The 144,179-nt window shown below is 38.7% G+C and overlaps 2 protein-coding genes and 1 pseudogene across 8 annotated transcripts; 1 reads left to right on the top strand and 2 right to left on the bottom strand.

The window, feature by feature from the left end:
• Window positions 1-33,454: 33,454 nt before the first annotated feature.
• Window positions 33,455-85,250, top strand: TRIML2 (tripartite motif family like 2). Of its 6 annotated transcripts, XM_042934349.1 has the most exons (11): window positions 47,047-47,616; window positions 52,251-52,420; window positions 56,155-56,241; window positions 65,792-65,909; window positions 70,598-70,838; window positions 71,114-71,209; window positions 73,819-74,007; window positions 75,348-75,488; window positions 77,878-77,900; window positions 78,070-78,170; window positions 84,592-85,250. In XM_042934349.1, the coding sequence occupies exons 5-11, from the start codon at window positions 70,650-70,652 to the stop codon at window positions 85,179-85,181; spliced, it is 1,329 nt and encodes a 442-aa protein (XP_042790283.1). In that variant the 5' UTR covers window positions 47,047-47,616; window positions 52,251-52,420; window positions 56,155-56,241; window positions 65,792-65,909; window positions 70,598-70,649; the 3' UTR covers window positions 85,182-85,250. The 6 variants fall into 6 exon arrangements, with proteins under 6 accessions (XP_042790282.1, XP_042790281.1, XP_042790279.1 ...); XM_042934348.1 differs by lacking the exons at window positions 47,047-47,616; window positions 65,792-65,909 and adding an exon at window positions 33,455-33,495; XM_042934347.1 differs by lacking the exons at window positions 47,047-47,616; window positions 65,792-65,909 and adding an exon at window positions 45,256-45,318.
• TRIML1 (tripartite motif family like 1) lies at window positions 38,987-45,509 on the bottom strand. Of its 2 annotated transcripts, none has more exons than XM_042934343.1 (6): window positions 44,955-45,509; window positions 44,619-44,714; window positions 43,198-43,428; window positions 41,920-41,942; window positions 41,644-41,741; window positions 38,987-39,864 (listed from the first exon to the last, which is right to left on the bottom strand). In XM_042934343.1, the coding sequence occupies exons 1-6, from the start codon at window positions 45,378-45,380 to the stop codon at window positions 39,314-39,316; spliced, it is 1,425 nt and encodes a 474-aa protein (XP_042790277.1). In that variant the 5' UTR covers window positions 45,381-45,509; the 3' UTR covers window positions 38,987-39,313. The 2 variants fall into 2 exon arrangements, with proteins under 2 accessions (XP_042790277.1, XP_042790278.1); XM_042934344.1 differs by having other exon boundaries at window positions 45,111-45,509.
• Window positions 85,251-112,454: 27,204 nt separating the features above from the next.
• Window positions 112,455-112,546, bottom strand: LOC122218718 (annotated as a pseudogene).
• Window positions 112,547-144,179: the final 31,633 nt, after the last annotated feature.

The following is a 144,179-nucleotide window of genomic DNA, read 5'->3' as shown; positions in this document are numbered from 1 at the left end:
ATCTGGAATAAATATTCTCCAAACTATTTTTAAAAATGTTCCCGTCCTTGTGTTATGGTAGTCAAGATGTAGTGACATAGAAGGTTTCAGTCTCATTCCTTAGCTAGAGTAGGGCAGAGCAATTGATTTTCAACATACCAAGAATGAATACAATGAGGAAGGAGGTAATTCTCCAAGAGGAAATTAGGACTCTAGTTTCAAAAGAACCAAGACTGCACGTTGGTGGAGCCAGCCAACTTTCCCCCAACTTCGTGTTCTGGTCGCTCACTCCTGTCCTCTCCTTGCCGCTTTTCTTCTCTCTTCTCTTACCTTCTCATCCTACACACTCACTCTGTAAATCTCATCCCCTCTGTGGCCTCAGTGATCATCTGTATTCTGAAAATTCCCAAATCTGTATCTCAACCTCAGACCTCTTCCTCAAGCTTCAGGCCTTTATACTCAACTTATCTACTCTCCATTTCTTGATAAATAAATGTAGATTATCTGAAACACTCCACATCCCAAATAAAACTCTTTTCTCATTCCATCATTCCAACCCAGAGTATTGTTTAGAATGGTCACAGGGATTGAGTAAGTAGTAATTATGAGAAAGAATGGACTCTATTTGAAGTTAAATCACTTAGTACAGATTCTGGGAAGATTTCTGGGAAAGTTGTGCCTGAGATGAAACAGTGAGAATAAAGGTCAAGCAGGAGGTGACACAGTTTTGTCAAAAAAAATGTATAGGAGGTGAGAGAAGAGGCATTGGGCTGAATAGGGAAGGTTTCTGAACAAAAGGTACATGAACAAGATGACTAACATCAAAATAGTACCTGAAACAGTAGGTAGTTCAATATGGATGCAACAGGGAATGAATGTGTGTGTGTGTGTGTGTGTGTGTGTGTGTGTGTGTGTGTGTGTGTAGAAGCAAAAAAGCAATGAGGTATAGTATCTAAAGATAGAAGCTGATAGAGCTTGGAGGATTTACAACCTTTCTGGAGAGCCAATTGAGAAGTATTAGTAGAGAAATGCATGTATAAGCCTTAATTTTTTAAAAATTCTAGAAGTGAACTGGTGAGAGATTGGAAGAAAGAAGCCCAATTAGGAAACTACTGTAACTATCCAGATGGTTAGATCAGACAAGTGGCAGTGCTGAGAAACAGAAAGGGAACATTTTATTTTTTATTATTTAAAAAAATTTTTTTTAATGTTTATTTTTGAGAGAGTGTGTGTGAGTGGGGGCAGGGGATGGCAGAGAGAGAGGGAGAGACACAGAACTCGAAGTGGGCTCCAGGTTCTGTGCCGTCAGCACAGAGCCCAATGTGGGGCTCGAACTCACGAACTGTGAGATCATGCCCTGAGCCGAAGTCTGACGTTTAACCGCCTGAGCCACCCAGGATCCCCCAGAAAGGGAATATTTTAAAGGCAAGTACAGGGGCACCTGGGTGGCTCAGTCGGTTGAGCGTCCGACTTCGGCTTAGGTCGTGATCTCACAGTTTGAGTTTGAGCCCGGCTTCAGATTCTGTGTCTTCAGATTCTGTGTCTCCTTCTCCCTCTCTCTCTCTCTACCCCTCCCCCACTTTGCTCTGTCTCTCAAAAATAAATAAGTGTAAAAAAAAATGTTTTTAAGGCAACTACAGAGACAGAGTTTCCCAAACTTGGGAATAAATTGAATATAAAGTGAGAAAGGAAAGATTGCTGGCTTTAGAAACCGGATTGTTGATGTTGTTCATTAATGTTGAAATAGAAGAGGAAAAAGAATTTTAGAGAAGGGAGCAAAAAAGACTAAGTGTTTATGTTTCAAGACATTTAGTTGGAAGTTCCTGTGGGGGAAGTCTAGGAGATTGTTGGATATATTGTTTTGGATTTCAAGAGAGAAGGCTGAGTTGCAGGTAATAGGTTTGGAAATCATCGACTGGGAGCCATAGAATTAAATCAGTAAAGGGAAGAGCTGAGTGACTAAAACAGAAACCTAAAGAACAGCTTTTAGAGAATAGTCAGAGGAAAATGCTTAGAGAGAAGGTTAAGAAGTATGGCCCAAGAGACTGGAAAACAGATAGCAAGTGTTGTCTATGAATTCGAAAAATTTGAGCTTTTAAAGTAAAAGTAAAAGCAAAGCTTTTAGGGCTGCACTCTGCAGCAAGAGTTTCTTGTTCTTTGAGAAAGTCGTTTTAGCAGTGTGATGGAGACAGTGCTCATACTGGGATGGATCAAACAGCACATAAAGAAGGTACAAAGAGTCAAGGAAGAGGAGTTTTGTGTTTGTTTGGTTCAGTTTTTATTGAAGTTGGGGGAAAAAATATGTGTGTTTAAATACTGATGACAAGTAGAGAATAAAGGTTGAAAATGAAACAGGGAGGGTTGATAAGGCTATGGTTCCTGAGTTAGTGGAAGACCCAGAAACATGGGTTAAAAGAATAGAATTAGATAGAAAGTATAGCCTTCTGGGTGCCTGGGTGGCTTAGTCGGTTAAGCATCTGACTTCGGCTCGGGTCATGATCTCACGGTTTGTGAGTTCAAGTCCTGCGTCTGACAGCTCAGAGCCTGGAGCCTGCTTCAGAGTCTGTCTCCCTCTCTCTCTGCCCCTCCTCCACTCACCTCTGCCTCTCTCTGTCTCTCAAAAATAAATAAATGTTTAAAAAAATTGTAAATAAAAAAGATAGAAAATATAGCCTTCACATGATTCATTGTAAAGAGAGAAAAATGAAAGGATGGACGTGGGTTCAGACACTTTTGTGGTGTTGGTTTTGTAGGAATTAGAACATTGTGGCCAATATTCTGTTTTTGCAAGGTTTTCTACAGGAACTGAAATGAGGGTTGGGGGTCATGGTTTGAGGATGGTGGAAAATGTCTGAATGTCTGAAATATCTCATAATAAGAGTGAGGTAAACATGACTAACAAAAACAGTCAGGAAGTCCTGATTTTTGAGGTTGGCTATCATGAATTTAGAGTGGCTCTAATCTCTAAAATTATGGAATCATTTAAAGTAGTTCTGATTCTCCATTTGAACATGAAGAGAAGTTAAGCATTTAAATATTGGCAGAGTGAGATTAGGGCATGATGGAGTTTGGAGATATAATAAAGAATAAGAAAAGGGTGCCTGGGTGGCTCAGTCAGCTAAGCGTCCAACTTAGGCTCAGGTCATGATCTTATGGTTCATGAGTTCAAGGGCCACATCAGGCTCTGTGCTGACAGTTCAGAGCCTGAAGCCTACTTAGGATCCGGTGTCTTCTTCTCTCTCTGCCCCTCCCCTGCTGACACTGTCTCTAAATAAATAAATAAATAAATAAATAAATAAATAAATAAATAAAACTTTTTTAAAAATTTAAAAAGAGTAAAATATAAGAATTCTTTGAAGTGATATATCATGAAAAGGATTAGTTAAATTTAAGATTTCCTTATTAAAAAGTCCAGTTAGAAGCAATAACTAAAATGAAATGAGAACCACGGTCTCTCTAGATTAGGTGGCCAAGGGACTTAGAAATTAGGGTCCTGAATGTGTCAATCACATGAATACTGAAGTCATTTGGGATGATGTGGCAGGAATCGGGGCAGGGGGGGGGGGGAGGGAGTGACCCTTTTTAAATCTACAGTGAAAGGTAGCGAATGGCAAGGAGCACGATAATGACAACGGTGACTTACTTTAGAGGGTGTGTAACTGGAAGCCCTGAGCCTCAAAAGTAGCAAGGTTTCACCCACAGGTGGTGGAACCATTCTACTGGAGTGGCCATTCCAAGGTGTTTAGTCTGTAGAAAGTGAGTTGCTTCTATCTGGACAAGTGCAGGCAAGTGTAGTGCTCAGTGGAAATCCAAGTTTCAGTTAAAGAGGGCAGAAAAAATAGCAGAGACTTCAAAAATCTAATGCAAATTGTGGACCAGGGTATGGATTGTCCGGGGTCACAATGAGTAATTTTGGAAGCAGTGTTAGAGGAGATGAGCAGATCGTATCAGGATAAGAGAGAAGAAGATAGAGGACCAGAAGCACTGCTCTTGAGAGATTACCCGGAAGGGCCAGGAATTTCAGAGAAGGTGAGTATATATGGCCCCAGTTTTTCAAACTGACTAATCCTAGAATTTTCCTAGTGCTAGTGCCAGGGTCAGGAGGGGGTCACCCAGATCTCTTAACTATGAGCATATGCTTGTCTAGAAAATAAACGCCCTCATGTCTCTGCTAGCAGCCCATTGTGAAAGAAAACCACAGACGTGAACACTGAGGTGTTCTGCAGGGGTGTGCTCAGATCTAAAGTCTGAGACAGTACACTAATGGGAACTGAAACTCAAGACTTCAGCCTTCGGCAGAGAGTGGCCCCCAGGATGAGGTACACGGCCGAAGGTTTCCTAAATGGGTGGTCTTGAACCCTCCAGATTCACCCCTGGCAGTTTCCCAGAGCCTGAGATTTACTTTGAGCCCCAGCGTCGTGAGACTTCCAGGCGACTGAGCAGAGTCATGAAGACATGGATGTACTGCCTTCCTGGCTTTGGATGCTTATCTTGCTACTCTCAGCTTTAGATGCTTATCTGTAAAACAGATGTGCCTTCCTCATTGAGTTGTCGTGAGGATTAAAGGAAATAGATCTGAAACACCTAGCACGGGGGTGGAATAAAATACGTGTTCAATAACTGGCAGCTATTATTATTTTTTTCAGAATCATGTTCTGGCAAGAAGCGCAGAGAGCTTTTCAGAGACTGTGCTCATAGTCCCTACCCTGAAAGGTGGTAGGGAGAGAAGGATCCAATTTGAGAATAGGTGTCTCACTCTCTTCCCTGAATTTTCCTGGTCCTGAGCCAGTCTCTTTTCTCTGCCTGCTACCTGCCTTTAAAAACTGCAATCCAGTGGCTTTTTGGACCTCAGCACTGGAAATTCTAATTCTTAATTCCAGGGAGAGACCACACAGTACTGTATTTTTAAGACCTCATAGAAGAATCTGGTGCACAGCCAGGGTTTCAGACCCATGTAAATCGTAGACTGTTCTAGAAAGTCACGAGAGTCTTCATCAATGTACTCATTAGGTGAAAATGACATACATAGAGTATAAGTAATATCTCACAGATTTTACCGCTAAATAAGGGAAAACTTGAACAGCCTCTCTATTATTTGGCTTAGTTCTTAGCCTTTGCTTCTAGCTCAACATCCAAACCAGGCCTGTTTTATTCTTTAGTCACAGATCACTTCAGATAACTTCAGAAAGGCTTATTCCCTTTCACTTCACAATCCCACCCTTCTCCAAACTTCTGCTCTTTGTCTTTGCTCCCCACTCCACACACATACCAAGACCAAAAATAAAAGTTTTTATTCTTTTGAGTAGGCATTAAATCTACACAGTATAAAATTCAAAAAATCCAAATTGCATCTATCAAAAGTTGTTTTCCTCCTCTTTGTCTCCCAGCCACCTGTTTCCCCTACTTTGAGACAAGGACTATTCTAGTTTCTGAGGCATCCTTTCAGAAATGCTCTTTGCATGTATAAACACTTTTCCATATGCAAAAGTATACTATACCTCTGCTTTGTGTATTTTTCACATGACTATGGATATTAGAAAGTTTTCTATATGAGTATATATAGATGTACATCATGCTTTATAATAGCTTCATATTTTCCAGTGTTCAAATAGGACATCATTTTAGTTAGTTTCCCTGCCAAGCAGTAAGTTTCAGATATTGGAGAACCCAGTTTAACTCACAGGTATGGTTCCCCATCTGCCTTGAAGGAACTCAGATAGCTAGCTGAACTCAGGGTTCTTCTCATTATAAAAAAGGTTTTCATATTCTCAGCTTATAAGTTTTAGTTTTATATGAAGTGCACTCTGTACATATTGACCCTAGAGCGCCTGAAATTTTAAGAAGGCTCTAATTTATTGGATATTATTAGACAAATGATAACCAGAATGATTTTCTCCATAAGGAATGCAGGTAGAAAAAGATGGGCAGATACTCTGAGAATCAGACAAAGGAGGTCACTTGGAATGTTGGAGATCTCATCTCACTTATTTCTTTTTTTCTCTTAAGTAATCTCTATGCCCAACACGGGGCTCAAACTCACAACTCCAAGATCAAGAGCCACATGGCTCTTAATTGAGCCATCCAGGGACCTCATACCTCACCTGTCTTCAAAGAACTATAAGAAGTGTGAACTCTATTCCCCTCTAGAAAACCTGAGGAGAAAGAATTTGCTTAAACATTCTGGTAGGAAGCTATTCTGATGGCTTTCATGGTATGTAAATAGTATGATTAGGAGAAAAGGTCTGCTACTTCAAATCATTCACTAAAATAAAATTGAATTAAATTAAATTAAAAAGTTTAAAAGTTTTCTGTGAGTATATGGAAACAATGAGATAGAATTCTTTAAAGTGAATGAGTTCCTGATTGTTAATTCTCCAAGTAGATTATAAGCATGTGGGCATGTACTTATATCACTGGTAGGTATGGGAAAAGCAGAAGTAGAGGAAGGTGTACATAGGGGAAAAGTTAAAAAATTACGCATTGCTATTTTGCATATGAATGATGGAGGTCTTTAGTAGATATAGTGAGTAGAACTTCATGAATCAAGACCAGAACTTCTTGTAAGAATCAGCTAAAATTTAAGATCAGGGTGATGGTAAATACCATGACCATAAAAACCTGCCCGAATGAATATACACTCTTTCTGCTCTTTATCCCATCTACTGAATCTCCCAGGTATAAAACATAGTTCTGTTATGTTCATCTTTAAAACAGAACAAAACAAAACTTCCCCCACAGTAATGTCTTCTTCCTTCTGTAGCCAAGTTCATTTCAAGAGCAATAATTCTCATTTATTGTATTCATTTCTCCTTCCATTCACTACCCATCCCTGTAAAAAGCTACACTCTCCTAAACCATCCCATAAAAGTTACTCTGAAAAAGACCAACATTATTGGTCCAATATTATTGTTACTGCTATTATTAAGATCTCAGTTTTTTAAGTGGATTTATTTATTTTTGAAAGAGAGAGAGAGACAGAGACAGAGAGAGAACAAGTGGGGAAGGGACAGAGAAAGAGGGAGACAGAATTGCAAGCAGGCTCCATGCTGTCAGCGCAGAGCCCAATGCAGGGCTCAAACCCACAAACCGTGAGATCATGACCTCAGCTGAAGCCAAGAGTGAGACACTTAACTGACTGAGCCACCCAGGCAACCCAGATCTCAAAAAAATTTGATTCCTTTCACTACTCTCTTAAAAACCTTCTTCCTTTTAATTTCTGTGGCACCATGTTACCAGGGGTTTTTTTGTTTTTGTTTTTGTTTGTGTTTTTGTTTTTGTTTTTGTTTTTTTCTGACTTCTGTGATTATCTGCAGTCTCTCCCCTGAATTCCTCTTGTTCCACCCAGGGTATTGGTGATCTCCAAGAATATGTTCTTGGCCTTCTTTCCCCACATTCCCAGTTTTACCTTCAAATAAAGCACTTTAATTACCCCACCTAAATTCCCATTTCTAGTATGACTCTTGAGCTTTGGGAAAGCCAAAGGGAACTTCTAGGTGGAAAAAGGGAAAACATTGAGAGGTATATGGGGGACATGGAAAAGCAGCAGAAGAGAGGGAGTAGGATGGCATATCACATTATTATTATTAAAAATAATAACAATCTATTATCTGTTAATATGTTCTTGTTTCAGAGCAAGTTCAAAAATACAGTTATGAGTGAATTTGTTAAAAAACTATTAATATGGTTTCAAAATTAAACAAAATATTACAAATTTTTCAAATATTACCATTTTCTATTGAATAAATATTAATTTTTTAATAGTTAAGAGTAAACCTTTAAAAGTTCTACTTGAAAAACATACCTATTGCACACAAATATATAAGCAAAGTCAAAAGACTAACAAATTGGAATAAAAATATTTGCCACTAGGAACATATAATATAAAAATTCAGTGTTTTTGATGACTGAGTAATACTCCATTGTATATATACCACATCTTCCTTATCCATTCATCAGTCTATGGGATGGACACTTGAGTTCTCTTCATAGTTTGGCTACTGTTGATAATGCTGCTATGAACATTGGGGTGCATATACCCTTCAAATCTGTATTTTTGTATCTTTTGGGTAAATACCTAATAGTGCAATTGCTGGATTGTGGGTAGTTCTATTTTTAGTTTCTTGAGGAACCTCCATACTGTTTTCCAGAGTGGCTGCACCAGTTTGCATTACCACCAACAGTACAAGAGGGTTCCCCTTTCTCAATATTCTCACCAATGCCTGTTGCTTCATGTGTTGTTTATTTTAGCCACTCTGACTGGCATGAGGTGGTATCTCATTGTGGTTTTGATTTGTATTTCCCTGTTGATGAGTGATGTTGAGCATCTTTTCATGTGTCTGTTATCCATCTGGATGTCTTCTTTGGTTAAGTACCTATTCATGTCTTCTGCCCATTTCTTGACTGGCGTATTTGTTTTTTGGGCGTTGAGTTTGATAAGTTCTTTATAGATTTTGGATACTAACGCTTTATTGGATATTTCTTTGCAAATATCTTCTCCCATTCTGTATGCTGCCTTTCAGTTTTGCTGATTGTTTCCTTCACTGTGCAGAAGCCTTTTATCTTGATGGGGTCTCAATAGTTCATGTTTGCTTTTGTTTCTCTTGCCTTTGGGGACATGTCTGGTGAGAAGTTGCTCAAAGAGGTTGCTGTTTTTCCTTCTAGGATTTTGATGGTTTCCTGTCTCACATGTAGGTCTTTCATCCATTTTGAATTTATTTTTGTGTATGGTGTAAGAAAGTGGTCCAGTTTCATCTGCATGTTGCCGTCCAGTTTTCCCAACACCATTTATTGAACAGACTGTCTTTTTTCCATTGGTTATTCTTTACTGCTGTGTTAAAGACTAGTTAGCCATATAGTTGTGGGTCTGTTTCTGGGTTTTCTAATTTGTTCCATTGATCTATGGTTTTGTGCCAGTATCATACTGTCTTAATGACTACAGCTTCATAACATAGCTTGAAATTCAGAATTGTGATGCCTCCAGTTTTATTTTTCTTTTTCAGAATTGCTTTGGCTATTCAGGGTCTTTGTGGTTCCATGCAAATTTTAGGATTATTTGTTGAAATCTGCCATTTGCAACTTACATGGGTGGAGCTAGAATGTCTCCTTCTCTTGCTGCCTCCCCCTGCTCATGCTGTCTCTCTCAAAAACAAACATTTAAAAAAATATATGTAGTGTATATGCTATTGAACCACTTATTTTTCTGGGTTTTGAATTCTGTATTGTGGAACCACACTTTTTCATATCGTTTTGGTTTTCTTCCTTTATGTATCAGCTTTGTAGGATTCAACCATTTGACATACATAGTTCAAATTCACTTTTCTTGTGATGTCCAATTCATGAAAATATCCATTTTACCATCAATAGATATTCAGGTTGCTTGCAGGGTTTTTTTCCTATTATTAACAACACCATTACCTGACCCCTTGTACAAACGAGCAATCATCTCTTTAGTGCATATGCCAGGATTGAACATGCTTGTGTTCAACTTACACAATAATGCCAAATTGTTGCACAAGTTTACACCCTTAACAATTGATTTAGGATGTCCCCACTGTTCTTACCTCGTTAAAGTTTGCTATTGTCATACTTTGAATATTGACCAATGTATTGAATATATAGGGATACTTCACTATATGAATTTACCTTTCACTTGTTATAAAGTTGAGCTTCTTTTTATATATTAGGCTACTTGAATTTCCTCTTCTGTAAAATACTAGTTTGTATCTTTTGTTCTTTTTATACTATGAGTTATTTCCTCTACTGTGAATTTTTTGTCACATCTTTTGATTATTTTTATTGGTTTACTGACTTATGAAAATGTTTCATTTATTTTGGATAGTACTCCTTTTTCAATTTTACATATGGGAAAAAAATTCTCCCTGTGTCTGGACTTTTGTTTGTTTTCTTTATAGTAACTTCTGATGAAAAAGTTCCTAATTTTAATGAGTCAAATTTATCAAGCTTTTTTTTCACGGTTTGCACTTTATATATGTCATTCAAGAAATCCTTCTCTATCTGAAGGCAATAAGGAAATTATTCTATATTTTCCTTCCAAGTTTGTAAGGTTCCCTTTTACATTTAAATTATTAATGCATACAAATTTTATATACATTCAGATAGGAAGATAGATGGATAGATGAATAAAAGGGTAGATAGGTAGATAGATACTAGAGAGGTGTTCATGGCGTAGTACACATTTTCCCCACTGATGTAGAGTACCAACTCATCATTTATTCTATTTCCATACTTGCATTGTGCTGTTTCTGGACTATCAGATTCCTCTTATCTACTGCTGTATCCCAGTGCAAATACCACTATCTGACTTACTGTAGATTATAATATCTCTTGATGTCTGATACAGCTCATTTTCCTTCCTCATTCTAGTTGAAAAGTTTCTTTCATTTATTCTTAACTCTTTGTACTTCCAAATAAATTTTTAAAGTAATATTGTCCTATTCCATTATAAATTCTGTTGGAGTTTTATTAGAAGTATTTTGATGCTCTAGCCTAGTTGGAAAATTGATATACTTACGGTGTAAAGTTCTCCTAACCAGGATCATGATGTCACCCTCATTAAGTTCTCTCTCAAATACTTCAATAAAATTTTTAACTATATCCACAGACCTTACACAAATTTTGTTAGATTTATTCCTTGATACTATTTATGTTCATGTATATATATAATCATATAATTGTGCATATGTAATATATATAGTATAATGTTATATATCTTACATAATTATAATCATATTATACAAAGTATGTAATTATGCACACACATATACATTTGTTGTTGCTCTTATATATATCATTTTTCAAGTTACATTTTCTAAATCTTTATTGCTAATGTATAGAAAGGCAGTTTATTTTAATTCAACATTCAGTATCTATCCTGAACTATCTCGTTATAATACTTTGTAGGTACTTTTGTGCATGTGTATGTTTGTGTGGGGATGGAGTTTCTATATAGGCAACTGCATCATTTGTAAAAACTGACAAGTTTTATTTTTTCCATTAAATTCTTATTCCTATGCTGGCTTAGATTTCTATTATGATGTGAATTAGAAACCATGCTAGCAAGAAATCTTGTCTTGCTGTGATTTAGAGAGAACTGTTCTATAGAATTTGACCATGGAGAATGATGTTTGCTTTAGTTTGTTTTTTTTTTTTAACGTTTATTTATTATTGAGAGACAGAGAGATACAGAGCGTGAGCAGAGGAGGGGTAGAGAGAGGGGGAGACATAGAATTTGAAGTGGACCCCAGGCTCCGAGCTGTCAGCACACAGGTCAACGTGGGGTTTGAACCCAAGAGCCATGAGATAATGACCTGAGCCAAAGTTGGATGCTTAACCAACTGAGCCACCCAGGAGCCCTGAATTATGAATTTTACCAAATACTTTTTTCTGTTTCTGCTGAGATGATCATATGCTTTTTTTTAACTTTCAGAATGTGATTGATTGTATTAATCAATTTTCTAGTATTGAAACACCATTGCATTATTGCATTAAACCCCAAATGGTCACAATAAATGAGCTTGTGTTATATTCTGCTGGGTTTTCTAATATTGTGTTTAGAATATTCACATATTTGTTCATGAACAAGATTACCCTTCTTTGATTTTGGTATTTAGAATTTATTGGGGAAATTTTCCTCTTTCTAGTCTCTGGATGATTTTCTGTGAGACAGAAATTGGGATTCTGGTCCTCATGCTTTCTTTGTGGAGAACACTTTTTTTACTCCTTTTTTTTTTAAGATTATTTATTTATTTTGAGAGAGGGAGGTCCCTACTCCCTTCTCCCTCCCCCCACTCCGCAGCGCCCCCAGTGCTGCCAGTGCACAGCCTAGTGTGGGGCTGGATCCCACGGACCTGAGCCAAAATCAAGAGTCAGACCCTCAGCTGATTGAGCCACCCAGGTTCCCCTTTATATTCCTGATTAAATGTCTTCAATGATTGTAAGACAACTCAAGTTTCATATTTCCTTTTAAGTCAGGTTTTTTTTTTTTCTTTTTTAATTTAAATCCAAGTTAGTTAGCATATAGTGCAACAGTGATTTCAGGGGTAGATTCCTTAATGCCCCTTACCCAAGCCCATCCTCCCTCCCACAATCCCTCCAGGAATGCTCTGTTTGTTCTCCGTATTTAAGAGTCTCTTATGTGGGAATGCAAGCTGGTGCAGCCACTCTGGAAAATAGTATGGAGGTTCCTCAAAAAACTAAAAATAGAACTACCCTATGACTCAGCAATTGCACTACTAGGTATTTATCCAAGGGATACATGTATGCTGTTTTGAAGGGACACATGCACCCCCATGTTTACAACAGCACGATCAACAATAGCCAAAGTATGGAAAGAGCCCAAATGTCCATCGAGGGATGAATGGATAAAGAAAATGTGGTATATATATATATATATATATATATATATATATATATACATACATACAATGGAGTATTACTTGGCAATCAAAAAGAACGGAATCTTGCCATTTGCAACTACATGGATGGAACTGGAGGGTATTATGCTAAGTGAAATAGTCAGAGAAAGACAAAAATCATATGACTTCACTCATATGAGGACTTTAAGAGACAAAACAGATGAACATAAGGGAAGGGAAACAAAAATAATATAAAAACAGGGAGGGGGACAAGACAGAAGAGACTCATAAATATGGAGAACAAACAGAGGGTTACAAGAAGGGGTGTGGGAGGGGGGATGGGCTAAATGGGTAAGGGGCATTAAGGAATCTACTCCTGAAATCATTGTTGCACTATATGCTAACTAATTTAGATGTAAATTAAAAATAAATAAATAAATAAAATTTTTAAAAAAAGAGTCTCTTATGCTTTGTCTCCTCCCTGTTTTTATGTTATTTTTGGTTCCCTTCCCTTTTGTTCATCTGTTCTGTGTCGTAAAGTCCTCATATGAGTGAAGTCATACGATATTTGTCTTTCTCTGTTAAGTCAGCTTCTTTTTAAGTCAGCTTTATTTTTTTTTTATTTTTATTTATTTTTATTTTTTTTTTATTTTTTTCTAAATTTTTTTTTCAAAGTTTTTAATTTATTTTTGGGACAGAGAGAGACAGAGCATGAACGGGGGAGGGGCAGAGAGAGAGGGAGACACAGAATGGAAACAGGCTCCAGGCTCCGAGCCATCAGCCCAGAGCCCGACGCGGGGCTCGAACTCACGGACCGCGAGATCGTGACCTGGCTGAAGTCGGACGCTTAACCGACTGCGCCACCCAGGCGCCCCTTAAGTCAGCTTTAAAAAGTATCGGGGTGCCCAAGTGACTCAGTCGGTTGAGCAGCCAGCTTCGGCGCAGGTCATAAACTCAGTTTGTGTGTTTGAGCCTCACATCGAGCACTGTGCTGACAGCTCAGAGCCTGAAGCCTGCTTCAGATTCTGTGTCTCCCTCTCTCTCTCTCCTCTTCCCCCATTCACTCACTCTCTCTCTCTCTCTCTCTCTCTCTCAAAAATAAATAAACATAAAAAAACTTCAAAAAAAATAAAAAATAAAAAGTATATATTGTTTAGTTCATTTACTCTTTTAAAATTTATTTGCGGGAATTTATCTTACCCTTTGCTCTTTTTAAATTTCTGTTCAGGGGCCCCTGGCTCAGTTGGTTAATCATTTGACTGTTAATTTTGGCTCAGGTCATGATCTCAGGTTCGTGAGTTTGAGCCCCACATGGGGCTCTCTGCTCTCAGCACAGAGCATGCTTTGGATTCTCTGTCTCTTTCTCTCTCTCTCTGCCCCTCCCCCAGCTCTCACATGCACTCTCTCTCTCTCTCTCTCTCTCTCTGTCTGTCAAAAATAAAAAAAAAAAAAATTTTAATCTCTGTTCAGTTGTACTTATTTATAACATTTTTTCTAATCTGTGTGGCCGCTGTTTTTTTTTTAATTTTTTGTTATTTCAAATATTTCTCTGGAATATTAAGAATGAATTCCAGCATGTGACACTTGCTTTGGTGTGAGAAGCTGCAAGTGTTCAGAGAATATTGATTTTCCTTTTCTAAGCTTTCTTTAGAAGCCGTCAGATTTGTCTTAATTGGGTGGGAATCTGGTGTTCAGTTTTGGGAAGATGGCTCTACAAGACTGCCTGTATTAGAAGAGTTCTATTAGATGGAGTGAGTCATCTATGCCTCAGACCCCTGGGAGATCACCCACAGTCAAATACTTGATGACTCTTCTCTGATCAACATTGAAGAGATCTCTAAATGCAAGATTTAGTCTTCCCAAAGGCACCACAAGTCTTGGACAATTTCAGTTAATTAAATCTGGCAAGAATGTGCTGTTCATATTACCCAGGCCATTTGTTTGTGAGTGATTTTATTGAGGCAAGGAATCCAAGGCAATGGCAACATCCCAGTTACATGATGAAATTTATTTGCTTTGTAACAAAATGCAGCAATTTCTGTTGGATATAAAATATAAAATCCAAAGAGTAGAAGAGAAACAAAGAGAACCAGCAAATAATGTTCCTGTGAAGTCATCAAGGCTTGATTGTTAGAACTTTCCATTGAAAATAAATGAACACTTAAGATGGAGAGGGAGCAGGGTGGCAGGCGGAACATAAATTATCGCCTACCTTGTGAGAAAACACGAACTAAAAGAGAATTATGCGTGACTGGAAGGAGAGGACACTTTGCTGAGCCCTTCCTTGATGTTTCTGAGCGGAGAAACACCCCCGTGGCCAGCCAGGAAGTCTAAGCAGATGTCTGCATGGGCAGGACATCTCATGGCACGCATGGTGATCCTCTGGCAGGCTTGACTTTGGATGCTGATATCAATGATTTTCAGATCTCCTTCTTTTCTAACATATGGCTTCAAAATTATAAAGTTTCCTCTAAATGTCATTTTAGCAAAAGCCTTCAGATTTTAATGTTGTGCCACATTTTTCTTTTGGTTCTAAGCATCTTCTAATATATTGCAATGTAATTGTAAGTAGATGCATTAATGACTTAGAAGTGTGTTTTTTTTTAAAAACCCACCTGCATGGAAAAATTTTATATACCGCTTTGTTACTAACTTCTAATTGAATTGCACTTTAGGAAGAAATGTGGTATCTGTGATACTTCTATTTTTTAATGTATGGACACTTGCTTTTATGGCCAAAGAAAAAAGTCAGTATACTTAATTATTACTATAGGGACCTATGCATACCTATTACATAAATATTGGGGGTTTTCTTCAAAGTTCCTATACTTTTACTGATTTTTTTACTTGCTTTAAAAGAGAGTGACTGACTCTCTTTTTCCTCCTGTAATACTTTTTTTCATAAAACACATTTTGTTGCTATTATTATAACTGGACATATTTCTCTTGCTTAGTATCTGTGCAATGTATCTTATATGTTCTTTGTTTTCATCCTTTCATTGTCCTTATGTTTGAAATGTGTCTTCTACAGAGTTGGAAATGTTTCATTACTGACTTCGTGACAACTTGATTCTTTATTGAGAGAGTGAAATTGAGCAACATTAATTATTAGCATTGATATATTTTTACCCATTTATACCACATTTTCATTTTCTATTTATCTTATGTTTTCTTTAAGTTTTCTTTCTTCCTTCTTTCCTTTTTATTGAAATAAGATTTTTCTCATTCTATCTTTTCCCTTCTACTGGTTTAGAAGATAAGTGCAGGTTACTCCTGCAATTCTGAACGTGAAAACTTTATGCCTCACTCAGGGTCACCCTGCCACACGGCTCCAAGAACTATGCTCGATAGCAGCCAAGCCCACACTCTAACCCTTGACAGTGAAAGAACCTTAAAATGATCTAATGCTCTCAGCCCCCTCCTGGCTCACAAACTCTTTTTGCCCTATATTTTAGCTTTTTCTATGTTTTAGACACTTTTATTATTATTTTATCCACATTTTTAATTACTTTTACTTTTTATTTTTTCTTGAATCTCAGATTTCATTTCCGGATTCTCTTTATTTTATCCTTAAATGTGTCCTTCAGACAATACTTTAGTGAAGGGTTTTATTTTTTGCAGTAAACACATTTTTGTATGTTTGAAAAATGCCTTTTTTCATGTTTGTTCTTGAGAGTTTCATAATATACACATTTTTTTTTTTTTGAGAGAGAGAGAGAGCGCGCACATGAGCAGGAGAAAGGGACAGAGGAAGAGAAAGAGAATCCCAAGCAGGCTCCATGCCAGAAGTGGGGCTTGAACTCACAACCCTGAGATCATGACCTGAGCTGAAATCAAGAGTCGGATGGTCAACCCACTGAGAAACTCAGGTACCTCCACAATATACACAATTTTAAATTTATAGTTGTGTTCTCTAGACACTTTGAAAATATAATTCTACTGTTGACCATCTCCCTTGTCATTATTGATGCCAGCTAAGAGTCTGATTGTTATCCCTTAGTGTGTAATCTTTTTAACTGGCTGCTTTCATGATTTATTATTATTATTATTATCATTATTACTACTACTATTAGACTTTATTTTTTAGAGCTGTTTTGGGTTTATAGAAAAACTGAGAGAAAGTACAGGAAATAAATGCCCACATACTCCTCACCATCACCACTACCAATCACACTTTCCTTTATTATTAGTATCTTGCATTAGTGTGATATACTTTTGTAACAATTGAGCTAATGATGAAACATTATTACAAACTGAAGCCCCTAGTTTGCATTAGGGCTCACTTTTTGTGTTGCCCTTCTATGGGGTTTGATGAATGTCTGATAAACTGTATCCACCCTTACAGTGTCACACAGAATAGCTCCACTGCTCTAAACACTTCCTCATGTACCAAATCTACTGCTGTAATCCTTCTATTGATTTGGCTGTTCTACTTCAGTTATTGTGGGTTTTATTTCTATTTTTTTTCCCAAAACCGTCTGGTAATATTTGGTAATTTCTTCATCCTTATTCATATTTTTCATTTCTGCTTTTATTCATTTAAACACATTAACCAAACCCATTTTATATTCCTATTCAGCAATTCCAATATCCAATGTCTTCGCAGGTCTGTTTCTTTTGGTAATTGCCCACGAAGACTCCCTCTGATGTGTTTTATGACTTCTTTTTATTAGTTCAGAGTTTCTGCCAATCTCTCTGTGAGGCAGTTCTGAGGCCTGGATTGAGACTTTTTTCCTCCGAGGAGTTTTGACATTTCCTTCTCTTAATTACCTAGGAGTACTATAGACTCTGTGCACTTTAAATTAAAATTACCTGCTTGCTGAAAATTAAAATTTTCATGCCATCTAAGCAGTAGAAATTCAGACTCTCCAACCCAGGTGAGAGCTGGTGGGAGGACTTTTTTTTAAGTTCCATCCAAACCAATGTAGAAATAGAACACGTTTCTTCTGTCTTCCTCCGGCTCTATTCATAGATTTCCAGCTCAACTTCTTATCCTGTAAGGAGCAGACACTGCCTTCCCCTTCAAGGAAGCAAAGGTCTGTCCCACTATACCTGGTGCTTCAGGTGCTACCTGGACTCAAACTGTCTTTGTTACTGACCGTATTTGATCTCCCAGTTTTGTAGCCAGAAGGTTTCAGGACCATTGGCTCTTCATAGTACTAAAAAGAGGAGTCTGGTGGGGCACCTGGATAGCTTAGTCAGTTAAGCATCTGACTTCAGCTCAAGTCATGATCCCACAGCTTGTGGCTTCGAGCCCCACATCAGGCTCTGTGCTGACAGCTCAGAGCCTGGAGCCTGCTTCAGATTCTGAGTCTCCCTCTCTCTCTGCCCTTCCCCTGCTCTCTCTCTCTCTCTCTCTCTCTCTCACACACACACACACACACACACACACACAAATAAACATTAAAAAAAAGAAAAGAGGAGTCTGGAATATTTACTTGTCACATATCTTCTTGTACTTGAATTTTAACCATTCGTCTGCATTATATAGTACAAATAAATATATTCAAATAAAATTCAAAATAAATATTTGTAAGGTCATGAATGCTTGAGTTATAATTTAACCAAAAATCTTGGTCCTAGATTTAATAATAATAATTTTAAAATATATTTAGGTATATTGTCTTTGTCTTCAGCTTGGTCTTACAGCTTAAATGCAAAAAAAAAAAAAAAAAAAAAAAAAAGTTCTCATCTCAACTTCCAAAAAAAAAAAAAAGAAGGTTTTATATCTAATTCATCTAAACAGACTAACTCTTCAAGATTGCATTTCCTGAAGAGGTAGAGGGTGAGGCCCCTTGCCACGGTCTATCATACTAGAAAGCAGAATCTAGAGAGTTTTTGATGTTGGCAAAAGATTTCTAGAGAATAACTAAAGTCATTATTAATCTATAGTGAAAAAAAATATTGTTTATTTTGCAAACTTATTTACATAAAGAAATTCTTGCCTACATGGGAATATGGGAAGTTTCACTACACATTTTTCTCCAAGTGTATGATTACAGGGACAATGTCAGTTCTGGCTGGCCTGCACCTAGCTATGTGCCCCACACCTCTCTTCTCCCACGTTGCCTGCCAGAATTGTCCACCTCTTCCTTCAGAGAAGTTCCTAATCCCTGTGAATTTTAATGTTTCCTTATCTACTTGTTCAAAACCTGGCCTGCCGTTCATTATCATCCAGTCATTTCTGGGAAGGCTGTTTCCTTCCACTGTGCCGTGAGCCCCTAGTAAAGCTGTTACTTCCCTTGCCTTTTTTCATCTGAAGTGTCTAGTCTGCAGGGGTCAGTCGGTCTTCTTTTCTCTCTGTGTTATCACTACTCCTTGTAGATTTGTAGCAGTGACAGGGGTTGGAGAGGGGGCACGTAAGGTCCTTTGGCTGAAAATCATGTCCTGTGTGGAACTGCCGCCTCAATGCAGAGCTGTGTGGGTGCCGTGCTTTGGTTCCACCACACGCATGTTCTATGCTCCCCAAGAGCAGTGTCCCCCCCCCACATTGCTCTAAACCCAATTTTTGGACTGAATTAAGACACAGACAATATTTAAAGTTTAAATATGTTAATTAGATAATTCATCATTCATAAATATATTTTTGTTCACAAAAACAATTTTTCTATTTCAAAGCCCTCTATCGGAAACCTCATTATCTCTCTCTAAGGAAATAGTACAGTACCACAGGATATAAGCCCATCATGAAAATGCTGACTTTTCAGTCTTGGCTGCCTCTACTTCATTCATTTGTATTGGAGTTTTGTTTTCTTTTCCAACATAGAGGGAGTATATACTCCTGCTCCTGGAATAACGTTCACCTCTCCCTCGATTTCTTTAAGTCTATGCCTGGGTAACCGCATGGCTGTTAATGGAAGATTTAGGGCAATAGGGGTGAGGGACTGGTGTCGATACAGGGCTGACTCAAATGTAATTCATGAAAGAGCCCCTTCTCAGAGCGCCTCCTGCTTTGCCAAGGCAAAACAAACCAAACTCCAAGGGAGGTGTTCAAAGCTGTTTGCTAATAAATTTGGTGGATTTCAAAGAGCATTCTATGCATAAGTCCTATGTAACCTACATTTTCTTGCATCAAACAAGGCAAGGAATCCTACAGACTAGGAAGGGAAAGTGTCTCCAAGAGCTCTCCCCTTCTCCTTGCGCTCTCTCTCTCTCTCTCTCTCTCCAGATCCTCTCCTTCTGTGATTGCCCTATTTTAGTCCCTGCCTCCCCACTCTTCCCCCTATTAACAGACTAACCTCCTTCTAGTATGTTGCAAACATACAAATCTTAAGCCTGCTCCAGATGCCAACAGCTAATGGCTCCTTCTGTTGGGTCTGTCACTGCCCGTTCCTGCTGTACGGGGAGGGAAGAGTGCACACGGTGAGAGTAGGCAGGCGAGAAAGGAAAAAGCTGTTCCTGACAGCCGTTAGCCCACAGCTCACGGCTAGGCCTGGTGTTCCGTGGAACATAAATGATTACACACAACACCAACGTCAGACAAGGTCACTCAGTGACTGTGATGAAGGGAGACAAAACAAGACCGCATCATAAACATGTCTGAGCACACAGATGAAAAACACAGGGCAAACTGCAATAATGCTTAAGCATCTCCTTCATCCGGCTAACCGGAATGTCTGCTGCTTTACCAACTCCAGCTCCAGAGGTCTGCTCCATTCCTCCTGCCTCCTTGATAAAAATTAAGAAATTTTGTCACAGGATCTCCACTGTTTTCTGACAATGCCAGAGAAAAACCATGTCTCATTGATTCCTCACCCCAAAACAACAAATGTAAACCCGAAATCCACAACAACCCCCTTTAACACTCTCTTCCCGAGATGCCCCGTGGCTCCCCACAGTGTGGTCTTCTTGCCGCCAACCGATACCCCCCCTTGTTGGCAGAAGGCGGTCTGGGTGGCCTTTGGGCGGAAGCACTCATGCCGTCCAGGCTCTCGCTGTTCTGAAGGCTGTGGGAGCCTAGTCACAATTCACCCAAGGAGCAAATGTGCCTCTCGGGTGACCTTATCTTTTCTTGGAGAAAACAGACGAGTTTCACATGAGAAGATGATATTCTTCCTGTTAATAGAACTTTGATTTTCCCCTTTGTGAATCAACAATCACACTATTACTATATTAAGAGAGATTTAACTCTTTTTTTTTTTTTTTGGCATGTCTTATAGTGGCTACTACATTGGCTATAACAGGCTTCCTGAGAAATCCAAGAGCATTAATTAATACGTACTTCTGTTAGGGGCACTTGGGTGGCTCAGTCAGTTAAGTGGCCGACTCTTTATCTCAGCTCAGGTCTTGATCTCAAGGTCATGAGTTAAAGACCGGTCTTGGGCTCCATGCTGGACATGAAGCCTACTTAAAAAAAAAAAAAAAAATGTACTTCTGTTAATTTGATTTTTAAAATCTCAATTATTTTCCATTTGTCCCTAAAAGTGGAGAAGGGGGTATCTTCCAGTGCATCTGACCACATAATAAGTTCATATAATCAAGTCATTCTTATAAAGAGGAGTATTTTCAAGTGTTGGAGACTGACCAAAAGCTCATTATAATTTTCACCAATCTAGGGAGTTACCTTCATTCCAATATTGTTTTCATAGTTGTTATTCTAAGCCAGTCGTCCCCAAGGCACTGTTAGTATTACTTGAGAAGCACAAATAAAGATTTCCCAGCTGAAAAATTTCCTTCCCACTAGGCTGCCACTAGGGAAAGAAAGAAATTAACATTTATTGAGTTTCTTCTAAATGTGAAGCACTCTCATAAAAATTTATCTCATTTAATCCTTGCAACATGCTGCAAGATGGGTACTATTATCCAAATTTCGACACTTGAGGAAGCTAGAGGCTAATGGTTTTCTCTGCAGGGCAGGGACTCTGTCTTTTATCGACTATCCCTCCGGGACAGCTCAGTGGTGAACCCAACGTAGATACTCGATAAAAGGTCAGTTGAATAAATGAGCCTTGAAAAGGTTAAGAAAATTGTTTGGGGTCAAAAACTTTCTAAGAAACAAAGTAAAGATCCAAACCCCATTCTGAGTCTACCTTCCTAACATATATTAAACCCCTAAATTACACCAGGTCCTGTCTGACAAGTGAACCGGCCACACAGTATAAATACAAACATGGTAAAGAAGTGAAAGGTTCACCAGCACCCTGCCCTTTAATCAGTACCTAGGACACAGCCAGTGTGCAGTGATAGTATTCTATTTTCCTAACTGAATAGAGCTGAGAGTTCACACTGTAGGACTAATTGTCCATATATCTTCTTGGCTTGGACATACGGCATGATTTTCTGAGACCATATTCCGGACTTCTGATGCACACCCATCACCATGGCATGAAAGAAGGACCTGATGAAAAGCAGCATCTGTTTTACATTTGGTATGTGCCCAGCAGACCCCGGGCCTGGTCACCCGGCTAGAAAGTGAAGGACCTGGGGCCCAGCCCCACTTCACCTGACTTGCATATATGGTGTCTTGTAAAGAGTTAAAGAGCAAAACAAAGGTGAAGAGGTAGAAAGTAATTTTGCCAATAGCAAACCAAATACATCATCAGGAGGGCCAGTAGGTGGGGTGTGTCTGCCTAGGCTGTCCCCTGTGCCACTGGCTGTGGCATTGCCAGATGGTGTCAGCACTTGGAAGTGTCTCCATCCTGGTACCAAGCAAAGTCCCCCTCAGTCCCTGGAGCTACGTTGGCACTTAGTGGACACATGTGATTGTAACCCACCCTATCGAGTAAGTCTTTCCGTTCTGCTTCTTCCCCTCTGCCTCTACCCTTAATACGTGTTTGTTTTCTATTCGGGGCCAAATTATTGGCCAAAACTATTCCTCTCATATGACCTCGAACTTAGTGATTTAAAGCAAAACAAATTTATCTTGCAGTTCTGGAGATCAGAAGCCTAAAATTGTTTTTTCTCAGGTGAAAATCAAGGTATAGGAGGTCCCGGGTTCCTTCTGGAAGATCTAGGGGGAAATCCGTTTTTTCGCCTTTTTCAGCCTTGAGAGGACACCTGCCTTCCTTGGCTCATAGCCCCTTCCTCCATCCTCAGAGCTAGGAGACTAGCATCTTTTCTTCCTCTGACCTCTGCTTGCATTCGCACACCTTGTCCACACCTCTCTCAGGCCATCACCTCCATTTCTTCTCCTGCCCAGTGACACACGACTGATGGTTATTTCAAGCATTTGTAGCAGGATATGTGAAACTGAGTGCTGATCAGTGTATTTGTGACCATGTCAGCCAGATTGTAGGTTTTTCTTCAGGCATGAGGCAAATGCAACCAGAAGAGACTCTTAAATACACAGAACAAACTGAGAGCTGCTGGAGGGGGTGGGGGCGGGGATGGATTAAATGCGTGATAGGCATTAAGGAGGGCACTTTTCAGGATGAGCACTGGGTATCATAGGTAAGAGATGAATCACTGGGTTCTACTCCTGAAATGTTAACTAACTTCAATTTAAATTTAAAAAGAAGAAGAAGAATCATCATCATCACAGGAAGCTGTCTCAGTGGCTTAAAGTCCCTCTTACCAGGCATGAGAGGTGGGGGATGTAAGCAGTGTCCTCCCACAGACGTGCTGAGGGCACGGTCACTGTCTCCAAAGAAAGCTTCCAATTTCCAAATAAACACCCAGCTGCTTCAACTCTGACACTGGCCCACGTAAAGCAAGAGTAAATGAAAAAGAGACTTTTTTCCCAACGGTTTTGCACGTTTAACATGGGAAAAACTGAGGAGTTGGCACACAGGTGATCTTGATCCTCAGTGGAACCCTAAAGAAAAGGAGTCCATTTTAACGTCCCGTCACGTACAGTCAGTGCTGTGAGAATGCTACATATGCGCTCCTGAATCACCGCGATATGCAAAAGTGAGCAATAAAAACCACAGGGGTTACGGGTTTGTGGGCATAACACTTAAAAACTTTCTCAGTGACACATTACAAAAAATATATATGTGTGTATATATAAGCCTAATAAACATAGCAACGTGGTTTTATAGTTGTTAAATGGTTAAGGAATAAATACTACAATAAATATGACACTTGGCCTTGAAAAAGACGTGCAGTCAGCTTGGGGACATAAGCATCAGAAGGAAGGCAAGTCCTGAGTTACCATGAAGCGTTGAAAGAAGGGAGGTTCATCGGGAGGGATGGGAAAGGAGAGGAGTTAGGTGGAAGGTTGCCATGCCAAACGTGAGTAGGTGGGACGCGTAACACATGCTGTGAACTGAGGTAGCTGGCAGATGGTTGAGGGGTGGTGTGTGTGTGTGTGTGTGTGTGTGTGTGTAAGCATGTGCGTGCACACGCACAGGCTTTACGTATTCCTGGGCTGCTAGGTTCTGCTGAATGCAGTTTTCTGTGCTCATCTAGTGTTTCTCATGGATGAAATCATGTGTAAGCAAACATGAGATTCCCGTGATGCTCAAATTATCCTTTGATACATCAATTGTGCCAGGATAAATTTACATTTTCAGAACAAGCATTATAGCACAACTGACTGTATTTTTATGCAAGTGTTCTGATCAGATCCTCCTGGGGGAGACACGCCAAAGGATAGGAGCTTATCAAGCTATTAAACAGAAGTTGTTTTCAGTTGTCTGGCATCTTTGGGTATTGCTAGACAGATGGTGAGAACTAGGATTCATTCCCTTATTTTAAGGCAAAATCAAGAAGAGATTGTAAAGATGTCTCACAGAGACACAGGAGAAAATGTAGGTAAAGGAAAGTTCCCCTGAATTCTTGGTCCAAAAAATTCCAGCGGCATACCATATGATTGTAAATAAAATTAGTACATGATTCCAAATGTCTAACATTCTGGAATTGGCAAAACTAGGGACCCAGAAAAAAGATCAGTGGTCACTAGTGTTTAGGGAGGGAGGGGTGAATTAGCAGAGCACAGAGGGGTTTTAGGGCAGTGAAACGATTCTTTATGACACTACATTAGTGGGTACATATCATTACTTATTTGTTCCAACCCATAGATTATATAACACCAAGAGTGAACCCTAATGTAAATTATGAACTTTGGCTGATGATAACATTGTCAAGGCAGGTTCATCAATGGTAGGAAATATACCACTGTGGTAGGGGATGTTGATAATGGGGGAAGTTGTACCTGTGTGGGCAGCAAAGGATATATACAGACAGAGATGTCTGTACTTTCCATTCAATTTGCTGTGAGCCTCACGTCTACTTTTTAAATTCCCTTCTTTGATAAGAGCTTCAGTGTAGACATTACAGATATGTGTGCAGGACAAGCTCAACCCAACTACTAGTTCTCCTTAGAAAATCCTTAAGACTCCCTCAAGTGATGCTATTCATTGCCTAGTGATTTTCCAACTCTCACTTCTCAGTCATGGCGCCCTGAGAAAAGTTGAGAGCATCCAGAAGAGAGGTAACAAATGTGTGCTTCTAGCATTGATCATGCACAAACATCTGTTACAGGAGACTCCTGTGCCTGAACCATTTTTTCTTGAGAATAAATAAGAAGTGGTAGTGTCTGCAGAGAAGCAAATGAGCACCCCAGTGCCAGTGTGCACTAAGGGACAGTTAGCAAGCCCAAGTGATAGTGTGTCCAGTGTGGGTTTCTTTTGCCAAAAAAAGGGGGGAAGTGGAGGGAAGAAGGAAAGTGCAGGGCAGCACTTGAAGGCAAGGTCTAGTGGTTCTAACCTAATAGGGAGACATACTGGGGTCAAGCTGAGGAGAGAGTCCATCCTGGATGAGAGAGAAATGATATTTTTAGTGACATTTATTGACTGCCTTCTCTGGCACTCATGCTGCTTTCTCTGTGTTCTGCTCCTTATCTTAACAACCACAATGCCAACATATTCCCTTACTTTTTTAAAGGAGCCACTTTAGACATTTTTCCCAGAGAGCAGAGATTCCCCCTTTCTGGTCCCCCACCCTTCCTCCTTCCCTGTCATCATATCCAACATCCTTAGCCTTATTGCTCTGGGCCTGGCACCTGTTTCAATTATTCATTCCTAAACTTCTAAGTCATCCTGTCATTTTTTTTTAGGTGTAGTTGCCACAAAAATAGATGTAGATATGAGGAACCATAACTTTAAAGGACAGAACTTAAGGGGCGTCTAAATGGCTCAGTTGGTTAACTTTCCAACTTTGGCTCAGGTCGTGATCTCACGGTTCGGTTTGAGTGTTTGAGCCCCACGTCAGGCTCTCTGCTCTCAGCACAGAGCCTGCTGTGGATCCTCTGTCCCCTCTCTCTGCCCCTCCCTCGCTTGCACTCTCTCTCTCTCAAAATAAATAAATCAGTTAAAAAAAGTAAAGGACAGAACTTAAATAAGAATTTTTTGACCTCTTGCCATTATCACTGCTTTAAAATTTTGGCTTTCAAATTACTTCAATCCTGCTTAAATTGCGTGATCTTTCTATTAACTCAGGTCCACAAATCCTTATCCACAATTTCAAAGTTCAAAGCTAAAAGTATTTTCCCTAAGCTTGATGCAAACTTACATGAAGGCAAAACCTGGCATGCACTGCCAGGAGGTTATTTTTCGTCATATTCATCTCACTTAGCATGAATAATCTTGCATTACACCACAGAAATATTCATTGATTTGCTTAAAGAGGTACTGTCTCAAACCCCACTGGGGTGCTTCCCAACTCAGAGTGTGTGTAGCTAATTGCTTATCTACAAAGCAAAAATCTTGACTTCCAAAACATATTTAGCCCAAAGGTGATTGGGAATTGAAAACCTGTATGATTTTCCAATCATCAGCCAGGAACACGGAGGTTAAGTTTTAGTACAGGTGCTGGAGAAACCGCTGGTCGCCCCCAGATGTGTTCTCTCTGAGCACGTGGCTACACAGAACTTCCCGCATCCCCTGCAGACAGGCGGGACCAATGTGTAGGGAATTCTGACCCGAGGATGGATGTGAAGCTGCCATGTCACATGATGCAAGGTCCATCTCTTGCTCTGAACTGCAACTTTCCCGTGACCCCAGGCTCCCACTGGCTCGAAACGCTCGTGGCTGAAACTAACCTGGAAGCCACGGGCTGAGGGTGGCAGCCTCAGTCCTGCACCAGTGACCTCGATCCCTGCGTGACTCTCTGGAACAGAGATCACTTTGTTACTAAGGACTGTTGCCTGAGAGAAAGGTAAAATTCTCTACTCCGTAATCCATCGTACTTTGAGGTGTCTTCGTTAAACACTTGGCCTCTCTTCGAGCTGCTATCACAGCCTCGGCTCATGCGATCACTGACTCAAAATTAGCGTCTGTTGATTTAACGAGATTTCATTACTTCTATTAGAAAAAGGGAATTTGTCCACAAACTTTTGAGTGGGTTTCTTAATTTAAATAAGATGGCCTTTCAGCTCATTGATTTTTTTTTTTTTTTTTTTACCCTCTCTCATTGAATCTTCATTAGCATGCAAAACAACCAGCTGGTCAGCCGTGACCCAAATTGACAAAATTGTTTTCCTTGCCTCTGTTTTCAGTCACCTAACAGTAAATTTCTTAATTACCAACTTTCTCCAACAGTTTTTGTTTTGGGGAGGTTTTGTTTGTTTGTTTGTTTTTTGCTGTCAGGTAAAGTACAGGAATTCGAAGTCCTTGAAGCTGTCCCTGTGTAGATCTCAATAGAAGGAAAAGGCAAGGGGTGCCTGGGTGACTCAGTCGGTTAAGCACCTGACTTTGGCTCAGTCTGTGATGTAACAGTTCATGGATCTGAGTCCCATACTTTCTCAAAATAATTAAACATACAAAGAATTGTTTTTAATTAAAAAAAGGAAGGAAAACACAAAAATAATCTTGAGTCTTCTTAAAAAGACCTTTTTAAAGGCCTTTTATTTTATTTTCATAAAATAATAAGCATGTATAAAATCCATTCTTATAAATTCTGGGGATTATTTTTTCTATTGATTGATTTCTTATGATTTCCCATCAGGTCCTACTTAGGGTGGTCTTGATCCAGTACCTGCTATTAATATTCTAAAGGTAAATGTATACAACCCAAGATGTTGACAATGTATCCAATTGTACCAGAGTTTCAGGAACATACTGAGGGACATCTCCATCTGCCAATCTGAAAATCCTCAGCCATATTGAGAAAACTATTGGTTGTTTCAGGATCCAAAGTACTGATACTAGGTTTGAAATATTGTTGGTATCTTCTGATTACGTAATAGCCAAGAACATGAGATTTTACTATAATGATCCTCAGTTTTATGACAAAACTTTGTGGTCATTTTAGCATCTTATATTTTGTGCCCCCCCAAAATAAATACATATTTTTCACCTGTTCTGGTTAACCAAATGCAGAATGGAGAAGGAGAGGAAGGAAATTCAGACTTGAGAAGGAAAAAAAGAGTCAATTATAACATGTTATCCCTTCCCACTTGTAATTTTTTTCTCTTAGAGATTATTTCCACATGAATTATTTACATTAAAATAGTACTGTAGTAACCGGTATTCCAGTGACCACTGTGTTGCTTCCGATGCTGTTGCAACAGATCCTAACTTGACATTCTTCCACCTTCCTGGTCTGCCGCTTCTTTAAGCTAACCGGTGAATTTCTTCTAAAGCTCAACACTTGACCCTATGTTCTTGATCTTCAGCCTTTGCTAGAATTAAGTGATGCTGTCTTACAACTTCAGGTGCAAATTGTACATATGACAGTAGTTATTATGTGTATGACGATTACTGTAAAAATCCTTTGTAAGCCTCAATCTGGTAGCAAAACTGATTTCTCCCCATAAACTTCAAAAGATTCACTGTTCTTTTCATATCCGTGTACCACATTCTTCTTTGCACTCCAGTGCTCGGTTAAATAAACTGGCTCCTTCACCTGGCGAACTTCTATGGAAGAATAATATAACCCAATGGTTAAAAAATAGGCTCTGGAGTTAATAGACCCAGTTAGACATCTAGTTCTTCCTCTTGACAGATGTGGGGCATTGGGCAACTTCTTCAACCTCTATAAGCAGTGGAAATATTTTACACAGTAGTTGGCCTATAATAGGTGTTTAATAAATGTGAGAAATTATTTTCATCTGGGATACATTATCTAAGAGAATATCTTATTATAGATAAAATACATATGCATAGAAAATATCTCACAAGTATTAGTTTTGTCTTGATCTCATAAACACACTAAAAAAGTGTGTTTAGCAATGGCTCGGCATATCTTGGTGGACTTGTTTATCTAAACCCTAAGCTGGGATGATTAGCCATTTGGGTAGAAAGCCAGGGTATAATCCTCAAGGGGCCAAGCTTCCAGGGAAAGGGTAAGGATCTAAACCCAAACACAGAACCAAGATAGTGTCCATAAAGTGAAAGGTACAGGTGGTAAAGATTAGAAGAGGTACATAGAGTAGAATCTGATTTCCAGCAGCACGATGCTAAGGCCCTATTAAGTAGATTATGTGTCTTCCACAGCTTGCTCTTTTTAAAGAGTTATTCTTAGCCTCTTCCCTGTAGGAGCTAATAGGAAAAACTAAATCAAATTATTTGTCCAACTCTTGAAGAGTTAATAATCATAGCTTTGTAAATTCAGTATATGAAGGATATTTTTCTTCTGCAACAAAAGATAATGGTTAAAAATTGCAGACTTGGAGCTAGACCACCTGAGAAAAAGGAAGGCAAATCTCATGAATTGCCTTGTAATAGGTTAGCTTTAAAAAAAAAAAAGAAGAAGAAGAAAAGATTCTGGTGATTTTCAAGCAAAGAGAGATGGTAAAAATTTGGAACTAGAGGGACAATTGAGAAAAGTTTGGCTTATCGTGATAAATGAAGTGAGAAAAGTAAAAATATATATATATGTATATAAATGTAAAAATGTAAAAATGTAAAAAAAATATATATACATATATATATATATATGTATATATATATATATATGTATATATATTTAAGGAAAAAATAATATCCATCCCAGTGAAGAATTTTTAGAACAGAAAACCTGGAAGCTAGGTCAGATTTAGAAGGTTTTAGAGGCCACAAAGCCAGAAAAGGTGCACTACCTCAACCTTTAGAGTTATTTTTGCTAAAACCCGATATCCTAAGCTTTAGTTCCTAAGGGAACAACTTAGCCTTAGCTGATGATAATGTTCCTACTGGAGAAAGAAATCTTATTTTGATGGTCTTGGTGAGTCTCAAGATTCCTATCCACTGTATCAGTATGTCCAAAACTGGTTTTATCTTTTCTCCTCACCCCTTTTTTGTTAATATGGGTACTCCAGGAAGCAGATGCCAAAGATAATTAAATGTGCAGGAATTTTATGAGGAATGCTGATGAGGCCAATAGTATGCAGATAATTATTCATCAACTAGGTCTCTATGAGAAAAAGACCTGATTTGTAATGTTTGTGTATTACTTGATGTAATCACTCCCACTTTAGCCCGTTTCACACTATCAACATGGTGTCCCTGAACCCCAAGTTGAGAAGAGATGCACTTGATCCTCTTGAGCCAGTCCCAGCCAAGTGGGATCCAGCACACCTCTTTGTAAGGGAAACAGGGAGGGACTCATGCTAAGGCTGCACCTCAAAGTGAAGGAGAGAGGGAAAGAGGGTTGGATAGAAGTTGGGATGTTGGCTTTGGCCAGCCAGAATCGGCCATCAGAGAAATTGGCCATCAGAGGCCTGGCTCATGCAGATGGTGTGATGGATTTCAAAGCTCAGCAACAAGGCCCTTGGTCAATTACACACCCTATGATCGGCGGTCTTCAGGGTACATTCTCATGGACGCCATCCCTTGCAGACTTCTTTCTCCCACTGAAACTTGTTTCTGTATGAATGCTCTTACCTAATAAAGGCTAACCATGGGAACAATGAATTTGATAAAATTGACCAAAAGCATGTAGAAGAAGTCAGTCCATCAATTTTTTAAAAAGCTGTTGTCCAAAATAAGATGATAAATCATAAATGGAAGTGAAAGTAAAGAGTAGTACATAAACCACATACTGAATAAAATAAGACAAAGGTAAAATCCAGGGAAAGAGCATTTTGCGGAAGACTCATATTGAAATAAAGCAACACACTCATGAACACTTACATTTCCATTTGGAATAACAAGCCCGCATTTAAACGTATACAGGCAGAAGAATTGTGTGCTGTGTATGATATTAAAGTAATGATTCTACTGTGTGGACTTGTCAAATACTACTTTAATTTATTGAGTTGAAGAAATGAACCCACATGAATTTTTGTTAATTAGAAAATAGAAAGCTTTAAAATGAAAGTCGAACAGAATCCTGTTCTTCCCCTTTCCTATTCAGGTCCTAGTCTCCAGCTTTGTTGTGATGGACACTTTGATGCATCTCGTAGATCCCTCAGCACAGAAAAATCTCACTGTCCTTATTGCTGGGAGTATCATGGACAGATAGGCTACGGCCATCTTCAAGAAATGGCTCAGCAGCAGAAAGCCACCTAGCTCAAGGGCACTCCTATGCAGTGACACATCACATCAATGGCAGTGCATAAAGCCTGAGCCAACTCAGTCTGACTCCAGATGACTCTAGTCTAAAAGGCCATTTTAGCTCCAGCATTCCTCCTGTGCATGGCCAAGGCAGCCTGACACTGGGCTTGCATTCACCTAGACTTCCTCCTCTGCATATTTCTGCTTCCTTCCCCTCCATTGAAAATGCCTTAATAAGATTCAGAGAAGCAGAGAGCAGAATGCTGGTTGCATGGCCTGAGAGAGGGGGAAAAGAGGAGTTGCTAATCAGCAAGTATAAAGCTTCAGCTATATAAGATGGATAAGTTCTAGGGTTCTGCTGTGCAACATCATGCCTATGCTTAACAACAGTGTATTGGACACTGAAAAGTCTCTTGTTGTGTTCTTACCATAACAAAAATAAAAGGAAAAAAGGAAAGAAAGAAACAAACAGGGAAATAGGGGTATTTTACAAGAGAACTCATGGAAACATGTAATTTCACCACTTGGAAAATAAAATTCATGGTTTTAATACTGGAAGAAAGAGAAGGAAGGAAGGAAGGAAGGAAGGAAGGAAGGAAGGAAGGAAGGAAGGAAGAGAGAAAAGGGGAAGGAAGTAGGGAAGGAAGAAGGGAAGGAAGGAAGAAGGAAAGGAAGAATCTTCATCTCCACTGCATGTCCTAAAAAAAATAAGGAACCCTCATGCAAAACTCCTACTCAGCATCTGCTCCTGCAGACGAGGACCCAATCTGCAATAAAAGGCAGCCACTTATTTGAAAGTTTTTACTGAAGTACAATTTACATACAGAAATTAGACATATAAATTTCCGTTCAATGTATTTTCACAAACGGAACTCAAGATGTAATCAAATAAGCACAGAACATTTCCAGCACCTCAAAAGAGACAACAGTTTCACAGTTACTCTTTAAAATGTCTAATAAAATTTTAACTGAGTGTAACAGTTTTTCAGATGCATGCAAAGAGAAGAAAGGAAAAACCTTACATTATTTCCTAAGATAGTGCGCAGACCTTAAACAAAAAAGAGATTTAGACTTTAAATGCAAAGCTTAGAGTGTTGTACGCAGTATCATATTGTTCTCAATATTTATATTACTTAAAACTGACTTTTGACTGATGCCCATTAATATAAAAGGGCTAGTTATACAATAAATAGGATGTATGTAGAAGCAGCGTGAATCCCTCCTGATGAGCCTTGAGAGCTCTCTGACTTCTTCTGCAGGAAAGCAGATGTGTGTTGGGGCAAAATCACCAAGCATCAGTCTGGCCCTGCTCTGTGCATTCAGCAGCTCTTCTCATCTTTTACGCCGCCCCCCAACTGCAGAAACAGAGTCCAAGAAACCCCTGATGAGATTCTCTTCCCGAAGCAGGTTTACAGAGCCCATTCTTCATTTCCAAGAAACCGGAGAATGGGAAGATGAGCACCGAGGAAGACAGAGTGATAACTTGAAGGGGAGGGCACACTTTGAAGTCAAGAAGGGGGGCAGAGAAGAGACTCTGAGGAGAAACTCAGCTTTCCCCAGGACTCTCCCTACACCACCCCCCCTCACCACACGTACCACACGTCACACACCACATACGCTGCATACCATACACACACACACACACACAGCACACAACACACACATCACACACATACACAGCTCACGCCCCCATACACATACATACCTACCTAACATACCACATACAACATACCACACCCCCACACACACATTTACACTCCTCACACAGTGGGAAATCTGTCTCTTCTGAGCACCCTGGACGTTTGTTTCCCATCTGGATGGTGCCAGAAGACTCAGGCACTCTGTGAAGAGAGGCTGCCCCTCACCAAAATGAAGTCAAACAATACTGGGGGAGGAAGAACTTCCTTTTGAAGAACCCGTGCATCCACCATCATTGTCTAAAAGCACGACCCAGAAAGACAATACCGGCTCGGAATGCTGTGACTTACAATTCACAAGAGTTTAGAATTTGAATCATCAACTGGAAGAGTCAGTGAGTTAAATAGGAGGCAATATTTGAAATGCTCAAGAATTTTTAGGAAAACTTCCTAAGAGATAAGGAGTGAGATCTGGAATTAGGAATGCAAAGGACCAGCAATATGCTTTGAGGTAGAGTTTCCATCAAGATTAGGACCTCAAGGGCAAGAAGGCAAGTAGGAAAAGGCAGTCTTCTGAACTCAGATGTTCTAAGCCCATGGTCAGAACTGTAGGAAATGGAGCCGCGGAAGGCAGTATTCAAAAGTCCAGAGTCTGGCTAACGGAGATGCCAGAGCTTAGGAAGGACCTATTCATGATTAGCATCTATTGCGCGGTTATCCCTTGAATTAGGCGGTGTTCTAAACACACGTGTCCTGCCATTTGCTGCAACAGTCCCGTGAGGCAGGTAGGCTGCCAGCCCCATGTTGCCGACGAGGACAGTGAGGCCCGGGGTAGTACGCACCCTGCCCAGGGCCGTACAGTTAGGAAGTGGTGTAGCCAATATGCGAACGTAGGAGGCCTGGCTTTATTGCCCCTGTCTTTTGTACTTGCATCCTGCTAACCCAGAGGCAGACACACCATGAAAATAGGTAAACTGCAGCTTATTGTCAGAGACCCTCTAAGACCCCCGGACCTAATGTTAGACTTTGTAACTTTTTATCATTTTGTCTTAAAGATCACTCCCCTCATCTGTATAAGCTTCAGGCCTTGCAAAAGCGGGTTCCTTCCTGCCAGCTGTCAATAAGAAAGCTGTTAACAGGAAATTCCAGGTAAGTGAGTCATTTATCACAGTCAGGTTATTTATAGATGCCTACAGTGGGGGAGGGGCAATGCTTCCCAAACTTCTCCATGTTGTGACACACATCTAACATGTTTTTACAAGGCTTTCTATGTTTATAACATGTTTTTATGATTTTTTAAAAACACATCTAACATGTTTTAAAAGGAGGAAGATATTCACAGCTGGTGGTGACTACTCCAAGCCTCGCCCAAAGGCTAACATACCAGGCTGTGTCTAGAACACCTGTAATCTATTGGAAGAACATTGAGCATCGCCGTCCTTCTGGGTGCAGTGCTCTGAGTGCTGGCAGAGCTAATGATTAGCCAAGTTCTTACCAGGGCCTCAGAGCCCAGAGCAAAGGTGTGAGGTTCCCAAGGAATGAATGTGAGATTACCACTTTAGTTTTTGTTTTTATTAAGTTCCTATTCATATTATATGCATTTATTTTTTAAGTTTTTATTTTAATTCCAGGTAATTAACATACAGTGTTAAATTAGTGTCAGGTGTACAATATAGTGATTCTACAATTCCATACACCACCCAGTGCTCATCTCGGCAAGACTCCTTAATCTCCATCATCTATTTAACCTGACTCCCCACCTACCTCCCCTTTGGTAACCATCAGTTTGTTCTCTATAAATAAGAGTCTGTTTCCTGATTTGTTTCTTTTTTCCTTTTTGTTCATTTGTTTCTTAAATTCCCCATATGAGTGAAATCATATGGTATTTGTCTTTCTCTGCTGACCTACTTTGCTTAACATTATACTCTCTAGCTCCATTCAGGTTGTTGCAAATGGCAAGATCTCGTTGTTTTTTAAGACTGAATAATATTCCATTGTGTGTGTGTGTGTGTGTGTGTGTGTGTGTGTGTGTGTGTACTTGAGCTGCTTCCATAATTTGGCTCTTATAAACAATGCTTTTATAAAGGTTGGAGTGCATGTATCTTTGAATTAGTGTTCTTTTATTCTTTGGGTAAATACCTGGTAGTGTGATTGCTGGATCATAGGGTAGTTCTATTTTTATAATTTTAATATGAATTTACTTTTAGGGATACCTTGGTGGTTCATTCGATTAAGTGTCCCACTCTTGATTTCGGCTCAGGTCATGACCTCAGCCAGGGTGGTGGGATTGAGCTCCCAGCGTCCAGCTCTGTGCTGAGTATGGAGCCTGCTTAGGATTCTCCCTCTCCCTCTTTGTACTTCACCCCTCCCTCCCTCTCTCTCTCTCAAAACAATACACAAAATATAATTTACTGTTAAAATTACGTAATATATATTCACAAGTGTGAAGGTCAAAAGGACTTTCATGAAAGATAAAAAAAACAATCCATAGATCTAGGTTTTCTTTTTCTTCAATTGAATTTTATGTTAACACTTTTCCCCTAAAATAGTGACACCTACCTTAAAAATATTTCAAAGATTTTGGTGCCAATGTTTTCCATATTCCACACAAGTTTTCTGTGGCTCTTCTGTCCCCTTTATTACAAATTGCAAAATTGACATATTGTGGGGTGCCTGGATGGCTCAGTCGGTTGGAAGTCCGACTTTGGCTCAGGTCATGATCTCATAGCTCATGGGTTCGAACTTCACGTTGGGCTCTGTCCTGAAAGCTCAGAGCCTGGAGCCTGCTTTGGATTCTGTGTCTCCCTCTGTCTCCGCTCCTCCCCGGCTCTCTCTCTCTCACATACACACACACACACACACACACACACACACACTCTCTCTCTCTCTCTCTCTCTCTCTCTCAAAAATAAATAAACATTAAAAAAAAATTTTAATTGACATATTGTGTGAATTGAGGAAAAGGAAGGTGGGGGGAGACTAACAAAAATTCATCATACACCATGGATTAATTGTTTTTCTGTGTTCTGACATAATCATCATAACACATAGCTATTTTTCATATCTTTGAGAAAACAAAGGCTCAGAGAGTTAAAAGAATTTGTCAAAGTGGGAAACAGTTACCTTACAGTAAAGTTGAATGTTCCAGCTAAGGGCTGTGTATTTCAAAGCCCAAGCACTACCACCCAGTTTCTCCCAGGGTAGGTTTTTGTTTTTGTTTTGTTTTTTAAATAAATGCAGTGCTTCTGGCAAGACCATAGGGCAGGGGGAAACATGTTCTCTCACTTGTCTCAAAACGGTGTGTCTGCATCTTCAGTGTGGAAATGCCAGTGAGTAAAACCTTCCAGACTACCTGCCGTGCACATAAAACTTCTGTAGGGGAGTGTATAACCTGCAAACATGCCCACAGGATCCACAGGCGGCTCTCCTGCCTGCAGGAGACATTGGTGAATAATTAGAGATACACCCAGAGGTTTATGTACATGCGCATTCATCGTGGTGTCGTTTATAATAGCTACCAGTGGAGAACAATCCAAATGTCCCAGTGGGGGAATGATTAAATAAATTAGGGACATTCATATAATGAAATCTTACTGCCATTAAAAATCATAGTTTCCAAGACAATTGCATTTAATGCATGATCCTTTATTATTCCTGGATACTGGAAGACAGCTATAACGAACACTACAAGGCTAATTAGGAAACTTTTAATATGGACTACTTACCAAATAATATCGTTTATTAAATGTTTATATGATAGATGTAATTTAACAAAATATGCTAATTCTTAGAAAATACATGCTTATATATTTAGGGATGAAAAAGTCTTATTCTTAAGAAATATAAGAAAGAAGCTCACAATAGAATATTAAGATAATTAATTTTCATGTTGCTTAAAATATATATGCATAGAAAAAAAACAAAGACTAGAAAGACACACACCATAATATAAGCATTGGTAATCTCTGTATAGTGAGATCCTATGCAATTTTTAAAATTTTAGCCTTTGTACATTTTATCATTCTTCAATTTTCCTACCAGGGCCTACTATTATTCTGTTCCCACACCTTTAAGGTATATGCACAGGGAGAAATTCAAGAGTAGAGAAAGGTTGATTGGGCACATCGCTGACTTAAGTCAGTAAGAGGGCCTAGTAAAGCAATCCAAAGTAAAATAAGGTGCCCAAGTAGGTACTGGGAGCATAATAGGTCAAAGTTACATTGTTGGGGGGAGGGGTAATTAGGGCAGGAGGGTATATAAAGACCTCATCTGAAGAGCTAAAGGAGTTTTACTGGTAAATTAGATCTCAGGGCAAAAGATGTATAATATTTTATTTTTAAGGTACTCTGGGACAAGTCAAGACAATTTTTTAAAAATGAAGAAATCAAATTGCAACCTTGTATGGAAGATCACTCTTGATGTCCTCTGCCCTCACAACTTGACATACCCCTTCTCCTCTACCTCATGTCTAGAGAGGGAAATGGTCATGTTTCTGGATTCCATTTTGGCAATGTGCACAAGAGGCTACTTGTGACTTGCTAGCCCCCTGGGGAAATTTTCCACTCAAGAAGGTAGAAGAAAGAGATCTGGGAAGGAGAGAAGGAGTCAATAGAAGAGACAACAGGATAGCTTGAGTATCGGTCCCATGTGGGACACCATTCACATTTAAGAAAATGTCTGACAGATGTTCAAAGGCTGAGGCACAGAAGAGACCAGACCCTGGTCTCATACAAGGGGATGAGTTTGCCAAGCAAGGGAGTGCACCTCTCAGTTGCTCATTCCACCCACTTTCCCTCCCATCCCCATCACCACATCTGTTTGGTGTGGAGTTTATATCCAGAAGCCTTGGGTGAAAATGCTTTTGCAACTTTTTCATGGTTGTTTATGCAAAGTCAGCAGAGTAAGAATAGTATAGATTCAATCTTCCCCACACAGGTGATCAGTGGCAGGCCCAGGGCAGACAATGATCCACATGGGATGACTTTGCCAGAGGAGAAAAAGTAGGCTGTTTTCCTTGATAATACCAGCCCCTTTGGGACAAAGGGAAAGAAAAGGAGCTATTACCTTACACCACAATTTAATGTAATGCGTACTAAGTTAAAATATACGACCTTTATATTCATTTATAAAAAATCAATGTGGGGTTTTTTTTGTAATTGAGAAAGCTGTAGACCAAATATATTTGGTGTTTGCTATTCATAATTTGTTCCTTAGCTTTTTGAGGTGATAAATCAAGAAACAAAATTTAATAAAATAAAAAATGGGGAACAGAACAAATTGTTCAAAGAGAGTGTGATTGGTTCTCCATCACTAGAGTTCTTGGACTCTAAGTGTATGTGGTGTCAGGGTGAAAATGCAAAGAGCGAACACAGAGAACAGAAGAGGGCATGATTCGGGACCCAAAGTCTAGTTCAGATCTGTTCCGATGCCTGTGAGGGCACAAGATAAAAATGCATAGGTTTGAAAGAGAAGACAGATCTAGATGAGTGAGAAAGGTGGATGCCAACCTTACAGTAAAACCCAGTTACCTATCCTCTCTCCCTACTTAGCTCCCTCCCTCTGGTTGTCTATGCTAATTAACAGATTCAATTATCAATTTTTCGCCCAACTGAGTCTCTAATTTAAAGACAAAAATCTGTGTTAAACATGTTCCTTAATAATCATGCAGTTGTGTAAGGGTTAAATCCTATCAGTTTTCTTGTCTGCGATTGAAAACATGGGCAGTGACTTCTGTGAGTGGGAAGAGGCAGGAAGGGGTACCCTCTGTGATTGGTGCCATTCTGCAATGCAAGCAAGGAAGGATTCAAACAAACAAAAAACCTGCAGGGACAGAGCACTAAGAATGGGCAGCCAAGAGAAGGTCGGTTCACAGAACTTTCTCCCAAATCCTCACGTGTTGGGATGGAATAAGTAAACTTGATTTCATCTTCCAGTGATTAAAGCCTTTTGCTTATAGCAAGTAGCAAAAACACATAAAATAACCTTATAAAAAATTCAATAAAGTCATTTGGCACCTATAGCATTGATACATTTATTGAATAGAGACTTTGTTCTGTGATCTTTAAACATATTCACAGAAGGTTCCAGCCTCTTGTGGTTGTGGTAAACAATAAGGATAATGATGATATTGACAACTAAATTTGCAGTATTCTGAACATATAAGCCTTCCTGAGTACAGATACTCCAGGCCCCATGGAATGGAAAGAAAAGCAACTTTTCAGTGGAGGCTGAGTCATGAGTCCCTCTCACCAACCCTGGAAAGGAGAACCCATGCACTTGCTCCCACCCAGAGGAGTCAGTCTTGTCCCAGCATGCAGAGCTCTGCACATAGAACAAAGACATTCAAACAGCAGAGTTCTTAGGGTGCCTGGGTGGCTCAGTGAGTTAAGTGTCCAACTTTGGCTCAGGTCATGATCTCACTGTCTATGAGTTCGAGCCCCCCATCAGTCTCTGTGCTGACAGCTCAGAGCCTGGAGCCTGCTTCCAATTCTGTGTCTCCCTCTCTCTCGGCCCCTCCCCCACTCGTGCTCTGTCTTTCGCTCTTTCTCTCTCTCTCTCTCAAAAATAAACATTAAAAATATTAAAAATATAAAAAATAGAGTTCTTTAGAGTCAAATAAATAAATACACTCAAAAACATGACATACATTTATAAAACTGGCCTATGACAATGGGATCAGGGATAATAGGGGCTAATTCTTTCTCTACATTTTCAGTGACCAGCATGTATGCGGGACAGTCTAGATAACGAATTTGGTCAAAGACAAGATTTGATCAGCCTTCTATGGTGTTGAAAGTTGATTGTCCAACTTGGCCGTTGATTGTGGCTCAAGTTAACAGAAAGCCTTTTCAGGGGCTTTCCTTTAAGATCACCCAATATTGATAGTGTCAATGCATAAATCATCTTAATTAATAATCATCTGTTGGTCTTAGACCTCATCCTTGGTGAAGGCTCGGGGGCATGTCCCTCAGACATAACTGTTCAGTGAGCAGATGGTAAGAGGGCCCGTGTTCGTCCCTTCATTCGGGAGGCAAGGGGAGAAGATCGGCCTGAGAGCCTCTTGGAAAGAGGCTGGAGGGAAGCTGTAGATGAGGGACTCATCTGTCACGTTGTAGAACGCTATGTGTCCAGACTCGTAGTCTAAGAAAACGCCAACCTTATGCACAGGCTCTCGGACGTGTTGACCTTTTAAAGGTGATGAGACCCAAAGACTATAATCTTCTCCAATTTTTAAGCCTATAAGTGAGAAGAGGTCCCCAGGTGGCTTCGGGAGATTGCCCTTTCGGCTCACGGAGTCCTTGCAAATGCCCACTTCCCACTCGGTCTTGTTGCCCACCTCCACCTCCCAGTAGTGTCTCCCACAGGTGAAGATCTGAGCGCCCAGCACAGTTGCAGACTGGTCAAATCGTTCTGGGTTGTCGGGTAAGTGCTGTCGGATTCCTCCATGTCTCACGCTTTTCAGATCCTCAGACAAGACAAGATAGGCATTGGCTGTGGCTGGATCCAGAGTTATGTCCGCTGCAAGAGGAGAAAAGAATGAACCCCTCTCGCATTCTTGAAAACCCTTTTACATATGTGGAATTTTAATTAAATTCTTAGTTTCCAGTCCTATTTTTAAAAATATGATTTAGGTGAGTGTGGTGAGGAGTTTTGTTTCGCTGAGAACAGAATCTCTGAGCCCTTCTCTCACTGTTTCACAAACATTGAGAGCAAATCTCTGAAAAGAAACAGAAGAGAGTCATGTGGACAGTGATATTTAGCCTGCCTGAGAGGAGAGAGAGAGGAATCGCTGATATAATGGAATGGAATAGAATAGCAGGTTTCTGTTTACAGCATAGCTTTAAAACTCAGAGCTATTTATCCACACGGGGCATACGCTGTCATTTGTATTCAGTTGAGCCAAGGCTCCTTCTGATTCTTCAGTTTGGGTGGGAGAGAAATAGAGGCAGCTATCCTTTCTGGACTTCTCCTTAGGTGCCAACCATTTTCTGTACAATATCTCATTTAATCGTGGCATTTCCCCCCCATTGTATTTATTTATTTATTTAATGTTTATTTTTGAGAAAGAGAGACAGAGTATGAGCGGAGGAGGAGCAGAGAGAGAGGGAGACACAGAATCCAAAGCAGGTTCCAGGCTCTGAGCTGTCAGCACAGAGCCCGACGCGGGGCTTGACCCAGGGCTCGAACTCAGAAACTGCAAGATCATGAACTGAGCCGAAGTCAGTCGCTTGACCAACTGAGCTACCCACGTGTCCCTTCCCAGTTTTACAAAAGTGGAAACTGAGGTTCACAGAGGTTTGGAAACTTGTCCAAGATTACAAAGTTACTGAGTGTTGGAATAGCAATTCCCAGTCAGCATTTTTCATTATGTCATGCTGAAATGCAGCCTCCTGTGAGATTAGTGAAACCACCTGTGACCAGTTGATAAGTACACTGTGAACCAGTGAGAGACCCCTCCTTCCCATCTTCTGAGAGGAGGTCACAGAAGAGGCTTCCAACTTTCAATGGCCTCTCAGACAAGATTAAGTGCCCCTACCATGTAATTTCATACTTTTATTTATAGATCAAATTCTAATCATCACTAATTATTTGAGATTAATGTCTGTCTCCTCAGTTCCACTGAAAGTTCTGTAAAAGCAAAGGCAGGCCTGTCTTATTTATCACTATAAGAAAGCTGAGAGTTTAATAGCATAGCACCAGGTACATAGTTGGCACTTATCAAGTATCTACTGAATCCAAAGCCCATTAGACCTTCCTCTGAAGGTCAGATTGTCAACAAGATAAAAGTTAAAAATGAAGGCTGAATTCTCTTCACGATAGCTAGCCTAAATATCTAGAGCATTCTAAAAGGATCGCTTGAATGTTGCCTCATTGAGATTAAGAATTTAAGTAGTTTTTACCCTCACAAGAACAGAGATAGAAATGCAGAAACCCCTGAGGAGGGGTGTGTGTGTGTGTGTGTGTGTGTGTGTGTGCGCGCGTGCACGCAAGGGGATGAAATGGACAAAATGGGACAGTAAAAACAAACAAAGGAAGTGCCAGGAATCCTTAGAAAACACAGGTAAGCGAACCCTCAATCAAGTGTGCTTCTGTCGGCTCCAGAACCCAGACGGTCTGTGGCCTCAGCCCACCCTGAGGGTTCGCACAGACTCACGGCGCCTTCACTAGAAGCCTGGCACCCAGATGGTGAGTATTCTGTCAGAGGAAGCTGCCAAAAAGCTCAATCTTGTATACCCTCGTACACACTGAAGATCAGTTTGCAAATCCCTGGAGGTTTGACAAACGAGGCTGACTTACTGCTGAATTTTTTTAGCATCTCCCTCATTCCAGTGATGCGGCACAGACTCAGTTCCGTGGCGGCCGCCTCTGGACACTGGAGCAAGAGTGGCTCACTCCTACAAGAGGGCAGAGACAGTCACTCTGTCTGCCCTGCGCAGCCCGCAGGACCTGTTGCAAGCTGAGGGTCCAGCTTGATGTTCCCCAACAGCATGGACACTCTCCTCCCCACCCTGACAAACGTAGCAGCAGCACACCCCTGTGTCTCACATAACTGAACACAGACTGGAAACCCACCTTTCCAGTGTTCCTTTCACATCCTAAGGGGAGAAAAGAAAGAGGGTTAGTATCTGTGCCCTTTGATCTCTAACAAAGACAGAATCCATTTGGGATCTAGTCCTTTCTAACTTCACAGAATCCACTTTCCATGGCTGTAGGACACCTTGCGTGGGAGAGCACGGGGTAGGGGGAAAAAAATCCCCAACTTCCTCCAAGGGTGGGTTCCTGTGCACAGGAGAGGGTTCTCCTAATGGCGGGACTCTCTTGTCCGTTCCTCATATCAACACTTGGTCAAGAGAACCTGATGCTGACAAAAGAGCCAAACCATCGATCTTGTTATCCGATGCCTCAGGGAGTCAAAGATCAGCAAAAGGGAAGTGGGAGAGCTGGAGTAAGCCTGTGCGCAGTTGGAGTGCGTGCTTTGCTGGAAAATCACTAAGTTAAATAGCATTCTGTGGGGGCATCCGGGAGGCAGAGGTGAAGCAGCAGCTGGCTCACACAGCCTGCCTTTACAAACGCCCCAGAGAATGCAGTAGTAGCTCCGGGAGGCAACAGAGCAAAGGCAGTGAACAATATGGGCTCAGTACAGAATACTGCGTTTCGACTACATATTAGCTGTTTGATAGGCAAATTACCTAACTGCCAGAGGCCTGAATTATTAAGTAAGAGCTACTGTAAACCCACAGGGTAGATTACAGTCACCAAGAGTACATAAAACAGTATTTAACTTCATCAGGTCTCTGTGAAGATGAAATGTAGTGTGCCAGCAGCACATAATAAATGCTCATTAAACAAAATAACGAAGCTGAAGTTGCAGACAGGCAGGCACAGCAGAAAATGGAGTCATCCTCAGGCTTGGTTTGGATAGCTGTTCTACTGGGTTTTGTTTTTCTCTGCCTCTTCAGGACTGTCTTTATACTATGGAACATTAATTCTTTTTTTTAAATGTTTATTTGTTTTTGAGAGACAAAGAGAGAACACAAGCAGGGGAGGGGCAGAGAGAGAGGGAGAGACAGAATCAGAAGCAGTCTCCAGGCCCCAAGCTGTCAACACAGAGCCCAACGTGGGGCTCCAACCCATGAACCATGAGATCATGACTTGAGCCAAAGTCGGATACTCAACGGACTAAGCCACCCAGGCACCCCTCGAACATTAATTCTTTAGGAAAACTATATTGGGGCTGGAACTTAGTTTTTTGGGTAAATAAACACTTATTTTTGCATGGCTTAAAATATTATGGGCTACGACATGTTGTTGTTGTTGTTATTGTGGCATTGATTTTCCCAGTAGTCTTACCTCAAAAGATTCTAAAGTGGAGCGCTGACAGGTGGACTCTATCTGCTCAATCATCTTGCTTAGGCTTCTTATTTGCTGGGTCAGCTTGATCTCATTGTCCCTCAACTTCTTCATGTTCTCCCTTTCCTCCTTTTCCAGTAACTGGAGCTGTAGTTGTTCCTCCTCCTTCAAAAACTGGCGCATTTTTACATATTCTGACACAACAACCTGCTTACAGGCCTTTGTCTCTTCCTGCCATCCACACACACGCATGCGTGCACACACACACGGGAGCAATATAATAAAGTTAGTGACAGAAATGCCTGTGCAGACTTTTAGTCCTAGCAAAGGCCTAGAGTTCCACTGTGACACATAACCCATATTCTATTAAGTAGTTGGGGGGCTAGTGTGATATTTTAGGGGGTATGTGTGCTATAGATACAGTAGCAAACAAAACCAAAATGTCTATTCCCAGGAGACTGTCATTCTAGTGGGGAAAAAAATATAAACAACAACTATGATAGGTGGTGATCCATACCACACTTTAAAAAAAAAAAAAAAAAGCAAAATTGGGGCACCCGGGTGGCTCAGTCAGTTAAGCATCTGACTTCAGCTCAGGTCATGATCTCGCCGTCTGTGAGTTCGAGCCCCATGTTGGGCTCTGTGCTGTCGTTCAGAGCCTGGAGCTTGCTTTGGATTCTGTGTCTCCCTCTGCCTCTGCCCCTCCCCCTCACACTCTGTCTCTCAAAAAATGAATAAATGTTAAAAAAAAATTTTTTTTTAAAGCAAAATAAAGCAAGGGCAAAAAATATGAAAAAAAAAGTGTATATTCATTTATTTAATAAATATCCAATGAAAGCAGACATAGGATCACATCCTAGAGATAGAGATACACATCACAAATACTCCGCTTTGAGAACTCCATTTATTGGGAGAATCAGATACATTTTTAAATATCTGACTCAACATTTAGGTCTTTGCAAGACAGCTCACGTTCAAATCTGTGACTAACTCAAGCTTTTGTTTAGGCGTACTAAACCAAACTATTATTTGGCCTTTATTTTATCTTTTTTTTTTTTTCACTTTCTTTTTACCCCAAAGCATTTGAGCTATTCCTTTTTATTGATTTTTGATCCTCTATTGTCTGTAACTTGTAATTTTAAATAATTATCATCAGAGCCATAATAGAGGTAGCCACCAAGTTGTATAGGTGTATCCAGAAGAAAAGAAAATAAGCAGGCCTGGGGATGGGGAAATTGTTTGAAGTGACTCTTGGGATTCCCAGGTGGACAAGCAGAGGTACACAGCCCAAAGTAAAGGCACTGCATATTGTAGGACAGGGATTGGAAAATTTGGTCTTTTTCGCCTGGTATTTCACTAGGTATCCCTTTAGTCTCCCTCATAGAACATATACGAGATCCAAAAGTAAGACAGATACTGACCTTGCACAGTGTTACTCTCTCCTTCTCATGGGATAATACAACCTGAGTTTCCTTTTTCTTTTTACGCAAAAGATTTAAGATTTCCTGGAGTTTCTCCTGCAATAGAAACAAATTCTCTGTGGCAAATGAGCAGAGCACCGGGTTGTGAAGACTTGAGGACCAATAAAAATATGATGAGCGGGACCTAACACAAGGAGTGAAGCAGGATCCACGCCAAGTTTGGGGTCTGGTGCCTGGAGACCAGGACCCGTGATTGTCACCAATAGAGAAGATTATGGGCACAAGTGATGGAACGTGATTTGTGTTCTGAGATTTATATTGAGCAGCCAATCTTACTTTGTGACGCTCCTCAGCCTCACTGGAGGGATACAATCTGTTTATTCCATGACACTGGGTTGAGAAAGCGTTTACACCCTGCTGCTCATCAGCAAAAGCCTTAGCGACTGCCAGCATTCTCCCAGAGCTGCCTTGTCCGCCCTCGCTCTGCAGCACCTGGGATCGGAGCTGTTTGCCGATGCCAGCCAGCCTCCCCAGACGCTCATTGGGCTGGAAGTGTGGACTCTCCAAGGCCCTCCAGCACTCAGGACAAGATAAAGGAGTACTGTGTTCCTCCCAGCTCCTCAGGAGACACACCAGACAAAAGCTGTGCCCACACTCAGTGGTCACCGGGCTGGTGAAATAGTCCAAGCAGATGAAACAGGTCAGTTCTTCCCTGAGATTCTCCATCAAATCTGCTGTAGACATTTTTACAAAGAAAGACATCAAGGCAAGGTGCTGCCTCTATTCCGGGATTAGAAAAGTCCTCCCTGAGGTTCTATTGTTTTGAGTAACAGGTGGGTGATCAGTTTCTATGTTGTTAATACGAAAAACTCTTACTCTCCTCTGTGCCTGATTTCACCAGTTGACACATACTCTCCCAACAAAAGGCCAATTATGACTTAACGTGGAACCCTTGTACACTGGGTTCATCATCAACCCCAGACTTTTAAGGAATGTCTCACTGTGCAAGCAACATACTGGGTACTGAGGGTACTTGTTTCTAACAGACTTTCTTCAAGAGTAGGCTATTATATGTAAATAGCACCAGAAAAACAATGAAGTACCTTGATCTTAAGCTGAAAGGTTAGGTAATTTGGTGTGAGCCATTACAGAGATTTAAGTTATAATGCCCTCTAATAATATCCGAATTTGAAATATGGCCCATTTTGGAAAACTCCACTAATGGAATCTAGTTAAGAAACCGAAGGCAGAAAATCGTAATACCGATCCCTTCTCTTGATAGGCCCTTTTATGTGCTTGACCAAAGCCTAAAATATTTTTCTCCTTAATCAGGTACTGTGTACTTTTATTTAATCTTATTCATCCCAACAAAATGAGAGCAAGTCCATTGAAATATTCCCTGACTTTAAACGTATAATGGATTACCAGAGTTCTATTTAGTGCTCTGCCCTGCAGACCATGATACCTCTCCACCACCATTGAAAGCATGCAAAACCTCATTATTGTTGGAAGTTGCCTCAAGAGGCCATAACACTATGGACTGAATGGGGGCGAAAAAACTGTACTTCAGAATAAATATAATTTTATTCACTTATTTTCACTAGGTCTTCTTCAACCCCATATCAGTTCTTACTGAGCAGGTATCCAATGTGCAAATCGTTTTAGACCTATGTGAAACTAAATGTCTAGTATGGAAATGGTGTCCAGTGACCATTGAGATTATTAGTGCCTTACTCTATAAATCTGTATTGCCATATGCTCATGAGGCAGCACTTGTCATGGCCCACGACCCGCTCACTGACTGCCAAAAAGTGCAAACTTAGAAGTTTTTCCTTAGAATCTAACCAGTTTCTCCCTCCCATTGAGTTCATCATACCTTATTTTTGTTCTTATCCTGTCTTGCGCCAGCGTTGACAACTATCCATGTGTCTCTATTACCTATGCTATTTCATTAATTGCTTTCTGATTTTTGCGGTTGCCACTGATTCTTCTTCCCCACTTACCTCCAACAGATGCTGGGTGTTTTCCTATCTTGAACTTTTGTAAAAAGAAGTTTTCTGGAGGTTTCCTCCATTTTCCTTCCTCCTAGTCAACACTCATCCTTTTGAAGTTATTAATCCAAATGTTTTCATTGTATGTCCTTTGTGTAACATTTGTGAATTACTGAAATGAGAATTTACAAAAACATACAACAACAACAACAACAAGTAACACAGCAAGTTATAATAATTTAAATAGAAAGAGAAGAAGCATTAATTTGGGGTCACAAAACTTCTCTGTACTACTTAAGATTACTTCTAGCCTAGTAACTGAGGTACAGCTTCACAGTATTTTTTAGGAGTTAGTCGTAAGTAAGGGTCTTGCAAAAAAAAAATCTATAATAACATTAACTGCCTTTACTGGAAAAAGGATTTATGAACTACCACCTACATTCAGTGTGTTATTCCCACACAAACCCAGAAGGAGCCTTTAACATTGACCAGGACCATTAGAATAAGCCTTTCAATAGATATATGGTACATCACAGATCCTGTATTCCAATTTGGAATGGGGAAACCGACATGTTCTAAGTTAAAGTCACACTGATCTGTTCCATCCCACGTCCCTCTTCTAAGCAAACTCTTTTAATAAACTCCTTAATACAATAACCATATCTTATTCATCAGTGACTAGAAGAATTATTTGCATATAGCAAGGGCTCAACTTATTTGTAAGTTGTAAATGAAAAAACAGAGGAACTATATTGTTATACAACCACAGTCTTTTATCTCGCTGGAAACCAAGTAATTATGTAGTCCAACTACCATGTATAAATGGTGAAGAAAATTGAGACAAATAAATTGAGTTGATCCCCTGACTACTTGCTTACTACATGAGTCCGGTTGGGACTGGGAAACCGGGCCTCTGACCTCTGAGTCATTCTCTGTTGTTCATACGCTACACTGCGTCTCACTTGTTGACTTGTGAGTGGATGAAATTTTCCAGTTATCTCAATACAGTGAGTATTGGTAGAATATTTCAGAAGGAAATTGGACAGCTGTTATTATGGTGTGATGTTGTGACGGGTATCTGAAATCACTAGCTACACTCATTATTGGGGATGCAGACTTCTTTACCATCGCTCACAACACATTTGACTGAGCTTAGTTCATAGATGAAGAAATTCAGAGATAACTCGTAGACAAAGAGTGGGCCAGCCACCCCAAAATACATTACACCTACCCTTGGGGCACTGCACTGTCAGACATGATTTCTGAGATCAACAGCTCAAATAGCTTCTTCTTTGACCTGTCTCCTGCTGTGCAAGTGACGGTAGGGATACACCCTAAGGTCTCCACAGTCACAACTGTCATCCACATGCTATTAGGGTTGGAGCACACAGAAAAAGAGAAAGTTTAAAGATGTGGTTAGAGCTTACTTATTGATGAAGGCAGTAGACTAGATGGGGACTTATTGGAAAAACATACTGCTTGAAAGCCTGATTTTAGAAATATGTCTGTCATTTCATATCAGTGTGGAAAAGATAGATTATTCAACAACTGGTTTGGGACAAGTGAGGGTAGCCGTCTGGGAAAAAAAGAAGAAAAAGACAAAGTTGGATCTCTACCTAGTAAGTTATAACAATGTGTGTTCCAGATGTATGTGTGTGTGTGTGTGTGTGTGTGTGTGTATTTTCCCCACTCTAGTCATGAATTTATACTCCTATTATTTCCCTTTGTATTGCTTTTTTTACTTCATTTATTTATATTATTTTATTTTTGAATGTGTTTGTGTTCTAGATCACCCCACATCTATTTAGCAAGTAAGGAGCATATTTGTTAAATATGTGGTCAATTATTGTGTCCAAAAAAATGAAGCACATCATAAAAGGAAATAATTGGTAACATAGAAATTTAAAATAGACTACTTAGAAAAGGCTTTTTAAAGCATGCTTCAGAGCTTAGACACCCCTAAAAGAAAAGATTAATAAATTTAAATAAAAAGTAAATACTTTTATACAGCAAAGTAAATAAAATAACTTTTATTTCAAGTTTTTATTTAAATTCTAGTTTATTAATATATATGGTAAAATTGGTTTCAGGTTAAAATAATTTTTTTTTAATGACAATCTGGGAAAGAGAATTTGGAACACATGCATCAAATACCTAATCATAAATTACAAAGAGGACTTACATAAATATATACTTAAAAATAATAGCTCTTCAGGGTGCCAGGGTGGCTTAGCCGGTTAAGTATCTGATTTTGGCTCAGGGCATGATCTCAAGGTTCATGGGTTCAAGCCCCACGTCAGGCTCTGTGCTGACAGTTCAGAGCCTGGAGCCTGTTTCAGATTCTATGTCTCCCTCTCTCTCTGCCCCTCACCAGCTCATGCTCTGTCTCTCCTAAAAATAAATAAACATTAAAATAGGGGGCACCTGGGTGGCTCAGTCAGTTAAGCATCCAACTCTTGGTTTTGGCTTAGGTCAATCTCAGAGTTCCTGGGATCCAGCCTCACATTGGGCTCTGCACTGACAGTGCAGAGCCTGCTTGGAATTCTCTCTCTCTCTCTCTCTCTCTCTCTCTCTCTGCCCCTCCCCTGCTGACCCTGTCTGTGTCTCTCTCAAAATAAAAGAGCTTAAAATTTTTTTTCAAATAACAGCTCTTCCAAAAAAATAATCACTTTTATTAATACTATATAACCATTTTAAAAATAACAGATCAATATATACACACTGACATGATATGATAGCCATTATATGATATTAAGGGGAAATACATTTTTGCTCCCACAAATAATTTAAGTATAAATAATAAAAATTAGGTTCTAAGTGTATTTTTTTCCTATAAAAATAAGGTCATGCTATAAGATGTTGGTAATGTATGTGTGTACATGAAGGCATAGAGAGAGTATGGAATTTCATGGATATGACACCAAAAGTATGGGCCACAAGAGCAACAGTAGATAAATGGGACTACATCAAACTAAAAAGCTTCCGCACTACATAGCAAACAACAGAGTGAAAGGCAACCATTGGAATAGGAGAAAATATTTACAAACCATGTATCAGAATGGGTTAATTTCCAGAATACATAAGGAAGTCTTATAAATCAATAGCAAAAAAACAAAAACAAAAACGAAACAAAACCGAATTGCCCAAAAAATAAAGACTTGAATAGACATTTCTCTGAAAAAGATACACAAAAGAACTACAGGTATATGGAAAGATGCTCAATGTCACTCATCATCAGGGAAGCATAAATCAAAACCACAATGACATATCACCTCACACCTGTCAGGATGGCCACTATATATAAAGAAAAAAAAAAGGCAAGTATTGGTAAAGATGTGGAAAAATTGGTACTATTGTACACTGTTGGTGGGAACACAAAATGGTAAGGCTTCCACGGAAAATAATATGGAAATTTCTTAGAAATTAACAACGGAAGTACCATATGATCCAACAATCCCACTTCTGGGTATTCATCAAAAATAATTAGGGCTCCCAGGTGGCTCAATTGGTTGAGCATCCGACTCTTGGTTTCAACTCAGGTCATGATCTTGCAGTCATGAGGTCAAGCCCTCTGTCAGGCTCCATGCTGACAGTGTGAAGTCTGCTTAGGACTCTCTCTCTCTCTCTCTGTCTCTCGTTTTCTCTCTCTCTCTCTCTCTCTCTGCCCCTCCCCACTCACTCATGCCCTCTCTCTCTCAAAATAAATAAACTGTAAAAGAATTTTCAAAAAAATAATAAATGAAGATCTTGAAGAGGTACTAATGTTCCAATGTTCATTGCAGCCTTATTTGCAAAAGCTAACATGTGAAAACAACCTAAATGTCCATTTATATATGACAAAATAAAGGATATTATGGTATGTATTCACAGGAAATATTTTTCCACCTTTGAAAAACAGAAAATTCTGGGGCACCTGGGTGGCTCAGTCAATTAAGCTTCAGACTTCTGCTCAAGTCATGATCTCTTGGTTCATGAGTAGTTCAAGCTCCCCGCATCGGGCTCACAGAGCCCACTTTGGATCCTATGTCTTCCTCTCTCTCTGCCCCTCCCTTGCTCACACTCTTTCTCTCAAAATAAATAATTAAAAAAAAAAAGAAAAAAAGAAAATCCTGTCATATGTGACAGCACTGGATGAAACACAAGGACATCATACTACATGAAATAAGCCAGTCACAAAAAGATAATACTGGATGTTCCACTCACATGAAGTATCTTACTTTAAAATATACTCAGGGACACCTGGCTGGTTCAGTCGGTGGAGCAAGTGACTCCTGATCTTGGAGTTGCAAGTTTGAGCCCCACATTGGGTGTAGAGATGACTGAAAAAAAATCAAAAAATCTTTACAAAGAAATAGACTCAGAATCAGAAAGGAAAAGGGTGGTTGCCAGGGGCCAAGAGAGGAGAAAAATGGGGAGCTGTTCATCAAGAGACATAAAGTCTCAGTTATGCAAGGTAAAGAAGTTCTAGAGATTTCTTGCACAACTTTGTGCCTATAGTTAACAATAGCGTATGGTACACTTCAAGTTTTGTAAAGAAGGTGGATCTCATGTTACAAGTTCTTACCACAATAAAATAAAATTTAAAAGGAAAGAAAACGTATGGAAGGGTACATACTGCTGTAGTGGAATTGGAGAATTGGAAGGCATCACTTTTACTTTGTTATTATATAAATTTTTGTATAAAAGTATAGTTTTGGGGGTTTTTTGGTTTTTGTTTTTGTTTTTGTTTTTTTTTTTACTTCTTAATGTGTTTTCAACATTTTGGCAGTAAAGAAATATTGGGGAATGGGGTCGGAGCAAAGAAATGTGAGGTGTAACTTGCCGTAAACCAATTAATGAGGTGATTTTCTTCAGGTTGAGGGATAAAAATATCTCAGAGGATTGGTTTCAGCTGTGATATAATAAAATGTCTGTAGTGGTTTTATGGTTTCAACACAGCTTTTATGTAACTAATAGGTATTGAACCTCTATTATATATAGACAATGAGCTCAGTGCTCAGCAAGTGATATAAATACAACCAAAAATTCTCTTCTTTGAGAGCAGGAGATATATGTGCAAAGAAGAAGAAAGTACAAAGCATTAAAAGATGTGTGTTTTAAGCACACATGGTAGTATTTAAATTTATTAAAATTTTGGCATTTTAGTGGAGGGAAGATTTCATTTTTGCTGGAACAATCAGGGAAAACTTGGGAGAAATGGCATTTGATCTAGACCTTTAAACTAAGGGTTTAAGTACATTTCAAAGGACTCTTGGAAAATTTGAAGATAAAATACATGATCTGACAGTGGGTCAAAATATTACCATAACAAAAAGCCTAGACTGTAACATTATTTTTGTCTCAGAAATATTTTTAAATCTTTTAAAAAAATATTTATTTTTGTTTTGAGAGAGAGAGTGAGTGTACACCTGAGTGGGGGAGGGGCAGAAAGAGAGGGAGAGAGCAAATCCCAAGCAGACTCCATGCTCAGATGGGAGCCTGATGCGGGGCTCGATCTCACGACCATGAGCTCATGACCTGACCCGAAATCAAGAGTTGGACACTTAAGCGACGGAGCAACCCAGGCACCCCGTCTCACAAATAGTTTTTAAAAAAACAATTCTCCTTGGAAATATTCACTTTTCTTATTCTTTATATAAAGGTAGCACTTTGGGCCTGCCAGTAACACCTGGAGACCAGCACTCCGCTGGAAGGTGCCTGGTGTCGTCACTACTTGGATTCAGTTAAAAGCCACAACCCAGCCATGCCTGCTGACTCATGCAGGTAGGAAGTCAGCTTCCAGAGCTTGGACCACTTACACAAGAATTTAAGGTGATGTTTGTTGTTTGTTTGTTTTTCTCAAGAGTAGACCCTTTTATTGTTCATCCCTTTGCTTTACACAAAGTTAATTGTTGAAAATGTACTTGCTCCAGGCTTCATGCTGAGTGTTTTATGTACTTTGTCTCTTAAAGAGATAAGAAGAGAAGCCAAAGAGAAATTGTATGAGTTGAGATATGAACAGAAAACTTTTTTAAAGCCGTTCAAACAAATCCTGGCAAATAAGAATAAAAAGACATAGTCTAAAGTAAGGATGGACTGTTAAGAGAGTCTAACTTCTTTCTCCTTTTTAATGAGGATTATGGGGCTTGAGATTATTACAGACAATTTGAGCTACCATGTGAATAGGATTACTATCAGTAAAGGATAAAGCTAGATTTATCTTTTAAAAAATCTTAAGGGGGCACTTGGCTGGCTCAGCCTGGTAGAGGATGTGGCTCGATCTCACGGTCATGAGTTCAAGCCCCATGTTGGGTGTGGAGCCTCCTTAAGACAAAACACAACAACAACAACAACAACAACAGTAAATAAATAAAAATAAAAAAACTTGAGAGTGCAAAAGTCACTTGCTTTTGTCCTACTCCTATCATAGGACACCCTTTACGAGCTGCCTGTCACTTAATTCTGCAGGAATTAGGAAATCTCTCCACATTCCAGGTAGTATACTATACACCCGGGGGATTAGATAAATATGAACAACCATTCCGTATTAAACTAGTATTTTATAGGTAGGAAACTGATGCTTATGCATATACATGTTGATCCCCATCCTTTTATTTACTTTTCTCTTAGGAAAATCTTAACGTTTATTCATAAGACTCTTAATCTCTAATCATAAACCAGTATTTTTATGGGGAAAAACACCACAAGGCTGGCTGACACAAGTAGAGTGTTCTGGCTCTGTGCCAGGCACCATTCTCAAAACCTTACTGTATTTACTTATTTAATACTCCAGCAGCCCTGTGGCATGGGTATTCTAGCACCATTTACAGATAAGAAACCAAACTGGCTATGAGTCTTCCCCTAGGTGCACAGAGGTGACCTGACTTCAGAGTCCATTCTAGTGCCCACAGAGCAAGACTGCCATTTCCACGTGATCGAATCAGCCACAAACATTAAGCTCAAGGTACTTATAACTGCAACCAAAAACAGGTTTACTGAATGTGCAAGGATTCAGTCAAGTCCAGCTGAAGGTGGACGGGGCTGAGTCTCCCCTTCTCCCATCCACCTAATGGTAACGGGCTCCAGACACTGCCAGGGGGCGCTTCTCACAAGCTTATGTATTGTTTGCAGGCCCAGATTAGGGTCAGATGAGAGCACTTACTTTGGGGTGTATAAGTTTATGGCACAGCTTTTTATTTATCTGTCACTGTAGAAAGTTATTACCGAATTGACTCTATTCCCTATGCTGTACTAGGACATAGAAAAGAGCTAATGGAATCTCTTAAGAAACAAAATTGGTAATGCCTTCATTACCCTAGGCCTTTCTTGGCCTTTGATGCCCAACCTAAAAAGTATCTGTGAGGCTATGGTGCCAATAGTTGGAGAGAACTTGAAAGAATGTGGGTCCTAGCCATCGGCACTCATGAACTGTAGGAATTCATGTCATTTACCAGGCACTGCATAAGTGTCATTAAGGAAAATTACTGCACGTGTAAGAACTGAGCTAAATGCCTCTAAAGAGCTTTGACATGGTTGGGGGCAGAGGAAGGCAACATTGCTGTGATGACTGAAAAAACTAAGGACAGCTAAATAAAGACTTTTAGGGGTAATGCACTCCCTGAAGACTGAAGTCTTTGCTGGCAGGGCAACTGGGGACACAAAACCTATTTTGTGGTCACTGGCTGGGCTAGGATTTAGGTCTTTTTTTTTTTTTAATTTTTTTTTTCAACGTTTATTTATTTTTGGGACAGAGAGAGACAGAGCATGAACGGGGGAGGGACAGAGAGAGAGAGGGAGACACAGAATCGGAAACAGGCTCCAGGCTCTGAGCCATCAGCCCAGAGCCTGACGCGGGGCTCGAACTCACGGACCGTGAGATCATGACCTGGCTGAAGTCGGACGCTTAACCGACTGCGCCACCCAGGCGCCCCTCTAGGATTTAGGTTTTACATAAGCTTCCTTCTAGGTGTACCTTCATGCCTCCTTTAAATCCTGCCAGCCTTAGAGTTGTAGTCCTCAAACTTAGCTGCATATGTGAATCACCTGATGAGTTAGACACCTGAAGTCCATGGCCTTTTCCTAGTGGTTCTGATTGAATTGTTAGTGTCCTAATTGGAATAGAGTATTTGGACTCAGCACCACCTAGAATTTGTTGGAAATGTCAACTCCTGGGCCCAGCCCAGTCCTACTGAATCAGAGTTTTTGGAAGTGAGGCCCAGCAGTCTGTGCATTAACAAGAGCTCCAGGTGATTCTGACGCTTGGATTCTAAAGTTTGGAGGCCACAGATGAAGGCGTCACGATGGTTACAGGTCTCCAGATAATTCTGATATGCAATGAAGTTTGAGAACCACACCGTTAATAAAACTACACTGCAAAGATGGGGTTCCAGGGCAGCTGAAGGCTGACCAATCGGTCATGTTTCCACTCTTCCTCTTATCAAAACCATCTGTCTACCCCCGGGTTAGAAACAAGAGTTCGCAGTATGAACATGGATGGTGAATAGCATCTAAGAGAAGTCTAGAGCAGGGGATTTAAAGCCCCAGACAACTTCTCAATGGAATAAGAATGAGTTACTAAGAAGATGAAAGAATGTGACCATGAGCTGATTGTGAAGACAAATCTGATCCTGCAAAAGAGTAGGTTGGAATGAGTGATTGTTTTTTCCATTTTAAGCTTTCTCTACCTCATGGAAAAGGACAACAGCTGCCTCTTATCTACCTTGCTGAAGAGCTGAGCTGTTCCATCCCCTTACGCTACTTGAACCACCTGCAATTGAAGGTGGTTACAAGTCTTGCTATGAGGTTCTCTTAAGAAATTGGAAGGAAAGCCCACATTGAACCTGCCTCAAGGTCAAGGATATTTATGAGGTGAGAGATGAGAGATGTAACTTGCAGCTAGAGATGATGGCTGAGATAGCAAAGTCCTCACGACATGAACTTTTAGACTAATAATATGTGATCCTAACCAAGAGAAACTGAAGAGGTTCTATGTGATAGATCAGATGCGCCTTTGTGAGATTTATTTTTCTCTCTTGGGCACATGAGTCTCACAGTGTTTACCATGGAGAAGGCAACAGGAATCTTCAAGGTAAGATTGTCTTATCTTTCAAAATTCCAGAGATTCATTCTTTTTAAATATTTTTTTAATATTTTATTATTTTTGAGAGACAGAGATGGAGCATGAGAGGGGCAGAGAGACAGGGAGACACAGAATCCAAGGCAGGCTCCAGGCTCTGAGCTGTCAGCACAGAGCCGGATGCGGGGCTCACCCTCACAGGTCGTAAGATCATGACCTGAGCTGAAGTCAGACACTTATCCAACTGAGCCACCCAGACACCCTAGAGGTTCATCCTTAATCTTAATACTTTGGGTCTTTAATGTGATAAACACTTAAATTCTATTTCTATCCCTGAGCTGTCAACCATGAAGTTTTGAGATCCCCAAAAGATCCTTTTTGACTAGGAGTAATTTTCACTGTGTAACTCCTATCTAAGTTTGCTATAACTTCTATTTTCATAGTTCTAATAGCAACCTCTAAGAGGAGCGAATTGATATTTTCTTTTCAGAACGAGATCCAAGAAATCCTGAATCTTTTATGCATATCCTTAGAATCTGGTAAGAGAGCAGATCCTTTGCAAGAGAGAAATGAGCAGGTAGGTATACCTAGGGTCTGCGGAATCAGAATGGACACCCAGTCTAGGAGGAGGCTTCAGTGGGTCCAAGGCTGTACTTACATCTTCAGGCTCTAGCTCCACCTTTACCCGAGCATTCAAACAACAGTTTGCTCAAAAGCCAGGACCTGAACTGTACTCACGGCTGGTAAAGTTCTGCCTCAATGGAATGATTACTGAAGATAGGTAAAATTCAAAATTAAACTAGCTATCAGGCATCCTTGGAATTACAAGACGACTAGACATCAACTGTCGGGCTAGAAACCACATGCTCTGTAATGCAAAATTAGAGAGTTGTAACATGAAAGTCACATTGGTTCCAATAAGACTTGCTAACACATTGAAGTTTTACTCCAAGTAAAATCAGTTGAAGGCTAAGTACACTAACACAGACAAATGCAGAAAAAGCCATCAATATGATAGATAACCTACCCACTGCCATGATGACAGTTCGCCCTATATTCTTCCTGGCTCAGTTCAACCAGGTACTGTCTTACAGGTGTTTATTTGGTTCTATGTGCATTTTGTCCTTGCCATCCTACCTCCTCAGCCTCAACCCTTCCCAAGCCTGTCAGATATTTTTACTCCTTGAAAAAGCTGTTAAGATTTTTTTGTGGCTGTTCATCCATGAGTTTTTTCTTTTAAGGATGGTTAATATTTTTATAAACATCTGGTTCAAGTTGTATAGGGATTGAGTGCCCTGCTCCAACACTTATAAAAGTGCTATTAATGTATGATTTGCAGAGTGATGGGTTGTGTGTTTTTTTAGGAAAACACGTCACATAACAAATGCCTGTATATAGAAAATACATCATTCCATCAAGATCAAGCTAGATTTCAATGAAAATGACGCTTAAAGAATCAAGGGGAAAAGTTGTATAAAAATCTGTCAAGCGATAGGTGTATGTGAAGAGCAGGGAGGTACATCTTCGTCTTCAGGAATAGAAAACTGGAAGGGCTACCAGGGCACTAATGTAGGAAACTTTAGAGTTCTACCAGGGTGTCTGACAAGATCTCAGCAAGTATCTTGGTGTACATATCTGGCTATTTTGTCATTTGAAGCAGGCTGCAAAGGAACTGCAAAAAATAAATAAACCAAAAACATGCATAGAATGGGATTTATCAATCATGGTATGATCTCTGGTTCCTGGGTGGCCCTGACGAAGGCCCCTGGATACCTGCAGCCTCTACACTCATACCCAACTGAAGTTCTTGGCCCAATGTAACTTCACCTAACCAAGAAACTAATTATTTCCTAGTGGGTTTGTACCTTTTTAACCGAAGACTTTACCATTTTTGTATTGAACATAGGAAATCTACTCAGTGTAGATTAATTGTGCAAGAGAATGTGGCTTGGAGTAGTCGCCATGTAATTCCAATCACAACCTACAGGAGAGTCACTGAATTTGGATCTAAATATATACAAAGAATTGTAATATTTAAGAACTTGAGGTTCACTAGTTTTATTTTTTTATTATTTTTTATTTTATTTATTTTTTTATATTTATTAATTTTGGGGAGAGCGCAAGTGGGGGAGGGTAGAGAGGGAGGGAGACACAGAATTTGAAGCAGGCTCCAGGCTCTGCGCTGACAGCACAGAGTCCAACATGGGGCTCGAACTGACAAACAGCTAGATCACAACCTGAGACGAAGTCGGATGTTTGCTCCACCAACTGAGCCACCCAAGTGCCCCTAGGTTCACTATTCTTTTTTTTTTTTTTTTTTTTTCCCAACGTTTTTTTATTTATTTTTGGGACAGAGAGAGACAGAGCATGAACGGGGAAGGGGCAGAGAGAGAGGGAGACACAGAATCGGAAACAGGCTCCAGGCTCTGAGCCATCAGCCCAGAGCCTGACGCGGGGCTCGAACTCACAGACCGCGAGATCGTGACCTGGCTGAAGTCAGACGCTTAACCGACTGCGCCACCCAGGCTCCCATAGGTTCACTATTCTTAATAAGCTTAACTTCCCACAAGAATTTCATGCTTAGGGAGGTAAAGTCAAACCATTGAAGTAGTCAAAGATACTGACTAGATGAAATTGATAACTATAGCCTGTTTCCATGAAATAGAAACTCTACAAGTGGGACCAAACATAAGGCTCTTTGTGTGGTAAAGTTTGCTAGAATTATATAACAAGACTAAACTAAAAAGTAGAACTTCTTGAGTTTGGAGATTTTGTATTTATAAAACCAAATACCCTAAGTGCCCTTGAGGCACAATCTACCCCCAACTTGTGTTATATATGAAGGCCTTGTGGAGCCATAGACAACACCATGTGAAAGACTAATAAAAGGTTTTGAAAGATTGAGACCAAGCACATCTAGATGATAGGGGGAAAGAGAAACACAAAGAATGTGTTTGTTCTCTACTTGATAATAGCTTTCCCTTCAAACACCGATCACTTTAAAGAAGAATTCAAACATTTGTTTAACTGTTTGCCCAACAACCAGTGCCTTGAAAATGAGTCCAAGAGATGAATGACAGATTCCTTAGGGGGTACAGGGCATCCTGGCTTTCCCTGCATCTCCCCTACTTCCTACCTTCACAGCTTCAGCTTCCTTGGGGAACGATTTCCTGACCTCCTTGGATAACCAAGTTCCTCATCTCTTAGTCCTTTGTACCTCTCCTTCGTGTTGCAGCTTATTTTTTAAATTGTCTCTTGCATTAGACTCTACTCTCCTTATGTCATTTTTTTTTTTTCAAACTCTTGTTCCTGACACACTGGAAGAAAGAGTTTGATGAAAATGTTTCATAAGCTGTGAGTCCCAAATTAACTTTTCCATGGAGAAGGTACTCAGTCATTATTTTTTAATTGTGGTCATGGTTCAGTAAACTGACAGATAGCAACCTGCAGGCTAGAAAACTAACCCATGACCATGAGAAATGTTTGTTTTCTTAAACCATTGCAGTGTAACAGCTCCATGTGTCTGGAAGCAGATAATTTAATAGTTGGATTTAAGAAAAATGGGTGGATGAGAAGTTCAACTTTTATCTGTATGTTATAATTCCTTGTAAGGCTCCCTTTGAAGGATTTCACTTCTTTTTTTATATACTTTAAAAAAAATTTTTAATGTTTATTTATATTAGACAGAGAGAGAGAGCATGCACGCGTGTGCACACAAGCAGGGGAGGGGCAGAAAGAGAGGGAGACACAGAATCTGAAGCAGGCTCCAGGCTCCAAGCTGTCAGCACAGAGCCTGATGCAGGGGGCTCAAACTCACAAGCAGTGAGATCATGGCCGAGCTGAAGTCAGATGCTCAACCGACTGAGCCACCCGGGCACCCTGAAGTATTTCACTTCTTAAAGTAGAAAATCATTGCTAAGAATATGTACTTGTTACTAATCATAAGATTGAGACATGCCACTAACTTCAACCAGCATGGAAGTTAGAACCTCAAGTTCTTAAATATTACAATTCTTTGTATATATTTAGATCTCTACTGAGGATCCAAATTCAGTGACTCTACTGTAGGTTGTGATTGGAATTTCACAGTTAACTGCTAACAGTCTAACAAAACCTTGTTAAAGCAGAATTCTTGATGTGTCCTCCATATCCAACTTAAGATGTAGAAATTGCCTGAAAAGTTCATTTCTAACCCTATTTCTCCTCCCAGGCACTAAGTAGCAGTGCACTGGTGTCTATATTAGTCTTACACTGCTGTGTAGCAAATTGCCCCAAATTTAGCAGCTTGAAAACACCTATTTATGGGCTTACAATTCTGTAGGTCAGAAATCTAGCATGTCATGTCCAGGTTCTCTGCTCAGGATCTCATAAGGCTGGAATTAAGGTGTTGGCAGGGATGTGCTCTCACCTGAAGTTTGAGATCTTCTTCCAAATGCATTTAGATTGTGGGCAGAATTCAGTTACTTTCTGTTGTATGACTGAGGACCCCATTTTCTTATCAAGTGAAGGATGGCTCTCAGTTCCTAGAAGCCATTCCTAGATCCATGCCATATATGCCCTATCCATCTCCTAAGCCACCCATCCCTCGTGTAGAATCTTTCTCCCCACAAAGAGCCCATCCCTGTTTAAGGGCTCTCTTGATTAACTCAGGCCCATTTAGGGTAAACTTCTAAGGTCTGCTGATTTGGGACCTCAATTATATGTGCAAAATCCCTTCACATCAGCATCCAGATTAGTGTTTGAAAAACTAGGAGAATGTGGGGGGGGGTAGGATTTTAGGAGCCTTTTCAGAGTTCTGCCTACCACACCATCCATTCTATATCTTATTTCAAGCAAGACTTAGTGAGGGAGTCTAATGAGGGAAGGTACTTAGGAAAAATAGCTTCCTGGCATTGCCTAAACATCTTTGTAACTCCATCTTTGTTCACAGACACCATTTTAAGATTATTAACTTTCCCAAGTTGACTTTCAGTCTTGACTTTACCACAAAGATAGTTAGAATGGGTAAGGATTTTCAGGTGAGGTTCAGCAATGGTAAAATTGAGCTATCTTAACAAGAACGTAGGCCTGGATTCTCTGTAGTTCTATCATTTTCCTACTTCTCCAGGTTTGAACCAATTAATAAAGACCAAGGCTTATCCAAATAGGACTAAGATCAAATGGAACTATTCCTGACACATAGAGCCTAGATATAAATAGTGGTGTTTTTACTGCCCTCTCTTTCTAGGTACTGGCAGTTTTGAGAAAATTGTTTGGATTTGCAGCTTACCAATATATTACAGTCCTTTTTTGTTCTTAAATCCAAGTATTTTCTTTTTCTTAATGTTTGTTTATTTATTTATGAGAGAGAGAGACAGAAAGACAGAGAGAGAGGGAGACAGAGAATCACAAGCAGTCTCCACATTGTCAGCACAGAGCCTGACGCAGGGCTCAATCTCATGAACCATGAGATCATGACCTGAGCCAAAATCAATAGTCAGATGCCTAACTGACTGGGCCATTCAGGTCTCCCAAGCCAAGTAGTTTAGAAAGCACAGATAATCTGCATTCTTTACCACTTTTTCTTGCTGTTATGCCCAGAATTCCCCAAAATTATGCCCAGTGATCCCCAAAGACCACCAGGGAGCCGAGTCCGATGCAAAAGCAAAGAGCCTTTATTCGAGATAGCTCGAGCTCAATCCCCTACCTGCACCGACGCAGCAGTGAGATGCCGGAGAGAGAGAGAGAGCGAGTTTCAAAAGCACAAAGGTTTTATAGGGATCTAGGGGCAGTTGGTGGGGTAAAGGTCATGGCCTTAGCCGATTGGCTGGGGAAGGGTCAGAGTCCCGTTGTGCAGGTTGCCGGGGGTGGTTTGAATGGGAAGTTTGAACGGGAATTTCTTTCTGCGGTTGTCCCGGAAAGGGGGCCATGTCGGGGACATAGTCACTCAAGATGGAGGACACAGAACAAAATGGAGTCGGCCAGTCTAGGTCCGCTCTTTCATTGCCTAAGCTCCTTCCTAGCTTCTGTCCCTAGTGAGGACACATACTAATGTTATACCCCTGGACCTGACTGTAGGATACAGTCTTTCAAAGCAGAAGAAAATAATTCTTCATCTGGGTCTCTGAAATGCTGGGCATAAAAGACAGATTTCATTCCCAGTTCATGTATAATTTCTTGTAGTTATTCCACAGAGGTCTTTCCTTCCTAGCTTCAACTCCCATCCCCCAGCACTTCCCCAAAAAGAAGACAAAAACAAAAACAAGCAGGATGATCACTATAAATCCCATATCAAGCCCTTTATGTCGGGCCTTCCAGACCTTAACTTTGGGACAATCAATGTATTGGAGTTAGCTTCAGCCATGAGTAACAGTAAAAAAACAAAATAATGGCAGGTTAAATAAGGTAGAATTTCTTTTACTCATTTAACATCTGGAAGGCACAACGGGTTCAGGGACCTAGACTCCTATTTTTTGTTTCTCTGACATGTATAGCTTTTGTCCTATAGAATATCTGACTCAAGACAGCTGCTGGAGCTGATTACGTTCACATAGCTCTGGGCACGGCTATTTATAAAGTTGCCTTTTTCTCAAAGCCAGTAGTTTGGGCAATCCTTTATAGCAGTTGATGACAGTCTTTTTTTTTTCTTTTTTAACGTTTTATTTATTTTTGAGACAGGGAGAGACAGAGCATGAACAGGGGAGGGTCAGAGAGAGGGAGACACAGAATCCGAAACAGGCTCCGGGCTCTGAGCTGGCAGCACAGAGCCCCACGCGGGGCTCCAACTCACAGACCGCGAGATCATGACCTGAGCTGAAGTCGGCCGCTTAACCGACTGAGCCACCCAGGCACCCCGATGCCAGTCTTTTAACAAGTATACTTCCTGGTCCTGAAAGATGTCTTAGGTATGACTTTAACGTATAGAACAGGCTTTTTGAGTCCCCATTCCATGTGAAGGCTCAAAGATGCATATCTTCTAGTGATAGTGAGCAAGTAGGTCTTAATATCTTGATGATGGAGATGTTATTGAAAAAATATTTCCTTCCTGAGTAGGGACATGATAGAGACAAGAGGTCTTCAAGTTCTAGAATAAGCATCTCAGTAATAAAAAATTAATAAAATTAACAAATTAAATAAAAGTTAAAAATTAATACAATTACGTTTCTAAAGGCTGAATATGTGTGCCTCGATATAAATTAGTTACCAATCTAATGTGTATTGAAAGAAATTAAAGGGGCATAAAAATGCTCTTTCTCATTTCCCTGTAACCACTCTGTATCTCCTCTACCACTACCAGTTGCACACTCCCTTCTTCAGGAAGGCAATGCCTTGACTCTGCCCATGGACCACAACTGTGGATGCGCGGAAGAAGGAAAGGATACTCCTACAGAGAGAAATTTCTTGTTACCGCCTTGTTCTTGCATTTCATACAGCCTCTCATATGCTCACGTGTACACAAAAGATGGTTATAATGATTCTTATTTTGCAGATGATGTTCAGTATTCAGGGGCTTGCTGAAGGCCATGGCAGTTAAATGGCAGAGCTGGAATCAAAATCCACTTTAGTCTAACTTCATCAGTTAGATATGACAGTCTTCTTAATGTGTGGCCTCTGGCAAAAATCTGACTTTCATTTGCTCAGAATCTTAACTGACCCCAACTGTAGCCAGCCCATTTGTTTTGTTGAAGATACTCTATTGTCAAAACGGAGAGGGCTTGCTTGTCCTGTGTTGGACTAGGTGAGGTAAAGGTGACCTCTTAATCTTATCTAGGAGGATTATCTTCCTTTCCAAGAGTAAAAAACTGATGGGTTGGGTTTAGATCACCATTGATCTACAACAGAAAGGCAGCTGTACTACCACAGGAGTCTGCCATGAATGTTTATTCCTACACTTGATCTTAGCCAAAAGGCCGAGAAGCGATTGTTTATTCCTAAATAATAAAGAAACAGTTGAGCATAGACTTCTGAACCTCTTGGGAGTTGTGGGGAGCAGGCCAATGAAAGTTAAGCCCCTGCTTCTGATAGAACAGCCTTGGAAGAGAAGCCGGAGAGTAGCTCGTCCTTCCTGAAGAATAACAAGGTGGCTGATCTTAAGCCACATCCCCGCTCCTTTCTGAAATGGGGCAAAGTGGGTCTACTGTAGCAGAAATGAGCCCAGGAGTAACAAATAACATCCTGATTGGCACCAGGCATCTTCACCCTCCTCAGAAGCTGAGAGTGTGATACTTGGCGCCTGAGGTGAGGGGACCAGTGGCTAATGCATGTGATAGGACCGCTCATGAAATGAGCTGTGAGGACCATGACTTGATCATTTTGTTCTCTAACAATGGAGAGACAGAGAGTAAAAAAAAAAATTCTTCAGGAACTTTTTTCTTTTAATGTTTTTATTTTGTTTTTGAGAGAGAGATGGAGTGCAAGTTGGGGAGGGGCAGAGAGAGGAGACACAGAATCTGAAGCAAGCTGCAGGCTCTGAGATGTCAGCACAGAGCTCCATGCGGGGCTCGAACCCATGACCTGTGAGATCATGACCTGAGCCAAAGTGGGACACTTAACTGAGCCACCCAGGAAATCCCAGGAACCTTTTATTTTTTAATCAAGAGCATTCCTAAGTAAAAATTTAACACTTTAAAATGATCTGTGCTCTCTATAATGTTGTTACTGCAGGCCTATAGAAGAATCTTGTGGTAAATTATAATGCAAACTTGAGGCATTTTCTCTTTTAAACTGGCAAGGTACTTGATTAATGCTTAATAGAGGTAATGAAGTATCATGAAATTTGCCATCAGACAGGCTGTGACTCAAACTCTAGATCTGTAATTTCTGTTACTGCTTTGGGTCAATTACTTAACCTCTAAATCATCAGCTTTATCAGCTGTAAAATGTATTCTGATACCACCTGCCTCACAGGACTGTGGGATATATAAACTTTCCTTAGCACACTATAAAAAATTCTTTAGCACACTATATAACACAATGACTAGTATTATCTTAAGTTAAAATGTGTAATCTTCTAGGATTAATAATTTACTAATTACTTAAAACTTAAAATAGGTTTTAAGAGACTGCAAGACATGAGAATTTTGCTTGATGTTTTACCTTTCGAGACAAAGATTGTGAAGGTTCCTGTAAGAATAAAATCTTATGAATTATGAAGCTTGGGATGATGAGAATAAATGACAGAGTAATTGATAAAATCTTCACAGAAGTTGGCTGCATCAAAGCTTAGAAAGGAGGAGGGGGCAAGAAAAACATTGAATAGAGAAGGAGATTGTTCTGGTTGAGAAGGGGAGGGGCACACAAAAACCAGTGGGGTCTACCTGGGGAATGTGGATTTAGAAGAGGGAGTGGATGGGAGTGTTGAGATAAGGAAAAAGATGTACTTAAAATTCCAAAGGGTGGAACCAGGTTTTGGAAAATCTGATAGCAAGTAGTAGAATTTCTCATTGTCCTGTCAGCATTTTAAAAAATAAATAAATCACTCTAGTATGGTTAGCAAGGAATTGACTGGTGCAGTGAACATCTTCCAGAGGTAGAACTGTAAAACTTGCGAAGTCGTGCAGACTTCCTCTCCACTGAGACCAACTATGAACTATTGGATTGTCCCCTGACTTCCCACCTGTGACACGTTCCTCAAGCTGTCATTTCTACTCTTGACTTTTCTATCCACAACTAATGCCATGATCACCTTCTTTAGTAAATATCCTGAAAACTAACAACGAACTCTGGTATTATTCTTTAGTGAAAATACTTAATGATTTAAGATGAAATGGCATGGCTAAGGCATAAACACAATGAGATTCTAGGGTAATGGCTTCTAGGAGGATTTCTTCCTGTGGAAAGTATCTATATCTATATACCTATATCACTAATTTAAAAAAAAATAATAATAAGAGGCTACTAATGTAGTATCACCATTTCAGACCTTGGAGACAGAACAAAATACTGACCCACCCAAAGAGATTAAACCTCCTGACCAAGGTCACTGGCACATTAAAATATGAATTACGACTCCACCCAGATCTATCAAATCAGACTGGGGGTGGAGCCCAGAAATCTGGTTTAATAAACTCCTATGATTCTAATGCTCACTGAAGTTTGATAACCACTATCCTAGATTTATCATATGGATAGAATTTGAAACTTCACAGGTTTCCTGCATGATGGTGAGAGGTGAGGTCCTGGGAGCAGCTGAACAGGTAAAAGCCCTTCAGTCACCACTATTCTGGCTTTTTCCCTGAAGGGAAATACTCAGGATTACAAAGAAAGGTGAGATTTTTCTTCTGGAGACCATTTCCTTCCTTATGGTTTTCTTTAAATATCTAGACTTGATCTTAATATTGTGAAAGTTTTAGTGTATATACGAAATGTAACCTTATAAAAGAATAAATAAGAAAGCGAAGGCAGAGGGGGAAAGATGAAATTAGGAAAAATGAGATAAATGTTGGTAACAGTTTAGCACATAGTCAACATTCTAGGAAAACAAAGTATTCTCCAACTTTCCTTTCTCTTTTTCCTGTAAAAATATTTAATCTCTATTCTCTCCGTCTTTCTCTGGTTTCCCTTTAACTTTGTGCTGGTATGATTTTAAACATTTCTTCAAAGTATTTATTGAGCATCTAGTAAGTCAGGTGCAGATATAGGGCCTCTAAAGAATTGTAATTTCTTGTGGATGGAGAGTGAACAACAAATATATTTGTTCATGCATAAAATTAGATAACAAAGAAAACGAAAGGATATAAATAGTGGGAGGGTATTTCCAATTGCATAGTTCTAAAAGGGCCTCTCTGAAGTGATATTTGAGCTGAGAACTGAAGGGAAGAAAGAAGGAACTAGAAGTATAAAAACATGACAGAAAAGCATTGCCGAGTGAGGAAGCAGAAAGGGCACAGATGAATTTATCATAACTGGAATGGACAATGGCTGGGGGAAGATAAAGGTGAGATTATATGTAGGCAGGGAAACCATCTAGAACTTGCTTAGCCATTTGGATTTTAGCCTAAGTGCAAAGGGAAGTTGTCAGAAACCTTGATTTAGGTTTAAAAAAGTATTCTGGTTGAGCTGAGGAGTTGGGGATGGGGGGTGGGGGCAGGGCTGAACACAAAGTAGTTGAGATGATGGCGGTTTAAATTATGCTTCTAAATGAATCAGTTTTAAAGTGAGCTGGGGAAAGGAAGGTATTGTTTGAAATCCTGGATAGTGCTTTAGATATGCTAATGTGGGGTGCTTATTAGGCATTTAATTGCCAATGAGTTGGAAGTGTTCTGTGTAGGTAGAAGATTAAATTGGAGAGAGGTACTTAAATTTTTGGAAATGTGATTATCTAGGGAGTCACTGGAACTAGAATAAGGGACTAGAATTGACCCTCGAAGCACCCCAAAACTTAAATCTCAAGAGGATGTAAGGTCAAAAAAAGGATGCTGAGAAGCAGACCAGGAAAGTAGAGGGATGTCAGATCTAAGATCTTGATTGCAAAAGAAAACGTTCTGAGAGGAGGGTCATGGTCATCTGTAACTGCTGCTGAGAAGTCAGGTAAGATAAAGCCAGGAGTGGCTGCTGAATTGTAAACTTGTGTTCATTTTGTGACTGATAAGTCTTTTCAGTTGAGTGGTCTAGGACGTCAGGGAAGCAAAACAAGGGAAACCACAAGAAGGTTGAAGAATCTCAAAGTAGAGAGAAGTATTTGCATTTTGTGTAGTAACAAGGGATCAATCTTTTTCAATGTATAAATATCTCTTAAAATTAAGGAAAAAGCCCCCAAAAGCCTGGTTTAAAAAAAGTAAAGGGTGGGGCGCCTGTTTAACTCAGTCTGGTAAGCCTCAGACTTCAGCTCAGGTGATCTCATGTTTGTGGGTTTGATCCCCGCATAAGGCTCTATGCTGACAGCTCAGAGCCTGGAGCCTGCTTTGGATTCTGTGTCTCCCTCTGTCTCTGCCCCCACTCATGCTCTGTCTCTCTCTCTCTCTCTCTCTCTCTCAAAAATAAACACTTAAAAAAAATGTTTTTGAGTAAAGGCTTAAACAAATGGTTCATAGAAAAAGAAATGAAAATGGCTTTTTAGCATGTGAAAATAAAATGTAAACTGACAGTATATAAAGATACCATTTCTCACCTATCAAGCAAGCAAAAAGTTTGACACCTTTCTCATATGTTGCTTGGAACACAAAACTGTGCAACTTTTGTGGTTGGGATTCCAGCAAAATGTACCAAAATTGTAGGTGTATTTATCAGGAATCCCATTTCTCAGGAATATGCCCTCTAAGACCATGGTTCAGAACTTTCGTCTCAGGACTCCTTTGTACCCAAATTATTGGTGAAGACCTTAAAACGCTTTTTGTGTGTCATATCTATCTGTAGTCACTGATTTGGAAATTAAAACTGAGTTTAAAAAATATATATATATTAAACTATTAGAAGTAAACATAACATTTTTACGAGGATCCTCTTCTGAACAATTAATTGAAAAAAAAGTGGCATGGTTTTACAGTTTTGCAAATCTCTTTAATTTCTGGTTTATCAGACAGCTAGTATATCTGCTCCAACGTTCCACCCACTGCAGTGCTATTTTAGTTGAAATATATGAAGAAAATCTGTCCTCATACAAATACATTGTTGGGAAAGGAGAGCACATTCTAATAGCTTTTTTCAGATAATTAGGACTTTTCTTCCTGAATTTACCAATGAATGTTTTCTATTGTATTAAAATCCATTGTTCTGTCTGATAGTTTGCATCTACATTTATCCTTGCATAATCTTAACATCAGGCATTGGTCTTTTGGAACACATTAGTTCACTGAGTTTTCAGACTTTCCAAATGTTGACATATTTCACTATACAATACCCAAGTCACATTTGTTAATATCACCACCAATTTTTATCAGAAAAGAAGCTGTCAAAGTCTTGGGAAGCTGTCAAGCTTACAACAGTGGATACAAGTTCTCCAAAGCCAGAATTTTATCATTGACAACTAATACACTCACTTGGTTTTCTTGAAATGACAGGGTCACTCTGTTAGTGTTTGAGAAAATATTTTCCAAAGTGCTACATCTGAATGACCACATTTGTCTCATTTGTTCTTTCAACAAAAATGTGCTGGAAAAAACATGGCTAGTATGGCTTGTAACTCAGTTATAGAAAGTGTTTTTTTCTTGAGACAACGCCTGTATTCCCAAATGCAGCATAAATGCTCTATGCAAAGTTTTCATTTTGTCACCCAAAATATTAATTAAATCCTGTACTTAATAGCTCACTTATTATTATGTTTCAAGAAAGTAAGATTATTCTTAAGTAAAAAAAAAAAAAAAAAAAAAAAAAAAAATCAACTGGGAGTATGCAAGAGATTGAAAAACACAATAAATGACCATACTTGGTGCTACTTACTTGATGAATGGTAAGATGCCAGAAGTTTTATCTACTATCAGCACAAATGTTAGCACAGTAAAAAAGGCAAATCAAGTCTTGGGAACCACACTTTGAAAACTGCTTTAATATTCATCCTCACAAAATACAAAGTTATCATATATACACAATTAATCAACTGCAGAACTATAAAAGTGTTTTGCATGCCTTAAATTAAAAATAAGAAGGGGGGCGCCTGGGTGGCTCAGTCGGTTGAGCGTCCGACTTCAGCTCAGGTCACGATCTCGCGTCCGTGAGTTCGAGCCCCGCGTCAGGCTCTGGGCTGATGGCTCAGAGCCTGGAGCCTGCTTCCGATTCTGTGTCTCCCTCTCTCTCTGACCCTCCCCCGTTCATGCTCTGTCTCTCTCTGTCTCAAAAATAAATAAACATTTAAAAAAAATTAAAAAAAAATAAGAAGGAATGAAAAGACAGGAGTTCTAGTTGATGGCAGTGTTTGAGTGACAGTGAGAGCATCATGGCGGGCGGGTGGGGAAGCTAGTAAGTCCACAAATGGAAGTCTGGGACTTCTGAGGTCTGTCAGATTTGTTCCAAGAGTTTGTCGAAAGAGCTAGTTAATAAGATGGAATGGGGACAAATGTAAACAGGATAGAGGATTTTTTTTTTTTTTTTTTTTTGAGAAATTAATACTTGGTGTTACAGTGTCACCACCGTATGAATGGCTGGAGATGGTTAGAAAAGAAGTAAGGCAAGGCAATTCTTCGTTGGTGAAAAGCTACCCAAATTCAGTGGGTAATCCCTTTTAGGAATAGAATTAAAATGTTCCTCGAGTATCAGTGGAATTGTTGATCAAAGGTAATCAGAATCGTCTGGAAATGGGGATGGAGGAGATTATAGATCCCTTTCTCTCTTTCCTTAAAAGCAGTTTCCCGTTAGCATTTTTGTTTTTTCTTTTGGGGGTGCCTTTTTATTTTTTTAATCGATATCTTTATTGGCCAGCTCTTAGACGACAGATGTCTTCGGCTTTGCGCACAAAACTTGAGGTGCCTCACACTTAGGCGCATGCGTACTTAGAAAGCGGGTTCTCCCTTAAATTTGGCACCCAAGTGCCACTCCCCTTTAAGGAGGCCCGGGAAGCTGGCTGCATTTTCCGGCTTGTGCAAGCCCTGGGAAAGGGAGAGCGTCCTTAAATGCCTGAAGCCCGTCTTTGCCGCACTCTAGTCCCGGATGTTCCTCCAGAGTTTTAATACTCTCTGCCTTCTAGTAAGTGCCTTTTCTTCTTTTTCTTTCTTCTTCAGCTGCTTTTTTTTTTTTTTTTTTTTTCCCTAGTGCCTTACAGGGAAGTGGTGTCCTGTGTCCTCGCTTGTAACTAATTTTCAGCCCAGTGCTAAATTTTGAGAAAACTTGGAAGCCCCCTCAATCTCAGGATACGGGTGTGAGTCCCGTGTGTCCTCCCCCGAGCACGTGGCTGCTGGCTGCGGAAGACCTGCGGGTTCCAGGAGCCGCGGATGCGCTGAGGGGATCTTATGCTTGGCTGAGGGTGGACACCGCGGTTGGCAAGTGTGACTCCCCCAAATCACCGCCACTCTTTTATGGTTCAGTGTGCAGGGAGGTATTCCACGGCAGAAAGTTCACCTAGGGACACCTGCCAGGATGTCCAGGAGGCTCAGCTCCCAGTTACAGCGAAAATTCCCGGAAGATGTCTACTGTGAGAAACACCTGGAACTAGTGCAGTCGTTCTGTGTTGATGACCAAATCCTGCTGTGTGGCCAGTGCTTCCACTCTCAGGAGCACGAGAATCACTTGGTGTGTGGAGTACAAGAGGCTGCTGGCGTTTATAGGGTGAGCCTCCTGCAGATCCCAGAGCACTCTTAACACTGGCCGCCTCCTCTTACTCACTTATTTGGGGGAGGGGAGGCGATATTCTGATCCCGCAAGGCCACTTCCCTTAGGCAGTGTTTATCAGAGAATTCTAGACAGGTACTATATTTAGACCTTAAACTTAAAGGCTAAGAAAACATAGGTGTATTGGCCCTTTTTCAGTTGTCCAAGGTGAAAAATCTAACTATTCTAAAGCGATTACTTTACCTAGAGTTTTGTGATCTATTTCTCTGCAGAAGTTATTCCAGGAGATATTGAACACATTGAAGGAGAAACTTGAAGTAGCTAAAAGCATATTGGCTGATGAGCAAGAAAGAATGGTGATGATTCAGGTCAGTGCTTATCTCGAGTCTTAGGGAATTACCTATAACGTTGGACAGCAAATAACATAAACAAAGTCAAAAGATGAATGACAAACCAGGAAAAATATTTGAAATCCATTGGTAGGAAAAGTGTTAATTTCTTTATGAATAAAGAACTGTCTAACATCAGTAAGCAGAAGACTAGAAATTCAATAGAAAAATGATCAAAGAAATGAGATTTTGCAGAAAAGGAAATGCAACTACCTTTTGAATATATAAGAAGATCCTGAACTTTTTTTATGGTAAAAAGAATACAAATTAACTCTTAAATTTGTGAAATGACATTTGTAACCCTTATTGGAAGATACTAATGATTGATAACAGTTTATAACAGTGCCATGGGCGAGTGAGCATCTCATGTAGTGTCGGTGGCCATGTAAATCCTGAAACCATTTATTATTTTTTTTAAGTTTATTTATTTTTGAAGGAGAGAGACACAGAGTGTGAGTGGGGGAGGGGCAGAGAGAGAGGGAGACAGAATCTGAAGTAGGCTCCAGGCTCTGAGCTGTCAGCACAGAGCCTGATGTGGGGCTCAAACTGACAAACCATGAGATCATGACCTGAGCCAAAGTCAGATGCTTAACCAACTGAGCTACCCAGGTGCCCCCTCCCCTTTTTTAAAATTTTAATCCTAAAACCATTTAAAAGGCAGTTTGAGAATTACTGTCCAGAATGAGGGCTTGCTGTCTGTTATGCCCATGTTTCACTTCTGATTTCAAACCTTCTAACTCAAGCCTTTAACTCTATTCTGTGCCAGATATCCAGATTCTGACTCTTCTCTCTTTCAATTTTAAAGACAATAAATGGCTAGTTGAAGATGATAGAAGAGAAGAATTGACTGACTCTGCAAGAACTTTTCAGCTGATCCCCATTTTTTTCAGCCTTAACCACCATATATTCAAAAATAAAATATTGGGGTCCCACTCTTTGCCAGGGACTATACTAGGTGTTGGAGATTCAGTAGTAGGAGAGGGAAAAAAAATTGCCCTTGTGCAACTGACATTCTCATGGAAGTAAACCAAATAAGTAAAATGAATGTTACATGGTAAATGCTATACATTCAGGGAGGGGTGGGCGGAGGGAAGCATGATGGGATATACTTTGAAATAAAGTGATCAGGACCTTGTTCAGAAAGTGGCATTTGAGAAAACTCAAGCTGTTGAGGGATTGAGTTATACTGTTTTGGGAAGAATCTGGTAGGTTCTTAGTTGGGGCTGGAAAGGCAGTGGAAGCTGATAGGTGAGATTAGAAGATAAAGGGGCCAAATCTATAGGGCAGCTGACTTTTTTTTTTTTTTTTTTTATGTTTATTTATTTTTGAGGGGGAGAGAGACAGTGCCAACAGGGGAGGGGCAGAGAGAGAGGAAGACATAAAATCTGAAGCAGGCTCCAGACTGGGCTGTTGGCACAGAGCAGGAAGTGGGGCTCAAACTCACAAACCTAACCTTTGAGAGATCATGACCTGAGCTAAAGCCCACTTAACCGAATGAGCCACCCAGGCACCCCTAGGGCAGATGACTTTAAATGAAATAGGGAAGGGTGCCTTGGTGGCTGAGTCTGTTAAGCATCTGACTTCATTTCAGCTCAGGTCATGATGTCAAAGTTCTTGGTTTCCAGCCCCACATCAGGATCTGTGCTGGCAGTGCAGAGCCTGCTTGGGATTCTCTCTCTCACTCTCTCTCTCTGCCCTTCCCCTGCTCTCTGTCTTAATCTCTCAAAATAAATAAATAAACTTTAAAAAAATTTTTTTAAATGAAATAGGGAAACAAGGAAAGTTTTGAACAGAGGGGTGGCTTGATGGAACTTTCATTCTCACAGAAACACTGACTGCTGAGATCAGACAAGACTGTAGGAGGGTGAGAGCAGAGGTGGGATACTTGACAGGGGACTGTTGTAGTTATCAGGGACAGGTGATGGTGAACCAGGGGTTAGTGGTAGAGGTGGTGAGCAGTGGTTCGGTTCTTGGTAAGTATTGACTGCGGAGTCTCATGAGATGAAATATCATTAAGCTGGCCACTCCCAGTGCCAGTCGGTAGCTCCGACTTCCAAGTGATACAGGCTTTCACATCCAACTTCTATTCAACATCTCTTTTGGTTGACTGATTGACTAATCAAAACCAGCATGTCCAAAAACTGAGCTGCTCATACACTCCCTGCCTCTACAATCTATCCCTCCCTTGTTTTCCTGTTTTGGCAACTTCCTTCTTCCAGTTGCTTTATCTAACAACTTTGGTGTCACCCTACCATTTCCCTTTCCTGATACTCACTATCCAAAGCATCAGCCAAATCCATTTGCCCCACCTTCCAATTTTCCTCACCTCCCCCTCTTTGTCACTGTGATTGTAGATTCCTCAGTTTTCTAAGTCAGTTAACATGTGTTCATCCGCATCGCATGTTCTAAGATTATGTTGATGTTGGTTGATCTTGAAACTTTCTTTGCCCTCTGTATGTATGCATTTTGTTTCTTCCCCTGTACTTGATATTCCCTTGTCTTTGTATTGGAGTTAGAGATGGAAAGTGACCATGAATATTTATCTCTGCTGTTTAACTTGAAGTCTCTTATCTATATCTGTGATGAAGGGAGAAGAGCAGGATTTTAAAGAGATGATTGAGTCTGAATATAGAATAAGGTTCCGGTTGATGGTTGAAGAGATGAACTTCCGGAGCCTACAAGACTGCATATTCAACCCAAAGTTGAGGGAAGACCATCTGAATCAAGTGCTGGCTTTTGCCACAGACCTGAAGGGGCAGTCCCAGGAAACGCTACAGGTGAGAGGTGGAAAACGGCACGCTCACAGTATTTGGGAAATGAGGGAAAGGGGAGCTGAACATTATGCCAATTCTAGAATGAGACATCCAGTGACAGCCACACGTACATTGAAAGAATGTATGTATTCAGCCAGCCGTTCTATTTCCGGTCACTTATCTTACAGATATACTTACATGCATATAAAAAGATACAAGGATAAGGGAATGCTGTAAAATTATTCCAGTATAGAGCCATGGTTTAGAGGTCATGTTTGAAGCCAGACTGGTGAAATTCCTACCTGGCTTCTGCTATTTACTAGTCTCTAAGTGGCTAGTCTAACCTATACATGTTGTTTAACCTGAGACTCAGTTTCCTTAGCTATAAAGTGGAGAAAATACCTGTAGTTTTTATGCTATTGTGAGGATTGAATGTTATAATCTACATAAAGCTCTTTAAATAGTGTTTGTACGTATTATGCAGTGGAGACTATTAGGCATTATTATTAACTGTAATGTTTATGATAGCAAGAGATTAAGTACAACCTATATCCATCAAACCAGGACTCTCAAAATAGATTGTATTATGTACTTAAAATGGAATGCTCTTGGGCAGTTAGAAAAGATAACACAGCTGTATGTGTATGGATAAGAAATGCTCTCCAAGAGCATATTATTTATTAATAAAAAACAAGTAGGGGCGCCTGGGTGGCTCAGTAGGTTAAGCGACCAACTTCAGCTCAAGTCATGATCTCACAGTTTGTGGGTTCGAGCCCCACTTCGGGCTCTGTGCTGACAGCTCAGAGTCTGGAGCCTGCTTCAGATTCTGTCTCCCTCTCTCTTTTTCCCTCCCGTGCTCACTCTCTGTCTCTCTCAAAAATAAACATTAAAATTTTTTTTTTTAAGTAGGGTATAATATGCATCATTTGTGTTAAGAAAAAAAATAACATGAGCATGTGCTCTTATGCCTAGATAGAGCATCTTTGCAAGGATAAAAAATGTCAGTAGCTTGATTCATTCTTTCTTATTAATTGATTATATTTTTAATTTCAAATTTAATTTAATGAAGGTAACAGGAGACTTTCTGGACAAAACTGTACAGCAAAATAACATGATCTGTTTTAGAGTCAGGTTGTCTTCTGTATAAGTGGACTATGTGCATACCTTCCACATCAACACAAATATATTGTGTCAAAGAATCTAGCTTCTACTGAGGTGTCCTTGACACAGAGGAGTTGTCGGGCCATATCTACTTATATGTATTTCTGAGATGGCAGGAAGAAAAGTGCATTGAAGAGGTAGTTGAATTAGTGAATAAATGAGATTATCACTTGTAAAATAGTAATAAGGAGATGATTCTGCAGAGACTGAACGATTTGGGGAAAGAGAACATGAATAAACTGAAGGAGAGTGAAGGCCGGCTTTCGGGACACATCTGCAGCCTCCAAAAGATGACTGTAGAGCTGGAGAAGAAGTGTGGGAAATACACCCTAATGGTGCTCCAGGTAAGATTCCAGAAATGATCTTCATTGCAGTATTTGAGAAATGAGAAGTGGACCGTGCTCATTAAGTGTCAATTCTAGAATATTCTATGATTTGCAAACATACATGAAGGCTGTGTAGCTTTTGGCAGTCACCAAAAGCATTATGAATTATCTAAAACCCTGGTACAGGGGAGAGTTACTTCATGGTATGAATTCTCACCTTAAGACTATCAGTAATTTGAATTGAGATATCCCTTATTAGGGTGAATAATTGGTTAGTCGAATAATGACACATCAATACAATAGAATATTCTGCAACCAGAAAAAAAGAATGAAGCAACTCTATAGTGGTAAAAGGTATTTTCAGGGTATTTGATTGGAGTGGAAACATACGGAACTGCTTTTTTGTTTGGTTTTGTGGATACGTATATATGTATAGACATATGTTCATTAACATTCACGGACTGACTTTGGCAAAATAAACGCAGAGATTGTAACACAAACATTGAGCAGTAACCTTGGAGAAACAAGGGTGAGATTTATTTGCATAGTATTGTATATTTTAAATGCATCACCTTTCAACTAGTAAATTATTATCTTTTTAAGACTTTATCCATATCCTGCTGCTGCTGAACTCATATTTGCAATGGGAGTGCTCTTATTTGAAAAACACTTGCTGATAAACTCTTGGGTTCTATTCTAGAGCCCAGTCCCAGACAGTTAAAGTAGGTGTGGCTCAGTTATGCTCAGCTTCTGACCCAGCTTCCCCCACCGTCCCCAGTTTAGCAAGCCCTTGCGCCTGCTCAACTCTTGCCATTGACAGTATAGAAAGCAAGTAGATGGGCAGAGTTTGAAATGATGACTATTCTGGATAAGATGACTGAGGTGAGGAATGGAAAATATGTCCCTTGGGAAAGGTAAATCAAAACCACGGTGAGGGACACCTGGATGGCTCAGTCATTTAAGTGTCCACCTCTTGATTTCAGCTCAGGTCATGGTCTCATGGTTCATGGGATCGAGCCATGCTGTCAGTGCAGAGCCTGCTTGGGATTCTCTCTCCCTCTCTCTCTCTCTCTCTCCCCCCACTCCCTCTCCCCCTCTCTCCCTGTCTCCCTCTCCCTCCCTCCCTTTCTCCTCTCTCAAAAATAAACATTTAAATAAAAAACTACAATGAGATAGACCCTCTCAACTGTTAGAATGACTATCATCAATAAAAGACAATGGGTGCTGGTGAGGATGTGGTGAAACGGAGTACTTAAACATTGTTGGTGGGAATGTAAATTGGTCCAACCGCTGTAGAAAACAATGTGGAAGTATTTCAAAAAATGAGAAATAGATCTTCCATATGATCCAGGAATTCCCTTTGTGTGCCTATACCCAAAGGAAATGAAAACAGAATTTCAAAGGGATGCACATACTCGTGTTTGGAAACAACCCAAATGTCCATTAACAGATAAATGAATGAAAAAGGTGTGGTACATATAAATGATGGAATATTACTGAGCCACGAGAAAGGAAAATATCCTCCCATCTGTGATAACATGGATAGACTGTGAACACATTGTGCTTAAGCAAGATAAGTCAGAAATACAACTATTGTACAATATTGCTTATATGTGGAATCTAAAAAAGTTAAACCTATTTAAAAAAACAAAAGTAAAAGGGTACTTACTGGAGAATGGAATAGGGTGACAGATCGTTGATAAGAGTGATGGTGTTTAAGGGCACAAACTTGTAATGAATAGTAATAAACAATAGAGATCTAATGCGTGGTATAATGAATATATAAAACAATATTGTATTATAATTGTATGATGTGATAAATTTTGCAGTCATTACATCATGACCTGAGCCAAAGTCGGACACTTAACCACACAGGCACCCCAAGCATCTGGACTCTCCATCTCGGCTCAGGTCATGATCTCATGGTTTGTGGGTTCAAGACCCACATCAGGTTCTGCACTGACAGTGCAGAGCCTGCTTGGAATTCTCTCTCCCTCTGTCTGTCTGTCTCTCTGTCTCTCTCTCTCTTTCAAAATAAATAAACCTTAAAAAAAAGTTTTAAAAGAAGGAAAGAAAGACATCCAGATTAAATATAAATCTTGTCAAGACATCATCTGACTCAGCAGGTTCTAAATTCCATGTAAAATGACTATATAGTCCCTGAATAATAAAACTAAGAATATTAAAACAAAAAACCCAAATAGTTACCTTGGGAATATAACCGTGATTTTAAGTATTTTTTCTGACTTCTGCCATTCAGTGTTAAAATTTGGTATCTGATAATTAGTACCATGAAGCTGAGGAAATTATGTAGAAATCGAGTTTCATTATGAGAAGATATTTTCAGGGGTACAACTCACAAGAGGCGTGGCTCAGATACTAACCTTACCTCTTTTTCACCCTGCAGAATGCAGGATCTTCTTTGAAAAGGTAAGTTTTCATTTTGGAAACATTGGGGTGGGAGTCAAGGTCTGACACACGAGCACCCAGGAGTAGGGATGTTGGGGTAAGGATCGGGAGGTCATGTAACAAGATCCATCCTCTGAATAGTGGGGGGCCTGGCGTCTGCACAGGTAACAGGCTGTCCTTTTTTTAATAGGAGTGAGTCACTACTGCTTCAGTGTCTGGAGCAAGCCCAAATCACGGACCTGAGTTTATGCCAAGTAACAGGAATGAGCAGAATGCTCAAAGTTCTGCAAAGTAAGTCGACACACCTCCATGATTACAGGGCACTTGACTTTGTATTGGAAAATCCAGCGAACATCCTACCGTAAATACAAGTAGATTCCAAAGAGCTTAAGGATTTAAAAAGACTGGAGAGTTTAATAATGCTGTGCACATTGGATAGTTATCAAGAAAATAATTGTATGCTCTTATGTTGAAAGGCTCTCCTGTGCAAATCCTTTCCCAGTTTTCAACCCTGAAACATGATTGCAAGCAGATTTCAATTAAAAAAAAAAAAAATTAAACTTCTAGGGGAAAAAATGTCAACATGTATAATGAAAGATTTCTATCTCCTGCCCCACTGCATTTTCTGGAATGTCCTGCAGGTGGATTCATACGGTAGGTAGCCTTTTGAGTCTGGCTTTTTTCACTTAGCGTAAAGCATGAGAGGCATATCCAAGTTTGTGTGTATCAGTAGTTTATTCTTTTTTGTTGTTGTGTTGTACTCCATTGTATGAATAGACCACAATTTATTCTCTTGCAGTTCCATGGCCACTTGAGTTATTTCTAAATATATGCTATAAATATTTGCTTAGGGAGTTTTAAGTGGACATGACTTCCTTTCTCTTGGTTGCATATCTAGGAGAGGGACTGTAAAATTTGTTTTCCAAATTGGCTGTGCCATTTTGCATTCCCACTGTTAATGTATGAGATTCAGTTGCTCTACATCGTCATAAGCATTTGGTAGTGTCACTTTTTTTTTCTTTAATTAAAGCTGACCTAATAGATACGTAGTTATATATCACTTTAAATTTTAATTTGCATTTCTGAAATGACTAGGGATGTCGAGCATATTTTCATGTTTATTTGTACTTTATTATATCTATTTGAAGTATATCTATAAACATTTTGCCTATTTTTAAAATTTTGTTGTATATTATTGAGTTTTGTGATTTCTTTATATTTTCTGATTAATATTTACCAGTTCTTTATCAGACACGTTTTGCAAATATTTATTCCACTCTGTGATTTATATTTTCTTTTTTTATTAAATTTTTAATTTTAATTCCAATGTTGTTAGTGCACAGTGTGTTACTAGTTTCAGGTGCACAAGTAGTGATCCAACAAGCCTGTACATTACACAGTGCTCATCATGTGAAGTGTATTCTTATTCCCCATTGCCTGTTATACCCCTTCCCCAACCTGCGTCCCTCTGGTAACCATCAGTTTGGTTCTCATAGTTAAAGAGTCTGTTTTTCAGTTTGTCTTCTTTTTGTTCATTTGTTCTGTTTCTTAAATTCCACATGAATGAAATCATGGTATTTGTATTTCTTTGACTCGCTTATTTCACTTAGCATTATAGTCTTTATTTACATCCATGTTGTTGCAAATAGCAAGATTTCATCCTTTTGTGTGGCTGACTGATATTCCATTGTGTATATCTACCACTTCTTTTTTACCCATTCATCTGTTGGTGGACACTTGGGTGGCTTGTATATCTTGATTATTGCAAATAATTTTGAAATTCAGCTTACCAACTTTTTTTCTGTTATGGTTTGTGCTATTTGTGTGCTAAGAAGTATTTTAGTATCCAAATAAAGATTTTTTTTTTCTTGAAGCTTTAGCTCTTACATTTATGTCTGTTATTCTTTTGGAGTCATATGTGTGTATGACTCAGGATCTGGTATAACTCCCCACCCGCTCCTTTTTTGTTCATGTATGTATCCTTTTTTGCTCATGTTCCAGCATTATTTGGTGAAGATATTATTCATTAAATTTACTTAGCACCTTTGTTGAAAATCAGCTGGCACATTTAAGCAGGTCTATATTAACTCTAATAGGTCCATTGATCACTGTGTTTTTCCTTTTGCTAATACAACACTGTCTTGAATGTGTACTCTATAGGAAGTCTTAAAATTGGCATGTGAGTTTTCCAAATTTGTTCTTATAAAAATAATTTTGCCTACTCTAGATCCTTTGCTTTTTCACATAAATTTTAAAATCAGCTTGTTGGGTTCTACAAAAAAAACCCTGAGATTTTAAATGGTGTTATATTGAACGTATAGATTAATTTAGGGATAAGATGACATATTTCTTTTTAGGTTTGCTTCACTCATCAATGTTTTGAAGTTTTCAGCAAACAAATATCATGCATATTAGATGGGTCTCTAAGTATTTTATAGTTTTTAGTTCTTATACACACTTCTAATTGAAATTTTATTCATTTCTAGTTTATTGCTTATATATAAAAGTAATTTGTATATATTGACATTGCATCTATGACTATGCTAAACTCATTCAGAGCTGGTGGCTTTTTTATGGATTCTTTGGGATTTTCTGCAAAGAGAGTCAGGTGCTCTATTAATACAGGCAGTTTTATTTCTTTACAATATGTAATCCTTTCTGTATTTTTCTCACCTTGTTGTACTGGTGCTATGACCTCAAATATAATATCACATAGGAGCACTGAGAAACATTTGCCTTGTTCTTGATCTTAGGGTGAAAGAAAGCATTAAGTCTTTCACCTTGAACTTTTCATTAGCTGTAGGTTTTTGTAGTTGCCTTTCATCAAGTTAAGGAAGTTCTCCCTCTATTCCTGGTTTGCTAAAACTTTGTATCATGAACAAATGTTGAATTTATTAGATGCATATTTTTTCTTCATATATTAATATGGCAAATATATTTTTTCATATGTTGGCCCAGCCTTGCATTCCAGGAGTAAACCTGGTTGTGATGTTTTATCCATTTTATATATTGCTGGATTCAATGTGCTAATACTTTAAAGAATTTTGGTATATAGGTTAATGAGGCATATTGATATATAGCTTTCTTATAATCGTCCATAGACACTTCAGTTTATTTATACAACACCCAGTGCTCATCCCAACAAGTGCCTTCCTCAGTGCCCATCACCCACTTTCCCCTTTCCCCCACCCCCCCATCAACCCTCAGTTTTTTCTCAGTATTTAAGAGTCTCTTATGGTTTGCCTCCCTCCCTCTCTGTAACTTTTTTTTCCCCTTCCTTCCCCTCCCATGGTCTTCTGTTAAGTTGCTCAAGATACACATGAGTGAAAACGTATGGTATCTGGCTTTCTCTGACTGATTTCGTTCACTTAGCATAATACCCTCCAACTCCATCCACGTTGCTGCAAATGGCCAGATTTCATTCTTTCTCATTGCCAAGTAGTATTCCATTGGATATATAAACCCCATCTTCTTTATCCATTCATCAGTTGATGGACATTTAGGCCCTTTCCATAATTTGGCTATTGTTGAAAGTGCTGCTATAAACATTGGGGTACAAGTGCCCCTATGCATCAGCACTCCTGTATCCCTTGGGTAAATTCCTAGCAGTGCTATTGCTGGCTCATAAGGTAGAACTATTTTTAATTTTTTGAGGAACCTCCACACTGTTTTCCAGAGTGGCTGCACCAGTTTGCATTCCCACCAACAGTGCAAGAGGGTTCCCATTTCTCCACATCCTCTCCAGCATCTATAGTCTCCTGATTTGTTCATTTTAGCCACTCTGACTGGTGTGAGGTGGTATTTCAGTGTGGTTTTGATTTGTATTTCCCTGATGAGGAGTGACATTGAGCATCTTTTCATGTGCCTGTTGGCCATCTGGATGTCTTCTTTAGGGAAGTGTCTATTCATGTCTTCTGCCCATTTCTTCACTGGATTATTTGTTTTTTGGATGTGGAGTTTGGTGAGTTCTTTATAGATTTTAGATACTAGCCCTTTATCCAATATGTCATTTGCAAATATCTTTTCCCATTCCGTTGGTTGGCTTTTAGTTTTGTTGATTGTTTCCTTGGCAGTGCAGAAGTTTTTTATCTTGATGACGTCCCAATAGTTCATATTTGCTTTCAATTCTCTTGCCTTTGGAGACGTGTCAAGTGAGAAATTGCTGCGGCTGAGGTCAGAGAGGTTTTTTTCCTGCTTTCTCCTCTAGGGTTTTGATGGTTTCCTGTCTCATATTTAGGCCCTTCATCCATTTTGAGTTTATTTTTGTGGATGGTGTAAGAAAGTGGTCTAGTTTCATTCTTCTGCATGTTGCTGTCCAGTTCTCCAAGCACCATTTGTTAAAGAGACTTTTTTCCATCAGATACTGTTACCTGCTTTGTTAAAGATTAGTTGGCCATACGTTTATGGGTTCAATTCTGGGTTCTCTATTCGATTCCATTGGTCTATGTGTTTGTTTTTGTGCCAGTACCATACTGTCTTGATGATTACAACTTTGTGGTAGAGGCTAAAGTCTGTGATGCCTCCCACTTTGGTTTTCTTTTTCAACATTACTTTGGCTATTCGGGGTCTTTTGTGGTTCCATACAAATTTTAGGATTGTTTGTTCTAGCTTTGAGAAGAATGCTAGTGCAGTTTGGATTGGGATTGCATTGAATGTGTAGATTGCTTTGGGTAGTATTGACATTTTAGCAAAATTTATTCTTCCAATCCATGAGCATGGAATGTTTTTCCATTTCTTTGTATCTTCTTCAATTTCCTTCATAAGCTTTCTATAGTTTTCAGCATACAGATCTTTTACATCCTTGGTTAGGTTTATTCCCAGGTATTTTATGGTTCTTGGTGCAATTGTGAATGGGATCAGTTTCTTTATTTCTCTTTCTGTTGCTTCATTATTCGTGTATAAAAATGCAACCAATTTCTGTACATTAATTTTGTACCCTGCGACTTTGCTAAATTCATATATCAGTTCTAGCAGACTTTTGGTGGAGTCATAGACACTTTAATTTTCATTTCTAGATAATCTATTTTGTTCTTTGTCAAATCCATTTGGTCTTGCTTTTTAGCTTTTCTATATCCTGTAGATATTTTTAAGCTTTTCTTTTGTCTTCAAACTTGTAAGCAAAAATTATTTTAGTTCAGTGCCTGGTAATTCCAATATCTAAAGTTATTCAGGTTTATTTCTGCTAATCTCAATAGTGCTTTCTTGGGGCGCCTGAGTGGCTCAGTTGGTTAAGCGTCCGACTTTGGCTCAGATCATGATCTCACGGTTTGTGAGTTCGAGCCCTGCGTCAGGCTCTGGGCTGACAGCTCAGAGCCTGGAGCCAGCTTCAGATTCTGTGTCTCCCTCTGTCTGCCCCTCTGCTGATTGCACTCTGTCGCATTGTCTCAAAAATAAACATTAAAAACAAATTAAAAAAAAAATAGCGCTTTCTTACTTTGAGTATGTGTTTGATTTTTTTAAACAGAAAGTTTTGCTTTTTTCCTTGGATATTATTTTTAGAAATTCTTTGAGTTCAAAAATGAATATATGCGTTATTGTAGAGAGAGTCCGCATATGTTTCTGCCCATCTTCTGGAAATACTAAAAGTCTGGGACAACTTGTATTTAAATGTAAAGGCTTATGGCTTTTAAGACCACCTAATAATATGAATGAGGCCTAAACTCCAGAACTTTAAGTGCATTTGGCATCAAAACTTTCTGCTGGATTAGAAATTAGAGTAAGAAATAAGGAACTACTCCAGGTTTATGCTTTAGCAACTGAAGAAGTAAGTATGATGTTAACTGAAGTAGAAACTAGAAAGGGGTAGTTTTGAAGTTCCATTTTGGGCACAGTATGTGTTAAATGCTTGTGTTATTTCGAACTGGTATTTCGCAACTTCTCCATGAAGTAAGCCATGAACATATAGAAGATATTTAAAACTGAGGCTAGGTGAAGTAACCTGGGGAGAAAGAGTGCATGTAGTGAAAAGGACGACCCACCATTTAGCCCTGAGAAACGGTTGAGGAGAAAGAGATAAAGAGAAGGAACAGTTTGAGGTATGAAGGCAAGTGTTACTTTCATCCAGGTATAAGAAATCACATTGAGCTTTCTTGTTCTCAGCTTGATTTTTTTTTTTTTTTCTGGAGGATTCCTTCAGGTCTTCTAGCCTCTGCTAATATGTTCTTTTGATTTACTCAATATCAAGGGCCTGCTGGCAACAATTTATAGGCATCCGGGTCACACTCTGGTGATATTTAAGATGAGAGCAATTCAGTTACAGGGAATCACAGCCGGTCACAGGGAAAAGCCTGATCTGTTAGGAGATTCTGATGATTCTGTAGGGGAATAGATCTTGGAGTTCCAGGCTTGGAGATCTTCAGAGGAGTAGAGATGGGTCCCAGGTGATACCTAAGTAGGATTGGATGCCATTTTTACAGCCTGCTCAAATTCCTTTCTGGTTTGACAGGTACTTCCAAACCTCTGTGTGTTCCATTATTCTTTGTTCTTCCTCCTCAGATTGCATCTCCTTCCATTATCTCACTTTCTTCTCTGGTGTCCACTTCTTGAAACAAAGCTCAGAGGTTACCTGTCCTGAACTCTTGGATTGCCTCTTCCATATCTGTGCCTGTGACACGAGCCCACTCATTGGCAAGCCTCTGCATGTTAGAAATAGTCTGTGGTGTGGGCATGGACAACTCTCACTGAGTTTAACTGAGTTTCTCTCTCCCTGCAGGAGCTGTCACTTTGGATCCTAAAACAGCTAATCCCTGTTTGGTCTTATCTGAGGATCTGAGAAGCATGCATCTCAGAAATGTCCAGCAGGACGTGCCTCACAGCCCAGGAAGATTTGTCTTCAGTGCCACCGTGTTGGGTGTGGAAAGCTTCACCTCAGGGAGGCACTACTGGGAGGTGGATGTGGAGAAGGCCACCAAGTGGCAGTTGGGGGTATCTGAAGATTCTGCCAGCAGACATGGTGATCTACCCACCACTTCGGGAAATAAAGTCTTGCTCATGGGTTCTTTGATGGGAACCAATTATACCTTCTGGGCCTTTCCCCCTCTGAAGAGGGTCTCCTTGAGAGGAGAGCAGATGCACAAAGTTGGAGTCTTCCTAGACTGTGAGTCTGGGCAGATATCCTTCTATGATGTGGCAAACAGATCCCTCATTTGTAATTTCTCTTCCCTCACCTTCCAAGGAGCTCTCAAGCCCATATTTTCTCTTTGTATCCCAAGTGGAGTCACAAATTCAGACTCACTTAGCATTTGCCTTCCTCCCGTTTCTTCTTGTGATGTTACTGTTAGCCCACAGTCTTCCTTGGCATGAAATCTAAGAGGGGGCAGAAGTAAAGAGTTTGACTTTGTAAAAGAATCTACATAAAGTAATCCAATAAAAGATTTCTCACACTTGAGTTGGAATCTAGTTCATTATCCCAGAGTTTTTGCATTCATGTGGCTTTCAACACTTATTTAGTGGCAGAGGTTACATTGAAACTGAGTCATGAATGATAATAACGGAAGGGCCCTACTAATTAGAACAATAAATGCATATGCAGCATAAAATTGGGAACTTAGAGAAGTAATACAGCCTGGACTCTATAGGACTAAGTTAAGGACTCTAGCGAGTTCTGAAAACACAATTAGATGAATCAAGACTTTAGATTTGAGGACATCATCACAGTGACAGGTGAAATGAAGACATCCTTTGATCCTATTACTGGCAGTGTCAAGACTTCCTGACATCGTTCTAAACAGAGAACTCGATTTCCCGGGGTACTTTATCTGGGTGGGGAGGAGGTATTGCAGAAAATGTGAATATTTTAAAATTATTTTTGCAAGTATTCTACTTTCTTACAAGGATAATTAGATTTCTTATAAGAAGCCTGATAATTCAATGCTTCAAGATATACAAGTAAAGTCAAGACAAGAAAAGTCTTTGCACATCTTCACAGCAAATCACAATAAGTCTTGGGGGAGGAGGCACATGGGTGGTTAAGCATCCAACTTCAACTCGGGTCATTGTCTCAGGGTTTATGAGTTCAAGCCACTTTGGATGTGATGTTCCCCTCTCTGCCTCCCCCATCCCCTCATGCTCACTCGCTCTCTCTCAAAAACAAACATTAAAAAAAGAAAAAAATTATTGTTCATGTACAGTAGCAGGTTTACAAATTTGATTTATCCTAAAATCACCTGAGGAGTTTTTTAAAATTATCTGGGGCACCTGGGTGGCTCAGTCAGTTAAGTGCCCGACTGGCCTTTGGCTCAGGTTATGATCTCACGGTTTATAAGCTAGAGCGCTGCACTGGCCTCTGCACTGACAGTAGAGAGACTACTTGGGATTCTCTCTGCCTCCCTCTGTCTCTAAGATAAGTAAAATAAAATAAAAAATAATGAATAAGCCACCCCTCCTGAAACACACTAATTACGTCAAAATCTTGGGTTGGAACCCAGGCATCATTTTTCCAGAGCTGTCTGGGCGGTTACAATATGCAGCCAAGATTAAGAAGAAAATTAGTAAAAGCAAGAAACAAAACAGCTGGTTTGGTCGGTGGCTATAGCCTTTTGTGTGGCTTGCAATTCTAAGTCTTAAAATGTAAAGACATGGTGATAATACTGGGGAGATAGGCTATTTGGTTTACAGATGAGAGTAAGCTTTGCATGGCATCTAGTGACAAGTGAGTGTGCACGGTTCATGTGACTGGGATTGCCAACCATACTGCTGTTTTAGGAAAATTGTTGGCTGGTAAGATATAATTAGCAGTGGCTTTAAGAAACTGAATGTCTTGGATCCTGGGCTAAGTGAGAGGAAGGCTATCTTGGGTCATCAGAGGAGCCTCCAGTGATTTGAAACACCTAGGATTATCCCACCACACCGGAACGATATCTCTACCCTTAAAACGCTTTGCATATGGTTAAGCTTTTTGCCCAGGGTACATTTAAGTTAAAAATCCAGTTTCATTCTGTAGTTATAGCTTGGAAATAGTGCTCTACAATGTGTAGCAAAATCAAGCTGTGAGGCTCTTTATAGCTGAACTACTGATACCTTTCTGGGTTAAGAATTAAGGGAAGGCTCACAGCTGCTACCAATCTAGACCTACTCCTACCTTCAGTTGAGAGTCAGGTCAGGCTGCTTGAAATAATCTATAAGGGGCTAAAAGAAGGAAAGGTAAGTGACCTCACTGCAGTTAATTTTCTTGATCTTGTATAAAGCAAGAAAAGGATAAAGAGAAGATAAAGAATTCATGGGGAAGTCATGGGGAAGGTTCTGATTTCTTGGGTTTCCTGCTTATTGTGTGATAAACATCGTCCATCAGTAGTACATGGAAGGTAAAAAGCACATAGACGGGGAATGTAAAAAGACTGAGGTCACATTTTAGTTGTGTCCTGACAAATTGGAAAGTATGCAAGAGAATGGGAAATTTGCCCTGAAAAGCACTAAGTGTGACATTGGAAATTTACGCCCACAGGAGAGGAAAGAATTCTCTGCAGCAATAGATGATGAATGTGGTAGGATGACAAAAAGGATATTGAATTTAAATATTACATATTAAAATAATTTAAGTTTCTAATATGCTATCTGCAAGGTAAGGTTCCAAATATTTTGTATGTATCATCTGGATCTTTTGACTCTAAGAGGTAGATGCTTTTATTTTTAATTTACAGAGACAAAAATTTGCTAGAAATCACCAAATAGTAACACAATCTCTTAAACAGGCTATTTAATCTTTCCACCCACTCAGTTTGTCTCTCCCTAAAGGTATCAGTCAGATAACTAGGATTGACTGGAAGGGAAGGTGGGGGAAGTCAAAGCCTGATAAGATGTAAAAGTGAAATTCACATTTCTCAAAATAATTTTACCTCATGTATTTGTATAGTAAATTTTTTAATTAAAAAACAGATTACGACTTAGGTGAATATTTTTGTTTCTGAGTATTTTTATGAGCTTTGTGTTTATTCTAATGAACACTCTCCGGTCAGCTAAAGATACCCTGCATTGTGTTTCCTGTTTCAGATAGAACTATGTGGTCATTCCAGAAACCGGTGGATTTTCTGTTTGAAAAAGAGGGTGGACCTCAGGGTCAAAGGGTACTTGTTGCAATCTCCTTAACTCTTGTTCTTTGGCCTGTGAAATTTCTGAAGCTAAAAGCTATTCCTACGTTCGATGTTGAAATTCAGAACTTCAGAGGTGAGTGAATTTTAGTCCAGGGACTGTACATGTGCATTTTCTTTGAGAATATCCTAGTCTTTTTAAAAAAATTTTTAATGTTTTTATTTATTTTTGAGACACAGAGAGAGCATGAGCAGGGGAGGGGCAGAAAGAGAGGGAGGCACAGAATCCGAAGCAGGCTCCAGGCTCCGAGCTGTCAGCACAGAGCCTAATGCGGGGCTCGAACTCACAGATGTGAGATCATGACCTGAGCTGAAGTCGGACAATTAACCGACTGAGCCATGCAGGTGCCCCTATCCTATTCTTCATTATGGAGTTTGGTGGCTTGTTTTAGAGGGAAAGGGAGAGATACTGCTTTCCTGGGTTGAGTAATTTAGGGAATTGGAGAAGGTGTGTGACATGCTTCACCTCTTTAAGACCAAAGTCTCTTTTCAAAAACTTGAGAAAAAGACATGTGAATATCCATCAAGAATATCTTCCCCACCTTCCGAGCCCACTACATTCCCAAGTGTGCCAACTTCTTAGGCATCCCATGCTTCATGTAAGCTTCACGCTTCACTTTGTTTCAAATTACTTAGGGGTCATCACTGACCCTTTTACTTTGTTCCCATTCTACATTCAATCCATCACCAAGTACTTCTATATATATCCTAATTCAAACTTTTTTTTTTTAACTATCTTTCCTCTTTCCACACTAGTTCTTGTGGCTTGTCTTTCATTTAAACTACTGTGGTGGCCTTCTGACACATTCCTTCCTCTCTTATCTTCCTCGGTCTACACTCCACAAAAAAAGACCTTCCCTGAACATTCTATCCAATCCTCACTCTTCCTCTTACATTACTTCCTTTATAGCAACAGTAATTCCCTGGATTCTTCTTTAATTTATCTATCTTCTCTCTCGGGAATGTAATCTCCACAATGGCAAGGGCTTTGAATGAATGGAGAACAGTACAATCAACATATATCACTATATTCCAGGTACTTTACATGAGAGAACAAAACACAGATCCCTGACATCGATGGGCAAATAAGACAGTTTGACATTGGAGCTTTAGAATATAATGTTGTCTAAGGAACTCTCTAAAAATGGCTTTTATTTTGTTTTCTCAATAGGATAGCTAGTAATGAAACAGAGTTCTCTAAGATCCTTTCATCATGATCCAGTGACCATCTGGTTTTTCCAGGCAGGTTTCTGAATATGATTTAAAAAATCAGAGCTTGGGGCGCCTGGGTGGCTCAGTCGGTTAAGCGTCCGACTTCGGCTCAGGTCATGATCTCACGGTCTATGAGTTCGAGCCCCACGTCGGGCTCTGTGCTGACAGCTCAGAGCCTGGAGCCTGTTTCGGATTCTGTGTCTCTCTCTCTCTGCCCCTCCCCCGTTCATGCTCTGTCTCTCTCTGTCTCAAAAATAAATAAACGTTAAAAAAAAAATTTTTTTTTTTTAAATCAGAGCTCAATTTTTTTCTGACCCAATAGTAGACTAACTTTCCAGCTCAGATATAGAGCCTGAGATGAATATGCAGTATGGGGAGTTGGATACTTGCTTCAAATAAAAGAATCCATTGGGGTTAAATCTTTTCAATCACTAAGAACAGATCTTCGCACTACAGTTTATTCTTGTGGCACCGATGGAATATAGTAATTCTGGCCTTACGAGGGCAAAGGTCACAAAAAGGGTCTGCAAAAGAGAAGGCTATAGCTACTCATAAAAATGGATCATTGTAGGTTAAGATTTCTGTACTAACTGGAAATCCCTTTAGTTCATGATGGCTGCTCTGAAAAATTCCCCTGTAGCTTTAACATGAGTCTCAAAAAACAAGGCATTCTCGAGAGTCCTGTTTGGCTAATGGTTTCTCTCTCTTGAAGCATTTGCAGTTCCTCTCTTTGGTTATGTTTCTCTAAATTAGCGTTCCTATACAAGGTTTAAAACTCTCCTTTCATTTTAAAAACTAGGTTGAAGAGAAGATATACATATATGTGTATACACACACATAAAGACAGACATATGATCACTAGCTACTTCATATCTGAGTGATTTTATTCCCCCAGTAGAAGGTTCGTGGCTTCTTTTTGACAATACAGCCATACTTTTATAGAATATAACATAATTAATACATTTTCCCTTTGGAAAAGTTGTCTTATTTGTTGCTGTTTCACCTTAAACACTGTGAATGTCCCACAGGAGCCTCTCATTAAATATTGGTGAGTGGACTTCTTGTTAAAAAATGAATGGACTTTTAATGTGTTGGTTGTGGTGAGACACCTTATTGAAAAGAGAGAAAAGAAGTTAAAGCTTGAATACTGAATAGTGAAACCCAGGCCCCTAGATGGCTTCTAGAATGCTGGGATCAGGTTTATCCCTTGTCCCAAGAAAGACTGTTAAACTAAGAGGAAAGACCTGGTATTTGTTGTCCCACCTAGTTTCCCAGTCATCTTTTAAGTACCCTAATCATAGATAAAAATGAACCACAAATGATTTAAGAAAAATCTGGAATGTAGTAGACAAAGACTGACAATAAGAAAGTGGAATTTGGAGGAAAACCTAAAACCATTAATTGCCTCAGAAATGAAAAGATATTCTAGAAATATTATGTATATGTAAACAAAAAAAATGAAGAACTTTATAGTATAAAAAACACAGTAATGAAACTCGGTAAAAAGTTTGGAAGAAAAAAAAATGGAAATATTCCAGAGAGGAAAGCAAGAAGATGAAAAATAGTTGAAAAGGATAAATGTAATCCAGGATTAAGAGAACAGAGAAAGTGGAGGGGAGGAGAATTTCAAACACATTTTAAATTGATGGATTTTACATGGAAAGAGTCCCTCATGCCATCATGAATGAAGGCATCCATAGCAAGGTGGAACATTATCAGGGATATCTCTGAATATCAGAGATAAAAAGACGAGTCTAACCACTTCCAGGAGGAGAGAAAATAGGTAACACAAAATCAAAATCAGAATGGCTTTGTACTTAATGTCAATACTAGAAAATAGAAGTCAAAGGAGTAATGCCTTTCCCAGTTCTGCAGAGAAATGCTTCCAACTTACATTCCATACTTAGCCAAATTATCAGTTGAGCTTAGCTCTTTGCTTGCTAAGCCATCATAGAATGTGCTCCATTACAATGAGGGAGTGTACTGAGAAAGAAAGAATTTCAGAAGTGGTAAATGCAACATAGGAAAGAGGTAAGGGAATTACCAAAATGCTGGTGAAGGAGAAAATTCCCAGAATATCAGCAACAGCTTGCCCAAAGTAGAACAGAAGATTCACAGAAAGATGTGGAAAAAATCATTAGAACTGATTATTTGATAGATGTTTGACTATTAAGAGCTTTATACCTCCACAGGAAAGTTTAAGGGAGAGTTAGTGACTGGTACATTTGAAAAGTAAGGAAAGAAAACATAGGGAAAATGAGGCAGTAAGTCTATAGAAAATAGTGTTGATTAATGAAGAGTATTTATATTTGCTCAGCTGAAGGATATTTCTTGGGTCACAAAGTACACAATGAAAATTGATATAATCAAATGTCGGTATGATTATATTAGAATGATGAGGGAGGGAAAGTTTACCTGTGGGGATGGGGGTAATGTAAATTCTGATTTCTTAGGGTAGGGAGCTACTGATAATGCCTAAAAATGAAACATTAAGAACTATGTAAATTCTGGGGCACCTGGGTGGCTCAGTCAGTTGAGCATCCGACTTCGGCTCAGGTCATGATCTCACAGCTTGTGAGTTTGAGCCCCACGTCAGGCTCTGTGCTGACAGCTCAGAGCCTGGATCCTGCTTCGGATTCTGTGTGTCCTTCTCTCTCTGCCCCTAACCCACTTGCATTCTGTCTCTGTCTCTCTTAAAAATAAATAAACATTAAAAAAAATTTTTAAAGGACTATGTAAATTCTATAAGTCCTGAGTTGAGTGTATCTAGGTAGCAGGAATGGAGGGAAGTAGAAGTGTTGGACCTATAATTTTCATGTTGATTTTTTAAAATTATAATCCTTGTGGCTCTTCTTGATCTTACGAACTACAGTACTTATTTGCAAAAGAAAATGTAAAACGCTGGATATTCTCCACTTATTCAGTGGTATACTATAATTCCTTTAAACAACCAGAAATTTAATCTCAGAAGTTACCTGGAATATCAGATTATTTCTATGACAATTATAAAAGGAGGGATTTTTTTAAAGTATTCTGTCTGCAGTGTTATCAAGACCTTTGGAGCTCACGAGAAAAATATGTATAATTCCAAAACAAGGCAAAACGTGCACACTTCAACTTCCCAATTTAAGGAGAAAAATAAGAAACAAGCCAATAAGAGTAAGGAGGCTAGGCGGTGAAGACCCAGGGAGCTCCCCAAGCAAGACCGAATGCTGGAAGATAAAGTGAAAATTTGGTAAAGATAAACCAACTATCAACTGCTGCAGGAATGCAAAAGTCCACACTTAGGACAAACATAATAATATTAAAGTCTAACAGAAAATCATCCTTGTAAGAACATATCTAAAGAAAAAAACAAACAAACAACAACAACAAAAAAACATATGGAGATGTTCCAGCTAGGATTTGGTGCAGAGACCAGTGTTCAGCTAGCTACTGGTTACTTTGTGAGTGATTTTGTCCTCCACCAACCCTGCAGTGTGCCCTTAAACCTGTGTCTAACAAAAAACTTGTGCTTTTTAGGCTAACGTTTTCCAAGTTTGGTAGCTGTCCCAGAGTAGTAAGCCCTGGTTTGAATCCTGGATGCATGGGAATTGTTTTAAATATTTAAAATTAATCAAATGAACTTATTAATCTTAATTAATATGATGAAACATATTCATGCAACCTAATGTTACTTATGTTAAGTGAATAGCAACAATTAACTAATATGTCATAAATTAATAAACTGACAATGGTGGGAATGCCAGGGTCTGCCAGACCCTCAGAATAACAGGCGACTGAGACCAATAAATCTGAGTGCTCACTGGCTTTTCCTTTCCCCCAGGGTAAGGATGTGTTCTGATCCTTTCTGTACCAGGTAGGTCCCAATGTTTGTAAAATTTCTAGAAGTGGAAATATTGCAACCAAATTGTGCACTACCTTTGAATGGTAATGTAAGCATTGCATATAAAGTGTCTGTGATTCAACTTCAAACTACACTTTTGGGATCTATCATGAGACTTGTACAAAGAATGTCAGTAGCAACTAGAAGATGCACCAAGATACCTGCTCTTCCTCTGTGCGGCCCTCTTACTTCAGTGAAGTTTATCTACCACGGATAAAAGCAATCGGGGAATGTCATCTGATCTTTCGAGGGGTTTGTGCCTCTGTTTCTGTGTGTGCAATGCCCTCTCTCTGCCATAACTACATGAGTAACCGGAAGCTCTGAACCCTCTGCAACCCCCATAAACAGAGTGGGAATCTGAGACTGATTTGCTGCCCAGCAACCTGAAGACTAGATCATGTTCTTTCCACCCTTTGCCACACTCCATCCATTCTCCCCTCCCTTTCTTTCTCAACACGTTGCCTTTTGTCATAAGCGGGGTCTTTCACCTATCCAGATGGTGGTTGTAGTTCTAGGTATGCATCCAAACAAGAGCATCCAAAGTGGGGGGGGGGGGGGGAGTATCTATTTTTGAGATTCTCTCAGGATTACAAAGACCTACCCACACAATTAGACTCCTAGAAAGCAAAGTTGTGTTCATTAGACTTCATGCATTAAGGGAAGACACATGGGAGTGTGGAGCTAAATAAAGGAAGCCTCATTTGAAGTAGAGCCCTGAGGCCAGAAGGGGCTCACACAGCAAGCACCTCTCCTGAAGCCTTCTGCAGACCCATGGGGAAGAAGCCTATAGTACCCTAGCATAAGGAAGAAAGATTTTCTCTTCCCCTGGCAACGGCTTAGCCAATGAGAAACTGTCACATTCAGCCAATGAAAAGCCACTATCCTTCATACTCCCAGTTTACTTCAATGCATTTTTTGTTTATAACAGCCCATCCCAACTCCCTTCTCTCCTCTGCAAGAGAGTTTTCCCCTCCTTTGTTCTCTGGTATAGTGTAAGATTTTGCTGGAGTTTACATGTCCTAAATTGCAATTCCCTACTACTCCCAACTAAACCCATTTTGCTGGTAAAATAGTCGATAGTTTTATTTTTAAGGTTACCAGGCTATACGTAGGGTCTCAAAAGGGGAAATTAATGAGGAATATTTATAGGGTTTTAAAGGTCTGTGTCAGATAATTTCTAAGGTGGGTTTTGTGGGGCAGAGAACTGGCAGATATTGAGCCGAGTAAACTAGGTATTGATTAAGTATTGATGAGCATGGCTTACCAATCAAACCATTTTAGGTGATCCATAGTCATCTTTCAAGAGTAAATTGCCTAAAGTTAGTTGCTAAATTACCTTCGGTCTTAGTATTGTTTTAACATAGGGGTGGAACATTATGTTGATCTCAATTTCCCTCATTTCTTGGGCATAATTTTTTCTTTCTTCTTCTTCTTCTTCTTCTTCTTCTTCTTCTTCTTCTTCTTCTTCTTCTTCTCCTTCTTTTTTCTTTTGCATTATCTCATTTAATGTCATAGTATCCCAGTGAAGTAGGTTATTTTCCCTATTATTTTCCACTATACAGGTAAGGAAATTGAAGCTCTGACAAGTTCAATATTATCAATAATCAGGCATAAAGTCAGGATTCAAATCCCAGTATTATGATCCAAGAATCCATGCTTTTATCCTCTATTTTCCTTTAAATATGTTTAATCATTCATAAAAGTTGTCAGAAAATTTATTTGTATTTATTTTTCCCTTTTTAAAAAAATTTAAGTCCAAGTTAGTTAACATACAGTGAGGCATAATTTTTCATAGTAGTTTCCTTAACTTACCTTTCCTTCCTTACCTTTCCTTACCTTAACTGGGTCATGTACAGAATTAGATAAAACAGTCTAGCGTGTTTCTCTGTGTATCTCTGGGTGTGTGGAAAGATAAAGTGTCATAAAAATTGGATTACATTAGAGACCCTGCTTTTTAGGTTTTTTTTCTCGCTTTGTGTCACTCAGGTAGTTTGCAAGCATTCTTCAGCCTCTTCCAGTTCCTGTTTCTCCCCTGTTCAAGTCAGTAGACTTCTTTAATCTGAACCCTGATAATTCTTTTGTGTTGGTCGCCCCTACTTATTGCTGTGATAAAGCCCATGAGAGCCAACTGTTACATTCTTAGGAACAACGCCAGCCAGTTGACATCACATTCGAACCTTAAGTCCGTCATGGTGAATGTATTTACACCATGGCAATCAGTGAATGCTGGAGATTCATGCTGCTCACTTCAGCTGGTTGTTAAACACTTCCCGGCACAGTACTGCCTATAGGTGCCACTCTTTAACCAAGTATTTGATTTCATAATTACTATAATTTTTCAGAAAAAAACAGAATTATTTAACTTAAATATTCATTTGCTATAAGGAACAGCATTTCCTGTAAACCCTCTATGGTTATAAGGGGGAGAAAAAGTTATAAAACACATAAAAGTGCTTAAGTTTTTATGCATTTGGAAACTGAGCTCAACTAGCTTTGGGTATTCTTTGACTCTTTGACCTATCTATCCTTTATGTGTTGCTCTTTTTCATTAGTTATATTGTTGTTTTCAAGATTTCAAGGGCCCTTGGGGCACCTGGGTGGCTCAGTCGGCTGGGCGTCCGACTTCGGCTCAGGTCATGATCTCGCAGTCTGTGAGTTCAAGCCCCGCGTCGGGCTCTGTGCTGACAGCTCAGAGCCTGGAGCCTGTTTCAGATTCTGTGTCTCCCTCTCTCCGACCCTCCCCTGTTCATGCTCTGTCTCTCTCTGTCTCAAAAATAAAGAAATGTTAAAAAAAAAATTTAAGATTTCAAGGGCCCTTGAGCAAGCTGGCTGGCTGGTAAAAAGAGTTGATGAACTCCTACAGGTGAATCATCTTCAGTTGATTATTAAAAGCATCATCTGTAGTCCAGTTCTTTAAGTTAGAATGTGTGTGATAACAAACACTCTCCTCCTCTGAGTACCTTGTATGTAGTTCGTCTGCATACCCTTTCCACCCATCCTGTGGTTTATCTTTCCACATATCTGAAAAGCACCTGAAAAAAATGCCTGGTAGCTAGTAGGAGCTCGGAACGGCAGCCATTGTTATACAATTAGAAAATTATCAAATATATTTTGCACTTTCTTAGTTTCCTAGGACTGCCTGCTATAACAGATTATTACAAACTCATTGGCTTAAAACAACAGAAATTTCTTCTCTTGCCATTCTGGAGATCAGAAGATGGAAATCATGATGGTACTAGGGCCACATTCCTTCTGAAGGAAGGATTCTTCCAGGGAAGAATTTTGCCTTTTCCAACTCTTGGTGGCTCCAGATGTTCCTTTTCTTCTGGTAGCGTCATTCCAGTCTCTGCCTCCACCTCCACATGGCCTTCTTGTCCTCCTTCTTCTCTGTGTGCCTCTTATAAGGATACTTATTTCTGGATTTATTGCCCACTGGATGCCGGTGATGATCTCACTTCAGGATCCTTAATGTAATTATACTATCAAAGACCCTTTCACCAAATAAGGCCAAGGTCACAGGTTCTGGGAATTAGAGCATGAAAATATCTTTTTGAGGACCACCATTCAACCCACTTATAGGACCTAGACCTAGAAAAATGGATAGAACATTTATTGAGCTCACCAGAAGTTTACAGTCTAGACAACCACATAACTAGACAGCTATAGTCTTGAGGAATCATATACAGGGCATTAACGGAACACAGAGGAGGAACGCCTTACTTCATTACACTTGGGGTGGGGATGGGTGGGTGACTTAGAACCAAGGGGCCTCTGAGCAGAAATTTAAAGATGAGTTTGAGTTTTGTAGGGCAATGCGGGTGACTTGGAGAAGGCCATTTAGGCAAAGCAAATAGCACCATTAAGTCAAGGAGAAGAAAAGTAGCTGGTTTGAGTAGGAAAATTACAAGGAGCTCAGTATTGCTGGAATGTAAAATTGCACATTAGCAGGTGGTGAGTAAAGGTGAAACAGGAAGTGATCGGGGCCACTCAGACATTAATGTGCAATGAAATCATCTAAGCCTCTCATTAAAATGCAGACTCTGATTAAGCAGAGCGATTAAACAGGTATGAAATGGGCCTGAAATTCTGCATTTCTGAAAGCCTTAGGTAATGCTGGTGCTGCTTAGCTGCAGAGCACCCTGAATAGCACAGATTTAGAGCAGTGAATTGAAATCTTGAAGAAATCTTGAAAGGAAGAAAGGAATGAAGGACAGTGCTGACCAGGGCAGACTAGAGAGCCTTTCTACTCCACGAGAGTATTGCCAGTAGGAAACAAAGGGTCCATTACTGCCAGATCTTCCTGCTATTTTCCAAGAAAAATATGAATCAGCATTTCTATTTGAAGTCATTCAAATTACGTGATAACAACCCCCACCGCCCCCCAAAAAATTGATCTGCTAGCTTTGACCCCTGTGAGGAACTTTGGATCCTTTCAGGAATCCTTACATCTGGGAAGCTGGGATAGGGATGACCTGAGGGCACTGAGACCTGTTGTTAAGTCTTGGAACACCTGGGATTGTCACAACAAAAATGGCAGAATTGCAAGTATCCTGGAGCAAATTCCGGTTGATTAAGATGGTGACTTCGGTCTGAGGAGATAGAATGACCCATGAACATTACTTAGGATCAAAAAAGAGGAGGAAAAAAAACCCTCCAGGTTTCATAATATAACTGTAGAAAAATGAAACCATGAGGTTTTAGCATGGCCAGCGTTGGGTAAAAAGTAGCTTTCTCAAGGTTTCCCCCAGGCATAATTTGGCTTTGGGAGGCTCTTGACAAATGGTTTTTCTTCTACACGATAATCAGTGAAGAAAGCATCAGAGAAGGGTTTAAGTGTAGAGCCAAGCATCACTTTCTGAAGCAGCTGAAGCTATGCTGTTGGCATAATCAGGGATCCACTCTTTTGCATGTCCTACTACCATTCTCAGGAAGAGGGGGACGAGTAGTGAATTGGTACCAAAAGCTGCAGAAGAATTTGGGTTAGATGGCCTGCTTGGTCTCAAAGTCTATAGCATCCTCTTCGTTAGATACGAATCACTGAATGAATTACATAACCTCTCTTGTTATTACTTCCTCATCTATAAAATAGGGAACAATAGTATGAACCTCCTTGGGTTGTTAGAAAGTATTAAATGAGCCAATAAATCTAAAGCTTTTTGTGCTTGACACATAGGAGGCACATAAAAAGAATAAACATCCCCTGATGGTTCTCCTAGCCACTAACACCATTAATACCACAGACAGGGGAACCCATGAGGGTCCTGGTTTGACGAATACCAACTGCTGATTGAGTATTGGCAGCTCAATATGGATTGAGCTCTTTTGTAGGGTCAAAGCCATAGAGAAGACACGTATTTCATTTCCAGGAGATTGAGGCTATTCTAGATAATCTTAAAAAAGGGACTTGAGGACTAGAGGCTGACTAATAAGAGGAAGAGTTTCCCTCAGAGGAAGGTTCATGTCTGGTTTCATCTTTTTCTCTGATGTACAGATTTACTCAGAAAAACTATAGGCATAGTTGCATCTTCATAAACTTGGCTACATCATATAAAAGGATGGTCTCTTACCACCGGAATATGTGTTCGTAGGAGGTAAAGTCTGTCCCAAAAATATCCCAGTGTGTGGCATCTTGGAGGCATTTAGTAAAAATGCCTGGACTAATGAATGATTTATAATATCTGCAAACACCTTTCATTTAAGGTTTGTCTCTGTTTAGTCAGAATATAAAATGTTTTTACAAATATATTGTAATCAGTGACTTGAAGGAAGTTTTAGACCTCTATCCATTTGATAATGTATATTAGTATCTGGGGATATCATAACAAATATTTTCACTTTCAGAAAGGACTGAAAAAGTATAGAATGTTTTGGAAATTAAGACATTGGGAGTAGTGCCTATTCCTGGAGAAAGAAAAGATTATAGCAGAAGCAACTTAGTAAGAGACCATGCCATGGACTATAGATCTCCCTGCAAAATTATGGTCTATGAAAAATGATGTAAACTTTCAGAAAGCTTTCCAAGTTATAATTTATAAAGTTATAACAATTTCTAAAGATATTTTTAAGTTGGCCTCTATGATGATTATGTAAGCATAATAATAGTATAAAATAGAATAAAAGAGTCTCTTAGAATATTTCAAATCCTATATTTGGAAACATCCAAACTAGAAATAAATAGTAAAAATGATACAAATATCCTCTAGGAGGACTTGGCTTCAACTATATAAAGTGAGAAAGGTAAGGGAGGGTCTTAGGGATGATGACAATTGATACACATGATCTCTGAAACTATAAGGAAGACCAGTGTGAACATTCTTAAAATAAAAAAAGAAAACACTTGCCCTTGTTAAGGTGGTGGGTGGACAGTCTGTAAAGGAGCCTCATGACCTCATCTCCTGGTATTCATGTCTGTGTAATCCACCCCCTTGGAGTGTAGGTGGAACATGGGATTTGCTTCTAACCATAGAAAACAGCAAAGGTGACGAGATGTTGCATCTGTCATTATGTGATGTAAGATTGTAACATTTGTCTTTCTGAGAGACTTTCTCCCTTGCTGGCTTTGATGAAGCAAGTAGCCTTTTGGATGGTCAATATGTCAAGGAACCGTGAGAAGCCTGTGGCCAACAGCCAGCAAGAAACTGAGTCTCTCAGTCCAAGAGCCATCCAGGAAGTTAATGCTTCCAACAACCACAAGAATTTGGAAGTGAATCTCTATCCAGTAAAGCTTTCAAAAGATGACTGAGCCCTGAGTGACATCTTGATTGTAGCATTGCAGAACACCGAGCTGAGCCCTTCCTGACTCCTGACCTGTGATATGACAAATGTTGTTATATGGCAATAAATAACTAATGTAGGCTATACGTTGTCGTGATAGTTCTTATATTAATATGTTAAAAGGAAGACGAAGGTAAGGAATAGGAGCATCTTTTATATTACAGCATTACCCCTCCAACAAAGGTTTAGACACTGCCCACTCGATCACATCCTTATCCTCCACTCCCATATTAGAAACTGGCTGAGACTAGACAACTTTCTATCTTACATTTTCAGCGTTAGGAAAGACTTTGTAACTGACTTTTTCTTTCCTTTTTACCTCAACTTTTTAAAAAAAGTTGACCTGTAGGAAAGTGGGACAAGAATTCCAATGAACATCTACATACCTTCACATTTGGCCACATTTGTTTTATTACCCTCTCTCTCCGCTCAGAGACACGTACACATTCAGACTCTAGTTTTGATTCAGTAAAATCAAATAACTTTCTGTAGTCCTTGGAGGGCTGCATTCATGGTATTCTCGCAGGGCAGTGTCAGATACTGGCCTAGTTCCAGGTGTTGACTGAAAGAATAGTTCTAACACTTCCTCCTTCTCACCTCTTCCCTCTCTGCAAAGAAGGAAGCAATTCACCGGAGAAGTTTGCATCTGTTCTGCTCTCCCAGAGAAGGGTCGGGACAGAATTGTTCCAGTGAAGCTGAGCAGGTATCTTTTTGATAATTCGCTGTTACTCCAGCCCTTATTGAATGGTGTGAGAGAGTAACTGAACATTTTCCTTACACAAGAGGAAGGAACTAATATGTTATCTTTTTTCACATTTTGTCAGGACCAACTCCTTATGATAGCTTATAAGAAACACTGGAAGGTTGTGTTGCTAAGTCTGTGAGCTGTCAATATGAAAATGGAGAAGGAGTGCCTGGGTGGCTCAGTCGGTTGGACATCCAACTTTGGTCAGGTCATGATCTCAGGGTTCATGGGTTCGAGCCCGGCGTCGGGCTCTGTGTTGACAGCTCAGAGTCTGGAGCCTGTTTTGGGTTCTGTGTCTCCCTCTCTCTCTGCCCCTCCCCTGCTCATGCTCTGTCTCTCTCAGTTTCTCAAAAATAAGTAAACATTAAAAAAAAAATTTAAAGAAAATGGAGAAATGTGAACTAGCCCCTGAGCTCTGTCACACAAATACAATTGTAATTAATGTGATATGGAATGTTTCTTGCAATTCCCCTTCCTCTGTTAAGGTTTTAGTTTGTGTAACTGGAATCATAGGATATATAATTACAAATGCACTTAATTTGCTTTGATGACTAATTACAAAGCCATGTGAAAAAATTTTCAATGTAGTCTTTATATAGATAATACTCACACTTCCCTACATTTGCCCTTCTATCCAACCAAGTATCTCTTTCCAGAGAGTCTGTAAAGATACAAGTATGTCTGTATTTCTTTTTAATAAACTAAATATAGCATACTTGTCCACATAGCTTTTCACAAAATAATATGTCATGGAATTCCTTTTATCTATCTATCTATTTATCTATCTATCTATCTATCTATCTATTTTTTCTTTATTCTTTGTTACAGCTGCATATGTACTAAAACACACTACTGTGTTTTATATACTAGGCTCCCTGTCCCAAAATGTTTTCACATTTTTACCGCAACTCATGATGTTACAATAAACAGACTCATATAATATAGTTTCGCATAATACATGTTCAAGTATATATATTTGGAGTGAATTTCCTGAGAGTAGAAATATTGGGTCAAAAAGTATGTGCCTTATCATTTTTATGTATGTCCTAGTTCTTCACAGAGATGCCAACATACATTTTCACTCACAATTGTGTCTCTCCCTTTATTCTGACCTGTAGTGTAATCAAACCTTGTTTAATGCATTTTTTTTGGAAATATACACACAGAATATATATGTGTGTAGATAAGTAGACTATACACACACACACACACACACAGAGTTACTAAAGAGTAACAAAAGCACTGTGAACCCATCACCTAGTTGAAAGAAAAAAGCAGATTACTAGTATCTTAGAAGCTTTCTATGGGCTCCTCCCTGATTGTTTCTCTTTTCCTCCCTCCCAAAAATAATGACAATTTTTTTTGAAAAAAATTTTTTTATGTTTAGTTTTGAGAGAGAGAGAGAGAGAAAGAGTGAGTGAGCAGGGGAGGGCAGAGAGAGAGAGAGAGAGAGAAAGAGTGAGTGAGCAGGGGAGGGCAGAGAGAGAGAGAGAGAGAGAGAGACAGACAGAATCAGGAGCAGGCTCCAGCTTCTGAGCTGTCAGCACAGAGCCTGACATGGGGCTCGAACTCACAAACCATGAGATCATTACCTGAGCTGAAGTCAGACACTTAACTGCCTGAGCCACCCAGGGGCCCCAATGACTATTTTGAATTTTGCATTTATATCTCATATGTATTTTTGGTTTCTGATTTCTGGATTTATACAAAGCATCCATGTATTAAGAAAGTTTCCCCTGTGTGATATTAGGTGCAGACTTTTCCCAATAGTTGTTTGTTTTGATGTTGCTTTTTGTAGTTTTTACCATGCAGGTGAATCTTCTATAGTATCTGGGTTATGTGCTATGTTTAGAAAAATCCTCTCCACTAGATATTATTTTTCAATCCAATTTTTTAGTGTTTATTTTCTTGAGAGAGAGAGGGAGAGGTAGAGAGAGAGAGAGAGAGAGAGAATCCCAAGTAGGCTGTGGCTGTCAGTGCAGAGCCTGACACGGGGCTCTATCTCACAGTTCATGAAATCATTGACCTCAGCTGAAATCAAGAGTCAGATGCTTAACCAACCAAGCCACCAGGCACCCCAAATCCCCTTTTTAAGGATTAGTTTTCTTTTCCTCTTTTCATTTAGAATCTTTGAATAGATTTCCAAATTTTGGAATTGGTAAGTATTTCTTACAATACTGCTCCCATTATAGAACTATACTTGACGTTGTCTGGGGCCATATATGGAGTCTTAAATTTTCCCTTTTCAGAATCTCCATCAGTAGATGCCCATTGTTGAAGAATTAACAAAGCTAACCTTGGGATTTCCATTTTGCCTACTATTGTAGCTATGCGTGGATTATGAAGAAAACTCAGAAATTAAATCTCGTGTGGAAATACACTGCTGGACTTGAATATGCTGTTTTCATTTTTAAAGAGCATTAATACCAATTAACATAGAAAATTTTGATTGACTACAAAAAATTCTACCACCTGGAGATAAACCACTGCTGTTAACATTTTAATGTATTTCCTTTCAATTTATTCCTCTGTGAATGTATACATATTTTTATATTAAAAATAAATTAGGATTGGGATGTTTAGTATTTTATATCCTGCTGATTTTATATTATAGTTTGATATAAATATCATTCTGTGTCAGTACAAATCTAAATCATTTTAATAGCTATATGGTTATATCCTATTGGTTTACTGTAAATGAATTACCCAAGTTTTGACTGGATCCAATTAAGTTGTTTATAATTTTTGGTTATCTGTACATATAATAGACAATACCGCCTGGCTTCAGCCACACATAGTTTTATTATTTGGGATGGAGACTCCAATAAGATGCTTTTCAAATGAGGTTGATAAGTAGAGAATGGAAACCTTTTGGCATACCTGCGGAACAGAGTCAAACCACTTAAAAATAATCTAGTATTTATGGACAATGGTAAGAAAAGCTTTAGCATTAAAAAGTGTTCCTCTTCGATTACTTGAGCCATGTTAATAGATCAAATCCAGCCTGGAGAAGTACATTATGCTAAATTACTTGTTTGTTTGTTTGTGTGTTTGAAGTTTATTTATTTATTTTGAGAGAGAGAGAGAGCAGGGCAGGGGCAGAGAGAGAGAGAGAAAGAATCCCAAGCAGGCTCTGCGCTATCAGCACAGAGCCAGATGTGGGGCTCAATCTCACTAACTGCAAGATCTTGAGATGAGCAGAAATCAAGAGTCAGACGTTCATGCAACTGAGCCACCCGGGCATCCCAACTTGTTCGTTATGACGAACAAGAACTGAACTGACATTGGTGCAGGAACTACAATCAGTGAATATGTACAATTGAATCCCATTTGTGGGGCTGTATCTCTACAGCTGTGCTATTCAACACACGATACACTAGCCACATGTGGCTATTTAAATTTAAATTACTTAAAATGAAATTTAAAATGTAGTTTTTCAGCCAAACTGGCCACATTTCAAGTGCCCAGTACTTGTGGTTGGTGGCTAACCCATTAAGACAGTGCAGCTATAGACTATATCCATCATAGCAGAAAGTACTGTTCTAGAAAATTAAGCTGAGAGCATTTTGCAAAATACACTGGAATCAGGGATTGTGTGGGCAAGATCCCATCCAAAGGCATTTTTGTACTCCATTTGAAGATAGTGTTAGTAAAAAGGGGAAAAGAGATTTATATGAGATGATGTTCAGTTATTATAGGGTGTAAAACATGATGCCATAACTTTGAACTTGGGAGACTGGGAGATAGAAATGTCATGAAGAGAAATATAGGACACATAAGGAGCAGCAGGTGTAGGAGGAAAGATCCTCCAGGGGCATGCTGCATTGAATATTGGGGGCTCTCCGGATAAAGCAGAACAAAGTGTTGGTGCTTAGAATGAGTCTTATGGTCACAAGTGGATTTTTGAGACAACAATTCTCTTATTTTATTTGTTTTTCTTTTTTTTTTCTAATTTTTTAATGTTTATTATTTATTTTTGAGAGAGAGAGAGAGAGAGAGAGTGCAAGGAGAGGAGGGGCAGAGAGAGAGGGAGACACAGTATCGGAAGCAGGCTCCAGGCACTGAGCTGTCAGCTGAGAGCCCATTGTGGGGCTCGAACTCACCAACCAGAGATCATGACCTGAGCTGAAGTCGGACGCTTAACTGACTGAGCCACCCAGATGCCCCTGTTTGTTTTTCAATATCATTTTTATTTCACTGACTAGACATGCACAAGCCTATTAGGAAGCTTACTTTTAAAAAAGTGGATAAACTTTAGTTGAGTAAACTGAACAAATCTTAAGTGTATAAATCAATTATCTCGTACACATTTGTGGACTACTGATGCTACCACTTAAGTTTAGATTCAAAAGATTTCCATCATACCTCAGGATCATCCAGTACACCTTCCCAGACAATACCTAACCTTCCCCAAAGTAACCACTATCCTGACTTCTTTTTTTTTTTTTTTTAATGTTTATTTATTTTTGAGAGAGAGAGAAAGACAGAGTGTGAGCTGGGGAGGGGCAAAGAGAAGGAGACAGAGAATCTGAAGAAAGCTCCAGGCTCTGAGCTGTCAGCACAGAGCCTCACGGGGCTCGAACTCACAGAGCTGAGATCATAATCTGAGCTGAAGTCAGAGGCTTAACTGACTGAGCCACCTAGACACCCCAACCAGTATCCTGACTTCTACTACAGGATTAGTTTTACCAGTAACTGAACTTCACATAAATAGAATGACATAGTATTGGTGGTCATGAGATTTTCCATGCTGTTTCTTGTATCAGCAGTTATTTTATTATTGTTGGTATTGCTGTGTAGTACCCCATAGTATAAACAAATCACAACTTATCTACTCTCCTATTGGCAGACATTTGGATTGTTTCCACTTTTTACCTATTGTGAACAAAACTGCTATAAATGTTCGTATACACATTTTTTGGTGGACACATGAATTGATTTCACTTAGGTATATATCTGATAGTGTAATTCTTGACCCATAGACTCATGAAACATGTACAATTAGAATGATGCACCCAAAGGTTCATATACATCTCTCATCTTGGTGCTTTATTATTAATCTCATGACATGTGTGTGTGTGTGTGTGTGTGCGCACATTCATAGTATTTTGCAGAGATAACTTTATCAATAACTACAATAAGGGAAAGCAAGAATAATCTCATGGAAAGAAAATAAAACCCTCAAAATGATTCAATATATAGGAACTAATAAGAAATGAAAGACTTATGGAGAAGTTCATGATAAAGTTTATGTAAAGACCTTAAAAGTGGGAAGACACACTGTGCTTTTAACTGGAACACTTCATGTCATACGAATGGCAATTATCACCTAATTTCTAAAATGATTTCAAATATAGTCCCTTCAGAATGTTCTTGAAACACAGCAAATGGTTCTAAAGTGTATGTGGAATAACAAATGTGTGAAAAGAGCCAATAAATAGTATCCAAAAAAATAATAATAATGAGATGGGAACTCCCAGCTGGATATAAACAATAAATTATCCAGTAAATAGTTTGAAACATTTGGCTCTGCAGTTAGAAATAAAATGTGATAGCCTTACCTCAAACTCAACAATAAATTCCAGATGGATTAAAGACACAAATGCAAACATAGTAATCCAAGAGTGTGAAAGACTACAGAAAAATGTAGCTTTATAATTTTGGAATAGGAAAGGCTTTTCCAAGCATGCCATAAATCCTGAATACCATAAAACAAAGGTTAAAATATTTAAAACTACATAAAGATATTTAAAACTACATAAAGACAAATGGCAAACTAGGGAAAATGTTCTGCAACACATATGACAAAGTATTAATAGTCTTAATATAAAGAGCTCCAACAAATCAATAAAGAAAAGACAAAGAATCCAAAAGAAAAATAAGTTAAAAAAACAAACAAGCATGAAAATGTATTTTACAATGGCAGAGTTAAAGTAGACAATAGATATACATTTACCCTCACTAATAATGCATGGAATACAAATTCAGGCATTAAGAAGACAATGATTTTTTTTTTACATGTACAAATATTTATAACACTTTCTTGCCAAGGTTATAGGAAACAGAGACCGATAATTACTTGGAGATAATGTATTTGAGTACAATCTCTTTGTAGGGTAACCTGAAAAAATCTATTTAAATGCATTGGTTCAGATAGAGCAAATCCACTTCTGGGACTTACCCCATGTAACATTCTAACAAATGTTATAACATAGTTATAAGAGGGGGAAATGTTAATAAGGGGAAATAGCTAAATAAACATTATGTGACTGTTAGACAGGAGCTGGATAGATAGATGGAAAAGATAAAAGCAACTTCCAGAAAAACTTCTAGGTTTATATGTATTGTGAATTCTGGGCTAAACAATTTACATGGATCATCTCATTTAATCTTCAGAACACTGATCATTTAGTATATCAAAACATTTATTACAAAGATATTTTCCTTCAGGGTGACTCGATGGCTCAGTCAGTTAAGCATCCAACTCTTCATTTCGGATCAGGTCATGATCTCACAGTTCATGGGATTGAGCACTGCACTGACAGAGCCTGCTTGGAATCCTCTCGTTCTCTGCCCCTCCCCTGCACATGCACTGGCACATGTGTGTTCTCTCTCTCTCAAAATAAATAATTTAAAAAAACCCCAAATATATCTTCCTGGGGTGCCTGGGTGGCTCAATTAAGCTTAGGACTCTTAATTTTACCGTAGGTCATGATCCCAGTGTTGTGGGATCGAGTCCCGCATTGGGCTCTGTGCAAGGCATAGAGCTTGCTTAACATTTTCTCTGTCCCCCGTCTCTCATGTTTGCACTCTCTCTCTCTCAAAAAAAAAAAAAAAAAAAAAAAAAAAAAAAAGATAATAAAACAATTAAACAATAGTAATTAAATCATGACATCACTACTGGATGAATATATAGTCTCATCAATACAATAGAATAGAGTCCAGTAGGGGTGACTGGGTGGCTCAGTGAGCCGGGTGTCCCATTCTTGATTTCAGCTCAAGTCATGATCTCATGGTTCTTAGGATTGAGCCCAGTGTTGGGCTTTGTGCTGACAATGTAGAGCCTGCTTGGGATTCTCTCTCTGTCTCTCTCTCTCTCTGCCCCTCCCCTGCTTGCTCTCTCTTTCTCTCTCAAAATAAATAAATAAACATCCAAAAAAAAAAAAAGTCCAATAAAGTACTCAAATGCTATAAGAATCAAGTATTAGATAAAGGCAGTGTTCAAATCAATTGGGAAAAGATAGATTAGTCAACAATGGAAATAATTCAAGAAAAATCTAATTGTATCCATACCTCACACTTTGTGCCAAAATAAATCCCAATGATCATGTATTTAGCAAACATTTAGCAAATATCTGAAAACAAGCAAAGCACTTGATATCAGAAAAATACAAAAGAAGACACAGAAAAATACATTTATAATCTGGGATTACATAATACTCCTCAATATGACACTAAACTCAAAACCACATAAAATACAGATTTATTTGGCTTAAAATGTAATTGAAACTTTCCTCATCACAAATTAAAATAATAAAACTGAAAGGTATGTGTCAAATTAGAAAACAAATAAATACCTCACATCATAGACAAAAGATGAAAATAGAAAAATATATAGAAAAATAAAATATGTCAATAATATAATAGTCTATAGGAAAAGAAATGTAAACTGTTCTTAAGCTTAAAATAAGAGGTTCATAGGGATGCCTGGGTGGCTCAGTAGGTTGAGCATTGGACTCTTGGTTTTGGGTTAGATCATGATTCCAGGGTCTTGGGATTGAACCCCATATTGGGCTCTGTGCTGATCACGGAGCCTGCTTAAGATTCTCTCTCTCTCTCTCTCTCTCTCTCTCTGTCTCTCTCTCTCCCCTCTGCCCCTCTCCCACTCAAGCACTCTCTCTCAAATACAAAATAAGAACAAATAAAGAAAATTCTAAAAAAAAAAAGAAAGAAAGCAAAGAGGTTCATAATAAGGGAAGTGGAAACTAAATCTATCTTAAGATACCATTTCTGACCCATGAGATTGGCAAAAATCCAAAACTTTGACAACTACTCTTGGCAGGACCGTGGAAACAGACATTCTTCCATCACTGTTTGTGGGGAATTCTTTATACCCAGCCACACTAGACTTCTTTTCATGTCCTTCCTTAGGAACTTCCCCTGAAGTTTTCTTTGTGCCATGCCCAGGAACTCCTATTTTATTCGTGAGAGCCAAATTTAACATCACCTTCAGAAGGAAGTCTTCTCTACCCTTACCTCCCACCCCTAATTGTTCTGCCATAAGTGCTCATAATCCCCTTTCATAGCATCTCTCATAAATGGTATTTATTAACCTAGGATTTTTTTCCCCATTCAAATCCAAGATTTATGAGATGAGTAAAATTTGCTATCATCTCCTCCAATACTAGCCACCTACTTGGTACAATTGTACTGAAATTAAAGAATACACTTTTACTTGTGTGCACCATTTAATTCACTTCTCTTAGTCTCTGTTTCCTCAAGAAAATACATGTCTTTGGGATATTGTGACTATTGATACTCTAAAGCACATAAACCTGGATCCAGAGTAAACCCTCAAAAACGGGAAGATATTCCAAATTTAATTATGATATCCTTACCAGTGCAGCATGTTTCTGGTTGACATCTGATTGGTCAATAGTTGCCAAACATCAGTTATCCTTATCTCTGCCTCACTAGTGTTCCAAGAGCTTTGCTCTCTCGAAACTCTTATTTACTTAATTTTTCTTTACTGTGACTGACTTCTTAAAATTAACTGTCTGTTTTAACCTCATACCAAATTAATCTCCACAAATTATTTGTTTTTGTAATATATTTTTTGCAATGAATCATTATCTAATAAAAAAATGTTTTTGGTGACCAACTAAAATCGTCATGAGAAGGGGCTACTTGACTCAGTCTTTGGAAATTGCTGAGATAGATAATCGCTTCATGTTTATTATTTTCTTTCTATGCATGTCTCAATTGCACCTATGAAAGTTATTTATCTCTGTGTTTATCTTCATCATTAACTGGGATCTCTAAGGGCAGGAATTGTGACTGTAAATCCTGTTGCCAGTGATTACCAAGATACTTTCCCAGAACAGCAGCTCAGTAAAGGTTTGCTAAATGAATTAAACAGCTTTTGAGTACCTACATTGATTAAGGAATGCTTAAGGAGTGCTAGAGTGTTGGCAGAATTCAAAGAATATATTATGAGTATATAGTTAATTTTCATGAGTGTTAATAGTAGTAAAGATAAATAACATTCAGTTCAAAATTACACTCAAGCTATACCTTAAAAAACAAGGTGTGAATTATTAACAGGTGTGTGTTAATGCTTGTATTTTCTGGCATATAGGTTATGTATATGCTTTGTATAAAACTCAAAAGTACCGACATGGTTGCAATGACAAGTAAATCTAATCTCTGTTTCTGTTCTCTCAGTTTGTCTACCCAGAAATAATATGGTACCAGTTTCTCCAGGGCACCACCACCTGGAGATATTCTATGCATACAGAATTAAGATTCTGATTTAAGGTATAAGGAAATGCTGGTAAAAGGCATTTCAGGAAGAGAGGATTGTAAATGCAAAGCCAAGAAGGTGGGAAAGTGAGAAAAAGGTAATGACTGAAATTATAATAGAATAGAAAATAGTGAAAATAAGTTGATGGTGTATACTGTTCCTGGAAATTCATAGAAATGGCAATACAAATGTTTTTAAAATATGAGGATAATTAATAAGACATATTTATTTCATTTACATTTCTTTTTTCTTTTTCTTTTTTGAGCTTGGGCATAATATAATTTTATTCTGGTATCAGGAAAAAGAAGAAAATTATCTTAACAAATTTATATCATTCAGCCATAAAAAAGAAACAAAATCTTGGTATTTGCAACAACGCGGATGGATCTCGAGTGTAATGCTAAGTGAAATAAGTCAGTAAGAGAAAGACAAATACCATATGATTTCACTCATATGTGAAATTTAATAAACAAAACAAAGAAAGGGATAAAAGAAGAAAGAAACCAAAAATCAGACTCTTAACTATAGAGAACAAACTAGTAGTTACTGGAGGGAAGGTGGGTAGGGGATGAGTGAAATAGGTGACGAACATTAAGAACACACTTATCATGACAAGCAGTGAGTCACGCATAGAATTGTTGAATCACTATATTGTACATCTGAAATAAATATAATTTATTACATAAATTATACATAAATTTATTACATAATTTATACATAAATTACTGTATGGTAACTACACTGGAATTAAAACAAAAAAAGAAATACTCAGGGTGGCTCAGTCTGTTAAGCATCCAACTCTTGATTTCAGCTCAGGTCATGGTCTCATGGGCTCATGAGATTGAACCCCTCATTGGGTTCTGAGCTGATGGTGCAGAGTCTACTTGGGATTCTCTCTCCCTCTCTCTGCCCCTCCCCCACTCACTCTCTCTCAATCCCTCCCTCTGTCTCTCTCAAAATAAATAAAAAACATTTAAAAAATCTTAAAAAAAAAAAAAGAAATACTCAAATGATGAAAACATGAAAAGAAGAAAAGAAACAAAAAAAAAATCATGGTCTTGTTTTGGCCACTATGAAGGAAAACGGTGCTCTTATACTTTGTTGGAAGTATAAATTGGTATGTCTACAGAAGGAAATTTGCCAATAAAAATTAGGATATTATTTATTTATTTTTATTTTTAAATAATTTTTTAAAACATTTATTTATTTTTGAGAGACAGAGACAGAACATGAATTGGGGAGGGGTAGAGAGAGGTAGGGATAGAGGATCTGAAGCAGGCTCTGTGCTGACAGCAAAGAGCCCCATGCAGGGCCTGAACCCATGAACCATGAGATTATGATCTGAGCTGAAGTAGGACACGTAACTAACTGAGCCACCCAGCCGCCCCTTTTTATTTTTTAAAAATGTTTATTTATTTTGAGAGAGAGAGAGAGAGAGATTGAGAGAGAGAGCAAGCAGGGGAGGGGAAGAGAGAGGGAGAGAGAGACTCCCAAGCAAGCTCTGCACTGTCAGCACAGAGCCTGATGCAGGGCTTGAATCCACGAAAGCATGGGAACAAGCCCTGAGCCAAAATCAAGAGTTGGACACTTAACTGACAGAGCCACCCAGGTACACAGATGATTAGCATTTTAAATGCATTTACTCTGATCCAGAAATTCCAATTCTAAGACTTTATCCTCCAGATACTCACACATATGAGTAATGATATCCATGCAAGAATATTTATTGCAACATTGTTTAAAAATCGCAAAACCCTGGTAGTCTAAATGCCCCCAATAACAGGCTGGCCGAATAAATTGAGTATGTGTTAATTCTAGGAATACTATGTCATCTTTATAAAGAAGAGAGTTTTCCAAAAATTAATATGAATGACCACCAAAATATTTAAATACAAAAGGTGAGATAAGGGAAATGTGTATAGATCGTTCCCATTTGAGACAAGAAAAAGGATGGTTATAGTGTGTACACACACACACACACACAAACACAAACACGCATATATCTGCCTATCTACGTAAATGGACACATACTTAGTTGGGCTTATAATACTTCCAATCAAATACAAAAGAAATTGCCAAAGTGGTAATAGAAACTAAGTACATGGAGAAATAGAAGGGAAAATTACTGTACACTTTAATTCCACTCATAGCTATTCAAATTTATAATCATTGAGGAAGCAAATATTTATTGAGTGTCTACTAAATGCCTGGCACGTAGGTAGTTGCTGGAGATAAAGCACTTACTTTTGTGGAGTTTACATTGTACATAAAGATATTATAAAAACCTTCAAAGCTCATAGGACAAATATGATCAATTGGCTAAAATAAATAGCACTTATTTTTTATTTCATCTATGTACATAAATAAAATAGTTGTTTCAGCCCTTGCTCTTTTTCAAATCTAGTAACAAACTATAGAAATGATTCCCAAAAGTATACTCTTTCTTTTTCAAATCTAAAACTGTTTTTGTTTTTATAATAAAATACAAGCATTAAAAAATTGTTTTTTTCACATCAATTTTAATTAAAATTTTTAAAATGTTTACTTATTTTTGAGAGACACAGAGAGACAGAGCATGAGTGGGGGAGGGGCAGAGAGAGAGGGAGACACAGAATCCAATCTGAAGCAGGCTCCAGGCTCCAAGCTGTCAGCACAGAGCCCGATGCAGGGCTCAAACCCTTGAACCGTGAGATCATGACCTGAGCCGAAGTCAGACTCTTAACCAACTAAGCTACCCAGGTGCCCCTCACATCAATTTTAAATGCAAATAAGACTGCATATTTGAAATTATTTTTATTGTAAATTAAAAAATAATTAGAGAGCCAAACCTTAGAGTTAAGTCAAGAAGTTAGGGCTCAAATAAAAATGTTAGAGTATGGATAGTAGATTTAGAAATTTAAGAATAAAAATCTTAAATTTGATGGATTAATTTAAAAATTATCATAGTAGAGTTTTCAACAGGTTTTATGAACCCAGGCGAACAAAGGAGATAGTGTAGATGAAGCAGGAGCAAAGAGAGATCCCCGAATAGAGTCATCCAACCTTTGGGTGTAGAGTTTCAAGAGCGAGATCTCAATCATGATCATAAAGATTTGGGTCTTCTTGACTCTGTGGTAGAATGTGCTAGAATGGGAGGGAGAATCAAATGTGGAGCTCCATTTGGGGTATGTTCAGTTCCAGATGATTTTAAGATTTATAATTAGAAATAGCTGACAATGAGAATCAAGGATGGGGGAAAGCAGATGGGTTGGGGTTTGAAATTTGGTTGGTGTTTCACTCACCCACAAGGTGACTATGTGATGACCAAGGTCAGGCCCACAGGAAGAAGATGCTCCTTTTGGGATAAAACTTACAAGAGAAGCCAATGAAGATAGAACAGCAACAAATGGATTAGGGAGAAAACAAGGACTTGAGAGACAAAGCAACCAGGGAGGTGAGTTTTGTAAGGATAAATACAGTTAATGGGGTCATTGTGCAGGGTGAAGAGGGATAGATAAAAGGAAAATCAGTCACTAGTTGTGCCATCTGAGATATTTGCTTTAGAAAGGCACATTTTGGAAGGGTTCTGAGAATAGGAGGCATTTTATTAGAAGTTACACAGTGAGCTACCGGGGAAGACAGAAAGAAAGTAAAGTAGAAATATAGATTTTTATGAGGTTAAAATAGAAATGACCTAAGGAATGTTTGTTTCATACATTTCTTGCAGATCAGTTAGCTGAGCTAAAGTATCTTAACTTGAATGTGCTTTGTGGTGTATCAAGAGGCTTGTAATTACTGGGATAATATTCCACACACTATACACTAGTACTGTATTTAATGTGATTATTCTCCTTGTTCTGTTGATTGAATTAAATTCCTTTCTATTTTATTGAGCTGTCTAATTGCTCCATTATAATTTCTATGTATTCCCCAAAAGACTAGTTTCCTTATGATAGAATACAATGCAATAGCCCACGGAGATAAGCAAAGCATAGGCATATTATCCTTCCTTTACTTGAAGTAGAAATGTATTTGTTTTTGTGTTAAAATTAGATTGAATAGGGAGATGAATTCTATTAAATTAGACCACAGAGAACTTACATGAATATGGATGGAGGGAATGTTTGTTAGGTGACTTTCCAGTTGTGTCCTGAAATCTGAGAGGAGAGATGCTTAGCAAAATTTCTTTGGGGAAGTGCCAGGAGGTGGCCTGAGTCATTACAGTGTCCTTGAACATTACAGTTCTTGGAAAGCTTGGGGGCATTGGGTGTCTGTGCAATTGATCTGATATAAAAGGAGGGTTCAGTTTTGTCCATTGCTAGTTTGAAGGATCACATCTATGAGCAAGAAAGATGGCTTTGTTAGCCATATCTGAAGGTGACCAGTGATTACTTAGCTGTTAATTTTTTTGTAACCATATAATTAAATCTACAGGTTTTGAATGTGGGTACAGGTTTTGCTGAATAGCTCAAGAATATCTGTAAGGAGAGAAAAAAAAAGCTTACTCCCACGTTCTTGACTTGAATGAATGTTAACTTCCTATTTGAGAGACAGAGCCTCAAGTTAATTTGGAGAAGATGACCAAAATCAAAGGGAAACAAAGAAACTAGTCTCACTTTCTGTAATTAAAGGTGAAGTGAATACATTGTGAAACCCAAAAACCATCAGGAGCAGTGGAAATGACTCTGTCAGCAGAACCAGAGCCCTTGTGTGCTCTCTTTTCACTTCCAGGAGTACATGGCTCATTAAGTGCTTCCCAAAGAGAAAGGGACAGACCATTGCTGGGAAATATAAAGAGCTAGTAGTTCCTGCAGGCTAGCAGAACATGTCATTTACAAGAATGTACAAACTGGAAAGCGTATTCTCTTGAAATCAGAATTGTCAGTCTCTCTCTCTGTGTGTATATATATCCTTTCTGTAGATAATGGTTCTGTTTGTTTGTTTGTTTGTTTGTTTGAAATCAGAACCTTCCTTTAGCTAGAGGTATGCTACTAATTTAACTAATTTTGTTGTTGTTGCTGGCGGTGGTCATTCAATTCAAATCTAAGGAAGTACAATCATTTGGTTATGGTGGTCTTCTTATTTACTCTCCTATTTATCGAGAGAATTGTTTCCCAGTATTTGCTCTGGTTGTTATTATTGTGATTTTTATTTTTGTGAAATCCGGGTTTTCACATCTATAAATTCTGATTTCTTCTGGCTTCAGTTTTTCTGTAACAAGATCAGGGATCTTTGGTCAATCTTCAGCTTTGAAGTCATATTTGTGGTTAGATAGACTAGCCAGAGAGTGCCCTAAGGTTGGCCTGCTCACATAGAAACTCAACACAACTTGTTTGCTTTTCTTATACTGAATAAATAGTATTGACTTCTACAAAAGACAGTCTTTTATTCTTACAAATTTGAGGAGTGTTAGATATAGAGACTTGATGCAATATATACTTGAAAAGTAATCCAGAAAAATTTAAAGAATCAGAAGTAAGTCAACCTGAATAAATCTTTATTCAAAATGGATAGTTTTAGTTTTATTTATTTTTAAAGTTTTTAAATGAATTTTGAGAGAGAGACAGCACAAGAGGGGGAGGGGCAGAGAGCGAGGAGAGAGCGAGAATCCCAAGCAGGCTCCACATTGCTAATGTGGAGCTCTATATGGGGGCTTGAAATCATGAACCATAAGATCATGACTTGAGCCAAAGTCCAATGTTTAACTGAACCACCCAGATGCCCCTAAAATGGATATTTTTATTTATTCATTGTAATGTTTATTTATTTTTGAGAGAGAGAGAGACAGATCGCGAGAGGCAGAGGGGCAGAGAGAGAGAGGGAGACACAGAATCCAAAGCAGGCTCTAGGCTCTGAGCTGTCAGTGCAGAGCCCGACACAGGGTTCCAACCCATGAACTGTGAGATCATGACCTGAGCCGAATTTGGACACTTAACCCACTGAGTCACCCAGGCACCCTAAAACAGATATTTTTAAAAAAGAAATCCTCGTTTAACCTTATCAAAGTTATTACCTAACATTTTCTTGTTAGGTAAAAGTTCATTGTGTATGTTTTCAAATATTCTCTAATTATTTAATGAGTTATTTAAAAACGTTTTTAACATAAATGGAATTACACTATATAAAGGGTTCTGAAACTTGCTTTCTTTTCTAAATAAATCTTGCCCAGGATTCTGTATGCATACGAAGAGATCTACTTAATGGACTTTAATGCCTGCATAGTATTTATATTTTAAATGTTCCACAGTAAATTGAGCAAATCCTCTCTTTTTTAAAAAAAGGTATATATTTATATATATATATATTTTTATTTTATTGTTTTATTTATTTAATTTTAATTTAATTTTATTTTAGAGAGAGAACATGGGCAGGAGAGAGAGAGGCAGAGGCAGAGGGAGAGGGAGAGGGAGAGGGAGAGGGAGAGAGAGAGAGAGAGAGAGAAAGAGATTGAGAGAATCCCAAACTGGCTCCACATTCAGCACAGAGACTGACACAGAGTCACAACCTGAGCTGAAACCAAGAATCGGCCACTCAGCCGAATGAGTCACCCAGGTGCCTGAGAATGAATCCTTGGTTGTTTTTACATTTTTGTGACTATAAATATTCCTGTTTTGAATATCCTTCTATATCATATTTATGAACGTGACAAGTGACTGTAGAATATCTCTAGTTGTAGAATTGGTGAGGCCACAAAGGAAAATGCCAATTTTAGAATCTAAGTTTTGAAATGTGTTGATATTTTACTCTACTTGCAATTTTCTGATATTTAAAGATATAGCCTCAAGAAGCTATTAACTACATTTATTGGAATCAATAAAATCTCATTTACAATCATTAGGTAATAATCTCTTATTTGAATAAAAAATAAAACATGAGTTTTGTGAATGTGGTAAAAACATTTTATTATACACATAGATGATGAAATTACATCTCAATTTAATAATAGGGTGTCTATTAAATTTAATAGTAGGGCAACTAAATATTATATGGCTCCTAATGTGATATAATATAAAGTATAGTAAGACTTATAAAATGCACTTATCAAAAATATTAACCCTGTAGCTAATGAAATCTTTCCATCTCTTGCTCACATTATAGAAATACACGTGATAAAGAAAGTTGAATGATATCACGAGGAAACAATTAGACAAAGTCTAGAAGGTGGAAAACTATAGCAACTAGATCAGATTCTTCAATATGTCAATATGATTTTAGAATAAAGAGAAGGGAACTCTTCTAGATTAAAATATACCCTCAGCGACTTAACAACAAAATGGGAAAGCTTGTCTTTTATTGTGTTTTGGTTTAAACAAATATCTTCTTATGCCAGAAAACAAAGTCATGCTCAAAAACCAAGGAGCTAGGAGGGGTCAACTTGAAAACACTCTTGCTTGTGAAATTTGGGACGATTTGAACATCCAAATGAATAATGACAGAAATATATCAGAAAAAGTGAATAAAATAAATTCAAGTCAAGGGAATTAAGATATACAAACTTCTAGTTACAAAATAAGTAAGTCACGGAGTTGAAAATACAGCATAGGGAGTGTAGTCAGTAATATTGTGATAATGTTGTTATGTGACAGATGGTGGCTACATTTGTCATGGTGAGCACTGAGTCATGGATAGAATTGTTGAATCAATATGTTGTACACCTGAAACTAATATAACTTGTATGTTAATTATACTTCAATTTAAAAAATAAATAAAATAAAGTAAAAAATTCATGACTCCCCTCTGGCAGGAAAAAAAAAATTAAAGGGAAAGAGGGAAAAAGAGTCCTTTTTTGAAGAAAAATTCCAGCTAATGATATATATTTCAATAATCATACAATTTGAAGAGAAACCAGAGTGTTTAAGCATCATATTATAACCACCATCATAATAATTTATTCTGACAACAACCATCAATGAGCTAAAACCTACGAGTGAAAGATTACTGGGGAACATGATAGTCACCTAGTGTCAAATTATCAGACAAAAGAGAGCTTATCATTTACAAAGATAAAAGAATATTTCTCAATGATGAAATCTGGAAGACATAATTTTAACCAAATAGTCAAATTTAACATCCTCAATAATAGGACAAACCGATATAAGCTTCCCTCATGTGACAAATTGAGAAGGACATATCACATGAGTGGTATTCCTGCCTGAAATGTTTATCCTGAATCTAATTATGAAGAAACCATCAGACAAATTCAAACTGAGAGGTATTTTCCAAAACAACTGCTCTTTTAAAAGACTGAGGTCATAAAAGACCTAAAAAACAAAAAAAAACATCTCCCCCCAAAAAACAAACTAACAATCCTAGATTAAAGAGATGGGGCAACTACATGTAATGTGTGTGCTTTGATTAAATTTTGGGTTAGAGAAAACAACAACAAAAAAACCTAGCTATGTCAGGGCAAATGGGAATATTTAAATATAACAGTATATTTAATAAATATGTTATGTTACATTTATATTTCCTTTTTAAAATATTTTTCAAGTTTATTTTTGAGAGAGAGAGCGTGCGCGCATGCACATGTACTCAAGCAGGGAAGGGGCAGAGAGAGGGAGAGAGAGAATCCCAAGCAGCCTCAGCACCCGTTACTGTAGAGCCTGATGTGGGGCTTGAACTCACAAACCGTGAGATCATGACCTGAGCTGAATTCAAGAGCTGGACGCTTAACTGACTGAGCTACCCAGGTGCCCCACATCTATATTTCCGGAATGTGAAATCTGTGATGTGGTTATATGAGAAAATATAATAATCCTTGGGAAGTGCCCGCTGATGTATTTAGAGAAAAGTATCATGATGCCTGTGATTAATACTCAAATGGTTCATCCCTTCCTCTGGCTCTGCCAAACATGTGGTTATATATATGTGTGTGTGTGTGTGTGTGTATATAAATGTGTGTGTGTGTATATAAATGTGTGTGTGTGTGTGTGTGTGTGTGGAGAGAGACAGACAGACAGTATGCAAATGTAGCAAGATATTAACAATTAGCTCTCTATGAAAAGTAAATAAGGAGTTCACTAGAGCTGCCATAATAAAAAACCACAGAGTGGATGGCTTAAACAACAAGGATCTATTTTCTCACAGTTCTGGAGGCTGAAGTGCAAGATCAAGGTGTCAGCAGGGTGAGTTTCATCTGAGGCCTCTCTTTTTGGCTTGTAGATGGCTGCCTCCTTTCTGCCTCTTCCCATGGTTGTCCTTCTGTGCATTTACACCTTTGGTGTCTTTGTGGGTCCAAATTGCCTCTTATAAAGATACCAGTCAGATTGGATTAGGGCCCATCCCAATGGCCTTCTCTTAACTTGCTCATTAATTAATTAATTAATTTATTTATTCTCAAGTTAGCTAAAATACAGTATTTCCTAGTCTTGACTTCAGGAGTAGAACCCAGTGATTCATCACTTACATATAACACCCAGTGCTCATCCCAACAAGTGCCCTCCTTAATGCCCATCACCTATCCCCCCCCCCCCCATCAACCCTCAGTTTGTTCTCTGTATTTAAGAGTCTTTTATGGTTTGCTCTGTCTCTGTTTTTATCTTATTTTTTCCACCCTCCCACTAATTAAAACTCTATCTTCAAAAACAACCACATTCTGATGTACTAGGGGTTAAGTCTCCAATACATAAATTTTGGAGGGATGCAATTCAGCCCATAGAGATGGTATTCACTGGATTGTTCTGGTTACTTTCCTGTAGATTTGAACATTTTCAAAATAAAAAGTTGGGGGAAAAATGAGGACCTAGCTGGTTCCCATATACTTCTCTAAAATCAAATTATTTTGACAATGAGAAACATTTTCATATGTACTATTAGCTAAATTACTTATACAAACTTTATAAGATGCTATATAGAATGAACTTTGTTGTTCTTCCAGAAGCTGGACTATGTTAGTTAAGTTTTGTCAGTCCTGTCTGGGAAAGGAAAATGACCAACAATTTTCCTAACACCTCTGTCCTCTAAATAAAAGCATTCTAGAAAGTGAAGCACAGGTTTGAAATTGAAAATGAAAAACTCCCCTATTACCTTTTCTGAAAAGTCATTCCTTCATTAGCTTATTAAATTTAACATCTCATTGAAAAAGGATATTCTTAATGTAACACAGGTCAACATTATGATACTGCTAATAGTTATAATCAGTCTTCAGATTTTAAAACATATTACTTTTTGTTTTTTTCCAATTATAATTTAGCTATAAAATAAATGAATATAATTGCATTCATCTTTCATTTCTAATTCCTCTTGATATTTTTCAGTCCTAAAGCTTTTTCACCTCAAGCTGTGATTTGTCAGGTTTTATAACCTCTGAGTATTGTCAGTGTTGCGTATGTGTGGATAGGAAATCTCTAGGGGAAAATCCAGGTTCTGTAGAAAAAGGCAATGGTGATTCAGGAAGTGCTGTTCATTCCTCTGAGTGAATATTGACCCAATGCCCCCACACAAGAGGGGCTATCTTTTTGAAAATGACATAAAACAGAGGTCTTAACTTTAGTAGGAGATTCTTTCATAAAAAACCTCCAGGAACGACCTCAGTTTCAGATTTCATGAGAAGTCTTAAATTTTTTTAAATGTATATACAGAAGTTTTAATACTTCAGAAGAGGAGAGGAATTTTACTGAGTTGCAAAGATATCTTTATTGCCTGATTGCTTTTTCAAAAGGAATGCTTTTTTTTTTTACATGATTTTAAGGTTAGACATTTTTCATTTAAAAATATCTCATAAATAAAATAAAGGTATACATGAAATAAAAATTCATTCATAATCCTACCATCCTGAGATGAGAAGTATTATTTAATCAATATTTATTCTATTGTCTAGTAAATAAAGAAAAATAATGAAGCATTTATCCTTTTTTTTTTTTGTAGGAATTGTATTTCAGGAATTACTCTATCAGCACAGGATAACTAAAAAATTAATTCTTAATTTATTTGTTGTGAATCTTTCTTATATATTAATTAATATATTTAAAGTTATTTCCCCCTAGATACTGCTCTGTGTTCCACAAATATTAACATGGGATGTTTTTGTTGTTTAATTCTCAATTGTTTGAAATTATTCTTACTTTGCTCAGAACAAAAAATGACCAAGTATTATTCTTTCAGGGGCAATTGGATATCTTTCTCTGGTTTTGTGTATTCAACCAGGATCAAATCTTGTCTTTGAAACTTTGAAGACACAAACCATATACATGTCACTTTCTTCTGGTATGCAGCTCTTTGCTTTGCTTCTTTTCCTTTTTTAGATTATTGGACTCATTTCCAGACTCCCTATTTCTCCAGTTTCCTTGTCCATTTCTTCCTTCCGATGTATCTCATTTAGGCTCATTATACTTGGATAGCACCAGATGTTCCAAATTTATTTGGCATTTTATACTGTCAAAACTCCTAGTTGCTTAAACACCTACATTTGAGTTAGCTGCTGCCCCCAAAAAGTGATCAGAAAAAGTAATTTATATAGGGTATGAAAGACTTGTCATTTAAATAAATTTTCCTAGGCACCATTCCCTGTGTTAGCAAGGCAATTTGGCAACTCAGTTACTGTCATATGTAACTACATAATCCAAAAGGATTATCTGATTTTTGTGAAATGCTCAGTAATATTTGACTTATAAAACGTATATACTTTTCCATAGAGGGTATTATATAAAATGTAATAGTATTAATATGAATTATTTCATTTTCTTCCTTCCAAAATTGTGTCATTTTCTTTCTTAAGGTAACGAAGGTTTAGAATGAACCTACCATATGAGCCAGTGGATGGAGCCAACCACTCTGTGGTGTCGGAGCTTGTGTTCCTGAAACTCTCCAATTCCAAGGAGATCCAGCTTTTTTCTTTTTTTCTTTCCTTCTCTTTTGTATCTAATGGGAAATGTCCTCATAATGGTTACTGTGACCTCTGACCCTTACTTACATTTTCCCATGTGTTTTCTCTTAGCCAATTTCTCCATCACTGATCTGATATCTTGCTCCATTGCAGTACCCAGGATGATTTGTGATCTTTTTAAGAAATGGAAAGTCGTCTCCTTTGGGGACTATATAGCTTGGGTCTTCTTTAGCCATGCCGTTTTGAAGGCAACAAGATGTGCTGCTCATAGCCATGGCCTTTGACAGCTATAGGGCCATATGTAAGCCTCTCTACCCGTGAATGTGCATTTTGATTTCAGTGGTTGCCTAGACCGTTGGTCTCATTCACTCATTGGGCCAATTGGCTTCTGTGGTAAACTTGCCTGTCTGTAGCCCTTAATGTATTAGACCAGCTTTTACTGTGACATACGTTGGCTCATCAAACTTGCCTTCACAGACACTTATAACTGAAGTTCACAGGCACTGCTCATCGTAGGTTTGTTTCCTTGGTTGCTTTCTTCTTGCTCATCCTTTTACATCTTCATCTTGGCCACCTCTGGAGGTTCAGCCAAGGCTCCTTTTACTCTATCATGAGCTCATTGTACTGTCCTGATTTTATTTTTTGCCTACTGATTTTTTTCTATGTGTGGCCCTCTCCTTCAACACATCTAGATGAATTTCTAGCCATATTTGATGCAGCTTTGACTGCTTTTCTAAACCCAGTCATCTATACATCTACACATTCAGGAATAGAGAGATGGAGATGGCATCAATGAGGAGAGGAATCAGTCAGCCTACGGGTGTTAGAAAAATAAAAATCACTAAATGGCTTGATTGAAATTTCCAGGTGACTATTGATACATTTTTCTGTCCCTAGTAGCCTATCCTCATGAAGAAGAGATCTTTCTAAGATCTTACTTTATTCTTTCTGTTGGAACATATTTCTCTCTCTCTTCATTTGGCTTGACTGTGTTTAAGAAATGGAAAGTCATCTCCTTTGGGGACTATATAGCTTGGGTCTTCTAATGCCTTGGGTCTAGGCATTAGATAAAATGTCCACGTCTTCCCGTGTGGAAGTGGTGGCCTCATGTAAGAGATGAACATTACTGTTCAACCTTGCCCTAGCTCTCGGTTGTCTCTCAAACCCCTGTGATTGTTGGAGCAGCCCATTTTATTTTTAATAGCTTCCAGGAGCTGAGAATGTACCAAAGCCTGTCAGTGTGCCAATGGGGAGGATCTCAGCACCTAGAGTCAGGCTGACTGGGAGCCAGATCCTCAGGCAGCACCTTTTACAGTAGGCCGATATAGACAGTCCAGTGGGACTGGAACCCTGCGAACCACCAGTGCCGGGCAATAGAATTGTCCCCTGGGCAGCAGTCACAGACCTCGGGGCTCCGGATGAGTGTATAAGCTCCTGTCTGGGACATACCGGTAAGCTGTAGCAAGGCGGCAGGAGAGACAAAGACGGGGGGCACCAGCCTAGCGTTTCCTGAGAGCACGAGAGCACAAAGATTTGCAGGTGTTTACCAGTGAGTCAAACCTGAAGTCCGCCTCTCAGGCAGAAGCTCCTGGACAAACAAATAGGACTTTTTTTACGGAAAGATTGGGGTATGTCAGTCTGTGCAATGTGGGGTGGGGAGGTGGGGTGGTAGCCTGCCCAGAATGATTTCTCTGATGGTTACAGCCCCCGGGGACCCAGGACCGTAAGCTCCCACCCGGCAGCCATCAGAGCCAGGCCCTTAAGGGGCACGCTCTGTGCGCAGCCGCAATGCCCTGCGCACCACACGCTTGAGGGAGCTCCGGCGGGAGATACTGGCTCCAGAGCCCAGGACGGGAGGCCGAAGACGGCGACCCGCCAGGACCTCCCTCCCTGGGGACAGCCCCAGCGACTTCCAAATGTGTGCGAAATCATATGGCTGTCGCTCAGGCCGAAGCTCCGAGACAAGGAAAAAGCAAACGAGCGTCTCCCACACGGAGCCTGCACGCCCCTCGCTCCTCAATGAGCCGCTTCCGCGCTGGGCACTGGGGCCGGTGAGTCCAAGCGCGCGAGCTCTTTAAGGGCTGTTTGCTCAGATTACAGCCTCCTGGCTCTCCTCTCGTGGACAAAGTCTGCTTGCTTTTCAAAGCTAGATGTTTTGGGGGGTGGGCGTGCAGGTGCAGGTCTTAAAAGTTGGGGTGATGGTCGTGGTCTTTGAAGCCTTCGCTCCTCAGAGAGAAGCTCAGGGTTTACGTTCCCTCCCAGTCGTCGCGGCGGGGATAGGGGGGTTTATGACTTGATTGTGCCCCAGCCTCTCCTACCTGCTCAGATGTGGACCTTCTCTTGTTGTTGTTGTATCTCTTGTTGGCTTAGGAGTCGGTCCACCAGTTCTAGGGTTTTTTTTCTGAGAACGGAAAAGGTGTGTTGGTGGGAAGATGTGGGCTCAGTGGCCTCTTGTGTCGCCATCTTGAACTGGAACCCCTCCGGAGCTTTCTAATAGCCTGTTGTTAATTTTCTAGGTAATATGTTAAATCAATTACCTGCCTGTTCGTGATTTTGAATTGATTGCTTTATCAGCAGATGCAGTGTATATGACGTTGATCTTCAGAATGTATTGAGGCTTTCTTGTGTCCTTGACTACACGCACAAATTTTAATATTTCATGTGTGCTTGAAAAATTAATGTTTTTTTTTCCTGTGTAGTGAGTATAAAATTCTACATCTAATATTTCAAACATTATTTTTGAGGGTTCTTTCTCAAATTTAGGCTCATCTTGAAAACCATACCTTTCTAACAAGTGTTTTTGTTGTATATTTTAATGAAAATAGAGTCAGGCAAGTTTAGAAAAAAGAACAACCAGCCTTTAGCATATAATCTATTGATATAGTCACCACCCAGGACAGGGTTGACATTCATAGCTATTCTTAATCTATACCTATTGGATTCCCACCCACTCTCTAGCTCATTAGCTTCCAGAGCTGATCATATATCCAATTTATTGCTTTTCCTAATCTCTAGAGATACATAATGAATTCTAACCAATTTTAAATGATGTGGCAGGAAAAACCCTCTCTTCCTTTTAGTTCAAGTAAATTCTGTTTTAGCTAAACAACTCACCCAAAGGGTAGACACACAATAGGATGGTAATAATTGAATAACTGGATTTCTGAATCAAAGTGGAGTTTTAAATCCTATCACCTATTGATCCATTTGGTCTTACTGATGAACTAATAACTCAGTAATGTTTATTTGTGATTAGTTGTTGGGTGATTTTGTATTTGTAGCAGAAAAGAGCTGGGGGAGAAGGTGCATAAGCAATTATTCTGAGAGGTTGAACCTCTCAAAGCAAACAAATTGGGTTTGTTCAAGTAGCATCTATTGCCATTATATGGAACATACTTTGAATAACTGTAATGATGAATAGTGTAGTCGACAGGAGGACTGTAATCTATGGTAGTTATTAATGGGATAATCATTATTTCCTTCCTTTTTTTTCCCCCTGGAGGTGGGGGAGAGTGAAAAAATTCACCTCTTTTCTCTGCCACTGATCTTTACAAGAATGACTTTCTCATTGAATCTTTCATTTTTTAAAAAAAATTTTAATGTTTATTTATTTTTGAGAGACAGAGACAGCATGAGTGGGGGAGGGGCAGAGAGAGAGAGAGAGAGAGAAAGAGAGAGAGGGAGACAGAATCTGAAGCAGGCTCCAGGCTCTGAATTTCAGCACAGAGTCCGACCTGGGGCTCAGACTCGGGAAATTTGAGATCATGACCTGAGCTGAAGCTGGTCGCTTAACTGACTGAGCCACAGGCACCCCATCTCATTGCATCTTGAGTGTACTTCCCAGTATGATGCCTGCCTGTATCATGATAAGACAGCTTCCTCATAATATTCCCCATGAAGAGCTCAACGTTTTAAGCAATGGCAGTCACACTGGAATAAGCATGAGACACTTATTGTGGAGCCTTTGAACTCTCATTTGATGTATTGTTTCCCATCCATTCTGTTCATAGATTTATTATCATGCCATGCCATGCCACAACTACCATTTTCAATGGGACTAGTACCCTGTACCCTCAATTTAACTCCAGAGGAGTTGGTGTTGGGCTGCTTGTAGTTGTTATTGCTGTATCCCCAGTGGGGGCCCAGTGATGCTGACTCATATTTACCTTCTGGATCCATGTTATTCTTAGGGCTAGGAATCACCAACTTGCACTCCTTCCTTTCATTGGAAAGATCTGTGCTTTGCAGGACAAGTTAACTTGACTGTTTAGAGAAAAAACACAGCATTCTCTTGTTCTAATTACAGTGATCACATATGACACTTTCAAAGTCAGAATCACTTGTTTTCTAGATTGGGATCAGCAAAAACATATCTCATCTCTGGGGAAGAACAACCAGATCAGTTTTTCTCCTGAAAAGGGGCTTTGTAGTATGAAGGCACTCTTTACCCAGATCATGCACATACAGAATTGTTCAATAATAGGAAAATAGATAGCATGGGATAATTACTGGACAGAAAATCACCATCAGAATTTTGTAGGAAGCTAGATGGCTAGGGTGGAGGCTTTTGGGAACAGGTTAGGGACTGCTTGGGAATACTGTTCTCATTTTAAACTGTAGTCTAACCTCACTAATAAAAACAAAAATATAGCATTATCTCTGAAACTTGGAATACTTAACTAGATTCCTGTCACCATTCCGGGTGATATATGTGACTCTTATCAGTTATCTCTTGCTGTGTAATAAACCATTTGGAAACAATTTGGATCATCACTTTGGGCTCTGCTGATAAGGACAAGTTTTCTCTTGCTCTTGGAAGGGCTCACTCATGCATTTGTGGTCAGTTGCTCATTCTGTGGTCAGTCAGTGGACTAGCTTGGGGCTGGTTTACCCAGGTGGCCTCACTCACTTTTCTGGGAGTGGCTGTCTATAGGTAAGGGTACCTCAGGTCTCTTGCACTGGTCTCATCCTTTAGCAGGAATACCTGAATTCATACCAGCAAGACTCCAGCAACAGTAAGGAAGTGAGCCCCTACTCCCACAAGCTCTTTTAAAGGTGTGCATTATGTTTGCTAATTTCCCATTAGCAAAAGACAAGTTATAAGAAGCCAAGCCCAGATTCAAGGGTAGAAAAATGGTCTTTACCTTTTGATAACAGAAGATGCAAAATCACATTGGCAAAGAGGTATGCATGAAGAATGGGGAAAATATGTAGCCATTTTTGCTGACTTAGCTTGAATACTACAACCTTGAGAAAATAAGAAAGCTCAGGGAATTAAAGTTATTAATCTAAAATTAGACAGCAATACCTGCAGGTGACATTGGTGTCAAAAAAATGTATGTTGGTCTCCAAAGCCCATGTTCTTTTTCTTTTTTTTAAACATCATGCCACCAAGCCACAGAGCTATAGTAGTTGGAGGTACCTATTTTCTATCCATCCACCACTATTTTTAAAACACACACACACAAGCAGTTGATAATTTTGCAATGTGTAAAGATCTACACAGGTATAATTTAAATTACCTGGAATCCCCTTCCATCTAAGATGTTTGATGATCCTGAGTTCCTTCTGAATAGAGGTCCTTAGTGGCTTCTGCATGTACATATATTCAGCAGTAACTAATGACACCATATTGTAATTTTCTATTAGACCATAAGTTCCATTGCAAGAATTCATTGTGCCATGTTGTATTTATCAGGTGCCTGACAGAGAAGCTTGTTTAAAGATGTTCGATATATGTTGGTTGAATAACTGAACTGTTAGCATTTATTTTCTTCACTTAAAGGTGTAACAGAAATATCTCAGGCAACAATGTTTAGTTAGTTGTAGCTGGTATTCTCTCATACATTAATACAAAGAACCCTATAATACACATAAAGTAAAGTCTGTTAATAGTGGAAAAGAGACAAATAGCCTATAGAGAGGAATTACATATAATTTACATAAATACCTCCCCCCCTCAATGAGCAAGGTTTAACTCCTCTCTCCTTTGAGTAGGCCCATGCTGGGTGACTTGTTTTTCAAATACTAGAGTATGGAAAAAAATAAAATAAGGAGTCATTTTGTAGGGAAGGAACCTGGCAAACATTTCTCAGCCAGCTTATGGTGGACATTGTCAGTAATGTCATGTTGATAGCATGTACTCCGATATGATCAGAATGGCACTTCATCTTGATCTTCCTCCTCAAAACCCGTAACTCCAGTCTAATCATGAAAAAAAGACCAAACCAGGATTGAGAGACTGTCTGTAAAATGCCAGGCCTGTACTCCTCAAAACCATCAAAGTCATCAGAAACAGGGGAAGTCTGGGAAATTGTCCCAGACCAGAGGAGGCTGAGGAGACTTGACAACTAAATGTAATGTGGGATCCTGATAGGATTCTGAATAGAAAAAGGACGTTAGGGAAAAACTATTAGTCATTTCGGACTTTAACAACTCACCATAGACTGGGTGGCTTAAACAACATTTATTTCTCACCGTTCTGGAGGATGGGAATCTGAGATCGGAGTGCCAGTGTGGTTTGGTTCTTGGTGAAAGTCCTCTGTCGGGTTTACCCACAGCCAGCTTCTTGCTGTGTTTTCACATGATGGAGAGAGAGATCATCTCTCTTGTGTCTCTTCTTATAAGGGCACCAGTGCCATTTATGAGGGCTCTACCCTCACGACCTGATCAGCTCCCAGAGTCCCCTACCTCCAAATATCATCAAAGTAAAGATTTGTGTTTTCACATATGAATTTGGGTAGGGGACAGAGGATACAAAATTCAGTTCATAGCACTAATGAAATAGAATGAACTATATACAGTTAATAGTGTGGATGTTGGTGTTTCGTTATGAGAAATGTATCATATAGTGTAAGATGTTAGCAATAGAAATTGAGGGCAGGGTATGTGAGACCTCTCTGTACCATCTCTCCAAATTTTTTTGTAAATCCACAACTATTATAAAACAAAAGTTTATTGAAGTTTAAACTATCTCAGCTAACAAAAAAAGAATATATCCACGTTGCAGTTCTGAAACAGTTTATTTTCTGAAGACATGAAAGAAAGTGATTATTGAAAGAATGTATAGCACCTAGAGCTTTACTTATACAGTGATACATAAACTTATCTTAAATTCATAAGAGTCATGGAAACAAGGAGAACAGATCGTAGATGAAAATGCTGCCTCATTTTCCGTTTATAATGACTTTTCCACAAGATGACAAAATAATAAAGAATTGTAAGCTCCTCTCAGTCTGCCAAAACTATGTGAGCTGGTAGGAGACTGGGTGGCTGGGAAATTGGTATGAGAGGGAGACTTTCCCTGGTAAATCATTTTTGTATTTCATATTTTGTATCGTGTGCACACATGTATTACCTACTTTTAAAAAGTTAATTAACAGTTGGCTCTGTTTGAAAATAACAAATATTATAGCTAAAACCTCGTATGTAGGTGAAAATCTGCCTCTCTCAGCCAAAAATGACAAGATTGAGCCTGATAAGCAGCTATAAAGTTCGTGGCCATGTAAATTAAGCCAGTGAGTTGAAATCCTTTTCATGCCTGGCAGAATTTCAAAATTGACACTACCTCAAAATTTGACTCATGCTAAATAATATAGCCAGGGTTTAAAAAAACAAAAAATAAAAAGTTCCAAAGTTTGGGAACTTTCTACCATGAGAATTAAATATTAGCAGAATAGTCAATTTGATGGTGTTAGCATGGTCCTTTAGCAATTAAGTAAACTTTTATAATGTAGTTTTATATTTGCGAGGCAGAACCTATCCAAAAATATCACCCTAATGATGGTGGTCTTTGAACAGAAGATTAATTAATGTATATCCAGGCTTCCTGTATTTTATAATCACAGGGTTTTGCAACTTTCTTTAGCTTTTAAGTTAATAAGGCAAGTTATGAATTAGAAGATTTTCCAAATTACTGTTCATGTGATCTTTATACAAAAGTTTTTAAAACCCTGCAGAAAATCTAATGTATAAAGCTTCAGTTCTGTTATTGAGCAGTTGCTAGCTACATGGTGCTGTATCTCCATAGTTTATCAAGTTCTTACGATGATTGTGAGAAGGAAGACTCTATTCTCTCATGATTATTGGGCCATGAGCAAATTACCCCAAAAGAACTAAGAGCTTCTAAGGTCTTATAGGGTTTTAGACTGGAAATAGATCTTAGGGATCAATTTAGTCAAATCCCTTTATTTCACAGATGAAAAATCTAAGGGTCATAGAAATTAGGTGAGTTGTTCATGGTCACCCATTAAACACTTACTGAAGAGAACTAAAACTCTTGTTTCTTCCCAGATTTTCTTGCAAAGGATGTGTATATACCTATCACTAAATGCACAGGTCATTCACGGATATTTCCAGTATAAACCATGGCATGAAAATACTGGAGTAGGGAAGAGGTAGGCAGGGAGCAAACAATTCAATACAAATGAAGTCGTAGGAGAAATTCCTACTAGAGAGGAACGGGAATTAAGCAAGGGAGAAAGAAGATGCCTATCTAATATCTCATAAAATAAGCCTATATTCCTTATTCCATGACTAATGTTCTCTAACTAATACATTCTAAATGTAGGTATTCATTTCCAATGACATATCCCCATCTAAAATTCAGCATAGACTCTATCATTTTTGAGATATTTCCTGATGCAAGTTAATAGTATCTTTGCCTCCCACTTAACAGCACCACTGGATGGGGATGTCAAATGTGGAAATCAGGGAAAGGGGCATGAAGCTGAGCTGAGAGTATCAAGAGCCCATTCTAGAGGTAGTGGCAGTAAGGAAAGTTCATTCTAATAATCCTTAAAAGGCTGGTATAAGAACATGTGTTCACCATATCCCAGTTTGGTTGATGCACTGGCATACCTGGAATTGTGTTTTTATTTATTAGCTGTAACTAAAATAATTCTTTACTATCTGCAATTATTAATACTATTTATAAACTGCTTCTCTTCACTTCAGTCTTGCCACAGTCATCCTTAATGATGTGGCTTTATTTTGGTCAGTTATGCAGAATTATCCTTGGACTTTGTATTTAAAAATGCAAAGCATGCATTCTACTAATTATGCTAATTAGATACATACATGAACAGTGGTTTCTGAATAGAAGATGCTTACAAGAGACCTCTACCATATTTATTTGAGAGGTTTTTTTTTTTTTAATTTTTATTTATTTTTGACAGAGAGAGAGAGACAGAGCATGAGCGGGGGAGGGGCAGAGAGAGAGGGAGACACAGAATCCGAAACAGGCTCCAGGCTCCAGGCTCCAAGCTGTCAGCACAGAGCCTGATGCGGGGCTCGAACTCATGAACTGTGAGATCATGACCTGAGCCGAAGTCGGATGCTCAGCCAACTGAGCCACCCAGGTGCCCCGAGAGGTTGTTTTTTTTTTTTTTTTTTTTTTTTAAGGGACAAGATCTTTCCACATTTTCTTATTGCCCTTGCTTTTTACTTGAACAAGAGTGTGAGAAATGTAACCAACATCTATCAATAAAAGGTACCTGGCTGGCTCAGTTGACAAAAGATGTGACTGGATCTCAGGATCGTGAGTTCAAGCCCCAAGTTGGGTGTGGAGCCTACTTAAAATAAAAAAAATTAATAATAAAACAAATTTAAGAATCAGTAATTCTCTACTCCAGTATCCTGCAGTCAGTAGTTGACATTTTGATGTAGGGATTTGATGTTGCTGTTACGTGAATTTTGACTCCGACTGAAAAACATTAAACTTAACAGAAATCTTGCCATTATAAATGGAGACTTGGTTTCATTGTTTAATTTTATGAAATGCTGAAATGCTACTGAAAACATAATTATGAATAAAGAAGGTGAGAGATTTCAAAGAATTTTTGGAAAGAGAGTAACATTGGTTGAGATCTTGAGTCTAGCATTGTGTAAAATAAGGCAGTATAAGAATTTATCTTTAGTGAGTTCACTGCATAGTTGGAGAACAAATCTACACACGTGAAATATTAAAAGACAATTGACAATTAAGAGCTAAATTGTATTGCAGAAACCAGGAACACTAATAGTTCAAAACACTGTGGGCTAGAGCAGAAAAGAGTGCTTCCTGGTGAAGTGTTCATAGCTCCTTCTCCCCACTTGCCTACTTCAAAGGTTTGTATTTCCAGCAAAATTACTAATTTGTCTCTAATAAAAAGAATATATGAGAACACTACAAAGAAAAAAAACTTTACCGGTAAATAAAATTATAGGAAAGAGCATCTGGAACGAATCAGTGTTATTTTGTTGGATGTGATGATGGTATCATGATTGTTTTTTAAAATTTCCCTTATCTTTTAGAGATGCATATTAAAATATTTACAGATGATATGGCATGTCTGCCATTGTTTTAAAATACTCAAAAAAAGGTTTTTGGCGTAATAAATGAAGTAAAAGAACCGAATGTTGATCATTAATGAAACTAGATAATAGGTACAGGGAGACTGTTCTGTTTTTCTGTATGTTTTAATTTCAGCACAGCAAAACAGAATGGAAAGAAAGAAAGAAAAAAGAAAGGAAAAAACAAAAGCATGATCTAGAGCAAATGTTTTACTGAAATGCAAGATTAAAGTCAGGAACAAAAAGGTCCTCTGTCCTTATTTCTTTGACATCTCTAGAGTTTCATGTGGAAGGAAACAGGTAGCCTGCACTGATTCTCTATTTTTCCACGTATCATCTATGCATACAGATATATTTATATATAATAAAATAAAATATAAAAACATGAAAACATGAGAGGGACTGTGGAGATTGCTAGTTGAAATCCACTTTCTTTTTTTCTTTTTTTTCCATTGATAGGGCAATATCTTGCTGTTATGGCCTTGTAACTAAGTGCTTATCAGTGGAATGAGTGCAGACTAATTCATGCCACTTGTGGGACTGAATTTTTAAGTTCATTTTTTCCTGTTCACTGGCTACAACAGAAGCATTGTGGCAACCCACCCTTAGTCAGGTAGATGGTAACGGAGGGCATAGCAGCGTTAAAGAATGGAAGAGCAGTCACGTTGGGCTCAGTCTGCTGCAGTCATCTGGGCTCACACTGAGGTAATAGGAAAGAGAAATAAAGTTTATATTTTATTTAAGCTAGTGGGGAGTGAGGGGGAATATTCCTTTTTAATATCAGTGTTTTATGTTAATCACATTTCTACGGAAAAAAATCACTGAAATCTTTAATGTACAGAGAACTAAAATTATTTTTATAAGTATATATTTAACATTTTAAGTACTCATATAGAGAAATTAAAGGTTAATATTTAAAGTCTATAAGTTGCACATTTATGTTGTTATATATTTATACATCCATTTTCACACCTGCTGCCAATATATTTTAATATATAGCAATTAAAAACTTTTTTTGTGTGTGTGGAGGGCACCTGGATGACTCAGTTGGTTAAGTGTCTGCCTCTTGGTTTTGTCTCAGGTCACGATCTCACAGTTTGTGAGTTCGAGCCCTGCATCGGTCTCCGTGCTGGCAGCACGGAGCCTGCTTGGGATTCTCTCTCTCCCTCTCTCTCTCTGCCCCTCCCCGACTCACACTGTTTCTTCCTCTCTCAAAATAAATAAACTTAAAAAAATAAAATATTTTTCTTTGTGGAAATATTTTGGTCAAGTATTAACTTGACCTTCTTTGAATATAACAAACTGTCAATCTTTCAACCATGTAGCTGAGCTTAGGAATTGAGTAACACATAATTTTTGTTTTACTAGATCTCATTTGAAATTCTGAAGAAAGACAAGGTTTTTTTGAGTAAAAACTTACTAATTTTGTGAAACCTAGAGAAATTATTCTTAGTATATAATCAAATGTAACTGATAAATGTTTGACCTGTTTTTGCTACAGTGAGTAGCCACATAAAAAATAAGGATTTAAGAAGAAGGAAAAGAAAAAAAGAAATTCAGTTAAAACACATAATTTCAATTAGAGTCTAACTAATAGACTTTCAACAGTAATTTTGAAAACCCTTTTAAATTTCTGTATATAGAAAGGTATTTTTATTTGATTCTATCTTGAACTTAGTATGAAAAAGTTAATTGTACTTCACTGGATTTAAGTGATAAGTTTATTTTGAATGGATGATAAACTTTTAAGTTGAAAAGATAGCTTTACTTAACAAAAGTGTGTATTTTAAATAAATAATTTTGAGTGCTTGAGTCTCTTTTCCTTGTGATCTCTGAATAAAATAATGTAAGAAGTCACAAGTAGATATTTTGTGGTTATTAGAAGAAATAATGTCTAAAACCCAAATGCCCATTTGGGTAGGGTTCTGTTACGAAATTATGATATGTCCACAAAAAGCAAGGTGTAGTAGAGTAGAGAATATATAATGTGCTGCATTTGCATAAAAATAATGGGAAAGATAATTTCCTTTTCTCACTGCATGAATAAATTATTGTATAGTTTTATAAACAAAAATAAGAAATTGTGCTAAAACCTATCTATATGAAGAAGCATTAAAAACTAGGACTCATTTCAGAAACAGTTACTTATTTCACTTTATTTTATCGACAGATAATCTTTTAAGTAAGAAATGAATATTGTTGATCCTTTACAGGAATGAAACATGGGGGAGGCATGAAGAGACCTAACTTCATAGTATCCTAGGAATCCTTTTTTAAAAGAATACTTCAAAAACTGCCTATTTTTTACAGCACTCACTTTTACTACTTTAGCAATGTCACACCTACCCGCTCATAGGTTTTTTCATTATCTTTTATCACAGATGAATTTCCAGCACTTTATTAACCTCCTCACTGTTTCTGTTTTTACCATCCATATATTTGCTTATTACCCAGCAGGGCTTGAAAGGGAGCAAGTTTCAGGCTTATGACACAATGGCTCACCTCTTAGCATATTTTTCAAGTCAAAGCAATTCTCCTGTCCTTCTTAAGGAGAGTAAGCAGGAGGCTTGAATGTATACAATCATCTGTTGTTTTGTCTCATCTTTCTAGGTAGATTTGTTCTTTCATTTGGATTGTCCTTCTGGCTTCTCAGATTATTAGCCATGACTATTCCAAATCAAAGACACTTGAGAAAAGAGTCATTTTTTTATCTTTACAAATATATCCTATCCATTTCCATGCACCCAATCCATGCAAAGAAATAGCAGGGTTGTGACAGCACATTTTTTGAGACTGTTTTAACGTTTTCTGTGGATTTTGCCAGGAAGACTTTGTAATTTCTTTTGTTTTTACCTTGGAATTTGATTGCCCAGATGATTACTCATTTGATATTTTTCAAATATTGTTACTTGGGCTTTGTTTTTAAGTACTAAAATGTTCTTTTTTTTCTAATTGCCTAAATAAAAATAATTGCTTATTTCTAGCCACAGTAAACAAAAGAAGTCAAGTTTTTCCTCACCAGTCTACACCTGGCTTAGTTAAGCTGATTGATTTGTATTGAAAATTTTAAACTAGTTTAATTTTAACTAGTTTAAAATTTTTTCTTTGGCAGACCTTAAGAATGATGATTATACTACCAGCCCAGTCTTTAGCAGCAAAACTGAGAATTAAAAATTTTTTCAATTTTTTAATTAATCACTAAGTCGTTGATTTTTACCTAAAAATCTCCTATTTGAACTACTAAAAGAACTTGCAGCTGGTTTCAAAGAATAGTGGAATTGATGCTGTGTGACTTCCAAGTGTAGGAGAGCTTCTACTCGGCTTTTTCCTCTTGTGTTAGTCTGGGAGAAGCCAGCCACCTTGTTATGAGGACAGTCAGTCAGCCCTGTGGGAGGTCTCCATGTGGCAAGGAACCAAACTGCTAGCTTTGTGGGACTAGCCAACTCAGAAGCACAGCCTCTAGCCTCAGTGAGGCATTCAGGAGATTTTAGCTTTCTAGCCTTGAGTCTTCCAGTTGATGACCCAGATGTTGTGTAGCTAGGACAAGCCCCCACCACTGTGTTGTGACTAAACTCCTGTCCCATAGAAACTATGAGATAATGAATGATTATTTGGGTGCAATGTATTACGCAGCAATGACTAAATAAATAACAAACTCCTTGAAACAGGCTGTCACTGTGTTAGACAGTAAGGACTATACAATTATTAAGGCAAATTTTGCCTTCAGTGGTGTCTGGTCTTTTCTTTAATCTGCTCATCAATATTTGTTTCTGCTTGAGGGCCTCTGGCTGTGGGCTTTGTTATAGTAGCCCCAGGTAGGTAATTTAGAGCTCCTGGTTGTATGATTTTATTTTATACTTCTATCTTTTATATCCCATATATAAGGTTATTTTATGACCTTATTTTATATCTTAGTATATGTGTGTGTGTGTAACTATGTACATATTTTACAAAGCAAGCTTATTTTTTTATGAAAAAAAATTTTTAATGTTTATTTTTGAGAGAGACAGACACAGAGAGAGTGCAAGTGGGGGAGGGCAGAAAGAAGGGGAGACACAGAATCTGAAGCAGTCTCTAGGCTCTGAGCTGTCAGTACAGAGCCCAATGCAGGGTTCAAACCCACAAACCGGGAGATCATGACCTGAGTTGAAGTTGGATGCTCAACCAGCTGAGCCACCCAAGTGCCCCAGACCAAACTTTTAGAAAAAGAAACAATAATAAGCATATTTTGAATATTTTAAATTTTATACAATACTCTCTTTTTAAAAATACTGTTAATATTTTTATAAAACTGTCATGCTCCCTTGGCCACAGCAACTTCTTATTCAACACATCTCTGGAGGCAAGGGAAACAAAAGCAAAAATGAACTATTGACACCTAATCAAAATAAAAAGCTTCTGCACAGCAAAGGGAACAGTCAGCAAAACTAAAAGGCAACTGACAGAATGGGAGAAGATATTTGCAAACGACATGTAAGATAAAGGGTTAGTATCCAAAATCTATAAAGAACTTCTCAAACTCAACACGTAATAAACAAATAATCCAGTGAAGAAATCAGCAAGAGACATGAATAGACACTTCTCCAAGAGACATGAATAGACAGCCAACTGACACATGAAAAAATGCTCCACATCACTCATCATCAGGGAAATACAAATCAAAACCATAATGAGATACCACCTCACACCTGTCAGAATGGCTAACATTAGCAACTCAGGCAACAACAGATGTTGGCAAGGATGCAGAGAAAGAAGATCTCTTTTGCATTGCTGGTGGGAAACAAACTGGTGCAGCCACTCTGGAAAACACTGTGGAGGTTCCTCAAAAAATTAAAAATAGAACTACCCTACGACCCAGCAATTGCACTACTAGGTATTTATCCAAGGGATACAGGTATGCTGTTTTGAAGGGGCACATGCACCCCAATGTTTATAGCAGCACTATCAACAATTGCCACAGTATGGAAAAATCCCAAAAGTCCATTGACAGATGAATGGATAAAGAAGATGCAGTATATATATACAGTGGAGTATTACTCGGCAATCAAAAAATGAAATCTTGTCATCTGCAGCTACGAGGGTGGAATTGAAGGGTATTGTGCTAAGTGAAATTAGAGAAAGACAAACATCGTATGACTTCACTCGTGAAGACTTTAAGATGCAAAACAGATGAACATTAGGGAAGGTAAGCAAAAATAATACAAAAACAGGGAGGGGGACAAAACACAAGAGACTCTTAAATGTAGGGAACACAGAGGGTTACTGGAGGAGTTGTGGGAGGGGGGGTGCGCTAAATGGATAAGGGGCATTAAGGAATCTACTCCTGAAAACGTTGTGCTATATGCTAACTTGGATATAAATTAAAAAAAAAAAAACAACCAAAACCTGTCATGCTCATAATAAGACATTTAAGGGTCAAAGATAAAATTAATTAATTAATTTTAAAAGTTTATTTAATTTGAGAGAAAGAGAGGAAGAGCGCACGAGCAGGGGAGGGGCAGAGGGAGTGGGGGAGAATCCCAAGCAGGCTCTTCACTGTTAGTGTGGAGCCTAATGAAGGACTCAGTCTCACAAACCATGAGATCATGACCTTAGCTGAAAGCCAGAGTCAGATGCTTAACTGACTGAGCCACCCAGGTTCCCTCAAACATAAAATTTAAGAGGATATAATTGTGGCTCTCATACAAATATAAAAACGTGAGTGAAGATTTTTTTTAAATCTCTTAGTTTATGAAGGAATCAAGATATAACCAGTTTAAAAAGAATTCGAAAAACTACATATATATGTCAATTAGGGAATGTTGTAATGGATTTACAAATAAATGCAAAATCTATTAGGATTGGTCAGTATTGGGGCACCTGGGTGGTTCAGAGGGATGGGCCTCTGACCCTTGATTTCAGCTCAGGTCATGATCCCAGGGTTGTGGGATGGAGTCCTGCCTAGTGCTCTGGGCTGAGTGTGGAGCCTGCTTGGGATTCTCTCTCTCCTCCTTTGCCCCTCCCCCTCAAAAATAATTGATCATATCTATATAGTAGTAATCATTTGCATTCTACCAGACACAGTTTGTATTTTTATGGACAAGATTAATTTACATTGCTATCATTCTTTTTTTTATGACATTGCCAGTTTTATTTATTTATTTATTTATTTATTTATTTATTTATTATGAAATTTATTGTCAAATTGATTTCCATACAACACCCAGTACTCATCCCAACAGGTGCCCTCCTCAATACCCATCACCCACCCTCCCCCCCTGCCACCTGCCATCAACCCTCAGTTTGTTCTGTTTTTTGAGTCTCTTATGTTTTGGCTCCCTCCCTCTCTAAACTTTTTTTTTTTTCCTTCCCCTCCCCATGGTCTTCTGCTAAGTTTCTCAGTTCACTGCTTTGTAGGATATTCCCAAATCTGCATTTTCTAATTGTTTCTTGAGGGTTAGATTCACAATAAACAATTTCTTGAGATTATTTTCTAGGTGGTGTCAAGATCAGTGTAGTTTTGTTGGCCAGGTACCAGTTTTCCACTGTTATAGACAATGCACGCTCCAGTGACCAACTTTTCACACTTGTGTGATCATGTCTTTGGGATAGCAGTTCTAAACCTGAAGGTGCACTAAGTTTTCAAGTGGGGAATTTATTGAAATTGCAGATTATCATAAGTTGCAGATGACTCTAGATATTTTAATTTAATAAATCCTAGATAAAACCTAGTAGTCTACATTTTTTATTACCACCCAAGAGTTTTCAGGTTGTATTGGACAGAAGAGTACATTTGAGAAACCACTGTTTAGAGAAAAGTACCTCAGAGGCTTATGGAGCAAAGCCTACATGCATTTTAAATTTCAGCATGTATTTCCAAGCTTTTTATCATAAGGCTCCCATTTCCCTAAACCACAGCTGGCAAAATGCTTTATTAATTTTTGCATTTATTTCTAATTTACTACCAATTTTACCTTTGGAGTAACACAAAAATATTGTTTTTTTTCTGTTTAAAATCTATATATGTAGAAGATTTATAAAATATTTTCATTTTTAATTTTACTTTAAAAAAAGAGGGGCGCCTGGGTGGCTCAGTTGGTTGAGTGTCCGACTTCAGCTCAGGTCATGATCTCATGGATCATGGGTTCGAGCCCCACATCAGGCTCTGTGCTGACCACTCAGAGCCTGGAGCCTGCTTTAGATTCTGTGTCTCCTTCTCTCTCTGCCCCTCTCCCACTCGTGATCTGTCTCTCAAAAATTAATAAATGTTAAAAAATTTTTTAAAAAGATGATGGTAATTGGGGTGGTCTCACTAGAAGATTAAAATATGATTTTATTTTTCCATAGCTTTTCCCTCAAAAGCAAGATTTAAAACTTTCCAATGGAATGAATTTTTTACAGAGTACTTACCAAACTCTTACAGAGTCCCTACTGGGCGCTGGGTACCGTGCTAAGTGTTTTACAAATATTGATTCATTTACTCATTCTAAAAACCTTGTAAGGTAAATACTATTATCATCCTCATTTTTCAGATAATGAAACTGGGGCATAGGGTAGTTAAATAACTCTGTTAAAGACTTGCAGATACTGAATAGTGGAGTTAGGATTCAAATTTATTAAAAGCCATGGAGGTAGAGAGTCCTAGTGAGGAGTTAAAGGGTTTCAAACTTGTTTGTGTATATCTTATGACATGAATGAGTTGGTGCTACCCCTCACCCACAGTGTTTGCCTGAGTGTTTTCCTCCTTCCTCTTAAGATGCAGGTAGATGTTTTGAGGTTTGGAGAGGTGAAAAATGGAATAGATCAAAGACCCCTGGAGAAGGGATATATCTTCCCATTTCTTTAAAAACAAAACAAAACCAAAAAACAAAACCGTGTGGTTCCAACGTGGAAGATGTAAGGGAGCTAAGACCATTTTGGTATCACAAGGGTTATACAGTTTTAAAGTTATAGGGGGCTCCAGCCTGGGTAGGAAAGAAGCAACAACAGGGGAAATGCTGGATGCCCACAAGAGGCAGGGAAGTAGACTGAGAGTCCCCAGAGACCATAGATTTGTGAGTTGTTCTTTGTATTCCTTGAATACAAAGGAAATACTCCATTAGGATTTTCTGTTCAGTTATAAAAAATTAGGCATATACACTTTTTCTCTATTTTAAGTACTCTTCATTATGTTATGATGGAACATCATATACACTGTTCAAACTATTGTATAATGGAACACAGAGTGTTATCAATAAATAATATGTCATATCATCTCTTTAAAAGTTTCAGTATTCAGTTGTGTCAGATTTTTTTTTTTTAAACCATCTTGTTCCTTGATTGGGAACTTTCAAAAAACACTTGGGGAAGAATCTGCACAGACTTAGGTCCTGGCAAGTAGGTTAAGCAGGCTGAGTAGGATGAGCTGATAAAATGGCTATAAATGCTAATGACCCTCATTTTACATGTAGGCTGCTAGGCTCTAGGGTCAGTGCGGCTGTGTATTTTTCACCACACATGGAGTATTACAGATGTTGAAATGATGCTCTCCTAAAATACACCTAAGGAATGGAGTTGGGACATGGTGATTAGTGAAAATTCTAAAGATAGTGTAGGAACAAGTAGCAAAGCCAGTTTAAGAGCTGATAATTTTATCAACAGATCTCAAATTTAGTGTAGCAGCACAAGGATTTGCCTTGATCCACAGCTGTGAGAAAGTAACTTTGCTGCTAACAATAAAATACGAAAATTGTAAGTTATATTTTTCATAAATTAGAGTAGTTATATTTGTAGTACCTTATTGTCCTGAATTTCTTGAGTAGGAAGTAAGAGTTTCAGCTTGTATACACAAATGTGAGAAGGATAATATTTTGGTTTATACGATGTGATTTAAAGGATTTGGGGAATGCTTTTTGATCCTCAATCCTACACTCCTCCCAACCCACTCCTACCTCTCTAAAATCTCCTACATATTTTGATATTTTCTTTCCCCTTTTCTTTAAGATTATAGACTTAAAAGCTTCAAATGTATTAAACCAGGTAGGAGCTAAAAAATATTTATAGTATGAGTTGAAGTTTAATGGGTTATGAGCTACGTTAAAATTTAATTAAAGAGCAAAATATTACCAGGAGAGGACCAACCTTGGAAAGGTGTGGAGATGGGTAATTAGCAGCCAAATTATTCTTGGGCTTTGGGAAGGGCAGGAGTAGGAAGAATACTCATGAATGAAGGAATCCTAAGGCTAGCAATCTGTTTAGCATCCCGGTCATGGAATAGAACACCAGTAAATGAATTATAATCTTGGCTTTGAAATATGGCTTTGGAATGCTTCATAACTTTGAATTTTCTCTTCCTTGGTTGATAAAATAAAGCTTTCAAAGAAAAAAATGTATAATATTAAAAAATGTTTTTAAGAGAACATCTCCCTCATTCCTGGCAGAAGTATAAATTGACACAGCCTTTCTGAAGTTCAGTTGGCCAATATGTGCATCCATAAAATTAGTATCATGCCATGATGCTAATTTTCCAGCAGGATATACCATTTTTTACCTTTGCTACTTGTTATTAAGGGTTCAAAGTTTAATGTTAATTCATACTTTGGGATAAAGATGCAAATAATTTCTGTCTAGTAAGAAAAATAACCCGGGGTGCCTGGGTGGATCAGTCCAACTTTGGCTCAGGTCATGATCTCAAGGTCCCTGAGTTCAAGCCCTACATCGGGCTCTGTGCTGACAGCTCAGAGCCTGGAACCTGCTCCTGATTCTGTGTGTCTCTCTTTCTCTGCCTATCCCCCACTTATGCTCTGTCTCTCAAAAATAAACAAACATTAAAAGAAATTAAAGAAAAAAAGAAAAGATAACCCAAAGATTATGGTTTATTGTTCTGTAAGACATTAAACAGATCCAAAAAAAAAAAACCACACTAAACTACCAATATTATTCTAATACATATTTTTTTTCTAAATGCCTGAAATACCAAGTTTTCCAAATGCATTTGAAACCAGCTTAGTGATCTTACTGATTCCCTCATGATTTAGTTAGATATTTGAAACATGTATAATTTATATTTTTATGAGAACTGTGTTTTTAACTTTAAACAATAGATTTATTGATCTTTTGACAATAGGGCTATTGAAAATCTAATAAATAACAACAAAAGAAAATGAAAAGAATGCTAACCTAAGGTAGCATCGTCTCATTAAGCAAAGGGAAAAACTGAAATGGCACACTGCTATCTCTTTTTTACAAATGTTCACTCTAATGAATTTTTCATTTTTGTCCTTCCCTAATCCATATGTCCAGTGAATAATCTAAAGGTTCATGACTTACTAGTTTTGTTCCTCCTCAGTCTCTTTGAATACTTATCCTTCAGTTTTCCTCAATTTTGAATGTTTTTCATAAGAGACCACTATTCTTTTATAAGATTCACTTACATAGAATAGAAGGTAAAAAATAATATATGGTCCCTTTTTATCCTTGGGTGAACTCTTCTGTCGGGAAGTTGCAAGTATTTTACCCACCCCAAACTATCTTATACTAATAGAAATTTTCAAATCCTTTAGGAATAAGATATTACTCAGATAATTTTGTACATTTGTGTATACTTTATATTTCCTGTAAGAACTATGTATGAATTTACAGAGAATAAACAAATAGAGATTTCAAATTATATTAGTCTATGTGCGTTGCCATAACAAAATACCATATACAGGATGGCTGACACAACAGAAATTTATTTCTCACAGTTTGGAGACTGGAAATCCAAGAATCAGAGTGCTGGCAAATTTGATTTCTGGTGAGAGCTATCTGTCTTGCAGACAGTTGTCTTCTTGGTATGTCCTCTCATGGCCTTTATTTGATGATGTGTGAAAGAGAGAGCTCTCTATTGTCTCTTCTGTGAAGATACTAATCCCATCAGGTTAAGGCTCCAACCCTTATGACTTCATTTACCCTTAATTACTTCCTTAGAAGGCCCCCCCCCCCCCCCCCCCCCGCCCCATCTTTAAATTGCCACACTGGAGGTTAGGGCTTCAACATGTGAATTTCTAGGTGATGGGGAGGATACAAAGATTCAGTCCATAACAAAAATGTTTAATTTAAATAGGCTTAAAATACCTGAAATTCATTTTGGGGCTTTTTGGTAATGGAAAAGAAAATACTAAAAACTCATTTTGAAACATCAGTAAGGTTTTATTAATTGCAAGAAGTACAAGCCTAAGGGAAGAGCATATGTTTACATCATTTGCTCTTTTTTATCATCAAAAGTAGTGATATTATACTTATATCAATGTTTAGCAAATGATGGTGCATTTTTCTGCATATGTAAGTTTTAAAGTGAACAGAAGATCACATTTCATAAGTATATGGAGACCTATCTGTAATTTCTAAACTAGTTAGGAGATGAAAAGTAGTAGTGGACTATTTCGTTTTTTCAACACATTGAATATTTTTCTTAAAACTTCCTTTCTTCTGATCAGTAAACACTCCCATGGTACAAACTTGTACCTGTCTTTCTTTACCTCATAAAACAGGTACTTGGCTTTGCCCTTGGCTTTATCATGGAGCAAAGCATTGTCAGACAAGTGTAGGTAATATGCATACTTGTAGTGAAACAGTACTGAAACTAGCACAGTAAACAAATCAAATCAGTGTGTATGACATTTTGTTTATTTCTATGACAAAGCAAATCTTTTCTTCATTTAGTACTAGCATATACAAATGAGCTTGACCTAAGGTACATATGTTACTTGAAAATACAAATGCATGATATGAAAATCTCAGTTCCATCACTTCCTTTAATTCTTAAAAGTTCAATAAATGAAAACAAAACAAATGGACAATAAGAAAAAAAAAGACTATTTGGAAAAGATAATTTATATTAAAAAGGATTATTTTACTTTTCAATGGCATTATTTAACAAAAAAAATTACCAAAGATTTTCTTTATATCACAGTGCATTTAAAATTAAAATAAAGCACTGGA

The sequence above is a fragment of the Panthera leo genome, chromosome B1, assembly GCF_018350215.1.
Source record: "Panthera leo isolate Ple1 chromosome B1, P.leo_Ple1_pat1.1, whole genome shotgun sequence".
NCBI lineage: Eukaryota > Metazoa > Chordata > Mammalia > Carnivora > Felidae > Panthera > Panthera leo.
The sequence above is the reverse complement of the archived record's forward strand: the minus strand, read 5'-3'. Positions and strand labels throughout refer to the sequence as shown.

Coding starts and splice junctions, on each gene's coding strand:
- TRIML1 (XM_042934343.1), bottom strand. CDS start 45,380: ATGTCTTTCTTTGTAAAAATGTCTACAGCAGATTTGATGGAGAATCTC. Junction 41,943..43,197: donor CCACTTTAGAATCTTTTGAG/GTAAGACTACTG, acceptor TTCTCCCCTTAG/GATGTGAAAGGAACACTGGA. Junction 41,742..41,919: donor GTGAAAGGAACACTGGAAAG/GTGGGTTTCCAG, acceptor GCCCTCTTGTAG/GAGTGAGCCACTCTTGCTCC.
- TRIML2 (XM_042934348.1), top strand. Junction 74,008..75,347: donor AGTCCCAGGAAACGCTACAG/GTGAGAGGTGGA, acceptor ATGATTCTGCAG/AGACTGAACGATTTGGGGAA. Junction 77,901..78,069: donor GCAGGATCTTCTTTGAAAAG/GTAAGTTTTCAT, acceptor TTTTTTTAATAG/GAGTGAGTCACTACTGCTTC.